We start from the raw sequence: 121,896 nt of genomic DNA, 5'->3' as shown, positions 1-121,896 counted from the left end.
GGCTAAATTAAAAACAAAATATTTCAGCATGAAGCAACTGAGAATTTCATCGGAAATCTCACAACTGCTTGGACCTTTAATAATTCAAGATGGTTACTGAAAACTCAATTTCGTGCAAGGTACAGGACGAAACTTCAAATCTGTTCTCAGAAGTTAAATTTTGAATGGTGTCCTACACGGAAAAAACTCTCACGTAATCTGAGGGTTCATCCGAAGCGCGACTAAACCTCAGCCTGTAAAGTGACCACCGCGCTCGCGTCGGGATTGAGTGACCATACAAGCAGACAAATACTTCAATCTATTTTGTGTGAATCGAAAAGTCGAATATACGAAAGCTTCCCACAATGCTCCAACTGTTATGATGCAAAGTTCCAGTGGAGATTCAAGCAGAAAACATAGCTGAGAAGCAGAAGAGAAAAATCACTGTAATGTCAAAGACAGTCCGCTTAATTGCCTTAATTAACGCTAAGCCTAAGTCGAACGAGCCGCACGATCAGGAACAGCCGAACAAGGTCACTAGACGTTGTTGCGTAACTACAGCCGAATGAAACACGCGCCGAATCTCGGGCGAGAGCGCTATCTGCAGCCGGGGATCTTGTCGTTACGATGACGAGACCTCCGGGTGAAGATGATGTTCTCGAGGCGGCTGCGGCGACGCAGCGGTGGAGAAAGTGGCCGTCGGCGGCACCCGGCGCCAGTGGTCAGTCGGGAGGGCGTTCGATTCGTGCGGATACGAACGCGCGACAAGTTTCGTTGTGTCATACAAAACTGGGAGACCGCACGCTACAGCAGCAGCTGCTGTTTCTACTACTGCAGTTGCTGGCTGGATGCGTGGCTGACCGAACAGATAATGCTCGACGAAACACGCATAGTCGAACAACAACAATTAGGCTGGGATAGTAAGCCGAACCGGTATAGAAAGGGATCTTCGAGTGCGCGCGCAGCCGACGAGAAAGCCGACGACGACATTCGTCGCAATCGACGACAACGACGTGAAACGCAAAACATATCGCAATCGTAGCGCAACGTGTTCGCCTTCGATATTCGAAATGTGGTTGTACGATCATGAACGGATCACTGTAGTGGAGGGAAACAATGCGCAAAGCAACTCTCTTGATGCTTTAATGACAATGTGCGCTCTCCTGCTTGAAAACGAGCACGATGCTCTGGAGTTGTGGCCTGCTGCTGGCGTTGTGTTATACAAAGTTATTGAGCTTCTTGAGATACCAGTGAGAAAAATTCCCAATGATTTGCATAGTCATAGAAAAATCGTTGACTAATACTTTTGGAGACGATTGGAACTGACCAGCATCAAACACAAAGGAAATAGGTAGATTTCAGATACGACTAATTTCATGCGAAGAAGCCTGCATACGGGAAAACGGAGAAGAGGGCGTTCGCAGCTTTGAGGTACGTACCGACATGAATTGTGACACTCTCCTGTACGTATGTACTCCGTAAGCCATTTATTCCACCTTTGGGGTTCGTTCTACCCGTCTTTAGTTGATTGGAACATCTCAGGATCCGTGCTTGTTGACGTTGACGACTAAGGGTGACCCATCGATGGGTTGGTCGCTCATTTTCGAGCACGATAGACCTGACCAATCCTGACTAATTCAAGGAGATGACTAACAGGTACCATAATTGGGAATCGCTGTTATGTTATAATTTAAAGAGTTTTTCCCAAATCCAAAGAAATTTCAAAGGAGGCACAGAAATTCAGAATAGAATAATCAGAAAATTCTTCAGAATACTACAAGTAAATTCCAATCGTCTCACGCCGTCCGGAACTACAAAGTTTTTCTTTGCTCTGAAGAAATATCAGTACATATCTAGATAATAATAATATGAGAATGAAATATGGATGGGCATGTAATCGGTTGGTCGGAACTGCCGCAGCAATTGAGCATAACACTTCTCCTCTTTACACGCTATAAACCTACAGAAAATGCTGCACGTCGACGGTGCGAGCACTACCATAGATGCGATAGTCGGAGAGGGTGCTCTGACCCTCTTCACCCTTGAACGGTTGGGGAAGGGACCTCCTTCCCTTTTAAACGGTTGTCGAAATTACCCCCTTCACTGCTGGCAGGTTGGCGAAAGGACACCTTCACTTGAGCTGCACCTCATGAGCTAAATCCGACTTCTCCCTATCGCACCCATGAGCAGTACCACCTTTCCTCCACAGTATTTCAAAGACTTGGAACAAGAAACCCATAAAACTCCAGGACACAACTCACTGTCAGCGCCATTAACAGAAAACAAAAGGTGCAAATAAATAGGTGGCAAACTTTGTAGCCAACCACTCAAGCTTGGCTAAAAGACAAAGACAGCAGAGTGTTTAAATTTGTCTTAAAGTGAAAATAGTAAAAACTTGTATTTTAGTTTACATAAGAGCATTTATACAAAGTGTTTATTCTTTAGAAAAAATCACTCAATACATTATTTTGAATATTATGAAAAGAAAAAACTACGAAGAATAAAATACAAGGAGGGATGTGACAAAGAAAATCCAACTCAGATACCAAATACAGTTACGAGATTTCTAAGTTTTGAACAGAGAAACATCTTGATGACTCTGTTCGTGAAGAACAGGAAAAAATTCTAAAAATCACACTACAACGTGGCCTTAGTGGAACCACGAAGACTACAGGAGTTGCATAGGAGTTCAGAAGAACGAAAATTAATGTGTGCGGTATTGTGGCTCGATTCCGAGTCGAATACTACGCATCCATACGATTCGACGCTTTTTTCTCGACCGCTCACCAGATGTGAGCTGTAGCAGCTCGTGTCACTAGGCTCGAGAATAGCATAGTCAGTGCACAATCATATGAACGCAGTTGCAAAGACACACCAAATCCTACGCAATTTTGCACATAAAAGTGGTTCGAAGTTACTAGAACTACATCGTCAATTTCGCATATAGACGTGATATTCGTGAAATTGCAACAACAACAAAAAATCGGGGCCAACCGGAATGAAAATGAGATCGGCGACCACCGAAAAAGTGGTAGTTACGAGCGATGAGGCACAGCCAAGCCACGCCCACTTTCGGTTTTCACACCTTACTGTTTGGTGTCTTCACGTTTGATTGGAACAAAAAGAGCGTTGGGAGTTTGCGTGGCTTACGGCGAATATGCTGTACAAGGCAAAATAGAACAGCAAAGATGTATTGGGGAGAAATTAGTGTGCTCATTCTCGTATAAAACTGTAATTTTTATTTGTACATAAATGTCACTGAAGAGCTCGGTAACACTTCAAGAAAAACTTGTGCAAATACAAAATTAAATAAGCAAAAGTAAATTTACGCTGTCGAATTCAGTTTGAGTCATTCCTGAAGCACAAGAAAAACCTTTTTTATTCGTTAAAGTTACTTAAGTAAGTTAGTTACGTTAATTAGTCGTGGGAGAACTGCGAAAAGCACCGAAAAAAGGGGATGAAAATGCAGGATTGCTAACAATACTTTAGGGGAAATAGAACAGGATAATTCCTCGCGAAAGGATAGATGCAAGTGCCTATAAACCACTTTAATGTAAATTATCGTAAATGTGATACTTCTTCCAATCAAGGAACCGATATTTAATTGAATTTCCAGCGCCACTTCGCAGCAAGATCAGTCTGTAACTGCGTATTGCGTACTTGAGATGGCAAGGGACACTAGTGAGTGGTGCTGTCAAGGATCCCCATCGATCCTAACCGCTACGCTCCACCGCACCAGTTCGAGTGCAGCGGCTTTTGCAACTGCACCGAACTTCAAGTCGTTTTGACCCGACTAAGAATAAGTTTATGTGGTAGGGCAGTCGACCCCTGAAACCTAAGCATTAGCTTTAGAGGACTTATGACATGTATGGTCGGGTCAAAACGACATGAATGACAAGTGTAGTTGCGGTGCATTTGCGCAAGCTCCAACTGCTGCCTCCGCCGCGCCGTTTCGAGCGGTGGAGGCGGCAGTTGGAGCTGACTTGGATCCATCGCAAACTGCATTGAGGGTGGTGTCGGCAAAGATTTCACCACACCCCACCGAAGCGCCTAGATAGAAGCCGCGTACGCAATTGCGTACGTGCTTCATGTCGCTTTGAACTATAGACCAAAGCTACTAAGAGAAAAAAGTAAGGTAGAGCTTCCAGAAATGAGAGCGCGGTCCCCACCCCCAGACTATAGTACACAATCTAAAGGGGTGGGCGAGCGCCCGCCACTCCAAATCCAAGCGGAGGGCCTTAGTTAAGAGGCATGAACATTCGACCAAGAATAGGGAAAATAGACCCACCGATGCACCTCATGCCTATTCTAGGTTTAAATGTCCTAACAAGTAAGTTATTCTAGATATATATGTTCTATGTGACTTCCTCCATTTAAGTAGTCTTTATTTCTACATGTGGTAGCATGGAGTTGTTTTGCAGGAACGTAATGATTCGGGCTTTACAACCACGGCTGGCACAATCCTCTCAACGCGTTCTTATGTAGTGAAAATGAGTTCCTTTAGAATTGTTCCAGATGATTGCCACACGTTTCCACTGATAATATCTCTCCCCTTTAGAGATTGTATTCCTCCTTACTCTCCTTCTTCGTTGCTGAAATCATTCTATTTCTCCTTTAAACTGCGCTGAACTAATTTTCAAATAATCGCTTTTAATTATTGACGTAGATGGAGGTTGACGAAGCGTTGTAATACACAAAAATCGTTATGAGTTTCGCGAAATCATTACTTCGAACGGTTCCAAATCACTATCCCAGCAAAGCAGTATTCTCTCCGAAAACCGTACCTTCGACTAGTCAATAATGAAAGCGACTATCTGAAAACAACACGGGCAATCAGGAAAAGAAATTTCCACAACAAAAGGAGAGTAAGTGGAACACCCCAAAGGGAGAAAAGCATAATGGAAATGTGGGGCAAGGCACAACGAAAGAAACCCAATTCAACACAAAAAAGTGAACAGATAGGGGCAAGCCGTGAGTTGTAGAAGCCAGAATCATTAACGTCTCCAAAAACAACTCACGCTAGCACATGCAAAAAGAAGACTACTTATATGAGAAAGTCCAACAAAACATATATATTTAAAAATAACTCACCTATGGCAGACATTTAAACCTAGAATAGCAATAAACAGGTCACGAAGGAAGTTATCACTCACCTATTACCTCAGGCAATACTACGAGTGCCTTTAACACTAAAGGCCCCACGCTGTGAAGGGCCCCCGATCGGCAAGCGGGCCAGCCCGCGACCGCCCGCGCAGCCGTTTAAGTAGATTTAGATGGCACCTATAGTACACTATACCTATTAGTCCCACTAAAACGCAAGCTCGCTCCAGAAATCTCTACACATCTACTTTCAGCACATAGGTGCACTAGTCACCCATGAGTGCAACAGTCTAACCTGCTGCGGGCTTAGAATCTACTAGCAGGTGACAAATATTGTTGGCGCCATTAATACCGTATTTATTATTAAAATCAAGTTTAACATCAACACAAACATTACTAATGTTGTTATTGCTGTTGTCAAACAACGATCGGAATTCATTCCAATCAAAAGCATGGAACTGATGCTATCGCTTTTGACAAACGTGTGTTCAGCGTCATTTGCATAGTCGTAGTCTTTAAGTACAGAAATACATGCAAATTTCTCACGTGACGCAATGTGTAATGCACTCCCAGACACAACAGAAAGTGCATGAGGCACAGAACGAGCACCTCTATTTTTGAGGCGTCCGCCTCTAGAATTATTCTGCAGTTACGGACATTTCAGTAAACAGGAGCGAGAGCAACATTTTAAGCTCAGCCAGGAATTCTCAATTCACTCAAATAGAAAAACTGAGCCGAGAAGAAATCTACTCGAGAGTTTTCCCAACAAAAAAAAACTGGATTTCGTGAGAAAGAACGGACTCGGTGAAGGACAACTGCCACAAACTTCACGACACCTGCGCTGAGCCTTAGCCGTAATTTCCAGCAGAGCTACATGCAGACATAATAATCATTAGTACAACTGACAACATACGAAATTACCATTAGGAAAAAAAGTAAAAAGAAATGTAACTATAGAAACGAAGTCCACTCGTCATAAAAAAAAATCGTGGGAAAAAATCACTACTAGTACAAGTTGTAGAATCCACAAGAAAAAAAAAACTTTTCCACATAAGCCCCAAATAAGTGGAGGGAGGGGCGAATGGTCATTCACAGCTAGTTCGCTACACCTCTATCGTGGTCATGTATTGCGAACTGGGTGCGCTAGGGACGGAGGGGTGGATCCTACCGCGAAAACGAGACGTAAACGCCGCAAAACAAATTCTCCTCTGTCACAAATAAACACTCCCTGAAACAGTTTCTACTGCATACTTCTACGTGCTTTATGGGCGGATCCAATGCAGAACCCATCCATCTCACAGGGGAACGTGTCAAATTTTCCAAGGAGATCAAAAAAGGATGAAGGTCTGCAGAAGGTCGTGAAAATCGAAAAAAAATACACAGAAAAGGAATTTAAAATTAGCTATATACTCAGTTATTCCATAAGAACCCTAGCTCGATTTTTAAAAAAGTGCAAAAAAGGCATCACTCCACGAACCTGAGGTGGTACGGATTTCAGGTGGAGTATTCGTATACGGCATAGTAGATTATGGAGAGGGGGTGATTCCGTCCATTTCTTCCTAATTGCGGTAAAAAGCGGTCCCGAAGATGCGGCGCGTGCACAAGGCTGGCGCGCTCCAATCGAATCCGTTGTAGAGAGTAGCGCGCCGGAACGCTCGAAGCCGTATCTTCCGGGCCGTTTTTTACGGCAATTAGGAAGAAATGGACGGGATCACCCTCTCTCCATAATTTACTATCCCGCATACGAATACTCCACCGAAAATCCGTACCACCTCAGATTCGGGGGGTGATGCCTTTAAATGAATAACCAAATGAATTCGTGACCCCCTTCTCCCCACCCCTTCCCGCCCACACCCCGTATAAGATCACACGGAGCGACGTGGAAATGAGAAGGAAGAGAGAGAAGGAGGATGAAGAAGAAAAAGAAGAAAAGAAAGCTTGGTACATTACTAGAAGCAATTCACTGTAATGTAAGGCAGTGTAGGACCATATTTAAGAAATATTATAGCAAACAGCTATAATATAGCCACTTGGTTGGTTATTTTTGTTATTGTCATTACCTCCACAAATTTCTAAAGAGTTCTTATATCGACTGTTGTAATCTGATTTTTCTAATCATAATGATCACATAAAACATAAATGGACCTGCTATACATTGTGAGTTGTATCCTTCAAATAAAAATTGCTTATTTGCTCATCGACAGCGGATTGGCGGTTCCTGAGGATGCTTTTCTACAAATTAATTACTCGTCCGGCGTCTTTGCTTATTTGTCTACTTCTTAGAAGTGGTTATCATTGCTATGTTTATCCCAGCTCAAAAGGAGTGCAAGTAATTGGTTCAAGAAGATTGCCACTAATATTTCCGTGCTCCTTTACAACTCCTCTCCTTTCATTGACGATTAACTAACAGAAAGAGAGAAACAAAGAGAGAAAATCAGGTGAAAATTGCGAATTTCTCTTGGGGGGGGGGGGGGGGGGGGGGGGACAACCAACTGGTAGAAGTTGCAGTAAGGCCACGGCCCTATTTCCAACTGGGCCGCGTTCGGGACGAAACTTCCCCGGCCAACGTATTACAATTGCAGAGATAGATTCGAACAACTAGTATCAATTCCACTTCCCTTTCATAATCCTGTACAATGCCTGAGATAAAATATTTGCCTTATTTTTTCCTATCAGCTCTTCATTTTTCTCCTGTCAAAAATTCTAGATTAGACTTGGGTTTTCTGTGATTTTAGGGTATATGTGAGACATAGAGTTGTGGTAGTCTAGATTTTAATCGCCTCAAAGATTCTGACGAAATAAAAATAATTTTAAAAAATTGATAGATGATTTCAATTAATACAATGCAATAAAGATTGACTTTGCAAAAACTTTTTCCGTTTTTTGCGGCAATTAGGAAGAAACAGACGGAATCACCCTTCTCTCCATAATCTACGACTCCGTACAGGCATAACCTATCTGAAACCCGCACCACCCCAGATTCGTGGAGTGATGCCTTTAAATTCGCATACACGACCGCAACGTGCGTTCGATTGGAGCAAGGCGACGGCCGCATTAATGTACGTCAAGCAAAAAAGTATGCTTCAAAGAAGACACAAGCTCGCGTAACTATCGGCGATTTCCTGTAATGGCTGAAGACCCGTACCACGTGCTGGAAACATTTCTACGACCATTTCATGCAGAGGAGAATGCATAGAGGTGCGATTTGTAAGCTGCTATGGGTGGTGTTTTGGAAATGTACAAAAACAGTCGGCTACTGTGACGAAGGCAAACGCATCAACAGCTCAAATTAGCATCACTCGTGAAAGATCTGGCGACATTGGCAACAAAGTGCAACGTATAGAATGTGAATCTTTCGAAGCAGAGAAAAATGCTTTGCACTTTCCTATCAGATGGAATTTCTGATTATTCATACTATTCACAAGTGCGTGTAAAAATATCACATTTGAAGATCGAAAAAAAAACTTTTGTAATCGTAACAAATCCGTGGAAAACAAAAGTTGAGAGTTCGATCAGAAATAAACACGAGCAAATGTTTTCTCTGAAAATTCTCTTAACGTTTTACCTGTGTTCGAAATCGTCCACGAAAAAAGTTTCTTTATCATGCATTTGTGTTTGGAATTACTGCATATTCATGCCAAATGCAATCATGAAGAAACATATAAGTGTGAATATGAATATAAGAATAATATAACCCGTACATATAATGGTAATATGAGTATGAATAAAATATGAAGTGTGAAGACACGAACGTTCTTCGAAATATACCTAACAATAGCGAAAAATATACTAGAGTGACAAATCGTCCGGGCATATAAAAGCAGACACTTGTGTTCACCCAGACGACCGCGACGCATGCTCAGTGGGGGCAGAGTAGCTGTGTTCAGAGGCTTCGGGTAGTTTCTTGGCCATTGTTCCGGAAAAAAATTGTTTGGGTTGCCTTCAGCAGAACTAGTAATGATTAGAATAAATTTCCGTCCAAAGCCTGCGTCTCTCACTACGCTGTACGCGCCATCCGGGATAGCCGACGAAAGCCGAATCAAAGGCGTAATTATCTTTGAACGTCGAGAAAAGTAGAGTCGGAGAACTCCGAATAATTGGAAGATCTCAGTGAAGAGATCAGCACTTTCTTTCTGGTAATTATTTCCCTAAACTCATTAAAACGGTCCAAAAATTATCTGTCCCATAATTTTGTTCGTTACGCACAGCAAAACTCTGTTCTTGTTCTCAAATTTTGAACAGATTCCTAGATTTCACTGTTCTCTATTTATTAAATTTCAAATAATGTTTACTGTCACTCCAGTTGCTACATGCAGCAAGTCATCGTCACATATTCTTTTCTTGCTTGCTGTTTGCAGGAGTTTGTTCCTATATTTGCTCGGACCGCCGTATTCTGCACCTAACAGAGGTGGAGCAGTGCGTAGACGAAGTGCTTTGGAGTGTTTCTGATGCAGGGCCGCCGTTTGCCTCACAACAGACGCGTCGCGGTCATCTCGATGGAAACAACAGCTGAAAACTACTTCGTCGTTGTGGCTGAACTTCCGGCCGGCTCATTGCGGCTGCCTCTGCAAACATATATGAGCAGTTAAATACAATATATACGTATATACATATATAGTACATTCATTCGTAATCTTTTGTGCTTGCGTTTGTTTGGGTGCAACGAGTCCGCAGTGACCTTCACTCTCTTACACTGCCGTCAGTTGAAAAGTAGCGTTGCTTTAAGGCATTTTTGGCTCGTGCCTATAACGTAAAATGACTAAATGTCACAGCGGCGCGTTGCTGATTTCACGATTTCAGCAACGCGCCGATTGCACGTGCACCTCTGTTCACTGTCAATGTCGTTTCTTGGATCGCAAAGCTAGCGAGACGTCATCCCGAACGCGGATGCTTTCGAACAACATCGAAAGCAAAGCGCATGTAGCGCTTATCGCTTGATGTAGTGTACGTAGCGCAGCAAGCGAGTTGATCGTTACGCAGCAACTGCGCTGCGCTGCGCCAACAATACATCAACCACAGCAAAAAGCGTATATGAATGGAGTCGTCAATGAACTGGTCAAGCCGGCGCCGACCACTCTCGCTCTCGTAGCGCTTTCAAGCTCCGCGCGCGTCTGTACGCTTTACGAGAAATCGAAAACGAAAGAAACGTCTATACGACGTGGGCAGGATTTCGTTCTATGAAGACTTTCGGGTAGCTTTAGACCGGAGAAGAGAACGTAGGAATAGTTACAATTAACAGGATTCGTGGGATGTTTCGGGGACCATCTACAGTGAAAGAACAGATCTGAAGTGTTTCATGAAAATATGTCTGGGCAATGCAGTGCAGGAGGTTCCGCTGCATCTGCACGGTTTATGATTCAAAATTGCCGCAAGTCATTGTACTTGAATTTCTCCTGAACCTATGGTTCATGGAACTGTTGTTAGGCGCAACCAGTGATTGAATTTATAATTTTGGGATTACTCTGGGCAAGGCTAGCAAAGATCACCTTCCCCATTTTGAGTTGCAGGAATCCGTGTGCGAACACTATCAATTTTATCCAACAAGTGCAAATCACTTAATGGTAAATGCGTTCACTGATTAGACAAACCACTACTTTGGATTCTAAGGCTACTGTCAGTAACATCCCATGTCATGTTCCTGGCGTTCAACGGCTGAATTGTAGGGTATTATATATGTTTACTACATAATCTATTCGTAAATATACCGTCCACGCTTAGGTGAATTTCGCACTCCACTACAAGTAAGAATGATAGATATTAAACGTTTTCTGGCTAGTATTTTGCCACTTTTGCAACTTACAAGCGGAGTAGGCATTGCTGATGTCTCCCAACTAATGTCAGCTGGCAAAGCACCTATATCATTCAGAGAAACACTTGAAAGTGATAAACAGTTCCACACTGTCATAACATCGTTGCCGAAAAACAATGAGAAACACGAGTTTACCACCACCTTCCTATACTGTTCTTACTTGTGATCATTTTGTTCGCTGTGCAGTTTTCAAAAGTGTGAAAAAGCTGTGTGAATCCTGAGGAGCATTAAAAAAAACAAATATTCATTGAACAAACTCAAAACCGTGAAAATCAACGCCTCATCGTAATTTTTATGCCATTTACAAAGGACATTCAGAAATTCCAACTCAAATGTTCATTTCGATGGAACCCGCATAAGCACCTTTCATAAAGATCTAAGCGGCAACACTCAGGAATATACCGGAAAAATTGACATGCAGTAAAATTGCAGGTTATTAAACTAATATGCCTAAGTAAGCATTAAAGGGGAAGAACAGGATCTACTACCACATCGTTACCTTCGTTGCCAAAGCCACAGCTGAAGCATTATTCGCCCACTTTTTATTAAACAGCTTTTTAATTGGCTAGAAAATATTGCAAACCCACCTGCTGCTGCTCTCAATTGTGGTCTGAAGGGCTTAGTGAATGGAAATATGATAGACGCTACTACCATTGAAAAACCTTTTTTCACTTTTAAATTACACATATGTATACACATGCGTAAAACCATTCACCTCTTGCAGACTAGGTTCACCACAACTCTGAACCAGTGAACAGCAAACATCGTGTTCCAGATAGGTACTTTTGTCATAATCGAAAAGCATGCACTCATCCACTATTTCGCATCAATTCATTACGACCTCGAATTCAGAATCCAAGCAACGGCTTCGCAAAGAAAAAACATTAGAGAAACTACGTTTTGCATCGTAACAAAGGAAAAAAGTGTCAATACAGAGGAGGGCTTGGTTCAATTTATATACAAGAAAAAAACAACTATGCACATTCTTGATACAAGATTAACAATATGTTTATCAAAAGAAAAAAGAAAAAAACATTACTGAAGAAATACACGTGAGATTGTGCACAAGCCAAGGAGTCGCAACTCCAGTAACGCAACCTACTGTCGAAAAAACAAGTAGAATAGACTGAAAATGAAACCGCGCAGATTTCACTTTTTCAGCACTCTCCATGTAGGAGAACCGTAACAATCGACAACATCACGTACACCGAATTCACCGAGCTTATCATTCCATCATCCCCGCTGCGGCTTTCATCTTGCTAATTCCGGATGACGTTGTGTAATCATGTCACTGACTTTATTCACCTGTAAGAAGGAAACGTCTGAAATCAAAGATCATCTAACAAATCACTTCAAAACCAGCTTTATTTTATTAACGGCTGCAGATTATTTTTCTCCTGAGAGTATGTTCTCAAAACAAGTGAATCGCTTATGTTCAGTACCCTTGTCCCAAGATGGTACGAGCAGCTAATTAATACCCCAGGGGTCAAAGATTATGAATTATGTCACTTGTAAGAAGGTTTTTCTCCAACCAAGTAAATTGCTTACGTTCAATATATTTGACTAGAAGGGTACCGGTCATTGACTAATCCTTTAATCCTTGCTAAAACGTTCGAGAGCAGCCTATCCAAGAATCCAGTGGTCGCCGCAAATCCAAGCGAGTTTTGAAACTTGGGGACTTTCTGGATATGTGATCTTTTGGATATGTCACCACCATTTCAAGGTCGCGCAACTTCTTAGATCTCTAACCGCTCCAAATTAATCAGTAGACGACGGAAAGTTTTTGATAATGGGTTAAACTTCTAGTCTAAGGAAGGACAAGAATTAAATTACTTGAAGTGTTTGAACGAAGACCGTTAACAATTTTCCTTTGTTTTCTACATGCTATTTCAGCTATAACTAAACTACGTTCGCAATCCCTAGAAAACCTTAAGGTAAGGCATCTGTTCGCCACCTGTTTCATTCAGAATTTTGTTTACAGTTGAAATTTGTCGATTATAAAGATGAAAAGTGGAGAAACCGCCTTCTTCAAGAATTATCTAGACGATTGCAGACTGAAACAAAAAAATCGATGAACAGAAGCCTACAGATTTCTACAGATATGAGTCCCTGGAAAGAAAACAACTGATAAGCCAGAACCAACTTACCAACTGACAGAACGACATAATTTGCTCATCCCACAATTTCAAGGGGTCACGTTCTGAAACAATCATAACTTAGTTGAACGCGTTGGTTATTTTCATCGGGAAAGTTTCTCCGCTTTCACGGAACTACAGCACTGTTTGTAAACAAGTGTTCTTAGTAGTGAAAACCAGTAATTCGGCTGTAGCCTCTCAGCGACTTGGTCTATTAATAACCAGATGGGCGAGAGTGGTTCGCGCAGCGGGGGCGACAACGACGGACAGCTTGACACCACATAACAACTTGTTTCGGAGAAGCTTTCACCGCGCAACAAGTTCGCTACGCTTAGGTGGTACAACGTTGGTCGGGACAAACAAAAAACACGACCGTGCCAAGCATCAGAGAATCGGTCATAATAACAACATGACACCAATGTGGCAACACAGCACGGCATACGAAACACGTCCGCGGCCAATAACATCGCCCTAATGGGTACATCAAAGACCCGAAGAACTGTCATAAATTCAAACGCGGGATTGAAAAATATCAGAAAATCAGAGTGGAAACAAAGCAGCAGACAGCAAAGTCACCCAGGTGCTTTCTGTAAGAACTATAAAATTATCGAAAAATGGAAAACATTTAGAACACTCACGTTCAAAATGTACAAAGCCTTCCAGCTGGTCGATGTGACCCGCCAACCTTTCGCTTGAGATCATCTGCGCCACTATCTCCTCCGCCTGAAAAAGAAAACGGGCACGAAATATCTCAAATGACTGCGATGTACTTTCTGTATGTGCATAATCCTACGAAAAATCTCATATGCGAGACTAATTCGATACAGAAAAGACATCCTTCAGTTAGGAATATTCAGAATGGTCATCACCTGGTCTCTCCTTAGTAGGAAGCTAATAAACGAAGGGTGATTGATTGCTCATCAGATTTCTATTAGATAATTAATTATTATACTACTAGATCACTCCGTATGTTCTTATTTAGTACTCATAACAGATTTTACCAAGATCGAGTAAATTTTGCCAACGATGGTATAGCCCTATCAAAAAATTACGCAGCAATTTAATTTTTTTGACAACATTTCTGCTTACTCGCTTCACCGTTGTCTGTGAATTGTCACCATTGTCTCAGCAGGATTTTATATTCTATAGCCAACTTGTAGTTATAATACAAATCCTGCATGTCGTGAGTCAGCTTATTGTAGGGCCAGAGATGACATAGTGGCGTCTGGAGGCGACTAGGTCGAAACACTAGTCAAAATACAATTTTACAATTACTTCGGTCACAGCACAGTCATCATGTGCATGCCAATTGGACCCGTTATCAATTAAATGTTGAAAATGGAAATTTCTTGGACTTGGTGGGACCTTCAGGAACATTGCACCATACACAGCGTGTTGAGAGGATTTTTACAGAAACAAGTGGTTTTGATCAAGAACAGTAGAATCCTTGGTTGAAAAGAAAAGAGAAAACTGCGTTTTTTATATGTATGATGCGGACACGCAATATACCTTTTCTGGAGAAATTCCCAGAAGTTCGGCAAGCGTCGGAAGAGCAATGTTGTTATAAAGCCTTGATACAGCAGTCATGTTATGTTCTACGATCACTCCTTCAACAATTGATTGACCGTGTTCATTAGTCCTTTGGTGAGGTTGCAGCTCACGTTCAAACTCGACTAACTGCAAAATGCGAACTTTTTCGTGATCCCCGTTGAATTTTATCTTCTGGTATCTCACCTCATTCGCTTTGATTAATCTATCTAAGTACAGCTTCTCAAGGAGCGAAAATGACGGAAGCAGAGCAGCCCGCGGATCTTTGAACAAAGTGTTTAGCATACGTGATCGAGCTGACCCTGAAAAAGAAACGGTAATTTTCAAAAATGGAAATAAGACAGCGTTTCATAAATTCTCCGCATAAAATAAGAAAATCATTTCCAGTTGTTCGGAACGAGCAGAAACAGTTATTCTTCAACTAAATGTTCAGCTTGCAACTGCTACTCTGCAGTCTTCCCGAGAAGAACGAGTTTCAGATAATTCAAAAAAGACAAGCTTTGTGTGTTAGGAGAAAATATGAAAATTACTGTAAAAATGATTGAACGTTAAAGGCGTCACCCCACGTCACTCTCATAAATTGACAAGCAGACTGCTCGATTGTCGTTTTGACCCGACGTCGTAAGGAACCTCATTCCGAAGCCGTGGTGTCGAAAGATATGCGGAGTAACGCGAAGCGTGATTACGGGCCAGAAAGAGTGTTACAATTATAGAATATGGCGTTCTTTCTGGGAAATTCAAAGGAGCAGAAATTTGACAAAAGTAAGAAAAAATGAAGGAAGGATAGGTGTGCAAAAGGTAGGTAAAGGATAAAGGATAAAGTGGACGGCAACGTTCGATCCCTATGGAGATGTGCCTACGCGTTCGACTTCAACTCAGACTTTGAGGGGACGTTTGAGGTTTTGAACGTGTGTGCAGCCTCACAATGACTTGTGTGGGCTTGCTGATGTGCCGGCGGTGTTTTTATACTCCCGGAGAAGTCTGGCACCAATTTATCGACCTCGAAGGGATGAAAGGCTTGGCTTGCACTTGCGGATTCCATCCTCCAATTGATTGTAGCCACAGCGGAACCTCTTACTGACCCATAAAAGATAGATAGAATAAAGGATAAAACAACAAATGTTTGGAATGCGCCAACGCATTCGACTTCAACTCATTACGATGAGATTTGTAAACTCGCTTGCAAGCTACAACCCAATGAAACCATTAATATAGTGATTAGTAAACATTGACTTCCTACTACAGGAAGGAAATTAGTTTAACGGCAGAACTAATCAACCTGGTGCTGCCAGAATCGTGCACGTGATCGAACGAGAAAGTGCTGTTTTTTGATCAGCTTCGGGAAGATCGGCCACCAGAGATAGCTCATGATAGCGCTGAGCAGCATCAGTAAATTTGCGTCGGCCGTCCAGTACACGAGCATAAATAGCCTTAAAATAGACACAACCATAAGGTCATTAGGCATAAAATAATTCCATATGTCACGTACCTTATATTCTACGTTAAATACATCGCAGTCTTTCTCTGTTTGCAGTAAACTAGCGCGATTCACATACTGCTCTGCTTCCGCATAGTCACCACTGTCTAATAACAACCGACCGATACGAAGATAGAGCGACATTTTTTGTGCAGGCGAGCATGGTCTAAAAATCATCAGAATCAGAAATAATCAGCTAAATGGCTAATTCATAATCGAAGCATTAATCTTACCGCTGTGCACTATCAGTGGAAATTTTTCGCAGTGTTTCAGCAGCCTCTACAAAACGTCCAGCTCCCTCGTGAAGTCCGGCTAAGATCGTACGAATTGCACACTTCTTAAACGAAAAAAAAACTGCATGTAGAAAAAGACAAAATGTGAAGTAAACGGAAGCTAAAATAAATACCTGCTCATCAAAGGCAATACTTGTTGTGTCGAGCACACTTAGAACAGATTCAGCCAAAATTCTCAAAGTCTCATCTTGTTTGCATGACTCTACTTGAGCAACAATTGCTGTGATCAGCTGTCTGGACACTACTTGACTACCAGCTTCGATTGCAATTACTAAATTTCTATCATTTTATCGTCATGAAAGAAGTGAATAAGACTAACCGGTTTTCATGAGAGTTACAAGAGGTGCTACATCGGCTTCGTTAGTTATCTTTTTTGGAAAAAGTTTTTCCATTACTGCAGAAAGTCTGAAAAAGCAGTTAGTAAGCGAAGTCTTGAATTTCCCGTGTTCACTAACTACAGTGCAATTAAAAGAAAGAGTTGCAAAATGAAACAAAGGAAAATTCAATCAGTCTCACTTTTCGTACTGTGACTTATGGTCAGTTTCTTTCGACATGATCGCTCCAACCTCTGTTACCACGCCGGCATCTTCTGTTGACATTTTTACGGAAATTCCTCAAGACCTTTCCAACTTTTCTTTTTTTACTACGTCTGAAAGAAGGGTCAGAACTGGTAGTGCAAATCATTTAAAAAAAAAAACAAGTAGGTTTCCATATTAAAATATTACACCGGACCACCAGAGCCCGTACTTTTATTCGCCGTGATGAACAACTATGAGAAATGATTAGAAACCGAATCTTTTTTTTTCATTGGTCTCGCGTCTTTAGCAGCAGAGATACCAATCAAAGATGCAAATCTCAAGTAATCAGATTTCAAAACTTTAGATGAGCTTTGGAGCACGGCTGGGAAAGGCGATGGAGGTAAATCCGCGTCTAAATTATGTTCCTCCACGACAACGAGCAATTAAAAGCACAGAAATGCTGGAAGTTACTGAGGAGTAAGTTGACTGCAAAATAACAGCCTTTCACGCATTTTCAGTGAAAATGCGTCGAAAATAACGTCCACAGCAATATTTTGGCGGATCTTGTTAAAGAACTGTGAACTTTAAAGTCACATTACCATTATGTATTGAACGAACACCGTTATGAAGAACCGAATAAGACAGGTAAGCACGCTTCTAACATCTACAACAACCACATACTGAAGGGGATGGGGACGGAACATTTATTAGACAAAATCAACAAAAGGCGTGAAAATGAGTAACAAGAAAAGCATAACAAGGATGACTGCTGACTTATTAGAGAGTAAGCCTTCAATCGTGATCTCAAAAAAGAAAAAGAAAGAAAAAAGTAAATGATTTTTTGAAAATTGCGCGCAGATGTTTTGGGAACTAGACAATCGATACATAGAAGTACATATGTGGACAATGTCACACCGAGATACGAGCAATTAAAATCACGCCACACATGAGAAGAACTGCTGTGAACAAAAAAAAGAACTGCTGTCACTATAATGCTGAGGTCGCATGTATAATCTGAAGTGGCGTTGTGGAAAATTAGGCCATTCCATCGTCATCCTCATCTTGGGGTTTCGGACCGCGTGGTTTCGGTCCACCAGTTGCCTGTTTTGCAATAATAATCTGAAAAAAATTATTGGAGATCCATTTACCTTGTTGGAATTCGATATGTACCTGATCCACTTTCAAAATTGTAGCCGCGGCATCAGTAGCGAGTTTGATGGCAGACTTTTTCCCAGCATAAAGATCAAAAATGTGGTTCTCTCCAGCATCCATAACTTCTGAATCCCTTTTCATCGTTCAAGAAACGTAAGAAAATGTACCAGATAGGAAACCACTGCAATTCACCATGCTTCCAAATATCAATTCCAGCATTTTGTTGTCCAGCTTCATGGGCTGCATTAAGCTTGGTAAGCATATCCGTGGCCTGTCAAAATGAGAATAACTCAAAAAGGAGAAATAATGTTTCCATCGCGACTCCATTTCGGAACTAACAACACCAATCACTCGACAAAATAGCAACTCTGACTTCATTAAAAAGAGCTAAATTTAAATTAAAAAAGGATGTTGAATTCAAATTAATATTGAAATTCAAGAAGTACAAAATTCTGGAAGTATTTTTAGAGACAACGCAGCATGGGCCACTTTGGTCTATTCTTAAAGAAAATGAATAGGAAGTGAACAGTGCTACAAGAAAGGGAAGCAAAACCTCTAATGTCTCCTATTAATCCAAAGAATCACTTACATCCATCCCAGCGTTTTCTGCAATGCACTTCGGTAGTGTTTCCAGAGCATAGGCAAACTTCTTGATAGCATACTGCTCAAGTCCTGCGCACTTCTCCCCGAAAGATTCGATTTGTCTCGCCACTTCAATCTCCACAGCACCAGCCCCGGGTAAAAGCTAAAAAGGGCACAGTACACAAACTTTGAAGACAAAATTTCCAACCATAATATTTCTTGAAAGGAATAAACTATAGATGCGATAGTCGGAGCCGGTGCTCTGACCCCATTCACTTTTAAACGGTTGGTGAAATCACTACCTTCACTTTTGAACAGTTGGCGAAAGGACCCCCTTCACTTGAGCTGAACCCCATGGGCTAAACTTCCTTCCCCTGAGGAGGGTCCGGCTTCTCCCTATCGCACCTACGGAATAAACTAGTAGTAGCTAAACCTTTGCATCCTTCGTAAGAGCTTTATAGGTGTTCACAGCATCGTCTACGGCCCTCTCAACGTCGTCAATTCGTGACTGAGACGATCCACGAATTATGATAGTGGCTACCTTCCCCTTTTCTCCCTAAGCAGTAGAATGAGAACTAGAAAACAGGGCATTAAAGATAATCAAGTCAAGGCGTCCTTTACCTACCTGGTTATCGAACACCACCACATTCTCCTCACCGATTTCTTTTACGCAAACTGAGTCACAAGTGCCGAGCAAATTAACAGGAGGAGCACACTAAAGTAGAAAAATGCAGCTTTTTTGGCCGGTTCTAAACAAAACTGCAGGCACTCCAAATCCATTATAATGCCCTTCCTCTTTCTCAATTTCCAACCCCAGGTCTACAATATACGCATATGTCCTTTTGCTAATCTATAGGCTGAAAAACGAGACCTCATAGATAGCTTGAAAATTAGATAGGAACTAGTAACAAAGACGCGCTTGACGAGAATGTAAATACACTGTTGTTTTTCTGTTGAATTTGTGCAGTGTTACTACAGCCCACATTGGCTACGGCAAACAAATACTCAGAAATCTTTCACTTTTTAGAGTTTTACGACTAGGAAAAATCAGTAAAACTTCTATAAATCGAGATAGACGATTTTACAAGAAAGAGATGGCTGAGTAACCTGTGTAAGACATCAGAAGCAAACTTCTTCTCACAAAGTATCCACATGAAACCTTTGAAATTCTCTGCAAAACAATAGAAAAAAGTTGAGACTATATACTAAATGCTATGCTAATGCTGGATCGATTCGTTTTAAAGATGATGATTAAGCTTTGAGTTTTACATGTGAAGGTAGATGCAACAAAGAAAGCGGTTTAGAGCTGCAGACACAGACAAAAAAAAAACGATGTTTCATTACTTACAATTCTCGCTTGGGCTTGAGCTCCGACAGTGCGGCAGAGACGGCGGAGGTCGAACTTAGAAGTAAGCCTTAAGTAAGTCGAGTCCATAATAAAATTTTAAGCTCTGGTACAAAAACTCATTCAAACGTGTTCAAAAAAGACAAGACCAAATATCTTCCCCCCACCCAAGAAAAATGCTTATTATCTGGAAGCGATGCCTTTTTCTACTGGCCATCCAGTCCTGCTTCTCAACGTTTAATTTCTGCACTAAGAATAGTAACAGCTACAACCCACCTAACGGCCATAATTTTATACTTGTTCAGGAAATGTAGGTAGAGATCTCCAAACTTTCCAGCAGCAACAACAACCTTAAAGTAGCCTTCGACCGAACGCAAGACAGGAAAGCTACAGTTCTGAACTGCACCTGAACTCCGTTATCGGCCAAGCCTTTCACTTGGCTCTCAACTTCACTTTCTTCCCCCTTCGCAAATCCCATCAATTCTTCGGCATTTTCGATGAGAACTGTGCCCTATATGTAAATTCATAGACGAAAACAAAAGACGTTGTAAAACAAAGAGGATCTTGAAAAAAACTAACCTTCGTTTCTGTTTGCGTCAAGTCGAATGGGCATGTGAATACTGCAACACGGGCATTGTTCACTTGTTTCACTTCACCTTCCACTCCACGTTTGAAAACCATTCCATTCATAACCTGGATTAATAGTTCCATTCTTAGAGCTATTGACTCGCAGAGTGAAACGAAATGATTAAAAACGTTAATTATTTGTATGATTCGAAAATTTGAAACAAAAAATAGCTTATAGGGAGAAAAAAAACGAGATAAATATCAGTTTTTTAATCTTCTTTCAGACAAAAATAATAAGAGCACACATATACCATCGATGCATTCACTCCCGATCCTAGGATCTTACAGATTCGGATATTGTCAACATTGAAATTGAAGCTATTCTTGGGTACAGTTTGCACTAAACACATTATAGTCATATATTATAGTCGATCCAGGTGAAAACAAATTAAAAGGAGTAGACTACCGCAAGCTTTCGCAACTAGCTCAGCAATAATTTCTTCGTTGTCATATTGTTTGGAAGTGATAGCAGATCGTAGGAATTGTTTGACCTGTAGAAACATAATCGACAAATTGAATAAAGTACTATAAAAAATGAGATTGTCAGCAGGAACACTCTACTGGGCAAGAAGACGAAAATACGAGAGGGAGCTTAGCCTTCCCGTTGCATTTTCCTTAAAGGCAGTGTATCACGAAACTGATGATGGTGAGGTATCTGTGGACAAATATAGAGTTCGAGGTGTAGATTACCAATGTCAATGATCGCCCAACGTCCGCTAATCGCCCTAAAAACGGCGCTATTTCCACCATCCGCTAGCGAGCGGTCGAAAATCAATGAGGTCTCCTAGAAACATATTCAAGTGAAACCAGTGTATAAACTACTGAGGGAGCCGGAACATATAAAAAGATGGCGCATTTTAACGTAACTCCTAAGGACAAACGTTTCCCATGTTTCCCACACTTTTCCGGAGGATTAGGAGGAATCGAGCCATGCTCATCCTCGTAGTCTACGCCCAAACTCTATATTTGGTTACCGGAAGCATGAACGTCGTATAGTTTCGTGAAGCGCAGTCTTTGAAAGACCTTCCGTAAAAAACACTGAGAGAGAATTATGAGAACTGAGGCAAAGGAACCATCCATTTTCAAACATAATACCAGAAAACAACTTCCAATCAAGTGATATTCAATAAGAATATTACCAGCGGAAGATTTCTTAAGTCAGAAGCCTCCTTGATCACAAGACTAGGAAGGATCTCTAAAGCTTTGTCAGCAGCTTGTTCGTAGCCAGATGCGACTTCTTGAGGAGTGAGACCCTGAAATGTGAAAAACAGATGTAGATGATCATATGGATATGTCATAAGTAAAATCAACGTCCCACCATGCTAATAAGCTGAGCGGCATGTTCGAGAAGTGCGGCAGCAAGAATCACGACTGTGTTAGTGTTATCTCCGACCTGCAACATTAATTGACAGTTACCTCACAAACATTTACTAGAACTAGAACGGCACAATAAGAATAAACCAATAAAAGGTAGCATTATTAAAAGACAACTACGGTAGACCGCTAATTATCATTCTCATATCTGGGAGCTCTGTCTTCTTTTTTTTCTCTCAGTAGCTATGGCCTACATGTCATAGATCTTCTAAGACTAATGCTTAGGTTTTAGGACTCCGACTACTTCTTTACTTCTGAAATTATTTCCCCCGTCCAAACTACTCTTCACCCAATAAAACTAGTACTAGTCAGAAAGCAGATATATCTCAAAAAATTTCCTCGTTCAACAGAACTTGTAAGCCCCAACGGGAACACAGATGTTACAGCACCACAAGCGACTGAAAAACTGTACGGTCTCAGATTTTGTTTCGGCGGCCGCGTCGCGGCAGGCCACATTGGGGCGGAGCAGCCTCGGCACAGGCTTCTACTGCTTACTATTCGCAATTGTGAGGACATGTGAAGTTTTGTTCTTGCTTCATTTTCCGTCGTTTCTTCAAAGCAGTCCTCTTCAACAGTCCTGCTTCACTTTTGGCACGCTACTGCTCCTTTTCAAATTTATTGCTACGTTGCATATATTAAAGAGATGTTTTTCTTCTACAAATCCCCGTTCTTCTCTTCACGTATGCATTTCAGCTTCTGTCGTCTCTTCAGAGTCGCTCTTTATGTAAACGTAGCTTCACTTTAGATACACTATTGCTCTTTATTCAAGTTTATTTCCACGTTGCCTATATTTAAGAGGTATTTTTCTTGTGTAGCGCGGTTGAGTACCAGCGTAGCAGTGAGAACCTGAATAATGGACAACAACGTGTAAACTACGAACAACGACTACAGTGACGTGAAGAACGACTCTGAAGAAACGACGGAAACTCGAAACCACACATGAAGAGGTGCAGCCGACAAGGCAACACTAGTCAAGACAAGTTATGACAAATCTCAACCAGTGATCAGTGGAACTCTGAAGGGCAATGAACTCGGAGAACAGCTTGAAGCCAAACGTTTACTCGCGCGAAAGGAAAGAAATGTATTATATATATATATATATATATATATATATATATATATATATATAACATAAAAACATCTTTTATATAGTCTTCTCCGTTACAAAACAAGTCATTTCACGGCAGTACTCGTTGATGGTTATTGTGGTAACATAACTTCTAGATTCCAATTCTTCTTTGAAACCCACTATTGGGTCATGATCCTTTGTCGGCGGATTCGGTCCCTCCTTCACACATGTTTCATAGTATTCATATACTAATATGTATTTATATCATGAATTTTGACATGTGTCAATCAGTTTGTGTTAACATCTCTTAGCTAGTCTTGTCTTGTCGGCTGCACCCAATTAGCTCGGTATCTCCTGAGATAGACTGATGTAAGGAACGACTATGGAGAAACGAGAGAGGATAAAAACCTAAAGACACGAAAAGAAAACAGCAGGAGCTCAAGCAAGAAACACACCTCTTAAATATAGGCAACGTAGAGATAAACTCGAATAAAGAGGAGTAATGTATTTAAAGTAAAGCTACATCTACATAAAGAACGACTCTGAAGAGACGACAGAAGCTGAAATGCATACGTGAAGAGAAAAGAACGGGAGTTTGTAGAAGAAACACATCTCTTTAATATAAACAACGTAGCAATAAATTTGAAAAGGAGCAGTAGCGTGCCAAAAGTGAAGCAGGACTGTTGAGAAGAACGGCATTGTGGGAATGACAGAAAATGAAGCAAGAACAAAACTTTACATGTCCTCACAATTGCAAATAGTAAGCACTAGAAGCCTGCGCGGAAGCTGCTCTGCTCCAATGTGGCCTGCCACGGCGCGGCCGCCGAAACAAAACCTGCGACCGTACTGTATTTTAGTGGCTTGTTGGAGCACCCAACAAAATAGGCTTGAGAACATGAGTAACACATTATTGTTCATAAAATTCCAACGTATTAACAAGGTAGTTCCAAACTGTTACCGGCATGGAAGTCATAAATAAATCCAGCAGGAACATCATAGTGACTAAACAGTGGGTGAGACGGGACAAAAATGAAGAAAAGTCTTTCTATGAGGCTTGCTTACTTGTTTCTCCTGCATCTGACTGGCCATAATGATGATTTTAGCAGCAGGATGTTGAATGTCCAGCTCTTTCAAAATGGTGGCTGCATCATTGGTCACAAATAGCTTCTCAATGTGATTAATGACCATTTTGTTCATTCCTAAAATTAAGAAGAGTGCATTTTTCCTGCATCGAAATCAAATGTACAATAACATGTTCACCGTTCGGTCCATAAGCAGACTTCAGCTGTGAAGCCAATTCCATACAAGCATCAATGTTTCGAAGCACCGCTTCATCAGTTCCTTGGAAGTGCTGAAAAGAAGTAAGAAAAGATAATATAGAGGCCAATTCATTATCAAGGGTCGACTAATTGTTGTTGAAAGGATCTAGTTACTAAGAAAAAATCTTAACATTTACGAGTCAATGGATTTTGAGAGAATTTCCAACAATACTAACTTGTGCTCCTTCCTTCATGAAGCGATTATACCCCGATTTCGGGATGTTCATTGCCATCTTTCTTTGTTACCCAAGATTCCAAGCTGGGAAAACCTGTAACAAATTCCGATACATTTTCTGATGAACAATTCAACCGAAATATATGAAATCCAGCGCAGCTGAATATCGTTGCATGTCCTTTCCGACTTTCGTCAATGAAAATAGATGGAAATGAATGGAAGTACAGCACCAGGCACCATTAAAATGAGAAACAATTCCTATTTCTAAGACTCGAGCTCACTTTCAAATCCTCATCTTTGCAGAAATCCTTAAAACTTTGTTCTATGATTTCCATGTACTATCTCTAAGAAACCAGCTTCCATAACAAAACAAATTCTATCCTTTTGAATAGTTGTCTGGAGACAAGCAAGAAGAAATAATAACGTTCAAGTACCCTCCATACATCTAATAAAAAGGTGTGGGCAGTCGAAGCTTCGCTTTGCCTCTCGAGAAAAATTGCTTAAAACGAGTGGAGAAGTCGTCAAATAGCGCAGCGCAGGAGTGCCGAACTTAAAACGAAGACTCAGCTCTAGCTCAGAAAGGGAAGCAAAAGAAAGGAGAGCAGAGGCCGCGAAGGTTCGAGGCAAAGTGAGACAAAACGTTGGTCCTTACACGACACGCCTGAGCGGCATGGCAGTCATCGGCTGTACTTGCTTTTCTTTCCAGAGTTCCAACGCTCATAGGCTAAGCACTCCTATGGTTAGCGGTTTGCCCCGTGGTACTAGTGAGCGTCCTATCGGCAAAATTTGCTAATTTGTAGGAGGCGTTCTTTAAGTACCTTAAGTCCTTTTGCAAAGTAAGGATACGTTGGAGGATTTCCTTTTTGTTTACTTGCAACTTTTTATTTGCTTTGAGTTTCACACTGTCCTTTTGAATACTGAGAAAAAGTACAGAACAAGGAACAGTGAAGAATGCAAGTCTAGTGTCTCACGGTTTCATCTTAGAGAAATACTACGAATACCTAGACAGACAAACGGTTTTGGAGGAATAGGGAATTGAACCCCAGCCCTCCTACCCTAAGGGAGGCTTCTACAAGTGAGCCACAGCCCAGTGTCATTAGATTCTTATAACTTCTAGTCGACATTTCTGAAACACAGCCTTGGAATTCACAGTAATCCAGAAACACAAAATAAGAGACAAACTTCAACTTTATTTGAACGGACGCAATATTTTCTCTTTAAAATATAATCCACCCCTGAGAAACGATAAGAGATTACGCATTTGAGAAATATCTTTGAACATCACTCGGAATGAGATTAACGAGCACAGAATCCATAAGTTCGAAGCAACGATCCAAGCTGGTTTGCATTTCTCTCCGAATGTGGTTGCGAATATAGAAGTAGATCAATACGTTAATAGTGAAGATGACACAGTTGAAGGCAAATGGAATCAACAATAAGAGGATTCCTGACACTCTGTCGCTATATGAGTCTCTGAAGGAAGAAAAAGAAACTCCTCTGTCCATCAGGTCTGCGCATTCCGGATATTTCGCCATGAAGGAGTTGCAGATTCAAACCGATTGCAGTAAAATGGGGTCAGAAAATGGCTTGAATTTTAACGATGATGCTGTTAACAGCTTGAATCAACAGCAGTCATTCCCAAAGCGTCCAATTCTTTTTGAAAATGAAGAAACGGGTTTGAGCACGTCTGAGAAATAACACGACCTCATGTCATTGAGAGGACGTAGACACACATCTTCTATGAGCGTCTCATTCGTGGAGAGGTCCCAACACTTTCAATTCCATGTCATACTGCATTTAATTGTTCAAGTGTTTTCGACGCCTTGGGAACTCATTTTATTCATTTTTATGAACTCGTTAACTTCTGTGAGTGCACACATTGAGTGGACAATCAGTGGCTGCTGACAACCTCTCTCCTGCTGGCTGGCAAAAGCGTTGCGTATGTTTGTGCTCGCACTCGTACGTTCTTAGGTGCCTACCTGAGAACTTTCGTTCTTTTTTTGGATAATCAAGATGGATTTGGATCGCGCTCACGCTTGTGATCTACATTCTTTACTTTCATGGAGAGATACCAACATAATCGTTTCATGGTGTTCTGCCTTTAAGGGTTATTAAAAATGCAAAGCTCGAGGGAAATTTGAAGAAAAAACAGCTAATAAACTGTTAAAAAAAACAGCAAAATCACATAACAAGCAAAAACCCTATTCATCATACTAGGTGAGATGTATCGAGAGTTTTCCGATTTCAAAGGTCCACACCTTTTATACAATTAATGTGGAACCCTATAGGAAGTTCTAAAACATTTTAAAAACAATGTTCCCTTTTACACAGATAGGTGCTTCCCCCTCCTTTCGCCTCAGTTGAAGTGATACCCCAGCAAAAAAAAAAGTTGTATTGAGCACATGTGAACACGCATGAGGAAACCTTACATTAAAACATGTGCTTTAAAACTTACCGCAAAACTAAAAAAAAAATCCTTTAAAGTACTATCTGATGTGATTTTTGCGCAATTTGTGTTCGAAATTTGGTCTTGGATATCTTAGAAATGAAGACTCCCAAGTATTTCGGGTTTCAAGAGGCTAAACTAGCTGCCTTCATTTAAAAAGAAGAGTCGTAGACACCACTTCTGTCATCATATTCATAAATAAATACAACTTTGCCACAACACAAGTTAAAACAAAAATGACTAGATCATAATATGTGTGCAGAACCATTCAATAGCTGCGTTATATTGACACCCGAATCATGAAGCAATATGAAAGAATACAGTTATCAACAGTACAAATATCAAGACCATATATAAACACATGATAGATAAAAATAACAACAGTTTTAGAATCAGCATATAAGCGAAACCCGCAATATTCCAAAATATTCATCTTCATTATATTATGCCGTTGTTAAAACAACTTGATGAGTTCTTCTTCGGTCATGCTGAAATGTCTGTGAAGAAGAAGAACGAAGGAAAAAAAAAACTTAACTAGGGATCGGACTCCGTACTCCCAGGAAGAATTGAATGACAGCAGGAAATACAAATGTAAGAACAAAAGTAGAAAGTAGAAAGGACAAAGAAATTACACTAAAATCCCCACATCATGCAAACCTTGGTGCTAAGTCATTCCCTTCAACTCGAGACCGGGGTGTAATCGAAACAACACCAAAATTTGACCTATCTGATGGATTTGATCTCAGTTAACGGGTTCGAGGTGTTATCTCTCAATCTCCCTTCGTCTCAGTGCTACGGTATATGAACAACTTACATTTTCGAAGGTTTTCGAGGCGCATAATAAGTCGTCTTCGAAGTGTCAACCTCCGATTCAATCAGTTCTTCTTGAAGTTCCGATGGTAATCCTTTGAAACAGGTTCGCGCAAAGTCCATATCAACTGAAATAATTTGTCTTCTTTTTTTTTCTTCCAAAGTTTAAACAATGACAAAAAACTACACTATTATCACTACAAGTCATAGTAACCAATTTTTGCTGATTTTTCTTTACTTTTTTTAAAACTCAGGATGAAGAAAGGAGTTGCGGCATACGTCTACAGCCGAGTATCCGCTGATTTTTCTCTCAATCGTTTTAGAAAACAGGACAACGAAAAAGTACCATAATCTTCCGAAGTGTGCGAACATTCAGGACAATTCTCTGCTGAAGGTAGCACAAACTGATTGTCGTCTTGTACTGGAGACTCAAACGGACGTGGAAAACACCCGTCAGGATCGTTGCGCGTCCTTCTTGAGATGAACTCCGGATAAAGCACTCAAACGAAAAGCGAATGAAAACGAAAAATACGAATAAGAAAAAGATATAAAAATATCTTGAAAGTGCAAAATCCAAATGTTTTTGGAATGAAACTCGGACTAATTAAGGAGAAAACTCACTGGTCGGTACAGCCGCTCTTTGGATGGAAGTCATATTTCCGTATCTGTCCACAGTCACAGGAGGTACAGGTATAGCTGAGGGCGATACCATTAGATGGCAACGACCTCGCTCACCGGTAACAGCTTTGAAATGTAAACCGCGCTACAAAAGTAAATAGCAGTGTTCTCACAATGCTCTTCTTTTGAAAAATTCCGAACATCATTCTGAAAACCCACCACGGTGAGGAAGTCTACACATGGTTGAGCTTTCCCTTCTTGATCAACCGTTGTACCCGACTGGAGTGCTAGTGTATGATCCATCAAGTCCAACAGCTCCTCCATGTCCAAGTACGCAGGCCTGAGTTCAAAATGAAACTCAAAATCTGGAAGTCTTAATGTGTTCAATCAAATGACTTGCGATATTGTAAGGACAAACAATATTGCACAATCGAAATGACGAACTAATACAGTCCACAAAATGATGTAAACGTTACACCCGGGAATTTTACTATTGATGAATTATCAAACTGGATGCTACCTGTTGTCCATATCAGAAGCAAAAGGCATTTCTGTGAGCCCAAGCTTGTGTTCAGGACCGAATATCCCAGCGACGGATAAGTTAGTCCTTTGAGCCATATCAAATACGTCGATTCCCTCTAAAATCACAAAGGAAAGTAATAGAATTCCAGGTTATTGGGCACTCCTTCAGAGGTTTTTGAACAGCCTAATCCCCAAAACTTCTCTACCTATTACACAGCCAGGCAAAGCATTATGAAGATATCGCATTGCATTCCATCTTCTTCTCTTAGTCTGCCGTTTTTCATCATAAACTCGATGACATCGCGATAATAGCTCCGCATTTGCGGCGCGTTGACTAGGAATCGATGGTTGATGTTGCCTTGTTTTCAAGCTTACCCTGAAAGATAAGTGGCTTCGATCAATTTAGAAATTTGGAAAAAAAGGGTGACAAGTAAATACTACATTTGGGACGGTGTAGCCTAGTTCCAAAAGGTTCTGGTGCAACTAAACGACCGATGGTTAGGAACATCTTTCAGCAAGCTAATGTTTTGAACTTCTGATCATGTCATCGCAACAAATTACAACCACGAAATTCCGTTATGGATCTTTTGAAAATCAAAAACTATTGTATTCTATTTCTTTTAACCTGATAAGAAGAACTACTAGAGAAGATCTCCAGCGTATCAATCCCCATAGGATGGGAAAAGTACGTTCGTCTGAAATCTGGAATCGTTGAGGTTTGTGGACGTGTTTTGGTCTCTACAGAGAATTACAAGTACCGGGCGACGTAGCTGGTCGATGTTTTATTCTCACAGACAGGTCTGTGATCAATTTATCAATCAAGGAGGGATAAGAGAAGTATATGAGCTTAGGGTACCATCGATGATGCACTTCCAGTCAAAACTCTTAGCAACTGCGCCACATTCACTTCGTTGAACTATTATAAAGAGAGAGAAACATTTCCTTAAGAGACAAAGAAACTCACCATTTCTTTGTCTTTCTGAGCTTTCTGTCAGGCTTTCTCTTCAAAGCCTCTACACTCTCCGTATGTTCACGCATTCTTTCACTTGTAATTGCGTAGCACAGATCTAACAGATCACCAGGGATTTCATCGGCCACTTTAATACCATTTTTCCTGAGTTCAAATAATAGTGGAAGGACGACAAGCGAGAGAAAGACGAAAATGATAACGTGTGACACAAGCTTTCAAAAACGTACAATCGGTAATAGTGATTACAGGCGACACTAACACACTCGTTCACAAATTTTCCAAAGTCTCCTCCAACCACAGAGGCGGCTTGCTGGAGTGGTCCGTACGCCTTCCACATACGTTGCATCACAGCCCACGGTGGAAATGCTTAAACAACTAGAGAGGATATTTTATCATTCTTCCGTCAGAAAAGTGTTGTAATGTTATTGAAAGCTGTTTTATACTACACATGTACTTGTACAAGTCGACACAAGGAGTTAGATACTTAAATGTTTAACTAAGACTAGCTGATCTATTGATTCAAAAAGTAGGTTAAAACAATAAAGAGCTATTAACGAATGCAAAATAGAGAAGGGAATAATATAATATATAAACTAGTAAATATTATATTAAACAAGATCATTTTAACAATAAATCTGCTAATATTTTACTCACATGGAATGAACAATCTGTTCTGTGCTCGGTTGATGGCAAGAATCCGAGACGCAACCCATTCAGCATCATCTGAGAATGGAATCTCGCGTTGGTCTGGGGTTGGTATTTCTTGAATATCTGCCAACATCAACTCGTACGCGTTGCGATGTTCACTATATAGCTCAGAAAGAAGTGACGTCACTTGGACAGCAGTTCTTCCAGCAGTTCTGAAAAGTCATAAATGACAATCGAAAAAGTGAATAAGATGCAGTCAACGTAACAATTCTCATACCTAAAAGTTTCACCTTTCTTGCGCAACATCATTTGTTGAAGAAATTGTTTACAACAACTTCTGGCGATAAACTCCTGCTTCTCACTTTACAAAAAACACATTAGTCGTAGTGTTTGCGAAAAGGAAAACACAAAGTAAGATGTGCAGAACTTACTATGAGAGCTTTTGCGGAAGTGGACCAGGTCGATTTGATGATACAACAGATGCTTTTTGTGATGTAGCACTAAAACGATGCAGTAATCACCGTTTGCAGAGAAAGGAAAAAAAAAGATTTTACATACGGAGCAGAAATCCCCTCAGAGCTTTCATCAGTTTCTTCATTCGATTCCTCTTCAGAAATTTGAAAAACCATTTCTGAAGAGTCTTCATCAGCTGCACATGAAGGTAAAAGCTTCAGCGATCTTAAAAGGTAAAAACTTAAAATATTGGTCACAGCGAACTGCAAAAAAAAGAAGAAAATCTTCATGAAGGCTAGAAGAAGGTAAGTATTGAACATACGATGGCGCAATGTCTTCTACGTCGTAGTAGATGCTACTAGCATGTTCCGTTTCCCTAGAAACGAAACTTACTCGAGAAATCAAAGAAATAAAAAAATTTAACCCACTCATCAGAGCATCCCTCATCATCCGTTGAAGAGAGCTGAACAAATCCTGGAACCTCTTGGCTGAAAAAACCGCATGGTAAATCAAATCAATGATGGAAATCATAAGTAAGCCAATTTCTAAGCTAAAAAAATTATTTCCAATTTCTTGTTCATATGTTTCGAGCCGAATACAGCCTTATACATGAATACGGGAAGCAACCGTAATTTACATATAAATGCTTTAAGTGTTTTGCTATAGTGTGCCTACGAAGTTTTTAGATGGAACCTTTATTTGCCTGACGTTTCGGCTTTTTCGCCGTCTTCAGAGGCCTAGATAGAGGATGAATGGAACAATGCTACGTTTATCCCGCCAAGTGCCACACCACCCTGGGTCAGTGTTTCGATAATCGTTCAGAGTAGTGAAAACAGAAATCTACATTGAAAATGGTCTTACGTTTTGCTCCACCGGATGTGGCGCGGCTGGTTGCACGCACTTGTCACTCAGTGTACCAGCGAATGAGTATTACTGTGTGTAGATCACCAGCGACGACATAGATTATTTGATCTACACACAGAATATCAGGCGGTTATAGGTCAGGTGGCACAGAGCGGTACAAGTGGCAAGAACTCATTCGTTATGGACAAGCATTCATTCCTATTATTCATTGAAGGGTTTCTTTTAAGAATAAAAAACGCCTCCAACGTCTTCCTTGCCGACATTTCTGTTTCGTGAGCCAGTATAACGCATTTCACATCGTAATCGTTTCCGTTGTGGGCCTCATGTCTGTGCCTTCCTAGTGGTGTTTAGGAAGGCACAGACATGAGGCCCACAACGGAAACGATTACGATGTGAAATGCATGGTGCTATAGTGTTTATTTAGGCCTCTGAAGACGGCAAAAAAGCCGAAACGTCAGGCAAATAAAGGTTCCATCTAAAAACCTCGTAGGCACACTATAGCAAAACACAGACAGAATATGCCGAGGTTTCAAGACAAAAGAACATTCGAACTACTGCTTTAAGTATTAAAGCCCGTGCAAAAATAGAGAGACACGTTTTCCCTTCACAAAAAATATGTGTAGATAGTGTTCGTCTAGATCCTAATGAAATAGAGCGAGGATGTCACTTCCTCACTTCACCTTCCAAGCGCACTTTTCTATAGTATATAAGAGATATAGAAAAAAGAAAGGCCGTTAGAAAATGTTCAAAGTTACAATCATCGTTCTTTCTTAGCGAGAAACCATGCGACTCATAGACAATCGGTTGCATGAAGTAATGGTATGGAGTTCTTGTGAAGTGCAAAAAAGTACTCCCATTCACAATGCGCTAGTTGCGCGAAGATAATCCAACTATAGCAACCCAAGAAGGAAGGACGCATGAATGACATATAGTCGGGTCAAAACGACATGAATCACGAGTGGGACCGTCGCAAACTGCAACGATGGGTGTCAGCAAGGGTCTCACCACGCTCCTAGCCGCTCCACTCCACCGAAGTTCTCCGAGAGAAGCCGCGTACGTACTTCATGTCGTTTTGACCTTACTATGTCAAGCTGTTCAGAGAAATGTCAATCAGTCGCAACTCTTTTTCTGATGCTCTTTTGCCTAAAAGATACACTCGCAATTTAGGAAAAATATTTCTAGTCCATGTGTAGCTCTCTCTCCAATTAAAGGAAATTAAACCGTAGAGGGAATCCAGTGAGAACTCGCTGCAATTCGAGTAATGCACTTTCGAATAATCGCTCATTCTCATCCACCTTTTAGTCACTTAAATCAAAATGTGACCTCCACCTGCATCAGATGCTGCCTGTAAATCGCGAGCGCGATCACTGTGTTATTGGGTCAAAATTTTGGAGCAAGTAGCTATTCGTTTCTTATCTCTAAAGCAATAAATAATGAGAACTGTAGCGCTTTCCGTTCGTCTTTTCTTTTGATTTACTAGCTAACTTCCTGTAATTGCATTAGCTGCACTTTTTGTTGACATCAGTTCATCTGCAGTCTTAGTGACGAGTGATTTATATAACTTTCTTTAAATTCCAAATATTATTTCGTTTGTTCTCTGGTTGCGTTTGAGTAGGTCAGTTCTGCGCAATTTTGTCTTTGTGGAGTTTCAGTAAAAGATTCGACAACTGATTTGGACCTATCGATTACCGTTGACATCGTCCTCTACACCCAGTTCATTCTCGTCTTCGTTGTTTTCGTACAAAATCTCTTAATTGTAGAAGAACTGAATGAGTGAACTGTTGCTGTCGCCTGCAACTTTCTTAGCGCACGTAGATTGAACGAAATTCATACAAATCGTAATTCGTTACCCGTCTGGCGTTATCACCATATGCTGGTGGTGGTACGTAATTAATGTTCGTAGACGTGAACCATGACTTACCAGTTCAATGAAACCGTGGCATGATCTTCCAATCTGATCGTTTTCCTGCATCTCTCCATAGGGATGTCCGCACAGATGTTGAACCCATAGAAATCGTTTTCATCCTCTGAACTGAGTCCAGGAATATCCCATGACTCAAGTTCAAATGGCTTAAACCGCCGAACATTTCTCTCGAAGAACCATACAGACTCTGTATCGTGTTCTGGACGGATCTCCCATTTCTTGAGGCAAAAATTCTCCAACAAATAAGTAATTCCCTGTTGCCATGCGAATCTCCTACATAATGGCTGGTACTTTTTCGGCATGTTTCTGCATGCAGCAATGGCTAACTTCGCATGTTTCCTCGAAATAGTCGGCCATACTGGTAGACCAGTTTGACCATCGTTTGAATCCGATCCTTCTGGGGAGCTTAAACCCGAGGCTAAAGCTTCTAATGTTAGCGGTGAAACACTCGGACTAAGGTCCCACAGTTTCCTCACAGTTTCGCTATCTGTTGAATCATCAGATCCTTTCTGCGATTCTTCCTCGTTGTTCACCGAACTCTCTTCTGTGCTTATCTCCGATTCCTCTTCACTTCCCGAAGCTGACTTCCTGGATATCATTGTGGCGTCGGCTATATTCGAAAATGCGATCTCAAGCGGTTGCTGAGGTCGTGCTGCTGAAGGCTCGGGAGCTAATAGTAGCTGTTGACTAGAAATTTCTTGTGGATGTTCTGCAAGTGGAAATTGTGGACTTCGATAAGATTCACTGCAATGATACTGCTGATGTTGGGGTTCATCTACCACTGTTTGAGATTGTCCGTGCTGTGCTTTGTGAGGTGAATGTTGAGCACTTGATTGCACCGTAGGATGAAGTAGTGGAGGTTCAAGCAGTGAGAAGTCCAAAATATCTTGCAGTTTACGGATATCATCATCACTGCATTCATTTTCACTTTCAGACTTATGGGGAGAGACGCATGGACCATCCCTAACAGCAAATTGGGCATGGTAGTATGGTGGAAGTATGTGTTCCTGAAACATCTACTTTTATTAAGATGAAACTAAAAGAATTAAAAGCGTTACCTGCATTCTATGCCGAGGCACTCCTTCGGGAATCACCGTCGGCTCAATGATAATTGGTGGAAGCTCGGGCAGAAAGATCAAATTGTCCAACTGGTCTAACTTTCTGGCAATTTTCTTGTCTACCTCAGCCAATGATTTCTTTGCATGACGTTGCTCATTCATTAAATACACATAACGCATGGCTCTCATCTCTTCCTCCAAAAGTTCTGAGGGTTGTCTTCCTCGCGTAATGAAATTTGCTTGCTGTTGCTGCTGAGAGATTTGCTCGTTTTGGAGTTCTGCCCTCTCATAATCCTGTTCAAAGGAAATTGGAGGGAGAATTTGAGGCTGACGATGAGATTTAGATAGTGCAGAAACTACTGGCTGTTGGGGCTTATAAGGCTGAAACTGGCTGTGCTGGTACTGATAATGGATAAGCTGCAATTCTTCCTTGTACAACAATTGCCGTTGGTTCAAATCTGTAGATTGTTCCACAACTTGAACGGTTGGTTGCTGCGCAGAAATTTGGGTACTGTAGCGTGGCATTTGCCATTGGCTGGAGAGAACTTTTTGACTACCACATTGTAATGGGAATGAATGAGGCGGTGGTGACTGCAGCAGTTGCTGCGGGATATTAGCGGAATTGAAAGAAATAGGCACAGATGGCCTATGGCTAGTTGCCTTGTGTGGAATCGGCTCAGAATGATGGACAACAACTTGAGATAAGTTCTCAAAGGTGGTCTGAACGCTTAACTCCCGTGGCCCAGAATGACTTCGCCAAGTGTATTGTGATGGCCATTGTTGTGGTACGCATACTTGCGGCAAAGTCATTTCTTGATGCAACATCTGTTCTTCAGTGGGAGTTTCTGGACATATCAACTCTTCCGTAGATATGCCTGATGATGGCGCTTGCTGTCGTAGTATTTGTTCATACTGTGATTGCTGTTCCAACTCATGACAATTAGATACCGAACTCTCATGAAGGTCTACAAGTTCGTCGTCCTCTGCTGAGTAATCCTCTTCATAAGAACTCAGTTCTTCTTCTTCTCTGTACTTCATCAATTTACTAACATGGTCAACAGGACAAACACATGCCTCTATATCTTCTTGCCCATACTCATTCGGCCACGCTGCTACATCCCGTTCTTGCACTGACTCATTAAAACGTGAGGAAACCAGCACATGAATAGGCATTTCCCCACTTTCGCTTTCTATAGACAAAGCGCTGACCCCTGCTGCCAACTGCTGTGACGAAACAAACTCCTCCTGTATAGCTTCCTCAAATACGCGATCCAAGCTGGCTTGATCTACAGCAGAATGCGCAAGGACTTCTCCAGCCATATCCGGACGTTTATATTCCGCTAGCCGTTCGGATGCAATGCGATCTTCCTGTGCACTATCCAAAACAGGAATATACTGAGTTTCCGGTGTAAACACAAGGTCTTCTCTGCTCGAACGTTGGTCCGAAAGCTCGAGCTTTTTTTCAACCGGTTGAGTCGCTTTATCACTCTCCGCAGGTGTGGCCCTCGTAGTTTCCCGATCGCTTCTCTCATCACCTTCAGATGGTGATTTTGTGATCGCCAGAGATTGTTGATCTACTGACTGTTCTCGAGATGCCACCAAGTCCTGAGACAGCGCAGCCAATTTTATCGTTAGCGACTGCACTTCGCCATCGCGGTCGCTCGATCTCCGTTCCGCTTGATCTTCCTCAACGTCAATAATCGTTCTCTGGTCCGTGTCAGTGCTCTCTGATGTAGCACTCGGTGCTGAGCGGAATTTCTGGCGAACTGCTCTTGAAGGTGGCACGTCTTGTGTGCTTTGAACTTCTTCGATCTCTTCCTTAACTGCACAACTGTCATCTTCCGAAAGTAGCTCAGGGGATGAGGTGAGAAATGCTACTGTTGCATCATCAGCATCATTATCCTGTCTTGGTGCTACCGGTAACACTATTCCATATGTCGGGCTTTTTATTCCAAGTGGTTCCCAGGCCTCCTGGGAGCCTGATGGCTGTCTAGTCTTCCTCTGAGGTAAAACTGGTCTGCGATTTTCAGTCAAGAGAGGATCGACAAGATCTTCCTCTGCTACGGTATTCTCACTGGCTAGTTTGACAGGTTCGGGCTCCAAAATTGCAGTTGGCTTAATTACCGGATCAAACGGGATCGCTTCAGCACGAAAGGAAGCACTTTCAACAGCAGATTTACCTCCTGATCGTGTGTTGTATGCCGGAAGCAGAGTAGTATCCGTCGTGATTTGAGATTGCGAATAAACCCAGGATGACGGTGTAAGAACAGTGGCTACTGGAGGAATTTGGGGAAGCATTGTGTCAATGATCACATCAGTTCTCTCTGCTCGCTTGGCAGGCTGTCCTACTGTGATCACCTGTGCCTGCGCTTCACTGGCTGATCCTTTAGACGTAGTAGGTTGGGATGTAAAGTGGGGAAACGGCTGCGCCACTGGCAGGACATGCGACGTGGCAGGAAAGGACTGGATCAGATCCGTGAAAGCACTTCTTGTAGATGTCTGCTGCGAGTGGGTGTACGACCGCGTTTCTGGACGAGCTCGCTCAGTTTGACTAGCAATTCGGCACGTGCCTTGTGGAGAATGATGCGTTCGAGAGGAAGAATCTGAAGGAAAGATAATATATTACAATAATTTCAATTAATACAGCCTAGGTTCTGTTATCATACCACAATTTCACAGACAAATTTGATGTTCCAACATTTAAGAGTAGAACTACCTCAAACTGTTTCATTCTTATCTAGAAAACAAAACCCATTTTGATATTCTGCATTCTATACAGGAGTAGTGCAGCAAATAGAGCTATTTAATCAAAATTCGTATACCCCACCTATCGTACGCGCAGATTCAGAATAGGCAAACCAAACAGCGATTTCTGGATGAAAACATTTAGACTGAAAGCTCTTTTTCAATCGACCACTATTGCGACTTCGTCGCACTATCGCGACTTCCACATTTTTTAGAAGTTTTCAAATCAAGAGTTGTAGTTCCACTTAATTTTATATTTCACCGTACGCACAAAGGCAAAAAACACAAAGATCCGACCTATCACTCGTGCACCATCAGGGGTAATAGCAAGCCGGAGCGGTTCAACGGCCGGCAAAACGCGTGATCGCAAAGGGGGAGACGGTATTGCGACGTCATGCTCTTTTCTATAAAAAAAAAGCAATCAAGAACAAATCAATTGAAAAAAAAGGATAGTTGATGTTTTGCAGTTAATTTATGGTACATCGCCGACCTTTTGACTTTCCTTCTACTCTTCCGCCTCTTCCTTCTTCTTGAGTCTTCATCTGAGGAATCCTCCAACTCGGCGCGAGCTTGAACAATAGGTGAAATACGTGTGATGGTGCTATCAGTGTTTTGACTACTCTCTGGAACCTTAAACGGAACCACATTGACAAATAGAAAGTATAATAGATGGTAACGAATAAATGAAATAAGGAGACCAACATTGAATCGTCCCGAAGGCGATAGCTCAAGTCCAAAAGAAAGCGGTGCATTTGTTTGTGTTGAAGGACCTGGCTGATCATCACTGGGCCAGAAAAAATTATCATCATTATTTGAAGTATGTGATAAGGGCGACTGGTGCTCCTCTTCAAACGGGGTGGTGGGACCATCTTCGCCACGACGCTCGCGTTTTGTCTTCCTCCGTCTGTGCTTTCGGTGGCCTTTCTAGAAATCACATAGTTAGGGTGGAATCACTTCGTTTAACGTTTTTTCAGCAATGAGGTATGTAATCTAACCAGGCTGATGGTTAGTTTGATCGGCTCTTTGGCGATTGGAGGAGACATAAGTTTTGGAGAAAAGGGAAAACTAAAAAGAAAAGTGAGAAGAGCATGATTAATAATGTGTGCTCGAAGTGTTCTTTCTGTGGCGTACTTTGGATTTCTGCTTATATCTGGAGATTCCAGACCAGAATGACGCCCGGAATCGTCATCGGTTGAAAGTGATGGAGGACAGAGTTCAGGATGACGCTGCCGAACATGGGCAGCAAACATCGTTCGACGAAGAAGCATTCCACATACCTAAAAATATTTTAAGCCGAGTAAGACAATAACTATATCCTTTTGAAGAGCACTGAAAACTGAAGTTGTTTCCCAAAAAAAAGTTTGAATTAAAGCAACATAATATTCTGCAGTCTCAAAAAACCGAAGTAGCAGTGGTAAAGAATTTCAATGTATATTTCTGAGCACATACATCATTCAAATTCGAAACCGGCTCTTTTAGCACCTCTAAAATCACAATGCGCCTTCTTTCCGTTTAGCAAAAACTACGCAATAACTTGCCGGTAGATACGGTGTCGAAGCGTTACTATCGCAAATGCGGGAGTAGCGGAATCAGTAAGGGGTCCGTGACAGTACAATCAAGAATCGAAACCGTTCTAATTCCAGGCTTCTTATCCATCCTCGTTAGATGAATTGGTAGTAGATTTGTGGGCGAAGACAAAAACTATGATTTGACACATCGCACAATTACATCGCAAGTAATTGTAAGGCTGCATACGTGTTCACAAATCTCAAATGATTCTAACTGAAGTCGAGTAGGCGCAATTTCATAGGGATTTTGATTAGCGGCGTATACTTCAACCTTTATCCACTATCACAAATGCAAATTAAGGTACTTGCGTAGAACCTGGTTCTCTAAATCTTATTCACCTGACACTTCACGTGTTCATCCACCGTCTCTTGATAGGCAATGTCGAAGTGATGTCCACCTGTAACATTAAATGTCTTTCAAGTAAATATCTAAATATTTCTTCAGTTGTTGGCCAAAATCGCTACTAAGATCAGAAGAAAATCAAACTAAATTAAACTCAATTAGAAGATAAAAAAGACTTACGAACAATAGGTAATGGCACATTGTCATCGACGATAGAAGGTCGAGAAACATTAGCGGGCGACTGTGAAGCAACCGCCTCGAACTGATGAAAGAAACTGCTCCAGTCACCACCCTATATAGAAAATAAACTAGATTTTGGAATCGCACGTTGCCCTAAAGGGGATTAAATCTAACCATTTCCAAGAACACTATGTACATGGGTAATAGTATTCACTTCACATCGTGCAAGTTAAAACCAGTGACACGAGCATCGCTTTCCCTCTCTTATCAGCACAGTGCTTTTTGGTTTTCCCACTTTGATAGAAGAGATCAAATAAAGCAAAGTTGTTGCCGATCAGTTCACATTGGGAAAAGTAATTTTCAAGTTTATAATTTAGGGAGCACCTAGATTTATTACATTCAATTAGGGAGCAATTTTGCGTGGTTCTAAGTGACTAATACGAAATAAACAACATATACTTTATCACGACCAAAGTAATCATACCTTGAGTGGAGAATTTAACAAAACTCGATGACGAACCAACCACCATTATCTCCCACTTGCAATTAAACAAATGGGAGGAAGTTAAGCAAAATACTATCACAAAAAAGTTCGGAACTAATAAAAAGATCAACTCCATCATATATTAAACCGAAATCCAAAAACATCACCGAATACTGTCCAATAGTACGACAGAACTAACCTGTAACTTATCCATCTTTATCACCAGAATGTGCAAATTCACAGCGCTCAGCTGTGCCTTTTTCTTCGCTTGTTTTTTTTCGTCGGTCGCGGCGCGGCCGCCGCATTTTCGCGCTCCAGCACGGATCTGTGCTAGTTTTACAACGCAAATGCATGGTCAGGTCAAAACGACTCGAATTTCAGTGGAGTTGTTTGAGGGACTGCGATAGACTGCGGTTGTGACCGATGTGGGATCCTCGCCAGCTCCACTCACCTCTGCCCTCCGAGTCAGTCGCGACCACCAGCTGCAGCTGTAGGGTGAAAACGGCATAAAGCACGGTGCAGTTGCGTAAGCGGCTGCGCCCCAAGCGGTGGAAATGGCGGTTGGAACCGATGTGGACCATCGCAAAAGGCAGTGATGGGTGATGCTAGTAAGGGTGATCCGTGGATCCTAGTTGCTACGCTCCACCGTGACGCTTCGAGCGTAGCAGCTTGCGTATCTGCGCCGTGCTTCATGACGTTTTGACTCTGCTAAGCTTCATGTCGTTTCTGCCAGCTGCTCTCAAATTTTGTTTCTTCCACAACGAAGCTGTTACACTCATCATAATTCCCAATCTGTAGCTTAATCTACTAGGAAATAGAAACGAAGCCGTAGTCGCGTTAGAAGCTTTCTTGTAAGACTTTACTGCACTATTACACTGGAGTACCCAATCCCAAAAAAGGCATCCCAAATTCGTAACTTTTGGCACTTTTGGAAACATCCTCATAACAAAATCGATGTATTTACTCACTTGGAAAACTGAGCCAAGTTATCCGATGACGTTTAATTAATTTAGATCTAACTTTCCCTAGCATTTATCTCCTACGAGGAGTAGCCCTCTGCAGTCAGTAAAATGAAATGACTCCAAGGAATTATTTTTATCTAGCGACTCGGTGACGTTCCCCTAATTCTCACATCAAAACCTTTGCGAAATCAGAAAACAATGTTTTTCTTACAGAACCCGTCCGTAATCAAACTCTGAATCCAAGAATAGATTATCTCTGTCGACGAATCTGGAACAATCGCTGTCATTCCATTGAGTAAACGGAGAAACTGAGCTGCTTCCAAGTTACTACTGACCAGAATGAATCGGTTATAAAATACGACTTCGTAAAGAATGCGAAGAGGATACTTGATCTTCTTTAGGTCCTTCCTCGTTCACACCATGAGAAGAGAACAAGACCTGTCAAGCTTGTCTGTGACACAGTCGAGTCAAATCGGATTGAAGCTCGGAGCAGTTGCGTAGGCGGCTCGAGACGGAGTGGAAGAGCTAATGGTGGGGATTGAGACTGACCCTTGCTAGCTCCTCTCATCGCTGCAGTCCGAGTGAGCTAAAGACGATCCCACCTGCATTCCAACCGTTGGATCCATCGTGCCGCTTCGAGTGCAGAGAACTTCATGTTGCTCTGACCTGGATGTAATTGTCGTCCACAGCGGAGTCGCAGTTATTTGCCCGTGCCGTAATCACAACTGTGTGACATACGCTACTTAGCCGAAAGGTGCTACAAAGTATGACTGCTGATATTGATGATCGCATAGGGTAAACGGGAAGAGTACAGTTGGGTCAAAACGACATGAGGCACGGACAGTTGCGTAAGCGGCTGCGCTCGGTGGAGCAAAGGTTGGGATCGCCTAGGGGTCCTCGCTACCGTCACCCATTTCTGCAGTTCGCAATGGGATCACCTCTATTCCAGTAGCAGTCGCTTCGAGCGCAGCTGCTTACGCAACAGACTGTGCTTTACGTCGTTTTGAACGGACTAAAGCAAGAGCGACCAACAACATTAAACATATGGTAGGGTCAAAACGACATGAAGGACGTACGCAATCGCGTACACACCTTCTCTCGATGCCGCCGGTGGAGCGTAGCGGCTACGTGCGTGGTGAAATCCTTGCTGGCACCACCCATCGCTGCAGTTTGCGACGATCCCAGCACGGTTCCAACTGCTGCCTCCACCACGCCGCTTCGAGTGCTTCGAGTGCGTACGATGCAAATGCACCGCAACCACACTCGTTATTCATGTCGTTCTGACCCGACTTGTTTAGTAAAGAAAAAGTTAAATAGTCTTCTGGAGTGATCATTGGATCAATTGCTATCAGTGTAAAACCATTTGAATAAAAGCGATACCTCACAGCGACTACTTTGTACAAATGCATTTCAAAACTTTGACTCAGTTGATGTTTGCGCTGCGCTCTACTACCTAACGTCTTCGCCGTGTGGTTGATGGTCCTGTAAAATGGTCCGTTACCAAAACGCAACAGTTATTCGGCGATGAAGGTCAGGTGATTCTGATCCAGCTGTAGTTGTTCACGATCTCCGCCAATGGCAGTATCGTACAACATATATGGGATTTTTTTTTTGAAAGGTACACAATAGAGAAATCTTTATTGTCTTATTACACAGGCAACATCTTCGATCTGAGCTTAGATGGCCGCTGCGCGCATTAGAAGAGAATTTGGTCTCTTCGCTGCATAAAAAGTGAACGAGGCTAAAGAATGCGCTGGAGCATATTTTACATTTTTCGCATGTTCCAGCCTACATAGGTAATGTGCCCGCATCAAATCTACACACATTTAAAGCATTCAGATGGATGCCAAAAAGAACCCGTGTTGTAATAACAGGTGCAGGCGTCAGTAATTATGTTGTTGTAAGTAACTAGTAAGTAAGTTCGACGCACAACACGATCCGCGATTGTCGTCCTATTGTCGTTGAACAATAGATGCAAGGAGAGTGGATGCTAATAAGGGAAACGTCAAACAATCCAAATAATTGTTAACTTATTAAACGCAATAAAGAAAAGGCTACTGAAGCGCAACGCAATCGCACTTAAAGACATCACCCCACGAATCTGAGGTGGTGCAGATTTCAGGTGGAGTATTCGTATACGGGATGGGAGACTATGGAGAGGGGGGTGATTCCGTCCATTTCTTCCTAATTGCCGTAAAAAACGGCTCGGAAGATACGGCGCCGCATAAGGCTGGCGCGCTCCAATGGGACTCCCTGTAGAAAATAGTGCGCCAAAACGCCTGAAGCCGTATCTTCCGAGCCGTTTTTTACGGCAATTAGGAAGAAATGGACGGAATCACCCCCCTCTCCATAGTCTCCCATCCCGTATACAAATACTCCACCTGAAATCTGTACCACCTCAGATTCGTGGAGTGATGCCTTTAACAACATAAGCACCGACGCCCAGATGTAGCGGATAATCCAACAATAATTCTCAATTCTTCCATTTGTCCTGGATAGAATCCTGGCAATTACATAATATCTGTTCCTAGCGGTAGAAGAAGGCAGAACCGTTGCTGTCAAAAATTGACTATTCCCCGTATCCAAGTCAGATACGGAGCCACCATTGTGTAGATTCCCGGTTGACCTTTTTGTGCGCATCCATCACCCCATGAGATTACGCCCGCTAGGACGTACGGTCCTGAAACGACTAACCCTAAGGTTTCACGGTCAAAATGTGGTTTTTTTTTTGTTGGTAGAACCTACCATTTCCATTTTGGCACGCCAACGGGCCACCGGAGTCACCTTGACACGAGTCCACACCTCCCTGAACTGGTTTTTTTTGCACACCGGGCAGAGATTTAAAAGCATCACCGCACGAATCTGGAAAGGTACGGATTTCCGGTGGAGTATTCGTATACGGGATCGTAGATTATTGAGAGAAGGGTAATTCTGTTCATTTCTTCCCAATTGCCGTAGAAAACGGCCCGGAAGATACGGGTTCGAGCGGTCCGGCGCGCTATTTTCTACAATGAGTTGGGTTGGAGCGTACCAGCCTTGCGCACGCGGTGCATCTTCCGGGCCGTTTTTTACGGCAATTAGCAATAAATGGACGGAATCACCCTTCTCTCCATAATCTACGATCCTGTCTACGAATACTCCACCTGAAATCCGTACCACCTCAGATTCGTGAGTTGATTCTTTTCAGCGAAAAAAAGAAACGAAGAGAGAGAGATTATACTTCAACTGCCTTGAGTTGCAATACGAGCGTTTTCGAAGATTAGAGAAGAATTCCAGCAACATGAATTTTAAAATTTACGCATACATGCAAATATCCTGCACAGAATGCTGATCGGCTCATGGATGAGTAGATTCTGGACGAGTTCATGCATTCCGCTCTGTCAATTATCGGAAGAACAGCAGCTTGAAGACGTGAAGGATATGCTGCAAAGTGCAAAAACAGCTATTTTTTTTTTGGAAAACAAGTTTAGTCGTAGGATATGCTTACTGAGGCCCATGCTACCCCATCCAGAAACCACACATTTCCTCCCCGCTTGGTAGACGAAATCGCGTGGAGGAAGACAAATCGGTTGCGTCCAATCGTCAAAGCGCATACCTCTCCCACTGATTTCAATGATTGCCAAGTCATGAGCGAAGAGATCTGAACGGATTCTTTGGAAAACTAAATAAGGATGAAAAGAAGTCTCGAAGGAAAAGTTGACATACCTTCATAAAGCGGGTAGAAATAAAATCGAGACACATCGAATATCTGTTCATGACCTTCGTTAACGGTGTTATCCCAGTCTCCAACCACAACTATGTACGACGTGGGACGTCGATCTTCTCTAAACGATTAGTTCTTTCAGAGAAGTTGTTACAATAAAGATTTTGAGATTCTTAGATCGTAAAAGTTACAATCGAATTAAATCTGGTTCTTTAGAACACGAACAGCGTAAGAATCACTTACTAGACTACTTGCACCCAACCCAGACAATAGTTTCATTAGAAATCTTCCTAAATCCTAAAAAACTCGGCGATTTTTTTTTTGCTGAGATTTTTGGAAATATTGATAAAATTGCAGTTACTTCTTTCAAGTATGGTAATGCATAGTATGCTAAATAAAGATTTCTGAGGGGAAGATGCAAGAAAAGATACAGTTACCAACTCGAAACAGTGAGCAGCTGTAATTAGATGGGTCCTGTCCAGAACGCTAGCTCCGCAGTGATGGGCACCCGTCTGGAAAAAAACGAAGGTTTTTGAATAGCAAAGGCAAAGTGATTTTTGATTCATATTACTGCAATGTATAACATATAAGTTGTCTGAAAACATGAGGGAACTCGGGGACTCTGTAAATTATTTGCCATCAATTTCAAAGAACGTGAACTTACCGCCTTATTTCTTACTGCAGCCGTCCACGGGAAAGCACCTGCAGTGGTTTCAAAGCCTCCGACAACACGCGCGTATCGAGCTATAAGTGGATCTCGAGCCACTCCAGAGACTCGACGAACGCCGCACATATCGGCAGCATCTCAAATTAAAAAAATGCACAGATTTCTGAGAATATTCTTGACATCATCTGGGGGAAAGTGCAACATCAATGTCTGGTCTCGGATATTTCAAATACCAAGTAGTATTTGGAAGTGCTCAGAAATAAACTCTGGAACCATTTAGTTCTACTTCGTGAACAAAATATATGTACATAATGGGATCTGACGGACCTGACCAAGAAGTTGTGAGTTTGGTAGTGAATGGATTCACCGTGAAATGATGCGGTCGCATGGCGTGCATGTTGGCGAAGAGGAAGGACCTACTACTACGTGACTCTGCATAAGAGTGTTATCCTATTCAGAGTCATCGTAGATCGAAAATACGTATGACCGGGCGCCACTCCACCGCCAACAGAACCGCCAAGCGACCTCGTCACTTACGGAAGGCAACCCTCGAGCTCGCCGTTCAGATTAGACCTTCTGAGGTCGTGATTAAGAATAATGAAGATCGGACAACTGCAAACACATGAAAGCAATCATTGCTGGTCAAAGTGTCTTATCAAATTTGCTCAACATTCCCTGCAGTGTAGTAAGTTCCTTATAAGAGTTCGTTCGTGTGTTTACCAAAGCGACCGCGACGCGCCTGCGGCAACTAACGCGCGGGACCTTCATGAGATGTTCCTTCTGATAATTTTGGTTGGAAAGCTACAGTGCTGTCTCTGTAGAGCATATTCATCCTCTTACCACTGTGGGTGCCATAGAACAAAAAAGTGATAGAAAACCTACCAGGTTTAGCCGAATGGCAGCGAATTCTCGCTCCATACTGACAGAAAGTATATCCACGAAGTGAGCAACGTCCATCGCAGTTTATCTGCCAACCAAAAGAATTTAGCACACTTGCTGTGAGCACATTTGCTGGGGTTCTGTGCATGGATATCGATTGATTGGTGTTGTTCGATCAACGCTTCGGATTCCAGGGCGAAAACTCACCCCATATTCATTTTATGGCAAATGGTGTTCGCAGAATCCTCTCCAACGTTCTGAGCACAAACTGATTGCCACATCCCTTTGAATGACACTTGAACGTTTCCGTTAACCTCATTCCCGTCGACAAAGCGGAAGGAAAGTTCTGAATTTCCGTAGTAGTAATTGTAAAATTAAAAGAAGGAAAACAACAATTCCACAACATATTGCACATAAGTTTGAGACATACACACGAGCACGTACACAACTGCCTACACGGCTTGTATCGAGGGGATAAGTGTGGTGAAACCCTTGCTGGCACCACCCATCGCGGCGGTTTGCGACGGTCCCAACTCGGTTCAAACTGCTGCGTCCGCCGCGCCGTTTCGAGCGCGTACGCAAATGTACCGCAACTACACTTGTGATTCATGTCGTTTTGACTCGATTATTCCTTTGATTAAGGCAGGGTAGGAGAAATACGAAGCTCCGTACAGCTACGCTAACGGCTGCGTTCGATGAAGCGCGTTTGAGCCGGCAGTTGCGAATTCGAACCGCAGAGGTGAGTGGAGCGAGCGAAAGCCCCCCTTCCACTCCGGTCGCAACCACTGGCTTCGCCATTCTGCTTTATAGTTGGGTCAAAACGGCATGAATCACAAGTGTAGTTGCGGTGCATTTGCGTACGCGCTCGAAATGGCACGGTGGAGGCAGGTGTTGGAACCGTGGGAAAGCCGCAAACTGCAGCGATGGGTGGTGCCAGCAAAGGTTTCCACCACGCTCCACCGAAGCGCCTAGAGAGAAGCCACGTGCGCAATTGCGTACATGCTTCATGTCGTTTTGAGCCTACTATAGGTACTTTTGACCCGATTATAGAAAGTATGGGCTAGCCAAAGGGACGGTTTGAGCTTCTGCCAACATTTTGGCGGTCTCGCTTCCAGCAGAATTTCTTCACATTCTATCGAAGTCTCGTATTGATGGAAAACGATTGATGTATCACCAGAAAGAAAACGCGGAGAAACACGATATTCCCTAAGGATGGCCCACAGTGAAACTGCGCGAATCTCATCCAAAGGGAGATCGTTCTGGAGAACGGCCCATTTTACAACCGTTCACTTCAATTTCATCGAGTAAGATGAGAATCAGTCTTTTAAACATAGGTGCGTTAGGGAAAAGCCGGACCCTCCTCAGGTTAAGGGGGTTTAGCCCATGGGGTGCAGCTCAAGTGAAGGGGTTTTTTCCCAACCGTTTAAAATTGAAGGAGGTCAGAGCACTGGCTCCGACTATCGCATTTATGCTCTTAAATCTCAAAGAACTTAATTTTCAGAAACATCAAATTAATTTAGAACCGTTACGAAAGACCAGAGAACATGTACAGCTACTGCGGTTTAAAGTGAATTTAAAGCAAAATTCTATTAGATAGTCCTACGATCACAGCCTTCCTCATCCGAACCATCGCTACAGTCTTTCTTGCCGTCGCACAGTTGTTGTCGCCGGAGACATGTTCCATCAGCGCAGATAGCTTCCGAGCAAGTGGAACACATAAAAATACATAGTTCTTCTTGGGAAATTCTAGCAACACGTCCAAAAAAATGAAGTGCTGCAGGTTTTCTTCTAAATCACAATTAAAAGAGAATGCTTTGAAGAAAATGAGTTGAACATCATTCTTATACATCTTAATCAACTAAATGTTAAAAATGTTTAAAATTATACTTAAAACTTAAAAAACAAATTTCTCTATCTTTTCATTCGCAGAAAGATATAATTTCCATTACGACTTCATCTGGATACAATTTATTTCCTTTATGAACGAGTTTTCATTTTCCCCATGTTGCCAATCAATATCATCATAAGTAGAAAAGTAGGTTAAAGGATCGATTTGGAGTTCAAAATGTAAAGATGGATGGAATGTAGATGTTATGGAATAAAAACCACAAATCAATAACTGCTTACCCAAAAACCAATGAATTCAGGTTTCAAGGTCAATCAAGAATCCTTCACTCACTTGCGAGGAAATACTGGGATTATCCGAAAAAATCATGAAGTGACGAGGGTGCTCTGTCGAAGTTGCAGAGCCAATGCACTCTGGGAAACAATAGCTGCCACAACTTCTCTGGATTTTTAGACTTCACCAACCTTCCAAATCTTACAAGAGGAAGTCTTACAAAGATCTCATTTGTTCTGGAGTTTCTATCTACGATTGGCATATCGGAACATGGATTCGGATTTCATGGAGCTTGCACACAGACATACACACACAACACCCACACACCATCCACCGCTATCGCACATCGTATTTATGTTGAGGGATGAAGCGAAATAGGTGTTATTGTTATCCATTTTACAGATCAGAGCGGTGGCATCGGTGAGTTCCTCATCATACGAGACGGAGATGTGAGTGAGGGTCGGACACGATCGTAGATCGATGCCGAATTCCTCACTTGGAACAACGCTGACTGTGTCGTACGTGTCCTTTTATTTTATAGGCATCCTAACAATTATCTGAACGACTAGGTCGTGATTATGGTAATGCCGTTGGCAGTGTACCCACCGGTAGAACATGATGTGTAAGTGCGTTAACTGATTGTGCTATGTGCTGATTACTAGTTAACGAACCTTAATGGTGAACAAGTTGTCAGTATCGTACAGTTCACGTCACGAATACACTGCACCGACCAACCAGATGATGATGGTGAAGACGTCAATGAAGATGCCTCCACTGCCGCCGCCGTTGTTGGACGACGAGCTTGAACAGGATCTTCTGCTAATGCCAGCCTGGAAACGAACAGATGGGCAGGAGATCGTTTATGTGGTTGGTTCTGGAACATCATTTTTAGACCCAGTTACCAGTTCTAAGCAGCCTCTCGTTCCCATCATTCCCAAATTTCCTCCTAGTTACAATGGAATTCTCCCTCTATCTCTGCCTAGTTAAAGAATATGCAGACAACCGAATAAAAACTGGGTTTCTTGCTATTGTCACCATTTATCGACAACGGAAACCGACAGCAACGTTATCGTTGCGACTGCCTTCGTTTGTTTTTGAAAGAAAAAAACGTGCACTTATTTCTACCGTCTCACTATACGACTCCCTCGAAAGCATGTAATATAATTCTCGAGGATAATTTTCTATTCTACTCATACTCTTCTCCGGAATTGACCTCATTGACCGGCAAGAACCTTACGTAGAGATTTGCATGGATGAAGCATGACCGAGTCATAACTTAGCATCCATTCCTCTTTTGTATCGCCCAAAACTGCTAATTCCAATTGATTATCATATTTTCAATTGCCAAGTAGTAGAAAACACTATGAAAAACCTTTGTATACACATTGTCGGCAGGACTTACGCCTGCTGAGGAAACCACAACGCATCAACCCATGTCCTTATGTTATACACCTTCCCACGCCCTATAGCGCGCTGTAGTCGAAGCGTACCGGGATACGGCGGTCAGATGTAAGCAGCAGAGTTCATACAGTGAGCGAAGACGAGAGTGTGCTTGTTTAGATTCATAGAAATCGGGCAGTCACTCGTGAAGTCTACGAAGATGGAGTGAAGAAGACTGCTCGTTATGCCGGCGAATTTGCCGACGTCAACTATGAGCCATGGATAGTTTTTGTCAACTATTTACCAATAGAGGACAGCGTAAGTTGTCGCTTTCTAGAACAAGGGTTCTTGCCCGAACACAACCATTTTCCGCAGCAGAACATTTCAACAGGTTTCAGAATATCATTGAGGAGATGAAGTGCACGCAACCTGCACATCGCGGTCATAGTCCCCAGTGCGGATACCTTCCAGACGATGTGAGTTTTTCTGATGAACTAGTCTCTAAGTAAGTACCATCTCATAGTCCAGAAGGATCTGAGTCCTGGCGCGTTGGCTAAGCGGCGTGATGGAGCCAGCCATTACCGATGAGGTGGGACCATTGCTCTCTCCACCCATCTCTGCGGTTCACTTAGAGCCAGTGACGGTCCCGCTGCCACCTTCTGGTTTCAATGCCTCTGGTGCAGCCGCTTACGTATTTGCACCAGGCTTCAGTTCGCGTTACAACCCGAATATACTATGGAAATGTTTCGTTTGATTACAGTATGCTGGAGGTTACCTGCGGAAAAACCAAGACTTGCTCGAGAAGAAACTCACTGAATTGGCTGCAATACGTGAAAGCCAGGAATGATGTCATTAGTAGCGTTTCTTCTACTGTTAAAATTTCTTGATAAAAAATGTAACGCAATTCTACGTACCCATAACCGAAGATTCTGCAGATTGACGTTGCATATACTGATGAGAACCCATCATCACAGACATGTCCCCATGTATGATTTTTTGCTACTCGCAGAACATAGTCGACCAGTTTGAAGTGTACGTCTTCTAGAATTGAGAAAGGAAGTGAGGGTGCGGAGGATGATAAGGTAGAAATTTTAGCAAAAAGACGCTACAGAAGTAGAAGCAAAAAATAAGCTCATTAGAAAATAAATGAGCAGCATTCGACAGTTCAGTGAAGTTCTAGCGAGTACTATCTATTAGATAGAAACAAGAACAAAGAACACAAACGAAAAAAATCGATATGCAAATATCATCATGCTATATAATAACGCGCTTACTCCTTGTGTGTGTGTGTGTGTTTGTTGTGTGTGTGTGTGTGTGTGTGTGTGTGTGTGTGTGTGTGTGTGTGTGTGTGTGTGTGTGTGTGTGTGTGTGTGTGTGTGTGTGTGTGTGTGTGTGTGTGTGTGTGTGTGTGTGTGTGTGTGTGTGTGTGTGTGTGTGTGTGTGTGTGTGTGTGTGTCTGTGTGTCACGAAAATAGTCCATAATGATGCAAAACTAAGCCCCGATGGGGTGCCGAAACATGGCCGTACACCTGATAGGGGAGAACTCTACCTTTCCACCACTGTACAGAGGTGCATTCTGGTTTGTTGGGTTTTATAGGCCAAGTTAGTTTTCGTCATACGTTAGTGAGGGTAAAAAACTTTCATGTGAATGTACACTTTTGAATTTGCAAACTATCATGCTATATGATAACTGACTTATTTTGTCACGTGGGTGCGTCTGTGTATGCGTGTGTCTTAGTCACGAAATTCCAAAAAGACAGGGAGAGGATTATCATGGCGTCGGTTTGGTGAGCTGGAGCCCCAGCGTGGTAAAACTGGGTGAGACGGGTCCTACGACGTCGAATTCGTGCCCCTGACCCAGAGAACCTGGGGTGGGGTGAGACGGCTCCCACTGCCTCGGATTGGTGCGCGGGAGCGCCAACGGCAGAATGGGTTTCTATGACTCATTCGCGTATTTATTTCCAAGCATATTTCCCTGATTCTGCTAACATCTTTTCTTCCCAAAGTGGTAACACACTTTCAAACGGCTGCTTAGATACAATACAAGCCAACACACGTTCACGTGGTCTGACGTAGAGTTTTATTTTCATCACTATGATGATGATATTCACCTCACTTCATGTTAGCACATCATTCTGTGCTAATTTTTAAGAGCGGAGGAAACTCATACTTCGACTAATGTTTCCAATTTCTGGAGATTTCAGAGAAACATAGATGTAAGATCAAGTTTGGTTGTGCTCCAAATATAGTACTGACGCGTTTAGGAAGAAAATCATGAAATCTCCCATCTATGCCTAAATTTTTGAAGAAAAAATTGAAGAAAGGGATGATAAAAAAAAAACAAAAAAAAACAATAGTTATTTCGCAAAAGAAAGTCGCTACTGTTATTTCCTACTGATCGGTGAAGGCGAGCGAAGTGAACACTAGAAAAAGTCTGAAGTCCGGCTTTAGCCGGACGTTCAGACTGGTAAGTACCTAACGCTCTTTCGATTACATTATTCCATGCTGCATTAAACTATGTAATAACCCTGTGCTGGATTTATGAATACGTCCTGAACTCACTTACTTGTAGAGAATCGCTTCCTATAGTATTTACTCGTAGGCTTTACTGCAAGATTGCTACTGACTTCAGTGCTGTCTGTGAGCAAACACGTCTGAAATTGTGGAAACTTTGAACATATGTGCGAGAACTGGTCCCCAATGGTGTATCTATGACTTTTCGTGTTTAGCTTTTCCGATCTCACATGAACTGTTATTGTTTGGCATGTTCGCCTCAAATCTGCCGTGACTCCTCCATAAAGTGGTCTACCGTACCTGTGTTCGAGACTCGTATGAAAACGCTTCACAGACTAGCGTACTTTCGTTACAACGTCTTGCACACTGAAATTACAGACCGGTTATGGTAGAATATTTTGAGCGCGAAACCAAGGAGAAATGACGTACACCCTGAACATGTGGAATATAAGTCCAAATCTCGGTTATTTTGTCTGCAATTTTCAGCGTTCCAACCAGTTCAAAGTACTTCAAGTAGTCTTCTGTGAAAATCAATAATTGATAAGGAAAAATCATGTCTCCTTAGCAGACAATGCGTAATTTTCTGCACTTTCACACTAATTGAAAACCTATTACAGACCACAATTTTCTTCATCACTAGCATCGTTACAATCAGGCTCATAATCACAATGGAAGTCATTCGGTAGGCATTTGCCGGAGTCACGACACGCAAAAAAGTCTGGACCGCATTTTGAAGAAGCTGAAATAGGATGCGATGGATGCAAACACGTATTTGGTCGTAAGGAAGCGGTCTGCTGCGAGAACCTTTGAGCAGAAAGGATCATGCAGTGTGACGCAGCAAATTCTTACTAGAGGATTTTTTATGCACAACATTATAAGCAGGGCACTGACGAAATTTGGTACCGACACTCTAGATTCTAGAAAATTCTTTAAATTCACCACACTGGAAGCGCTTTATATTTCTAATAGAGAAATAGTAGAAGAAAAATACATTGAAGGCCAATTAAGGATAAGTGAAGATTCAAAAAGTAGCGAACAGCTTTATTACCAGAAACCTGTATTAGGGGGTAATTAAAAATACACTAAGTACACAATAATATTCTGGTTATGCAAGGCTTCTTCTATTAATTAATTTTAAACTATTGACAAGTCAGATTAGTGGTCTTGGACAGTGAAAGACCATATAATAGGGTCAAAACGGCACGAAGCACGTACGCCATTGCGTACGCGGCTTCTCTCGAGACGGTGCGGTGGAGCGTAGCGGTTAGGAGCGCAATGCCGGCATTATCCACCGCTGCTGCTTGCGATGGTCCCACCTCGGCTCCAACTGCTGCCTCCAACGCCGTTTCAAGCGCGTACGCAAATGCACCGTGCTTCATGTCCCGTATACGAATACTCCACCTGAAATCGGCACCACCTCAGATTCGTGGGGTGAGAAGAAACCTTTAAGAAACTGCTTCAAAACTCAACACAGCTCATTCTTACCCGATTCTTAATGTCATTGCAACCGATCACAACAGTCGCAGTTTTTCCGTAATTTTTGACTGTTTTCCATGTTTTGTCGAAAAAGAAGTTGACTTAACAAAAACAAATTTTTGTTTACCCACTTTCCACATTTCTAGTATATCTTTTCACGTTGAATACGTCGTTACCTGAACGCTTTTTTCCAATTATTATGAATGAGATTGCCGATCACGTAAACCATTTCGTATCGAAGTTCAGAGATCATTAAATAAGTGGACAAATCAATGAAATAGTAAATAAACTAAACACTTGTGGCGGTGAAAAAGTACGAGTAGATATTCACCTACATAGGTCAGCCTTGAATTCAATTCTACTTGAGGACTCTGGACATTCTGGGATCGAACACGGATTTCGAATCGATGGTGAGGAGAAACAGCTTGGTGTCCTAGGACAAAATAATTACTAGCAATCTTTGAATTTCATGAAATTTTGTGGCTTCTTTTGGAGATAGAAATTTTTTTTTTGCAGAAAAAACAAGATTAGCAGAACAGCCGATGTAGTATAAACGTCTCCATTGAGAAAGTTCAAACTTACAGCACACAATTGTTTGTATTTGTTGATTACTTTATTTTTTGCTTTTATTTCATTGCTGTTGTTGCTTCTATTCGCTGTAGTATTATTACCATTACTATTATATTATTACTGTTATTATTATTACTATTATATTATTACTGTTATTATTATTACCACACCATCATTATTTTTTGACATCATTTTTATTGATGACTTTTTAATATAGCAATATAATATATATGAAATATATAATACAGTGATATATAACGATTCAATAATGTATAATAACATAACAATATATAATAATGCACGATGACACAATAATATTTAAAAATATAACAAATTAATGATCATATTTTACTGTTAATGACAATAGTAATAATATCTTTCTTCTTTTTATTTCATTATTACTGAGCTGAGTTGGGTTGACTTGCAGATTATCGTCGTTAGCTCTGTGACAGGACTGTTTGAAGCACCATGGTCTCCCCTCAGATCAATATCTCTGCCTCAGCTCGATGTGAAGTTTGCCAGAAATACTCACCGTTCTTCTTTCAGTATCCGGCAGAAATTGTGATCCCATCCAGTTTGTTCGCCTACACTTTTTCCGTAGAACAACACTGATGGATCGTTCCATTTCATACACGGGAGACCTAAAATTTCTTTCATTCCTGTTGAGATCAATGTGGGTTGACGAACGACCACTAGGATTCTGCAGCAAAATCCACCATCCAAAAATCTAGAGGAAAAGTGTTAATTAGTGGTAGATATTTCTGAGTTTTACCTTTTTTTCGATTTTCACGTATGCTAACCGTAGTGCAGAAAACTCACAGACCCACCATTTTGAGTGTTATTTTTCCTTCCGTCGTATTCATCATGATATACACACTCTCGTGCCACCTCACACAACGCCGTGCCAGGTGAGTCACATTCGATCGCGTGGAACTCACCGCTGGTCACTGCGAGACATCTGCCTTGGCCGCGCACTGCGAACTGAAAATGGCACTCTTACTACTGTACTTACGCAGAAGTTCCTTTGCAAAATTTCAAGAAAACGCAAAAAATACGATTGAAGAAGTTCATATACTTATTCAGGGGATGTTTAGTTGGAAGCGGTATTGAAAGGAATTAAAAGGAAGCGAGGGGACGTAATTTCTTGTTTTCTGTGGAAGTAGCTGCGTGGTACGATGAGTACTAGAGAACTCCACCAAACACCTTGACCACCGATCACCCCTCACGCCTCGATCATAATCGAATTGGCTCCTTTCGTGCTCTCGAAGACGCTTGTTCTGTGTTTAATTTTCGCATTTTCTGATTTGTACCTGGATTTTTTCTTGAAACTTCGAGGTTCTACCTACAAATCTGAACGTAAAAGCTCTAAACACTAGGTTCTGGACGTGAGAACAGAAAAATCGAGAAACTAATGCAGAGAATGAACGTACGTTGTTCACACTTCATGGTTCAAACTCATAAGCACAGATTTCTGATCTATTATTAAGTTTGCACCGTGATTCGCTTGCTTCTGCGGGTGATCGAGTCATCCAAAACACAGCAGCGTGAGCTCGAGGTACGACCATAAAAAGGAGGACTACACAGTCCAAGTTGAGTTCTATTTTTTAAGGAAAATTTGTGCTTTTCGATGCCACTTTATTTTCGACATTTTCTTGTTGTTTTTGATTTAAGAAAATTTTGCTGGTACGTTAGACGTTCCGAGAATTATCACAGTTTTGTCGATGAATTCTCTTTTCGACTAAACTTCGTAGAAGAGGGATTCCTTCTCTACATAATTTTCTAAAGATTTACAAATCTGCATCATTTGTGAATTTGAGAATTCCTCCTTCGTCTTTCAACATTGAAAAGGTGTTTTTGCAAGTTATTCCAAAATAAACAGCTATAAACAAATAAATGAACAAATCTAAAATAAGAAACAGCAAGTTATTTTAGCACTCAGAGGAATAGACTCCGAGTTCCTCGACCTTCAATGAAAACGTTATCAGTAGGCTAATATATGTACAGGTTTAAATTACATGTACACATGTGTGTATAGACACTCGAGTACTGTAACCAGCAATAGTAGCAGTAGTTTATAATATATTAGTATAGTTACTCGAGCCATCTAAGCTCAGGTTTTCAAGAAGAGGACTCTTTTCAGCTGTTTACTTCCCCACCTGAACATTTGCTGCACGACAAATGATTTTTGTTTATTTACCTCGTAGTAAAGGAAAACCAACTCACATCGATAGGTGTCCCATCGTCCCACATCCACTGGGATCCACCTCTAAAACCCGAAGTGAAAAATGTCCGACGTTCATCTGAAAGAAGAAAAAAGTTCTGAAAATACAAACATTTGCCTCATGTATGAGAACTCACGGAAGTTTTCTTTTATTGAGTGAACGAGACAAAAAAGCAAATAACAATCTTTAAATTTTCAGGAAATGTTGTTAATTTGAATCGATAATTAGGACTCATACCGAAGAAATAAATATTTCCCAAGCTACTAATTCTTCCCACGTAGCAGTCTCCTTTTGCATTAAAAAGCATTTTGTTTATCTGCGCAATCGGTAATACCCCAACAACACGAGATCTATTCAAAAGCGCTATTGAATAGCGTATGAGATCGCGCCACGATCGAATGAGTCAGTTAGGTAACGGGAGCTATTTGCGCCCGGACATCACCGTACCATTTCGTGCGGAGACGTTTTCATCAGTAATCCGTCGCACAAATACTTACATACCGAAATTTTCAGATATCAGCTGTATGAGAGCAGTGCGATCCGACTCACGAGGCAGAGACAACACCCGAAAAGAGCACGCTTCCTGAAAGAATGATATGAGATAAAACGAAACGTGAAGAATTGAACAGCGGGCAAAGACATATGATTGATTTATTGGGAAAGTATGTGACTCGAAAAAGTCCAAAGAATGGCTCTGTTTCCGTTACTCGAAAAAAAAAAGATCTTGGCTTACACGAGCGTCTGAGAATGATGTGGAAATGATCACAGACGTCTGCAGGCAGTATCTTCCAGAGGGCATCGAGTCTGGAGGACAAACTGGAAGTGTTTGGGAATCACGGCAGCGGCTTCGAGGTACGACAATGCGGTTAATTCGTCTTAGATCTTACAGTCGACGGCGCATTTAGCAGCGATTCCCTGTCTGCAGTAAGTGTTGATGTAGGAATAGCAGTTGATGCCATCGACACATGCTATCGAATAGCTGGGTTGCGGTGGCAGCGGGACAAATTCGAATGAGGCCAAATATCTGGAATACGTAGCTGGTACATTTTTGTTCCCCTTCTTTTTTATGAGTTGATCAACCGAAGCTTTTTCAATCTGAACCTTTTTATTTCAAAACATTGATGACAATGTCCGACGACGCCGTCGAACACTTTTCTGCAGCTAAGAACAATGTCTGACGATGTTGGGGGACATCATCATAAAATTACACTTCATGAGGAGTCACCAAATATTCAGTGATACTTGTTATCTGTTTCTTGGGACATTGTTCGACGATGCCGTTGGACATTCAGCGCGCGCAAAAAATACACGGAAATGCAAGAAATTTGCTTTGTCGTCAATGTGTTAGGGACTCTAAGGGCAGATAATAATTCAAACTCATTGTTTCCCAATTTCAAAAATTTCAGAAAAAAAAGTGACTTTTTATCTCTAGAAGGAAGTGAGAAAAATCTTCCAATTGGCTTGAAAACATGAAAAAACAGATTTGAGAGCGGTAGTGGCTGAACATCGAAAGCAGTTAAATTACAGATCATATTTTGAGATAAGTGAGCCTTGGCAAAATTATTTAATCGGCTGTGTTTATGTTACCCGTGCGACCGCGACGCGTTCGCAGCAAATGCGGCCGGACGCCTGCTACATCCCGTCTTCGTACATGAACGGACTTTGTCCGTGCAAACATGAGAACGTAAAAAATGGAACATACACTGACTATTCAAAAAAAGGTATAGGCGTTCACTCATTTTTTAGAGGTATGTTTACTACAAAAAGAAAACTTCCTCAAGGAAATAGAAGTTAAGTGGTCGTACCTGCCCAAAGATGAGCAAATCTCTTCGGCGTACTCCTCCTTAGCTGAACTGAAGCAGAGAGGCAAAAAGAGGCCATCCTGGCCTCGTAGCTCCAGCACATCATTCCTTAGTCTGCAAAAGAAAATTGTAAAGGAGAACAGGAACTACAGCGTCAGAAAACTAGGACAGAACTATTATTCAACAAAGCAGATCAGCGCGCGAAACCCTTCGCCATCAGATCGCGTCAGATCATCAGCGTTACCTCTCATGCAACTCTTTCAAAATTCTTGGCAGAGAAACCACAGAAAGGCTTTTTCAGCATGCTGCACTTTCTAGCATATTTTTTCTCATTCTTATTTTGATGAAGCTTCAAAATGAAGAAAAGTACGTCGAATGGCGCCGATTGCATCTACAACGTTTTTTTTTGGAATTACAGTCCGGTGAAAGGGACCTTAAGTTTGGTGCAGTTCCGATATCATGATGATGTGCTCACGCACATTTGCGAGTGGTTATAACCACACCGCTTCTTTTTACGCAGCCACAGATGTTCGACTGTAAGTGGTCTTTTTCCCCTGGTTTGACTACGGTTGCGATTCCCTGACTGACCTATCTTTTCTGAATTGCACCTCACTGGTAACAATGGAAACAAAATCTGTAGCACTTTTTGCTTCCCATGGGTGTCTTCCTGGTGTGTTTCGTGTTTCTGCCGACTTCTCAGCAAACCAGCTTTCGTTGATGATTGACTCTTGAACTTTCAACAAGGTGAAAGTTGTTCCCTCTTAAAGCAATTACCAGCAAGCACTCGAGATGTATGCGAACCGGTTCCTTCTGCTTAACGCACTCATCTGACAGGTTATGGCTTATAAATCTATTGAAAAGTCTTCTTTCGTGCAAGAAAAAGCGCCTAACAATTAGTTGTGCATTGAAGCGTTGGATTGGAGCTGAAGCTGAAGTTGAAGCCTCCAGGGAATGAAGTGTTATGTAATTGACGTGCTTACTACACTTCTACAATCTCTACTTTTTGCACCAGTCCGAATATTTGCTTTTTAAGGCGCATTTCATCCTTTGCTTACTTTTTTGACGTTATTACCGGTGGTGGTTCATTGCTACCATCATTCTTAACTCCTCTGTAGTGATGAAGCACTCACCAGACTAATTAAAAACGAATAAACACCAGCTAGGGATGTTGATCCGTATAAGTTCCAGCGATTGCGCAGGCGACCTTCTAAAATGCAGTCCAACCTCCCCTGCAAATTCTTCTGGAAAGTTCCGCTAGCTAATTCAGGTAAAGAAGCGGGTTCATATGCCATCGTCATCAGTTATGGTTAGTCGTTTAGGACGAAGCTTATACCGTTTCCCCTTCAAAGAAGAGTAGATGAGTCGCCCGATTTTCTTTCGGAACAAGTTTTTCACTTTGTACGAAATCATAAGGAAATTGTGCGCAACTCATTAAACGCTTGCCGTCAAAATCTTAGCCATTCCAGGTTTTTCTGGTTCTTTTTTTTTCGTTTCTTTATCTGCATCTGAATACTTGAAAAGTGCATCAGGATTAGAAGGATGTCGAAGAAGACACAGCGACTTTACTATCGCTTCTTTCCTTTTGAAAAGTCGTTTTCAGAGAGAGTTTATCCCATACGGTAGATAAAAATTCCCACTTCTCAGCTATCACAAGAAAATTTGCGAAGTACCTTCGGGAAAGGAAGGACTTCTCTTCATCTTTTTTTTTTGTAATCCGCATCTAAATTTGAGAACTCATTGAATGTTGGTATTTATTAACAAGTGATGCTATTTTCTTTCTGTTACACATTACCTCTCCCACCACTACTTGTTTCCAATAGTTTAATTATGTTTTTACTGTGAATCATTTACCTACCCATTTCCCATCCAGCGGAAATACTTCCAATTATCCCGCAACTAAGCAGCCTAGGTTGGTTACTACCGTGACACAAGGAACTTTATTAAAAACAAGACATTTATTCCGACAGGCCAAGATTAATTTCTTAAATGTCTTTTGAGAGCATTCCTTCACTGTTTTATGGTTCGGAATTTCACCAGTAATTTATGGTTCGCGTAGATTCTACCGAGTTGGAGGGAATGGGTGCTAACGAACCTTGTTTGCACCATGGAAAAAACAAACGCAAACATTTTCCCGATAACTTTTCTCGACATAATTTCTTGACCTCAACGAAACTACTGGTTAATTGCATGGGATTTGTAGTGACCCAGCTAGTCCTCTCATCAAATCCAAAATCCGTTGTTTCGGTATCCGAGGAGTCGCTAAGAATAAAATAAACGAATGTTTCTCTTTATTTTAATCTCACTAGCGCTTTAAACAACTATTCCACTTCTTCGATACTGTTTTTTTTCTTGCGTTGAATTCAAGCTGCAAGAGAATGACGTATCCTTTGACTGTGTTCTAAATTGAACAGATAATTAGTGTGACTTCATTTTCTGTTTTACTTAGAAGGTATACTAAGCCCGGAGGCAACTTTGGACGATCCCGTGACGAAATGAATCGTCTTGAAGTAGGAGGACTAGAGATTGTCGAAGTATTATAACAATTTCTGTCTCTCTCGTAGTTCAAACATAAGCCAACCACATGGACTTCAAACAAACGTTGGTGTATAAGAAGATCTCTCAAGAGTTTCTGCGTCACCCCCTCCTTGCTACCATCAAGGGGGATAGTCGGCAATCTTTTTCGATTTAGTAACGGCTACGAAAGGGAAGTAAACAAGAAGGAAACACCGAAAAGCTGTTACAAGCTAGTTCTTACAATTGTTTAAGTAGGTTAAACAAATCTTTGTTAGCGTGCTCACGACAGGGAGATACATAACTGAATATGTGGAAATTTGTAATGAGTGATCTCTGTCCTTCCTTAGACATGGATCACTTTACAGGGTAAGAGAATAAAAGGCTTACCTAAAGGTGAACTCCTCGCAGACCACCGGCGACCAGGCGACAGCCACCAGAATCCAGCCTATCATAGGCTACACCCACATGTGAAAATGTGCGAGGCGTCCTAGCGGTAGTTCACAAATTAAACAGCGACCAGCGGAAGCTATAGCGAAGAAGGTTTTGAACTTATGGCGGACGGTGTCGAAGTGGGCGTGGCCAACACCAACGCTTCGCGACCAGTTCGGTCGGTGGCGGTGACTGTGTGTATGTGTGCTTATAGTAGCGTGTCATACAAGTAGCTGAGCGTCTCACTTGCGCGAAACGAGCTTCTCATCGGCTTGGTGTCGTCTAAATCACTGAGTCGTCGTGCTGTAGCAAACAACAAGCAAAGAATAACAACACATCTATAAAGCGCTTAGCACTGCAGCATCCTTGTACCAACCAAACAACGGACAAGAGAAGAACATCTTCTCAACGATGGTCCCCAGGATCACTAAACTTAGTAGCTAAGGCCTTCGAAGGCATGAGGCCACTTATTTCATGTCTTACAGTAGTGAAGTTACGGGAGTTGGAGACTTTTCCCCATGGGGCTCGGGCCGTCAAAATAGGATAGGAGCTTGGGATACGAACAGAGTTGAACATAATCCTCGAAAACGATCCTCGTCACAGCAAAGACTGAACGCATTCATGACAGCGTATGTAACTGTCTACGGGGAAAGTGAGTGTCTTCTCAAATCAGCGAGAATCTGAGGAGTAGGGACGTGATGTGGGAGAACCGTACTTCTCGAAAGTGAAAATGGGCATCATTGGTTGCACATACGCCAATTGGTGCCGTCCCCGCTCGAAAAGGAGAGATAAAGAGAAAAACGAGGGTTCTCCCATCCATTGTTTGTGGTGATGTAATGGTAAAAAGAACTTCTATTGAACTAGTGAATTTGCTCTTTCTTAACAGGACCACTGTTATTCCTTCCCACTGGTTTAAAGGCATCACACCACGAATCTGAGGTGGTGCACATTTCAGGTGGAGTATTCGTATACGGGATGGGAAACTACGGAGAGGGGGGTGATTCCGTTCATTTCTTCCTAATTGCTGTAAAAACCGACCCGGAAGTCTTCAGGTGTTTTGGCGCACTATTTTCTGCAAGAAGTTCTACTGGAGCGCGCAGCCTTGTGCGGCGCCGCATCTTCCGGGTCGTTTTTACGGCAATTAGGAAGAAATGGACGGAATCACCTTACTCTCCGTAGTCTCCCATTCCGTATACGAATACTCCACCCGAAATCTGCACGACCTCAGATTCGTGGGGTGATGCCTTTAATCGTTTACTTATTCGCAACCGCCACTAATATTCAACCCCCTTTTGTTTTTATCACGGTAACAATCTTAGAAATCTTATTCCACCACTTCCACATTCACTACACTCTTTTATCTTCTTTCTGTTCTGTTTGGAACTCTCTTCCCTTTGTCTGCACCTTCGTAGTTTTGGACTCTGTGTGATGACTCTGTGCGATACACCCTATTTGAACTCACTTCAAATTTCAATAACCAAGTTGCAACGCATGCTACATTGGTAGTTTATGACCCCAGACCATGTAATATCAAGAAGCAAAAGAAACATCCCAGAGGTACAGCTGTAATATTATCTGCAAATTCTACATTCTTACATTTTACGACGCGACGCGTCTGCAGTGGCTCGAACGTTCTCCCTGCCCTTTGCCCTAACCCAGCCGAACGCGGATTTTGATTGCCAGAGCAAAAATAAGTGACAGCATGACCACGAAACTTACAAGCTTTGGTGTTTTAAAAACACAGAAGAAACTACATTCTGGTTAAAACGACATGAAGCAGTTGCATGAGCGATTGCGCTTCAAGCAACGTGGTGGAGATCGCTGTTGAGATCGCTTGGGTTGGGACCACCACAAACTGCAGCGATAAGAGGTGCTAGCATGGGTCCCCACTCGATCCTAACCGCTACGCTCCACCGCATCGCTTCGAGCGCAGCCGCTTAGGCTGCCCGCAGAGTTCAGAGCCGCGTGGGCGCGCGGTTTGGCCGCTCTGCGGTATTGCTAGTTATTGAGCGCACTGTTGTGAATAGTCAATAACCACTAAAACCGCAAAGCCGTCAAATCGCGCGCCCGCGCGGCTCTGAACTCTGCCTGCAGCCTTACGCAATTGCAACGTGTTTCATGTCGATTTGACCATAATGTACCCTTGGATTTCCACGCTGTCCAGAGATTTCCACAGACACAAACGGTGTGTAATGCTCAAGAATGAAACAACAAAGAAACAAAGTTCTCTACAATTGTCTTCACTTTCGAAGCTGTGTACTTTCTTTAGTCCACTATGAGAGACTGTGCGAGCCGCCCACTAGAGTCCCCCCAATAATTCTACAATGACGGTATGTTTGATTTGTATAATTTAGGCACATGGCTCTCTTAACATTCTGTGTATTTCCCAGCTCCCTCAATTTCCTTCCTATGAAGTTTTTTTTTTCGGAAAATTTCTAGCGATTTCATAGTATCTTCCAATCAGATCAATCCAATAGCCAGAATTTAAGCAGGTTGCTAGTTTTACTTGGAAGAAAATACTATATTTACGTCTCCGTGGGAAAAATTGAAAAGCAAAAAAGAGGCAAGAACTGCGCAATTTCTCTACCGAATATCAATTTGTCCAGTGCATCCCGTTTGAGATACGTGTATCCAATCCATCCAATAATTGTATGCAACTTGTATGTATAACAAACTTGTATGACAAACACAGAAAAGCACAAGTCTTTGCTTATCGCGAGGGTACCTTCAAAAAGTGTGTTGGATGTTCTAATTGCACTAGTAGAGGGTCTATGCTCACTTTCACAGTATTGACTCTCAACTTTCCAAAGTCCTGCATTTCCATGGCATAATGAAAGGAGAGGAACGAAATAAATTTTTTTTATTTAACATTGAATTTTACAAAAAGCATAAATACATGTGCATAAAAGGAGGTAATTAAATGATATTACAGACACATCAAAACTATATCTGCTTGGGCCTAGTCATAAAAAGATCTCTGATAGGTGTTCGTGAATCTGTCGGCAGTTTGCTGATACTCAGCAATTTTTTGATATTCGGGTGCCTTAATAGTTGTGCTTGGATAAAACCAGATATAGAAACAGACAACCAATACAGGGGAATACACTGAAAATATTCTTATTCTATGCGTATTCTTTGAACAATTCCCAAAGTATCCTCATAGGAAAAATTGAAACCTACCGCTGGCAGCTGGCACATAATCGTCACTGCAAAACAAGTGAAAAACGCCAGACAGAAGTCGTATGTTTTTGTTCTCCAGGTGTGCATAGCAATCGGATATATTTTTCTTTGAGACTGAACACATGAAAAATCTGAGTGCTTCGAAGTTGCGCAGAAAAAAGCCATAGGTTGCAGATTTGAATGCATAACTACTAAAGGATTGCCAAGCCACATGTCAAAAAAAAAAGATATTAGAAGGATAAACGTTGCCATAAAATCCCTTACGTTCGCTACTGCGGCAAAGAGTCAAACAAGTGATCGCTCACACAAAACAGCAAACAGTAATCACTAGATCAAAACTCACATATAAATTTAAGAAACCAAACAACCCAACAGCAATCGGTAGCACAAAGTATGGATCAGGTACCAGCATATCTGGAATCCAAAGACCGCCGGCGATGCTAGGGTGAAAGTCGGCTGCAATAACATGAAACACATGAAAAAAGACTGGATGGCACTGATAAATATATAGGAACCCACAGCTAATCACATTTCTAACAGCAAACGAAGAAAATATCCACATAGGAATTGTGCACATTTTGAGATTTTGTATACGAGTGGCTTGCAGACCATGTTCAGACATATACTGAGGAACCATTTCAGCCAACTAAACAAAGAAAGTTCTCGAGATTTAAAAGAAATTAGAGATTTAATTTTCTTCAGATGACTTCCGAAGAACCAATCGACACCCTGCGACCTTGTATTGCGTTTCAATTGTTTCGCCAAATATCCACCGTGTAGACTAATTACGAATTACAATCAGCTTAAAACGGTCTGAATCATGGCGCAGTTGCGCAAGCAGTTGTGCTCGAAAGGCGCTGTAGCGCTGAAGGAACCCTTACTCATCTCTGCAGTCCAACTGCAGTAAGCTAGGGTCCCATTTCGACCGCACCACTAGTTCCACAGTGCCACTTAAGGTGCAGCTTGCACAGGTGCATCAGGCTTCACATCGGTCTCATGTATTTAGGCACTGAGATCCACACATTGAAGAGAGTGGATTCTGATGAGATGTTGTATTCGGATATTACATGCCCCAAAGGTGCAGTTGTGAATTGTTTGTATGAAAAGAACAATAGCCATTCAGACGTTAGTTACCGAACAGTAACTATACAAATAGTAATGAAAATGGAAAAAAGTGGAGTAATAAAGACAGAAAATAGAGTTGAAAATTAGATAAGGAAATTACAAATTCGTACCAGTTTCTCGCCGTGTGCAATTATCTTTGGATCGGAAGTTTTTAATTCTAACTTTGTTCTAGTGGCATTCGGAACAAGTTCTACCTTATAGTGTAGAGCAAGCTTCTAAAAAGAAGAATATTAACTATGTCAAAAATAAAGAGAAATTGGCACGATAATAACATCACCTTCAGGATACCTTCCGTAAAGAAATTCTGAGCGTGTAACCTTCGCGCAAACAACTTTTCTGCAAGGATATGAAGAGGAGATGATGCGATTCTGAGTGCAATACCTGATGCCACGAACACATACGGCCATGACAAACCGGCTCCATGTAGTGCTGCAATTTTAGACTCGTATTAAATTAAAACAGCATGATTCTAGAACAAAAAAAGACCGCAAATAGCAGTAGAATAGAAATGAAGCTCTCACATTCCATTGCAAACTGTACGCCCTGCGTGAAATAGCAGTCAGAGGCATACTGGAACAGAACTTCTACAACGTGAGGGACAGTGCTCGAATTTCGTTGAGAAGCCACCTAAGTTCCTATTTTTCTTTGAATTAAAGGTAAAAAAATGTAATCCAATAAATAAGAGAATTTTGCTCAAAGTAATTACGGGTAGAAGGATATTTGAGAATCGCCTAAAAATGTTTTTAAATATACTGTCTTTAAATGAACGAATACAAGTAAAATTTATAAGGAACAACCACACATACACAAGTTGAGCTAAATAAAAAGGGTCAAGAAATTTAAAAACCAACCTGCAGTGGAGAGCGCTTCGCTCGAAAAGGGACTGACGTTGAACAACATGGGACCACTTTCCCTATCAGTAATGATCCACCACGCGATAACATCCTTCAAGATCTCACAGAGGGATGGTCCAATTCACCAACATAACAATTCTGGATACGTCTATTGCAGAAGAGTTATTGTCTATGCGAAACCTGGCTACTAACAACAGAAAAAAGATAGATTTCGAAGGCTTCATGAAGACCATCTGTAATTACAAAGAGATTTGAGACCAGTTGCTTTTAAACGTACGATCTAACGCTCCGTTCCGGGTAAAAAGAAAGCACAAAACAACACTGGAAGTTCGAAGTCGCAATTACAATGACCCCTAAAGTGATCAATACTGCCCAGGCTTCGAAGCCACAGGAAGCCACACATTAAAGTCTACTTTTGCTGAAATCTAGATATAGATATAGTCGGATCGGTTCCTCTTCGTGGAGTCAACTGCTGGAATCGACTAAGAAATTTTGGTAGTGATAATATCCTAACTATAATGTTCCCTTAGTTATGTCTGGCATTCAATTTGTTACCTCAAGGTTTTTCAATGAGAACCTTGAACATGCAGAAAAAATCAACGGCTAATGAGTTGGGCATAAGAGGGTACATAACGACCTCAATAGTTTGCGTATGTAACTACACAAAACGTTTTACACTTCTATCTCGACATTACTTCGACGGAACAACTAACGGAATAGCCTTCAACGACATGGTAGCGAATGCGGCTTCGCGGAAGAATAAAATAAAAGCAAACAAGAGACTTTATTCCCTTACCATAAATCAAGGAATTCGAAATATGTAACGAGGTTAAACAAAGTTCTGAAAATCACAGCAAATCGATGATGACTTATGACGTGAAAGAAAATTATGTACAATTGGAATGGTAGTAACGGTACCACAATATATAGTGCGAGGCAAACATTAGCAGAATTTCATGACACCTAATAAAAATAACAAACTACCAAAGTTAAGAGAAGTGGTTAAATCGTTATGATCCTTATTACCAAAGGATTCGACGTATGGTAGGGTCTGAGTATAATCGGATCAAAACAACATGAAGCTCGGTGCAGTTACGTGGCTAGCGCTTGAAGCGGAGGGATAATGCGTAGTGGTTAGAAACGTGGAGACTCTTGCTAGCGCTAATCATCGCTGCAATCGCGCGGCAGAGCTAGCAGTTGGGGTCTGAGTCCCACTTAGGTCCCAACTGCTAGCCACGCGCCTTTTCTCAACTGCATCGAGCTACGTCGTTTTGACCTGACTATAATGGTGAACGGTACTAATTTGCGGCTGCCTGGTTTTTTTTCCGAGGAGGTAGAAATATAAAGTATAGGATTAATGACTCCGGCGCGCTCCTCTAAATGTTCTTATCACCCAGAGCCTCGCAATAAAGTGTCTGCTTCAAAATCTTGGACTTGTGAGCTCCAATCCATCTGTTGACTGATCTTGTGCTCCTACGTTACGTATAGTCTGGTTCTCCATATTAAGTCGCAGCTGTGGGAAAAGCCAACTTAGAAATTTAGATTCTTCTTTTTTCACGGTTTATGAAGGTTTTCGCAGGCCAGGTCTAAACAGATCGATCTCGAGGTGTTCTCAGACCAAACGAGCTCTGAACACAGGCCGTTGCAAGTCTTACATTAGTTGGTGGGCGCAGTTGACACTTAGTTTGCTATTTCATACCTCTCCCTTAAACAATATCAGGCAGCTGCAAGACTGCTATCGCTCGTCAATCACTAACTCACAAGAGTTTGTAACAGAAATGGAAAATGATAGTTCAGGCACTTTTTGTTTGAAGAGAGAACATTCATCTGCATATAATGACCTCAATTTCCCAACCGCTGACCAGCGCCCGAGAAAGCGCCAGAATCTTTAGATCCAGTACTTTGCCTTGGTCCGTCACCTTGAGCGAAGTACGAACTGTCTCCGGTACGACTGCTCTCGTTATTTCGAGTGCCGGTAAAAGGAGTAGGGGCGGTGTTATCACTCGAGGATTGAGAAATAACAATTGCTGCCACGACGATGGCCAACATCATTGGGCCGGAAAGAAGAAATCCAAGCACTGCGACTACTAGATGTAAAGGATCAACACGATATCCAGCCACATGGAATGAATCCAATCCGAACTGTCGCAGACGGTCATTGGCGTTGTTCCACAAAGATGAGAAGCCATCGGTTGAAGTAGCCTGCAGAATCATACTGTCAAGCAGAATCACAAATTGCGAAGCAGAGAAGAAACGAAGTAGCTATTCAAATTTATATTTCTGAGAGGTGCGATTCCTACGATTTGTGTCACGCTTTAAATTAAATCGCTGGTACTGTCGCTTCTGATTAAAAGCACATCTTCCATCTTATTTATTTTTGTTACGATAGAAAGAGATGAAACTAAATAATTGCATGTGGAAAGCAGAACAAATGTCTTTACTTCATATTCTAAAGACCATGGCATAAAATACGCGCATTTTAGTAACGCAGACATGAACGTTAATTCAGCAGCAATACGTTGAGTTCTGAAGTCAATAAAGCCTTAAATATGCAACTAACTTACTCTAGTAACTTCAGCAGTGTTGTACCGATCTCAGAGTACTGCAGCAGATTCACTTCCCCTTATTCTCATAAACAATAACACAAAAGGGGTAAAATGTAGTTAGGTGTGGGGAGTACTGAGACTCGTATCTAAACTTACACTCGGCTGCGGGAGGCTCCGCCCCTTGGACCAATGCTAACGAAATTCAAAATAGTACACCGAGTAACTACTTCCACTGTTATTTCAGAGGAATAAGCTCAGAGAAAAGTAGAAAATGAGTGCCTTGCGGTGTTTTGCGCACTCTTACCTTGAAACAAACGAGGAGAATATCACAGTGAACCTTAATGCAAGAAAGAAAGGAAGAATGATCTCCGAATTTCAATCAGAGTAGGGGATGAAATTGGAACTTATGATTTTTGATGCATTAACTGACATAACTTAAATTAGCTGCATAGCTTACAATCTTTTCTTCTTCCTTTTTCCATCATTGTTTTCTTCTCGTTGTTCCATTTGTTCTTGCATTGATCTCCTTATTTATTACTATCACTTATTTAATCTGAGTTTTCATTCTCTTTCTCGCCTATTACATCCTTGTTTTACTTGATTAGCTTTCTGTTCATTATATTTGTTTTTTATACAGGCGGATTTCTTTTGACGTAATCAAGTTCACTGTAGTTTTCATTTGATTCCCACATTATCAAGTATACGCACAGTACCACACGCTTTTAGCTACTGTTTTAGCTTTAGTAAGAGGAGAAAAAAACGACGTTATGTTACGTTCTGTAATAACATCACCAGAGCCGAAGTGCCTCAGTAGCATTGAATTGAATTTAGGTTTTTTTTTTTAGCAGAGCTTTGAGGTTGCGAAGTGAAATTCGGTAACACAAATGAGTAATCATGTTTTCGCACAGACTAAAAACGGAAATTAAATCAGACTTTAAAATTCAATGCTCAGAAAAGTGTTCATTGTCGGCACACTTCGCACGTTTACTTCCTGTGGAAAGTGCTAGACCTAACTTTGAGTATGAAGGGAGTTCGATTTCTCTTTCTGTCTCCAAAATTGGTTGAATAGTAGCAGAAAACTGCTCTTCCAAAGAAAAAAAAAAGCTTTGGAAGCAAGTCCAAAGACACCAAAAACAAGGTCGATTGAAAATATTTACAAGTTGAAACTTCAGGTAAAGTCTGAAAACGAGGTTTTGTCATGGATCGCACTGGGTTTCTTTTTTTTTTCTTTATTTTTTTCATTATTTCGTACCAATGTTGGAGCTGCATCATCCAGAATGTTTTGTAGAAAAGTACTTAACCAATTAGAAAAAGATACTGGAAAAGAGCCTTTACTATCATTTGAGAAACCTCTACTTTTTTCTATGCGAATTGTGCTACTTTACCTTCGATGTTCTCGTCATATATTAACGTGTTTTAAGTACCGATTACCATGCAGTACGCATTCGCTAGCTAGAAGCAAAGTAGGCAACACAATTACATGCTGGGAAGTAAAGACAATGAAAAAGAAGAAGGGTAACATTAAGAAGAAAGAGCGAAGAACAGAAACAAAAACAAGAACGGATGTAAGAACAGTGAGACACACGAAAATGAAACAAACATGAATGAAGTAAACGGTTCCTCGTACCACTCGTTCACTTCATTCATGTTTGTTTCATTTGCGTACAAGATAAATTTTTGATATAAAACATGCTGCATGAATTTAGAAGGAAGCTGGAACCATAAGCCTTTCAGAGGAGACAAAAAGAATAAAGTGGACATAAAACCAAGGAAAGGCACAAAATACAACTTTAAAAGGCAGAGAAACAAGACAAAATAATCATAAAGACAAGGAAATAAGACAAAGCAATAAGACAGAGAGACGGTAAAAGCAGAACGGAGCAACAACACAAGTAGGACGGAGATGATCCAAAAGGTGAAAGGAAATGAAAATACAATTTAAATAAGGAAAACAACGCAAGAGCAAATGGAAAAACCAGAAGAAAACTAGACAGAGGAAGAGCAAAAGAGGTTAAATATGCAGTTACCTGAAGTGACCGACGTTAGCTGCATGGTAAGGATCAGAAAGCCCAACTTCCAATTTCATCCCCTACTCAGATTGAAACTCGGATATCATACATCCTTCCTCTCTTGGATTGAGGTTAACTGTGATACTATCCTCGTTTATTTTAAGGTAAGAGTGCGCAAAACACCGTATGGCACTCATTTCTTACCATTCTCTGAAGCAAAAGAGGAAGTAGTTGCTCAGTGTACCACTTTGAATTTCCCGGCGCGTTAGCATTGGTACAAGGGACAGAGCCTCCCGCAGTTTAGATGCGAGTAGCTTTTAGTACGTGGTATCTTGCTCTGCGCAGAAATTTCTCGCGTAGGGAAATAGCGGCACTCTAAGTAAGAGCAAGACCTTCAGGCGCTAAAATTCATTTAATTCTAGAACACACCTGTGTTTGAGGCTGGTGATAGGTTGGAGTCGCCGGTTGTGATCGAGGTGCAGACGAGCGTTGACGAAATGCACGTGGATCATCGTCGGCAACCACTTCACCGTTGCTTAGCACCCTCACCATCTGAAATACGAGACGATAAGCTTGAGTTCCCTTCCAAATAATCACTGAAAGTCACGATAAATACCCCGATAGGAGATTGATTGCGCTGGAAAAAATCCCACAGAGAACTCAAGTATCTCCGAGTACGTAATCTTCAAGATTCAAGTGCATTCAAGTAAGTAATTAAGCCCCAATCAAAAGGCATACATTCGGAGAAGAGATTTTCGGTTCCAAAAAAAAATAATAATAATTCGATCGCTGCGCGTAGCGGCGCGCTTAGGTGGAACAGGAAATCTTGCGGATGGAGCACGTAAATAGACACGAAGATGAATGGAGACTGTGTCTTCGTCTTTCTCTTTAACGATCGCTAACATATGTACGTCCCTTGTTATTGTTGTACATTACTGTTCAGTTTTGCTAGCAAAAGTGGTGATAGTGTGATTTCTTTGTCTTCGCTCGCGTGATTCTAACAGAAATGCGTTTTTGTTTGTAAAGAAATGACGTTTGTTATTAGAGTCTTCATTTCGCTTCGTACGCAAACAGAATTTCCAGGCACAAATTCGGGCACCTATAACTCGGAACTACTTTTTATTTTTATATTTTTATCGGCTGACGATATATGTAGATTTGGTCTTAACTGATAGTGAAAATTGTGCTACCAACTCCCATTGGTCAGGTGTACGACACCATCTACATTGCCGGGCAGGCATAATTTGCGATGGAAGATGTGACAGAATGCAAAGTAAGTCAGGAATTTGTGTTTCTTAACTTTTGTTAAGAATAAGGTTCCTTATTATATCTTTTAGTATAACTCTCTCAAACAAATGTTTTCCACTGGGTATGAAAACATTCAGTGAAATCCCTGTTTCTATTGTTATTGTTCAGCTAAGTATTGCGGAAATGATCCGTGATGCAGCTAATGAAGTACTGCATTCACGCGTGCCTGAAGGATTCCAATGGGTTGAGGATTATGGGCAGTATTATTCTCCAAACTGTGGTTTCTTCTATGATCCGGTATAGTTGTTTGGTATCTAATGGTTGTTGTTTATTTACACATAGCCTCTTCTGTTTACCCAAAATCATTATTACTTTGATTAGGCTTCAAAGCCTTGAATGAAATCTATTGACGTTAAATATACTAAATATACCTTTGAATACTTCTTTAGTCGTCATCTCGTTTACAAATGTTCTAGTTTTCCAGATTCTGCTGGAGCATTTTAAATACCTTCTGAAAAAGACACTCCTGCTATACTTTGTTAGGATGAACTGAAAGTTTCCAGAACACCAGTCTTTTCTACCACCACGACTCAGAAACTTACTATGTATTTAATGATGATACTCAGCAATACGAAGTGTATAAATGCATGCGTAAAAGTAAGTCTGTTGTTTTCAAAGTTTCAGAGAACTCATTTTAACTACTTACCTTTTAAGTTAGCTATTCAATTACGTATTTTTGTATTTTATTAGTTGTAATTAATAATTCCTCTATTTCTTTGGGAGTACAGTTCTGTACATTTTGTTTGAAAAAAATTTGAAAATTTTGAAAACCTTTCATTACCACATGTCGACTTATTATACTCATTATTCCAACAGAGCTACGATTGATGCCGTCGTAGCATGAACTTCTCACGGTTCGGGTTGGCTCTCGTAATATGGTTTATCTGTAGCTTTTGCCAGCCGAAATATCTCATGGAATATAATCGAAGTTTTATTTTTAGTCCATGTACTTTTAGCGAAGTGGACATCACGATCTAATAGGAAGAAAGCAAAGAAGATGTTCGCCGAGGCCTTGGATCGATTTGATCAAGATGCCGTCGACGTTTGTGAGGTTCTCTTTGATCTAACATCCATGCTTAGCCTTGATGAAAAGAAAGAAAAGGCCAATGATCCCGAAAGCAGTTCCAGGGCGCTATATGTGAGTGTTACGTATTTATCAAACATTTGAAAATGGATTTACCCTTGTCTGTATGTACGGTTCTTTTATTTGAATAAATACTTACTATCAGATAAACGTACCGTGCTTATGGACAGGGAAGACGAAGAGGTGATAACTGTAGGCCTAAGCTTTAGTGATTTACGTACATCCAAAAACAGCACATGTTAATTTATTTAGAAAGACGATACTGTTTATGGGAAGGCAGGATCTTCCACGGACTATTTTGACGAGGCTACAGGAGAGATTATAACTATTCCTGACAAACCTCTTCATTCCTCTTTAGGTATTTTGCTGCATTTTTTTAGCATCTCATTGAATTATCGCATACAATTGATATTTATTTCCCACAGAAATTGAGTTTATTCTGTCGAACGATATGTTTCTCATTAACATTCAGGACTCAGAAGTCGCAGAGAAAGACGAACAGAACAACGAAGAGAAATTGAAGGTGTTCAAAAAGACGATGATACGTGTCTAGCAGGTGACATCAGTGATTCTAGCGAGGAAGAGGATGAGAGGATACAAATGAGAAAAGGTTATTGTTGCAGACTGTTGCTTAAATATTCATCGAAGCTGTGTGCATTTTGCATTAATTGTTGAAGTTTGCCATGCTCAGAGTAAAATTCTATATAATAACGGGCTTATTATGGGAATTTGTTGTGTGTGGCCAGAAAACTATAGAATGGGCGACGGGTCCCACGTCGCCAAACTGGTGCGTCAGCGCCAGAAAACTATAAAATGGTGCGGGAAGAGTTCTGCGGCATCGAGGAGGACGCTAAGAAGGTTCCGGGTGGATTCTCTGCTGATGCCTCCGAGACCTTACATGTCCAATAGATATGCGGGGGGGGGATAAGCAATAACTCCAAGTGAAGTTGTCAAGAAGTAAATGAGGTGCTACAAACTCTTTCATACCCGTTAAAACTGCATGTTTTGCGTTTCACTTCAATGTACCCGTCGCGTCTCTATTACATCTCACGTTTCCTTCATCGGGTTGGTCAGACCGTTCCTGTAGAAATTGGAAGCACGCATGCAAATGGCTGCTTACATAGTAGTCGACAGTACACGTGATCCGACGGAGCATCTTATCTTTATGAGTACGATGATGATGCTAGTGTAAAGTCATATTTGAATATTCTCCAAATGTAATACTGTCGCATTTAGGAACATTTAGGAGGGCGAGCGAAGAAAGCACCGTAAGAAGTCTGGCTCCAGCGGGACATTCGTATTGGTATGTAGTAACGCGCTTAGTCTGTGTGTGTGTTTGTGTTTGTGTGTGTGTCAAAAAGTGATAAAATGGGGGGAGACAGATCCCACAGCGCCGAATTGGCCACTAGAAAACACACAAGCATTCCACCGTCAGGGTTAGTGCAATGACGCTGGGAATCAGCGGGATTATTGTGCGCCGACACTGCTCAATAATTCCAAGCGGATTGGTTTTAAAAAAGTGATACATTGTGGACCGTTTTATGATCGTGACAATTGCGTGCACCCAGATGTACGTTTCCGTCTGCCTACTTTCCTGTGATTACCTTTACCATGTTTCCCGGATCGTTTCTTCGGAAACTGAACACATGCGTCTAGAGAGCTGCTTAAACAGTAGTTAGTAGATTACCTGATTTGACGTAGGACCTCGTCTTTATCAGAAAGATGATGGCGTTCATGTCACTTCACGTTTGCACTGTTAATTGCTGAGTAGAAAAGGAAAACTTTGTCTAATACTGCAAAATATGTTTTCAAATTGCTGCGGTATCGAAGGGATATACATGTAAAATCAGATTTGAATATCCTCTGTAGTTATGATATTCAGACTTTTATAGCAAAATAATTACAAGAAAACCTTTCATCAATGTATACTTTCCTCAGACCGAAATAAGCTTGGTTTGAAAGAAAACAATTTTGATTTTTTTGACGGAAATGTAGGAAAGTGCTCTTGCTTCAAATTTGTATCCATAACTGAAGGGAAGCGAAGCGAGCACCAGGAGAACTCTGAAGTCCGGCTCTAGCTGGATGTTGAGTATTTTATAATGTCAGATGATTCACTGCTCAAAACTCTTTTTTTAAGTATTGACTGAATTATTCGGCATAAATAGTTCCTATCTCTATGCCATCTTACAGAAAAGTAGTTATACATGTTTACTACGAAACTATGAGAGAGACACAGATGAAGTGAAATTTAGTATTGTAATTCTTGGGATAATCTGTGCTGGTTGCGGCCTCGTGAGTTATTTCTTCACTTATCGTTTACTTTGTAATTTGTTCCTTAGCGTTTTTTGACAGGGTCGTAAATAATAACTCAATGAATAAATAGTAACTTTCGAGATTCTTGGATAACTATAAGTATTGTGGATGACCGTAAAGTTCATACAAAGTACCCATTCAGACGAGGGTTTTTCTCAAGCTCCCCTCCTCCGGATCATTGATTCTAAAAATAATCTTCATGTCATCACAATATGTGGAGGAACCGTAGGAAGTCAAACGAACTGCGATATTATACTCGATGATCCATTGTTGCCTCAGGTTTGTTGACTTTTAACTAATTTGTTGTCTAACTAACTTAGAATTTAACTAATTTTAGCCAATTTGTCTCAGTTACGTTCCTCTTCTTAAGTTTTCTTCAAATCTTTCTAAGTTTCTATTCTTTCAGAAGATTCTTGAGTTTGTGTTTGTTGCCGAAAGCAATTCCTTCGTTGTAAATAAAGTTACAGAGGAAGGAAACGTTTCTTTAAACGATTATGAGCTCAAGGTTAGTCATCCTTAGTTCCATGTTTGGTTTTGCCTTGTTCATTTTTTGTTGTTATTTCTATGATATTATATAGACTTTTTCACCCATTTATCCTGACAGTACAATCCTTTTACGTCAATGAAAAGTAAGTTTACGCTTGACGTAAACTTACTTTTCATTGACAACATTATTAGTTGACTTCTTTAAAATATTTTTTTTCCAGGCGAACGACGAAAGAGAACTGGAACATGGCGATTTTCTGCGATTTGGCTTCGGATTTCTAAGAATACATGTGCATTATGGTAGGTTTGAATTAGTCCCGAGGAATTCGCCGGTTTTCCTCTTCGCCTTTCTCGCTAGACTCTGAATTATTAGTCACAGAGTTTGAAACCTCTCATTTTCTTACCTATTTGTTCCGGTATTTCTGAGACACGTTGTATAGGTTTTAGGTAATAACACATGTACTGGATGTGAGCCGGGTCTTTTGCAATTTGATCTGAACCACGCATCCCAAAGCGTGGTCGTCCCACATGGTGAAACCGCTCGTCGTCGTAATCTCAAAGCCATCAAAGCCATGTATGGAATAAACGACTACGTAAGAGAGTTGAAGAATAGTTGGCTGATGTAGGGGATTTTAGATCAAATATCTCTGCTGTTTTTTCTTAGGCAGAAAATGCTCGAAATCTTCATTATGGCTTTGACCGTGCTGCTAAAAGGCGGAAGCTTGCGCATTCAGTTATGGATATCAACGAGTCTCCCAATTCTTTGTCTTCCAACGACATTTATCAAGGATGTGCTGCGAAACCTGTTCCTGGTTCAGTCATTTTAAGCATCACAGATTTTAAGAAAATGGATGAAAAGGAACCATCTTGTATATTTATATCTATATCTTGTATTTGTTCTAGGTGCTGTTGTACCATCGAAGTTTGATCCTATCAAACCTCTGAACGAAACCAACAAAGGCTTTCGTCTTTTACAGAATATGGGTTGGAAGGAGGGCGAAGGCCTTGGAAAAACAGGACAAGGTCGACAGCAGCTGGTAGGTCCTCTTTTTTTTTACTTTTAATTCTTCCTTACATCCACTTTTTTTCGAATTTTGGAGTGCTGGATTGCAGCATGAATGATAGAAATTGAAGAACAGAAACGAACTTTTCTTCCACGCAATCTTGAAAGAACCATATTTGCTTTCGTTGGCACTCAACTATAGCAAACTTCAAATAGTGTCAACACTAGTGTTTCGGTGCTAATAATCTCAGTCAGCGCTTTTTTTATCAGTATTGCTTTGCAACACACTGCTTGGTAATTGATCTAACAAGAAATATGTTTTTTACTTTACTTTTTTCTTACCTATCTTATTTCGGCTTTTTAAAAGTCCATTAGTTTGGTGTGCATGATATTTCCTCGTAGAGGCTTTAGTTATATATATATATATATATATATATATATATATATTGGTTTATGAATTGAAAGAAACTGCGATATTATCCTAAAGACAGTTCCTAAAAATTATACGTCAGAACTTCTGATCTTTTCGTCTATAGAAGCATTTCTACTGTCTGACATCCTGAAAATATTCGGTCTTTTAGATTGAATCAAATGTGCGGAACGATCGTCAAGGACTAGGAGCTGTTGATATTAAAGTGCAACCCAAAAGTCGAAAAAATGTGATACTCGAGAAAACTAAGCAAAGATACGAGAAGGTAGGTGTTATTGGTTTAAAGTACTGTATCGGATAAACTTTTATGGATTCTTGTTATAATCTCTATTAAACATTCTTTACTCTTGAATCCAGCTGGTTGTCAGTTAAAAATAGTTTTTAAAATGGATATGAGAGTTGACTCTTGTGGAACCCAAATAAGTAAAATGTCTTTTCCAAAGATTTGTAGATATATAGGGTGGTCCACATGAATTGTGACGGAATATGGAAAATGTGGAGGCGCGATGATTCCTTAAGCCAAAGAAACCGGTAAGGACACTGACTGAACGCTCCTGCAAAATTGGGCACCAGCCCGCGGCGTAAAGAAGACGCTGAGGGGTGCGAGACCAATCTTCCTGGACATTGGATTTCTGCACGAAGGTGTTTGGCCGTCAAACTTGCCCGATCTCAATCTATTGAATTTTGCAAGTTCGATCGCAGAGCAAACCGTGTGCTCTTTTAAACATTAGTCAGTGGATTCGCTAAAAGGAGCTCTGAGGCATGGGGCATAGGAACTGATCGCACTCATCCTCAAAAATTTCTGGATGAGTTTGGGTGCTTCTTTTGAGGCTAAAGGCGGTGATTGTATGTGATGTGTGAGAACATACGTAGAAGTTTCTGACCATTGAATTAAAAAATTTCTTGTTTGGATTAATTGGTGCAAAGTTGTGGGTAGTTTTCTGCGTGACACTTCATGTAGACTACACTTCAATCGAAGAGCTTTAGCTGACACATATGTTACTGAAAACTGAGTAAATAGTGAAATTTTCGGCTCAACTTCGTTTTGTAACTAATTAATACCTTTATAAAAATCAGAGTTTTCAGCATCCCTTGTTTGGAATTCCTCTATACGTTAAATCTTCCATGTGGCCAAAAAAGAGGAAACACGTAGATAGGGGTAGACGTCTTTGACTGTTAGATTTGTGCCATGTTCATAACGCACTGAAACAATGATGAATCGTTATTGACACATCCAAGTGTATTAAGTCAGAACTCTCTTCTCTAACCTATTTTCACATGATCTTCCTGGTGTTGTGATAGATGCCTCGACCGAGATCGAATCGAGATCGAGTACCAATTTTTCCTTTTTCACTTCTTGTATCTAAAAAGGAAAGACGCTTTTTCATATTTGTTGTATTATTATATTGTTACATTATATGTTCGGTCCCCCCTCAGCAACCGAACATGCTTCGTTTTTGCCACTCTGTTCTGAATAGTGCGGAACCCTATCAGTTGTCAGACAGAGGTCGCCGCTCTTGTGAATACTCATGAGTGATTGATCTCTATTCAGTGAAAGTTTGAAGTTTCAACTGTCGCAGAATATTTTGAGTTCCCTGCTATGACTAAACACTCTTATTTCAGCTGTTGAATGAGGCATGAGGAGATAAGAAGTCATTCGGTCTTCGGCTCATTTGACGTGACATTTCTGATTACTATGCACAGAAATTTTGAGAATTGTTAATGCGTTTGTGTATTGTCGGGTCAGGAGAAACGTTCTTGGGTTTTCCAAAAAGCAGCTGAGGATGACTGGAATTTTAGGCTGTCTTTTTGTGAATGTTGAGTGTTTCTAGATAGCTTTAGGAAACTCTGAACACCTATCTGTTATGTTATTGTGTTGATAAATGCATGAAATGTGACCAGTCGAAGACAAGAGAACCCAGTTTATTGGAATTTCTGTGTTTTTCTAAAGGCAATGAATATCGACTATATGATATCAGTGAGTATTAGTGAAGAAGAGAAATGCGCAGATGAACTTTTACTTATCCTTATTTCGGCCTTTGCTTGGATTTGAAAGTGGTCAATAGAAGAGAATTGGAAATAAAAGTTGAACTTGACGATGTTGGTTAAAATAACAACAACAACAACAAAAAAAAGCCAACGGACTTCAAATTTATGTGACTTTGAAAGTTAGTTCAAATACAGATAAATCAGTACCAAGCGAATCCTAAGTGCATAAGAATCAGGAACTTTTTAGAATCACTGAAGAAGTTGGTTAATGTATCTGTAGCATTCTAATCTGCGTTACTTTAAAAATAGTTCTCTTTTATTTACGTACTTATTTCAACTTTTATAAGTAGTTGAAAACACTTGAAATCTTCCACGAGGATATGCCAGGAGCTGTGCTCGTACATTTACGGCTTAAAAATCACGAAAGCGCAGTCCTTAGATTATCTGCGTCATTTCATTGCTTCTTCGTGATTCAGTTCTAACGTGTGAGGAGTTTTAAACATGGTTTTATGAACAAAACGGTGATTTGGTGTTTACATGCTGTTTCTGATGTCATTTAAAGATCTGGCGATAGAAAAATACCGTCAGAATGCTAACAGCCGCGAACACACGTGTGAATGATAACACATGCTATGGCACGGTAGATGATCGAGCGCTCATCATCCGACGAGCGTCATACCTTCTTCAGTAGTGTAACCATCCTGAAAACGTTTTTCGGATATTTTATGACTCAATTGATAAACTCAGGGGACAATTAAGTAGTCAACAGAAGACAAAAAACGTTTAAAAAAATGCACTTTTAAAAAGATTCCTTTAATTGTGCAGGGAGGGCCAATTTTGTTCGGTATCATGTTTCTGGCCGTAATGACGTCGAGTTCCACAAGACGTATTGTTTTCAAAGGAAGTTTCATAATTATTCTAACTGAACATGCTTCTCTTGAGTTAAAATCTACAATCTAATCTAAAATCTAAAATTTTTTCGAAGGAACCGTCTTTCTTATTTGTGCTAGACAGGAAAATCAATGAACAAAATTTAATCTTAATTTGAAACGCTAGAAAGTCTTGCTTCGCTTTTTTTGTGAGTAGCATTCCTTTGAATATTTTTAATCATATGGGGGGGAGCACACAAATCAGAACATAAAGACTCAAGTGTAACAATTTTGCGCCCACTCTTCTCACTCGGTAAACAGGTAGAAGAGAAAAATCGTTGCGCAGAAATTCATCGGTAGAAATTAATCTGTTCCCTGGAATTTCTACCCGTATCGATGATTGAGAGTGCACGCATATATGAGTACATGTACGGTGCTGTGTTCTTCACAGAAAGGTGAATTCACGGCACTTTTGCCACTAAGTGCTTGTAAGGATATGTTTATTTGAGCGTACTGCTTGCTATATGTGTTTCCTGCAACTTAAGGGATCTCACGAAAAGACAGTCTTGTGATCCTCCACGAAAAGATAGGGTTAGAAGTGTAGATCACGGGTATGAGCGCGGTCATGCTCAGCTTCCCCTAACTGTTCTGAAGGAAAAATTTTGGGAAACGATCTTCGCGATCGAATTTCCCTATGAGGCACCTCATAAGGTGACACCCCTGTGAACGCACCACTTTTGCGGGCGAGCAGAAGAGGTCAGTAAAGTTACTTCAACAGCCTATTCAAGTAAAACCAATAGATTGCTGGAGAAACCGGCGCGTATACGGAGGTGACGGATTGTACGGTGGAAAATTCGATTTACAGTGCTGTTTCCTGCGCCATTTTTCATCACAATCAGGAATAATTGAGGGTGATCGCGTACTCCTCGACGCTTTCACCCTTTCTATTAGTAGAGAAACCCTGAGCTCGTTAATTTCCTGGTACGCACCTTTTAAAAGGAGAGAATTGTTCCGAGGACGTTCCTTCCTTTCACGTCAATGATCACCTTTCAGACTGTGGCAGAAAATGAAACGTTTTGTTTTACGTCTTTCTTACTGTTGAGGTGGAAAGAAGGCTTACACGATTCCCTGAATTTCGAATTCACTGTTCATCCTTTTCCGAAAAAAGAACAAAGGCTCGTAGTTTCTCATTTCATTCTTTAACTTTTCCAGTATCCTATTGCTGATGACCTTCTTGAGATGGAGCTGCATCAAGAGGACAACTGGAACGTTTTCTATCTATGTGAACTTGACTTTGCAGGCCTATCCAGTTTAGCTCGAGGAGGGAAGCTGATGAGGCGACTTAGACTTTCAATACAAAACACATGAGTGAGTTGCAAGCATATAGTCACAAAAGAATAAAAGGCAAAACTCTTCCCGTCGAGTATGCGACCTCGAATTCGACTTCATTTCAGGATCGTAGATGTTTCTCGAATATATATATATATATCCACTCTTAGAACCTCTTGGAACCTAGAGGTTCCGCTTCCTGCACGATCGGTCGGAAGTTCGAATCCGCCCTAGTGCTCACCAAGTCTTTCATCCCTGCGGGGTCGATAAATTAGTACCTTACTTGTCTGGGAGGATAAAATCACTGACTTGACACATCGGCTAGCCACCGCAAGTCATTGTATAGGCCAGATACACGTTCGTAAACCTCAAACGATTCTGAATTGAAGTGAACGTGGGGGTGCATCCCAAGCGGATTGATTAACGCCAGGAACTTTATCCTTATACTATAAATATCCTATTATTAACTTATCCTTATACTATGCCTTAAACTTTTATAAATCCACCCTTGAAGTATGAATGAAGCATCAAATGGAATCGTCTTGCTTATCTGATAAAACAGAAATGATGCTTTGGTGCTATAGCTGTGTTTGTATATCGGCTGCGCATAGCGATTCAAGCGACTTCAAAATTAACTATAATCAAAAGGATTTTTTTTTTCTCTCTCAAAGGTCTCAAAGTGTTTGGCGATCATCCCTTGGGCTTCGGACCTTTCATTTAATGAGAAAATTGTTTTTCTTTCTTTTTCAACTAGATAGGCTTTAAACGTTGATTTATCACTTAGCTCACCTCGTGGAATTTGTGTAGTGACAAACAAAGCAGTTTTATAGGAAAAAGCTGTTTCCTTTGCTTTCTGCTCGTAATCTCAAACTAATTAAGCCCTCGTAGCTGTTTGTCTCATTTTTGGAAATTTCGATGGATAGTTCAGAGCTGCTTGCCAAAGAAAGAATTGCTACACAATTTTTAGAGAATACGAAACCAGGAGAACCCACACCTCTTCACACAGCTGTCACAGCAGATTTTACGAAATGTGACAAGATATTCTCAGTGATAGAGAATGCGGACCATGAAGAATCGGACGGGTTTCGAGAAGTCCCTTCTTACCTAAAGATAGTATTTCGGAAACCGTCGAATGCACGGATGGGTGCGTTGACTTTTTCTATTGCTTACCGTTTGGATCGCTATCGACGCTGACATTTATGAGAAATGAATGACATTCCGGGTAACAGACGGTTATCGGATTCCAGAGAATAAGGAAGGAAGCGGTCGTTATATTAAGTGAATACTCTGGATCTATAGGCATCGATAGATTTCCCTTCTCTTATCAACACACCATTTTGAGAGCAACACTGAGAAGTAGTTTGTAGAGGTAAAAGAGACCAAAACTGTTTAATGGGCGGTTCGCTGGCCAAGTACATTCTTCACCTCTTCTATGTTTCACTTGCGCCTTTCCCCTACAAATCCATTTTATAACCTTATAACATTATATATACATATAAGATTTATAACTTTCTTTCGAATAAGCACTTAGTCACCGATCGATGTCGTCGAAGTAGTAACTACGAACTGGTGCTAGAATCCAGGCATGAATGTCTCGTTCTATGTGCGCTACAACAACGCTAAGAAGTAACATTTAGTAATGAACTACTCCTAGTTTTGGAGCATGATCCAACAAAATTTGTGTCATAAAAACAAGGTAGAGGCTAAAAGTGAAAAGAGTGGATCGTTTCGCCTCTGCCTAGACGATCCACTTTTGGATCAGCCTCCCTTTAGTCTCCTCAATGAAGAAGGGAGGCCAATCCAAAAAGTAATTATGTAAGACAGCATCAAGAAAGAAAACTGTCGCGCTGACACCATGGAATCTGAACGTATTCGGGGCCTTTCTGAGACTGTAAGTGCATACTGATTTATGTATTTGTTTATTTATATACACTAACTGTGCACAGCAGAAGGGAAAGTTTATTATGTTGGAGTCAAGAAAGAAGAAAATTCCGCACCTAATCTTTTGGGAATGGAAACTGGTGCTGAGTTTTTCGGATAAACAGATTCTCCTCTCCCTGCGGAAGGTGAAAGATCCCCCTATGAGATCCTGACATGTCTGCTCTACTATTCGAATCACAGAGCATGCTTCCAAATGATTCGCTTCGTTCCCCCGGCAAGCTTATTAGGGGATGTTAGCTTGAGAAATGAGCTGGCGTGTATTCGTCCGTCAGTCGTGCGGGTCCCTTCGATCTCGGCCGAATACGTTCAGATTCCATGGTGTCGGCGCGACAGCTTTTTTCTTGATGCGGTGACGGCGATGTTTTGTGCGGCAACAAAAAGCGCCGGCAGATGCATTGCTGTGATAGTGTCATATCTATTGGAAATGTCTGCAAAACGACACGTATTGAAGATGACTCGGAGTGCAAAGAAATCAATCGTGCATCACATCGGATCGAGATCGATCGATCGACATGTTAAGTCCTCGTGTTCCATGACGTGGGCACAACTTGCTGATGAGAAGACTTGAATAGTTTGAAGCCGGAACTGCTTTTACCATTTTGGCGTGAATCCGTGGCTTCGCTTCAATCACGGCCAAAATTCGGCAAGAAAACTTCGAGCCGATCTCCATTCATTCTCTCTTTTTTCCATTAAGAAAAAACAGAGTTGAAGCAGCAAATGGCTGTTTTCCGTCATCTGGGAATTATTCAGGAAAAACTCGTGTTAGGAATCCTAGATTACTGTGAATTAAAGGCCTTAGAATTTAATTATTGCACAGTTCTATCCATTGCTCAAGTCAGAGATCGTTTTCGAGTAATTCCCTTGTACTTCTGTCACATCTTAATTGCAACTGCTGCTTATAACTGTTTTATGAGGCAGTAGTGAATCAAGGAACATTGGCAAAGGTAAATTTAAACGAAATTATACTCTCCTAATATGTTGTTTATGTGTAGAAGTCATTTGTGCTCCGCTCGTTGAACATTTACTAGATTGCGAACTTCTAAACCAGTTTTCTGACCTAAGCTCTGATAGATATTTTGTCTTCATACTAAAATTTTCAGACTAACGTCTCTATCGTAATGATTTGTGCGTTCCGATGCACTAATCACACTTGTTTCGTATTTCGAAATGTTGCTGATCATCCAGGACAACGGTCCTTGTGGAACATGGTGGTGAGGGTTAGGATTCTTCAGTTTGACTCCCATCACTGAACTAACGAATTTTGACGCCCATTTTTCGAAAGTCATGTGATTTTCTTGCATGGGGAGCATTCCAGGTTCGTACTCAATTACCATTAACTTGAACGCATTATTTACAATGCTTCAGCCGAGATTGCTATTATTTATTTATTTATTTATTAACAGGTAACGTTTCGCATTAACGGATTCGTCAGGGCTTGCAAATTTTGTTCTCGAGTTTATCTCAAACCGTGGAATGTGGAAAAGATCTGGATCTCCTAACATCTAGTGCGTCGTTCGCTGCGTATGTAGATAACATGGATACCGGTGGATTCTAGAACTTTGATGCGCAACCGTCTCAGAAGTTTCTCATTGAATTACTGAAGCCTTCACTAACATTGCAGGCGCATGTGCACAGCTATTTTTGACTTTCCTCTCGCTGTTTAACCTACAAACACCTCTGAAAAGACACAAGAGAGAAGTAACGTTGATGAGAAGGAGCTGTTATTGAAGTTGAAAAAGTTCTTGATCTCAGTTCCTGGTACTTTGGGAGGGTAGGTAGGGATTTTTGTTATCTCTGCGCAGACAGAGCTTCGGTTACTCATTAGACACCAGTCTTTAGTAGGGTCAAAACGACATGAAGCACGTACGCAATTGCGTACGCGGCTTCTCTCGAGGCGCTTCGGTGGAACTGTGGTGGAACCTTTGTTGGCACCACTTATCGCTGTAGTTTGCGAAAAATACACTTGCGCCCTATGATGCTTTGAGAATTTAAAAGAGGTGATAGTACTGCGGCTCAAAAAATATCCAGGGTGTATGGTGAAGGAGTGATAACGGATCGGGAGGTGAGAAATTGTTTTTTTGTGAAATCTCGTTCTGGAGATGTGACCCTGAAACAAGATTCAACGGTTCGCCCTTCAGACTTCGATGACGTTTTTTTGTAGTCGATATGGGAACAAACAAACAGTCCCAGCAAACAACAAGGGACTTAGCAGAGAAGCTCAATCCCTCACAGTTTCGATGTAAATGTATGAAAAACAAAACGGGAGTCAACCTAATAATGTTAATATTGTTCTTGTTTCCCTGAGGTGACGGTTACGCATCGAAAAATCCCGGCCTCATCGATTTTTTTGTTTATGCTTCATTAACAGCCACCTACCGGATTGGATTTCCAACAGGCACGACGGATATTGTCGTTGACTGCGAAATTAAGGTGTGATCAATAACATAATTTCCCGTAAATTTTCCGAAGTTAACGGATAAATTAAGTCGTTTTCAGGAAGACCTGAGGAAATTTCCACGCTTTAAAATTATTCGCCTGCACAAGCATTCGAAAGTTCCATGATGACAGGGCACCGGCGCCATTTCAAGTCGGACCAAAACGGCATGAAGTTTGGTGCAGTTGCGTACGCGGCCGCGACAAAAGCGGCACGATTGGTCGTGGCGACAGAGATGAATGGGGACCCTCGCCCAGCTGCACTCATCGATGCAGTTCGGGTGAAGCCAGCGGTGGTCCCATCTCGATCCCAACCACTCGCTCTACAACGCCGCTTGCGCAACATTAAGTCCAAGTCGTTTTCATCTCAACAGCAGCAACTTCGTGTAGAGGTTTATAAAACATCAGTACGACTAGAAAAATGATATATGTAGTATATTTGATCTTATTTATTTTATGTACAGGCTGAAAGGCGAGTTAGAGGGTGGCACCACGAAAGGTGCACTAGTAGCTACCTAGAAGCGTTTCTTGTTTTCTAGGCTACTAAATTGGGTTGCTTCATTAGGTGATTACGTCAGTTAGCACAATTACCTTAATTAACCAATTATCCTTTTTTTTGTCAAATTTCGTCGTAGCAGCTTCTCAGGGGTCTGCTTCGAGGCCTAACAGCCGAAGAGAATCGCTGTGGCTCCTTACTCCTTGAAGGTTGATCGCGAAATATTTTTAACATATAGGGCCGAATCAGAGAGAACCCGCCATTCATTTGCGTAACGCCGCTTACGTTCTGACCCTTCATGATTTCATTCTGATGATCGTGTGGCTGGAGTGCGTCGAAGTCGAAGGAAGAATTTGGCCACTTACTATCATCTTGGCTTGATATTATCCAGAAGCATGTGTAGGCGCTGTTGTCGTCCCCACGGACATCTAGAAAGGTTACAACCAACTGACAAACCTTAGCTGCACCCTCGAGACGGTCAACCACTCTGCAAACTTCGCAGATCCGGCCTGGTCTCACTTGAAGGCTAAGATTCACGGACTGAAACGTGATCTGCGAGACGATCATTTCAACGAAGTCCGATGAAATTGGCCGTTCAATAATGAGCTTCTCCTCTGCGAGCTCTGGAAGCAGATCGCCACGGAATATCCCACTTCTTGAGGAATTTCGTAACCCAAAAGCCTCCATGAAGCTTACACTCTCCTATTCCAACAGCCCTTTTTGGGGCCATAACATTACGAATGCAAATCAACTTATGAATAAGAGTCCTTGTTTGCGTAATTTCAATTCGGACGAAAAAAACTGGTGAATTAAGGTAATTATGAATAAGGAAATTGACGAAATAACCAAATCAACCAGCCCTATTTAGTGGCTTAGACCGCAAAAAACCCGCGTAGGTAGCGCTTAGAGCACTTTCTGTTATGAAGATCTGAGATCGAGCCGCGCATAGCAGCTGTCGTACGCTCACGACTCTCTGGAAAGAAGTCATAATTTCAGCGCTGATTCGATTTCTATTTTTTGACAAATTTAGACTTGCTGGCGGGTTTTGTTTGTCTTTGCTTTGATCTTTTTTTTTTATACCTGTAGAGCATATCAGTGCTTTTTTGATTTCGTCTCAGAGAGATTGTCACGTAATGATCTCTTTTGTTGTTAAATGAATGGAAAATATGTAATGATATTTAAAACAAGCTCTCTGTGTGGCAAAAAGTGTTTGCGGTCAGGCATTTTATCGCGAATGCCAACAAATTCTGTACATTTCTCAAATAAGAACTTTGAACGATTAGATTTTTGCAATGTTCGTGTGCGGTTGGTGATCCACAGTGGGATAATAGGGACTATCCATAATATCCAAAGTGTGCTCGATGCCATTTCGATTGAATTCGATTAGATTTCGATTCTTTTTTGGGCCCACTCGCATCGTGTCTGTTGGCGGATCGTGCCATTTCCATGCGTTGGCATCCATCTCTCTCCCTCTCAACGAATCATCATCAACGTGTCTCGAAAATGTGACGTTTCCACTCACACATCAGATACGTGATCCGGATTCATCATCACAAAGGTGGCAGACGGACGCAGTGTCCGTGGTGAGACTCGAGATGATCGATATGGAAGAATAGTCTCGAAAAGGGCATGCACGTATTCCTCATCAGCTCCCAAGAAAAAAACCGCGTCAATAAATTTTCATCTGTCCCGTGGATTGATTTATTGATCCACCGAGGGCATTTCTTCTGCAGATGGGCCTCTGTGCGTCATTGCAACCACTTTTGTTTATTCGAAAACACGGCAATGAGTTTTCTGTTTTCGGAAAAAAAACGAGACTCTACGCGCAATTGCATCCATGCAGGAAGGCGGAAGTTACAACTCGTTCGAATCTTGGCATGGCGATTCCTCGAGCTGTAAGTGGCGACCAGAAACAGGATTGTTAACGGTAATTTATCTCGGCCAACGTTTCGGCACAGTCGCCTTTTTGAGAGCTTCAGAAGTTAAAGGCACAGACGGTTGACACATCATCGTTGCACATGTATTTATTTATTACTCGTAATTATTCATTTGTATTACTCGTATATGTTCATATTAGAGGTCTCGGCCTGATCACCGGAAAAGTCATTTGGGATAAGAGCCCCTGAAGAAGCATAGGAAGTGACCGGGAAAATCCATGGTCAAACCAACTTGCGATGCGGTAGCATAGATAATCTTTACTGTACATTGAGGTCCTTGGGACCCATTGTAATTTGAGCCGCAAAGCCGTTACAAGTCCCAGCTGTTACTCTTACTGAAGCACCTCCAGTTTTTGTGTAAACGCATGGGAAAAGCTGTGCTATGGATATACTGGCAATATTTTGCTTTTCTCGTGTTGCAGTACCTTCTCTTCTCTGTCGACATCCAAATTGTTTTAAGGGAAGAATAATAGATGTAGTTACACACAAGTGGTATTGTGGAGGTACAGCGAAAGTACAGAAACCCGTTATCTCTTACTTCTATCGTCTTGGAGAAGTTCTTCGATACAGTTGAGAAGGAAGCGGGAATTAAGACATGGAATGAAATGATGGTATGAACTACCACCACGTTCCTTCTCAGTTCATAAAGGCTTTTCTGAGCCATAATAACTTAACGATAACGAAGGGATTCGGAATGCTCTTCCATGTCCACGATCGAATATCAAGGATGTTGCCTCATTCGCCAAGAAAGGAGGGTTAGGTGGGCCGAGCACGTAACGCTTCCTAACTACATGTTTTAGCCAATAAACCATTATCGACAGGTGTTTATAGTTTATAGAGTACAATATCTCCAATAGGGAAGACATAGCACAAGGCTGACGATGTCCAGATTCCTTTAAAGACATCACTCGACGAATCTGGGATGGTGCGGGTTTCAGGTGGGTTATGCCTGTGCGGAGTCGTAGATTATGGAGAGAAGGGTGATTCCGTCCATTTCTTCCCGTAAAAAAACGGCCCGGAAGATACGGCTTCGGGCGTTCTGGCGCGCCATATCCTACAACGAGTTCGATTGGAGCGCGCCAGTCGTGTGCACACGCCGCATCTTCTGAGCCGTTTTTTACGGCAACTAAGAAGAAATGGACGGAATCATCCTTCTCTCCATAATCTACGATCCCGTATACGAATACTCCACCTGAAATCCACACCACTCCAGATTCGTGGGGTGATGCCTTTAAGGGAGGGTAGAGAGAGGTGGAGGCGTGCTTGTCGGCTACACTCGTGAATGCGCAGTCCTGCCGACCAATATAGAAAAAGACGCGAAAAACAGCCTTAGTTGCACCAATACTCCGTGCGGTGCAACTTATTACGGATGATAAAACGATGGCAGTCCGCAACACGTCCGCAATTGTACAGCTAAGCTTATTTTTGCTTCCTACTTGACCTGCATTTGTTGGGTTGCGGACGTTGGACGGAACAGACATGCGGTGCCCTACGACGCTACCATTTACGCGGTAGAAAGCGAGCAAAGAAGCAAGAACCGTTCGACGTCCGCAAACCAACTAATGTAACTCAAATAGGCCACATTTGCTCCCCAAGCTCACAGTCGCGGACGCTTCGCGGATTGGCATCGTTCTAACACCTGAAGTAAATTATACCCGTGTAACCAAGGTTTATTTCACACGCTCTTGTCTGGATAACCAGTGATAATCGGTGGAGTGGCACCTATTTATTTGTGGTGAGATCCCCACACCGTCAATTTCGTAGTGCGCAAGGCTCTAACGGCAACTTACCATTATCATACGAGAAAAGAGTGCGGAAATATTCGGACAATCAGGGAAGTAGACGTAAACTTCATCTGCTGGATTCATCTCTCCATCTCCACATGGTTGTTCTCTAGCGTCACGTCTGTTTCAGTGATTTATGGGCCCATCTGGCTTCCAGGAATTATTCGCCTCATCCTTGAGTAATGGCTATTACCGACGCTGTTTTAACGTGTGATAAGTTCTTCGAGCTATGACATCATCCGACCCGGCAACAGCCGCACACTTTGTGCTGAAACATGAAGGCTTTCCTGTGGAGAATCGCAGTTTTTCTCTCCAGAACGGCGAACATTCAAAGTCAGGATGTCGATTATGCAAATATGGCACAATTATACGAGAAGTGTCGATGTTCTTTTGGAGAAAAAAAAATCCAAATCAAGCACCATTTGAGCGCTGCCATTCCACTATGTCAGAAATCACCGGCGGCGCTGGTGTTCCGCGAAAGGCGATCAATTCGCACAGTCGGCATAAGAGAGTTACTCGGTAATCCCGGTGAACTGTGGACGTGCTGTCGTCCAAAAAATCGACGCATCGGGCCAACTCGATGCGTCACTCGGCCCGGCTGCACTTTCTCTGCTTAGCGGATGCGGGTGACGTGCCGTTGGCTGTTGCGCACGCACGTCGCTTCTCCCACCACCGCTTTCCTTTTTGTTTTGCACTTTTGGGAAGCGAACGTAATGCAGTTCAGGGGGGAACTTTGTCACGTCATCCACGACCACGATGAAGGAGAAAAAGTAAGTGCACCAAGTTTCTACTTAGCCACGAGACCCTCCCCTTTTTGTTGACTCACCTCCAAGCATCTTCCACTTCCTGCGACCATCGACGTAGGAGTCCCGGTGAAACACGTTGCGGAAGGGAAGAATGCAGAACGAACGATTCGAACTAACTTTTACCGCTTCTTTGCCGAACGAGAAGTGCTCGCTGAATCCTAGGAATTCAATCAAACTAGAAATGAAACTCGTTTGATCCTGCTCTTGACGTCTCGGCTATTACAGTATTTATTCAAAAGTTACTTGGTTTCTTTTACTCTAATCTGGAAATTATTGAAGAAAATATACGGAAGAACTCAGGGAAGTTGCAGAGCTGATGAAAAAGGCCCCAGAACAGTTGCATACTGTTGATTTTAGGTTCTGAAATTGCAATTTAAGTCTTAAGCGACCCACAAGAGGTCTCAATTTCTTAGAAATTGGACATTAAGTTCGGATGAGAGTTTCGGAAGCTCTGCGTTCCTTTTCTGAGTTCCTTCTCGCCGTGCATTTCTAACTTCGAAAGGATGTCACATCCTCGATGTGTTTCGGTTTTGAAATTCACCTTTTCTTTCGAAAAATTGGCGTCGCACTCTTGAAGTTCATTTGATTAAAAAAGAAAGTTCTTCCTTTTTCCCTTGCGCTTCTATAGTTTTTCAACTAGTTTTTATTTAATCGTTAGCCGAGAGACTTTGCATCTTTCGAACATCTCAAGCGATAAGCGATGCTTTTGTTCTCCCAAGACTTTCCTTTTAGAAAAAAGTCTGCCAATTTTATGGTACTTCTACTCCCTTTTTTAATGTTACACATTGGTCAATAATAAGTTTATAAATAAATAAAAAAGTTGGATCATAAGCAAAATCTTATTTGTATGCATTTACTGTCACTTTGCATGCAAAAAAAGTAAATGACTAGATGGACTTATGCATGACAATTTTGTTACTGACAGGGTGATAATTAGATTCTCGATGCATAATTGTGGAGGTTTTCTTTTCTGTAACTCCCTGTTTTGTGCGAGCGGAAGCAAAGACAATATGTGTTGAGTAAGTCGACACTTCTGCACTTTGCGCTTGTGCAAGCACTACATGGCTACTTTTCCTCTGTAACCTAATGTCTGCACTTTCTTGAAGTAATTTGTAGTTGAAAAAAATCCTGCTGGCGTTAACGCGAAGCACGAAATTGGATCGATAGAGCCGTTTCTGGCTGAGAAAGAAAGTAACGGCAGCGTTTGCCAGCTTAATGGTCGTTTATATTGTTTATTTTGCAGCTCTTATATTTCTGAGCGAAGAAAGTTTAATGCGTTAGGGATCTGCTACTCTTTCCTTCAATTATGTTGAGTTTCCGCATTTTTCACAGGTGAACCACCTTTGGCCTTTCGTCCTTATCTTTCGTCGCACTTCTGTATCACACATTTCTCGAAGTAGCTGATTTCCAGGATTATGAAACACATTCAAGTATTTTATCAGTACTAGTACTCCTGAGTGACACCTGTTCAATTTTTTCTTGCTCCGCGAGAAAAATTCCACTCCACCCCCTTCTCACTAATCAAATAGGCAAAACATTTCCAAAGGGACCGTCTCTATCGCGCATCTCAGAGAGGAGACTTTCTCCTGCGACCATACCGCTTTTTTCCTGATGGACTATGCGTCAATCGTAAAGCAGTTCACACGGAAGGACAGTGTGCGAGAGCGGAGAGTCAACTAACCAACAGCATTGACAAAGCCTGAAAAACTCGGTAAACAACCTGACTCTTTCAGTCCAATCCTTTGAATCGTGGCTATGTTGGTCGTCTGATATCTTGTTGATTCACTTCATCTGGTGGCCATGTTTGAGGCGGATGTCGTCGATGAGAGGTTCGACTGTGTGACCGCTCAATCGATGATTCGGAACCGCCCTACTGCCCGTCAAGCCATTCATCCCTCCGGGGTCGATAAATTGGGGCACAATTGTCTGGGAAGACAAAAAGACTGAATTGACATGTTGGCTCACCCCACAGGTCACTGTAAGGCTGCACACGCGATCATTCATCTCAGAAGATTTTGAATTGAACTCGAACGCGTAGGCGCATCCTCAGATGCGTTGATGCATTTCGTCCTTCATCCCTCAACGACTGTGTTTTATGCGTTTGCTGTCGCAAACTTTTTGGCGATAAAATTTCGTCGTATTTTGTCTGGCTGCGATTATCATTATTTTCTTAGGTCAGTGCCTACTTCTCGAAGACAATGATGTGGACTATTAAAGAGAATCGCCGCTTTTTTGTATTCTGATGACGACTCCGAGATTTTTGAAATGTCGAACATTAATTTCCACTATGTAAACGAATGATGCAACATGATTCGTCACTCGACGTAGACAGAGGACGAGAATCTTCTCCCGCTAACAGAAGCGTCGGTCGCTTTCTGTTCGAGGCCCAGGATGGAGGAAGTGCAGTGAACACCCGTCTTGGATTGTCAGTTCTTACGCGAAATGAAGGAACAAGTTGAGCAGCCAGATTGCATAAAATCTCGCTATATTTCTAAAGTGTCCAAAGTGGAAATGTCCGGAGAAGATCAAGCAAGGAACGAACAAGCAATAAACATACGCGGCACTTTAGAGTAGTGTCTAAGGCTTTTCCACCTCCGAAATTCCTCAATTTAAAGCTCCAATTTGGTTCATGAGAACACATTTTTGCTAACGAGACTCACCCGAATATTATCCTAAATGATAAAGTCCTGGAGTGTTGTGTTTTCTACCGACGGCGGGGGTTCCCCTTCGGAAATATTTGTGTATTAAGGTGACCATTTTCAAGGAAATTGGTTTGGATTGATGTTAGATGAGTAAATGTGTTTCTGACTACTAGAGATTTGATTTTTTCGAGTCGAATAGGCCTGAATCAAACACTAAGTGTCACTGAATTTGATATTGATGAATGAATTTGATAGGTTACACAGCGGGGAGGTTTTTGGGGGTCTGTGTTCGACATCCGCGAATTTGCTATTTCTCAACATATTAAGAACAACGTTCCTCAGCGAAGGCATGAATTGAGAAGAATATCTCAATAACTGTCTGACATTCTGCTTTTATGAGATTTTTGTTCCGCTTCTTTCTTCTGAAAATGTTCGCGAAAATCACTTGAATGAAAAGATATTCTCTCTACTGCTCTCATTTCATTCTACAAAATTTTCACCAGAATTTCTATCAGAAATTCTTCGTTATTCACCACGATAAATTCGAAAATTTTTACTGAATAATTTATAATGCGTGTGAAATCACTTGCTGCGACATTAAGCCTCGACTCTTCCTTTTTCAATCTGATAGAACTTCTAGATCAGGATTTTGTTCTATTTCTAAAGTTTTGCATAAACATGGAAAAGGTGAGGAGAATGAGCCTTATTTAATTATTCAAAAGGACATTGGCGTGCCATAAACAAAAGCATTGTATATTATTGTACTGTATTATTGTACTGTATTATTGTATGTATTATTGTACTGTGTATTCTGGTAGTAAAGTATGAACCAAGTATAGACATACACAATACTAGCAAGTATTTACTAGTAGTATGAAGTAGTACGAATTCCTGTAGTTTTTTCGTGAAGGTTACGATTCCAATGAGGCTTCAGAAGAGTCAGTGTAGAGTGCATATCAACAGAAGGATTTGACAGTTTTGGGGACTACATTTTGAAATGAAGTGAATTTGACGAGTTGACTCTGTGCCCTCGAGCCGACGGCTCAGCGCCTTCGCTTGGAATGGTAGTGGTGTCCGGTACTCACAAGAAAACTGTGCCATCGGGTGACACTCGTTTTCACCTTGCATTTCTTATATTATCGTATATTTATTATTACTTGTGGTATTTTAGTTGTTATACTTTTTGTTTTACTATTATAATATTATTTTTTTTTTTAATATAAATTTTAAACTTAAATAAAAATATTATAATATTATTCTCATCCTTCTTTTATCGATACCTTTTTCGTTTTGGACTTTTCCGGTTGACATCGCTCGTGAGGTCGACACAATTGCTCACGCCCGTGACTTGTCGATTTCGTTCCTGGCGAATCCTCGTTTCGTCCCCAGCGAATAATCCCTTCTTTTTGCCGCCGGCAACACCACTTCCCGGCGTCGTCGCGGTCGTTCTTCCTTCGCCTTCGAGCGATGCCGGTGTTCGTTCGCCGGCCCCGCCCCGATGGCCTCATCCTGCTCGCCACTCCCCTCGGCGCCAGCACTTCCACTGCTTCAACCGAGGGCTTCACTTTGATGCACCATCGACCGCGAAAATTATTCTCATACGACTAAAGTTTTTCTGTTGACATTTCTGTCGTGCTCTATATTTGTATTAATATGAACTTCTATTGATCAGGTCCGTTCGATCGACTGATCGTTAACGTCTTCCTGCCTGTATAGTTTTCGTCACAGCACCTATGACTGCTTTTTTGCCATACTGAACAAGTGATGACTAGACGCCGCAGAGACTGATTATTCACCGTCGTTGAGGCATCGTTGATAGGAATGTTCGATGTTTGAATTTTTCACCTGTGAACAGTGGCCGAAATGTGGTTTACTAAGCATACGTGAACGTTTCTGTTTTGTTGCAGTCCCTCCTCAAAATCCCTGGATTTTGAGACATCGTGGGTACTCGCAGCTATCAGCGAGATTATCTCACATCCAACGAAAGGTCTAATTCTTCCTCACAAAACGAGGACATTCCTTGTCAACGCAGTCCTTATGTAATTGGCCAACAAGTTAGAAAGATTCGCTTTCACCAGCGCGATACATTTTGTATCGCGAATAAAGGAACAAGTTGAGCAGCCAGATTGCATAAAATCTCGCTATATTTCTAATAATTCGCGATACATATTTTGTGTGGGCGCGCGAGTCATGTTCTCGGATGTGCTTTCGCTGTCGTCCTCCAGACAGATGTCTCCGAGTGCTCCTAATCCCTAAATCCCCAGATTTTAGGGATGGGCTGCGCGTTCCGACACTCGGACCAGGGCACGGGTCTCTATTAACCGGAATGGAGATCGTGCAGTCTCGTAAATTTTCAGAAACGCTACCATCGGGAAAAGGTCCATCTAACCATGCCATTTGTTCTTCTATTTGTATTCCATAGAACATTTTCCCTCTGCTTTTCCTGTTTTCTTCGTCCGATTCCGACAAGTGCGACTGAGCTTGTCTAGGAGTTCATTGCGGTTATGTCCTAGGCTTAGCGAGCAAATATCCTGCCACTTTTGCAAATTCCGTGATTTTCAAGGCGTCTAGAGAATGTATTCGCTTCACATGTTTCGACTGCACATAAACCTACACGTCTTGTCCCTACTGGGAGGAGATATCGGAGCTCTTCACACATAGCCGCGAATTAGTGGATGTTAGGAACGTTGTCAGCGAAATCTTGCATGACGACTAACCACTACGATCTCATGCTCTTATACGTCTCTTCATTACTTATTCAATCCATTTATTTTTCTTCATTCTTCATTTACTGAAGTTGGAGCGCATCTTCTTCAGGATATGTAGACGAGGTGTTCAGAACTTTCTGGAAACCCCAGAGTTTTTAGAAGTTTTTGCTACCGTTTTCACTTTTGCGATAAATTTTTCATATGAATCATCTCAGAACTGGGGGATTATCGATCCTTTATTTTTCGAGGAAAGTTGGTCGTACATCCGATAGGATTCGGAGAAGCGTAAGAGAGTTCGGTAATGTCGTAGTTCTTCACTATGTTCACTGAATGAACAGGTATCAAATTCGAAGGCTGCACTTCTTGGAAATTCGACGTAATAAATCTTACCGTGAGCATGATCTGTTTTCACCGATTCGGCAGTTGCTCTGGAGACCTGATCAAATTTGCGGTAAGAAATTCTCCCCAGATTGGATCGGATCTGTCAAATTAGGACGGAGTGGTACAGAGTAGCGGCGCTGTTGAATCATCTCGCACCTCCATTGCACCATAGCTGTTGGATTGCTGCATAGGTTCGCTCCCATGACTCTTTTGTAAATATTTTAAGACCGAACCGGCCCGCAGGTTAGAGATACGCATCATTCCTGTCTGCCAGTCGACGGCAACGCCCCGGTCAGCTTGCGAATCCCGTCCTTACAGAAGGATGGGGGCTTGGACTTGAGCTAGTAGAGGGAAGGAGCAACGAACAAAGAAAACCTGTGCGTCAGCCTGTTGTTATTTTATGATCTTGGTCATCTCGCTGCTTGTTTTATTTATCCGCGACGGTCCAGGCGTAGTGAATGCTCATAAAAATGATGAAAATGGACAAATAATTTCGAATAATCGGAATATTCTTTGAACATAGAATAGATTTTGGGCGGTTGCGGCCTCTCCCTGTGCAACATATTTCTCTAATTTCAGCTGGCAGCGTTGTGAAGTGTTGAGATTAAAACGTTAAAAATGTACAATCATCCCATGCAGTGCATGAACCATTCTATGAAAACATCTGTGCTGGGTGTTGCAGGCACATTCGATGATTTGGTAATGGTCGAGAAAATTTAATAAAGAAGTTTTAGGAGTGGTAGAAAGTTTAAAAGAATGGAAGAATATCGAACCAAACTGAAGCGAAACTTGCTACATTTCGTTATACATTTTCACATTGCGAGAAATTTAAAGTATAAAAATGTTCAGTACAGTGTGAATGATAAATCCCAGAAAAGGTCAGATGTACAGTTCTTGGTTTTTAAAAGTGATCCCATTTCACATGTTTTCTCCTTTCTTTCTCCAACTTTTCTGCACTGGAATCGTCTGCTTGGCTAAAATTGGTTTATCTATAATTTGTCAACAGTTTTTCACTGCTTTTGAATCTCTTGATGTTACTGCATCTATTCGGTATGTCTGCTCGCTCGCATTCGACAGTTGTTGCACTCTGAACTGTTAATCCGCGGTTTTTCATGGTACTCACGCTGTGTAACACCATATGGCAACACTAAATCTCCTCTAATTGCGTAAACTGCATGCGTTACGTGTCTTTCTGGATTTCTGGCGCCACTCTCGGCACTTCCTGGACCCAAAGAAGTGGAGAGTAAATCGCATCGGGAACATTCGTCGGCATCATCGCACACGTCGTGGTCGGGCGTGCACGACGTCGGCACATGGGCGGCGGCGGAGGAACGGCTCTCTGGTCAGCGCTCTTCGCATTTTCTCAAGCTGCGGGCCGGCGAGCGCACCCGTCCCACTCACTGCTTTTTCCTTGTACTATGCGAGCTGGCATCGATTGCCCTGCTTTTAGAAGCCTCATGCGTCGCTTTCTACGCAGAGGTGTAAGCAATTTAGCTCCGAGTCTTTAGGGGTTCAGAGCTCAGAAACTAGAATTCAAAACAAATATCTCGCAAAAAAGGAAGCTAACAGTGGTCTGGGATTTTTAGGTTCGAAGAGTACCTACGTATATGAGTACACTGTATCTACCATACACACCTAGGATATCTATATCCATGTTCTCCGTTTTCAGCTGCTCGGCGGCACGACGACCTTGATTTGCTCGTCTTATTTTGTTTATGGCAGGAGGAATGTGGGGACTAAATTTGAGATTTGAGATGTGAATAGCTTTTTTTTCTAGAATGAATTTTGTGCTTCTTTAAGTTAAATAAATCGTTAAATAAATCATAATATAATAAATATAATAATAATAATATAATAATAATAATATAATAATAATATAATATAATAAATAATAATTAAATAAATCGATAATTGTACGTAACATCTGAACAGATATATGACCCAGAAGTTGCCCTACGAAACATTTTAAACCCTTTTCAGCGGCCGCGGTAACGTTAGTGAACAGAATTTTTCTGGTTGTTCGTGGCTCTAGGGCTAAAGCCACAAGTATTTTTTTGCAATAAAACTATAGCAGCACTAATGTTTTTGACAATGGAATAATCTATGCTGGATGTTACTCTAAGAATTTGTAGCTCTCTGGAACTGTAGAAATAATTATTATCAATTCATCACAAACTGCAGCATTTAAGTTTAATCTATGAGTAGATCGAAATTTTATCGCCTTCGTTCTCTTTATTGAAGAAGAAACAGGAGAAATTATAGAATAAAAAATCTACGTTCCACCGTTCTGCTGTGAAGAACAAATGCTTTTTTAGTGCATTCGTTTTGTTGAAAATGAGATGCTCGATCCATTTTCTACGTCAGAGCTTTGATGCTTTTTCTTCTGAATTCCATTGATTCGTAAATTTCGTGGATCAGACGGTTCACCGACGTCTCCTTCTTTTCTTCAGCTACTATATCTTCTACTGATGTCGCAAACGAACCTGACGAAAGCAAGCAGCCACGCTTCTTTTTTCGCTGGGAAGCTGCTTGGGAACTCTAATTCCTCTCTGATGTTTGACTTAATAGGGTTTCACGCGTGCAGGTATCTAATGGTTCACCGGCTTTCGTGGATTTTTCCTGTGCACACGTTGCCAAAATTAGAAAGAGATCAATCATGGATTCGAATCTTTTCAAATTCGATGAATGATCACTGGTAAATAGTAATTGATTCCTCATCTATGCCCTCTAGGTGAGGTTTGGTCGCTTTCAACTTTTCCGACCGATTTCCGCCACGGAGCATTTGGAGGTCTCTCTTTGTCGCTGTAACCCTTGTTCAGTTCCAACTGTTCAGCCTTCTCTTTCGCCTCTCAACCCTACTTTAAATGGTTTTTGAAATCCTTTTCCAATTAATTAATTAGATAGTCCCTATTGAATTAATTGATTTTCAGTTATAATTTTTCAAGTATTTCTATTTCAAAGTCAAAAACCCCTTTTAAGAAGTGGAAAGTTGTTCATGGAAAGAATTAATGCACTTTTTTTTGTTGATATTTCCGCTTTAGAGGTGATCTTTGTCGGAGAGTTTCTTGACAGAATTTGAGAAATGTAAGGAGTTTTGAGAAAGTCGCCATATTGCTTTTTCACCACACATCCGAAAAGATTTACTTTTTTAGTCTTTATACTTCTTTCGTCAGAAAAATCTTGTCTAGAAGCATTTTTTGGTTTTTTGCTTCCTTTGAACACCGTTGACTATCACGGTTCATTCATCCACACTTACAGTAATCCTAAATGTTTGTCGTCGTTCAGTTCGTTTTGAGAAAAAGCCGTTTCTAGTCGATATTGTACTAGTAAGGAGTAATCAAGGTGTTTTTCACGGTGTTGCCATAGTATCGTGGACGCATTTACAACCACTCATAATTCGTGTGCCAAGAACTACGGAAGATACGTTCCTCCGCGCTTATACTTACTTTTCTTCGCAACGATACGAAGGCTAATCGCATGCGCTGAAATTCCCTCGCAATAGTAGGCCTCGAGACTTCAATGTGTAGCCGTCTCAACTGCCGCCACCTTTCCATGGCACTGGCGATGTTGGGATCTCTCCACGGAAATGTAAGGCTGGGGATGGGAAATCACTGATCGTGTTTGCGTCGGATTCCTCCTCTCTCTGAAAAACGGCTTGGGAGAACGGCCTTCGAGTTCAAGTTTTCCCAGAAGGCGTCCCACCTTCTCACGTGTGTCCGTTGTACTTTCCCTCACTTTTCCTTTTTATTTTCGTCTGCTTGCATGCAGATGCGGTGAGCAAGCACAGACAACGCGTTGTAAGGTGCCTTGTAGAAAAATTCGATCGGCAACGCTGTTATTCGTTTTCTGAACAACCGCCTCTAGCTCTGTTCTTCGTGTGGTGAGACACCAGCATCGTCAACTTTGTAGTATACAGTCTTTAATCCAATCTATCACTTCTTTTCATTTTGAGTTCTGAGAACTTTATGTACTGTGGAAAACCCGTGTGCGTTCCAAATAAAGGAAAGAAAAATCCAGGTATTCTCAGCTTTTACCAACCTCGTCTCAGCAAACGAATCAGATGGGTAACGACATCTGAATAAAGTACAGCGAATGTTATGTGAGCCTTAGAGATGCCCTCGTCGAGTGAAATCGGAGAGTAACCGTGCATCGATTGATATTCTCCATTTGGGGCCACTGCAGTGTATTTCTACGCTCAATTTCCCTTTTCTGGTTTCATCAGGACATTTTATTTCTCTTTTCAGAACATTTGCAGTTCAACACTTGCCCCCATCCCTGAGATTAAATAAATACGTTTTGAATTCTTCTTTCTCCTTTTCTTCACTCATACAGTTGTGAAAATTGAAATGATCCGTGTACATCACGTTTCATTTCATTATTTAGTGAAGTGTTATGGTAATGTTTCGATAGTTTGCGAGTTTAAAAAATATTCCATTGGAGAATTCCATCGCAGTAAACTGTTTTCGGAGGCACTGTTACACAGTCGCATGTTGGCGAATTTTATGATGAACGGCTAGGGAAGGAGAATTTTGGGTGGCCTCTGGTCCCGCACAAGAAGAAAAACTGCGGCACGGTTTCCTAGAAGGATAACAAGAGTTCTTCTTTTCTGTGCGCAGAACATGTAATTAGAAACTTCAGAAACTGCAAACGAGACTGTAAACACCCTCAGGGGAAGTTACTGAGACCTATTCAGTGAACAATTATGTGCGGGTTTGGCTTCTGTTCGCAGCTACTTTACACCATTATATTATATATGAAACTTTTTTGTGGGGTGAACATGTAGCAGGCTTGGAAATGATACAAGATGTGCAAATCACATTGAATTTCGTCTTTTCAACATCCAAACAAGAAAAATTCTCTAAGACGTAAGTGTCAGATATCTTAAAACTTAATCAAACTACCTAAGAAAGGCATGAACATATCAACGTCTCGTAGACTGAACTCAAAAAGAAAATTGATTATTGATTATGATTATTGATTCGAATAGATGGACATCCCCTTACAGAATTTCGAAGAATTGTTAGTGATTTTTCAGCCAACTCAAAAGATCCAATTTTGACAAAAATACCACCGAAGGTTTGATAGGATTTTTGAGAAATCTTCGTTCTTCCCGTGAGACATGCTTTTTTTTCTTCTTGTCCAAAATTTATCCATGGAACAAAACCTTGAGAATCTCTCAAAGTTGGACGTTATTGATGAAGAGTTCATAACTTCTGGACTTTCTTTTTCGTCAATCCTTGTTCTCAACGCTGCGTTTGTTTTTCTTTCCAAATTGTTTTTCTCATAAGCCTGGATGACTTGAAGTTTTCTAGTTATTATCCCACTTTGTAATTCTACTATACTAGAATTCGCGTAAAATGGCAGAGTTTTCGGATTTTTCCGTGACCTGAACCATTGCACCACTCCGTCTTCTGTGTCTGCTGGGTCAGCTAGCTTCATCATTTGAAAGTTTGAGTTGTTGTTTACTGCACTCCACACTGATAGGGTTGAGCAGATAGGAAGTTTGCTGCGATTGTGATTTTTGAAGTTACGGCTAACATATCTTAATTAATTGTTATCAAATAAACTCTATTAAGCTTGTTTTTAGCCGATGAAAGTTACTTATTAAATAATTGCTTTTCAGTTATTGATTATTTTAAATTACAAAGTTTCTGAGATGTTAACCCTTCTACTAACTTTATCGTTTTCTTCTTTACTCACATAAGAATCAATTTCTTTTCTACGCAATACCTCTCTTTCATCCTAAATAAGTTATGACCCTATTTCTGAAATCGTTAAAGAGCTGCTAAGTTAGAATTAGAAACGAAACGACTATTTTTCCAGTGAAGTGAATCTCAACATGTATGAATTTTTGGAAACTGCTCTCTTCAGTGACTCAATTACCTCAACCAGACTTGACACCGTAATCGTCTTGCGTTATTCTCTACTTTTTAAGACAGGTTTAAGCTGAACCTCCTGAAATTCATCTATACGGCCAAGTAATATGTAAAATTGCTGACTTCTAGAAGACGGGAGTTTCTGGCTCACCGTAGCGAACTCAGCGGAGCCGATCAGCTGCCTGAGCCAGCGCCTATTCACTGATTGAGAGGCGCCGGTCCTCTGCTGCCGCTGCCCTTTTGACCTCCCGGGGGTCGCGCTGTGTAACCGAGGCCCGGTGTCCATCGGCCTCCTCCCCTCAATGACGTATATGCTGATCGCAGCTGTTCCTCCATGTCATACATTCTGTCGGCACCCCGTCGCCGTCGCCTTTTTCCAAAGCGTCAATCGATCGTTTTTTTGGTTGTTGTTTCGGATATGCGCTTCTGGATACTGGAATTTATACTTTGATTTACTGCCTCGAGAACTGGTTTAGTTTTGTTCCTTCTAGCGGTATCGTTCTACCTTTCTAATTTTCTTCAAGGATCGATGAAAGAGCGAATCGTGCATCTACAGTAATCCATTGGCCGGTTTTTGTGTGTTTATATTTCAGTTCATGAAAAAGCTGTTTTCACTTATCTTTGATGATATCCTACTGTAACTAACCGAGTCCTCTCGAAATAATTGCTAGTAGCAGAGGTTTTTAATAAAATTGATTGTGCCAGCATGAATTATTGCATTCTAGTTATGCCAGGAATAATTCATTTTTTTGTTCGACGTCAGTTTAAGGAGTGAGCTGCAAGATTTGTAGTCTGTTATTTGATTCATTTCTATGAAAAAACGGTTTTAACGCAAAGTGGTTTTGCGTGACCGCTTACCAGAAATGTGGGGTCAGTCGGATCCGTGAAAATGCGAATATTTTTCTAGTTGTGCAAACTTACAGAATGCTTATACTCACGTTTTTTTTAAAATTAAAATTAGGATATCAATGTTGAGCAAAACGCTTCTCAAAAATTAAAAATTTTTTGTGTGGAAACTATTGAAATGGTGACATTGTGCCTGTTGCAAATTCAAAGGTCTTCAAATTTTCTCCTTCTTTTTCTTGATTTTGCTTGATTTTTTTGCTAGATAATAATAGTACTGATATAATGTAAATGCTATTAGTTAACACATAGAGTACCGTACCAAATTTGCTTCATTTCAATAATTTTTACTCATGACTTTGCTGATTTTTTTCCATCTATTATTCGCATTTGCCTATTCATTCGTCGAGAATTATAGTGTATTAACTGAACAACAAACTGAATTTTAATCTGTGGAACTCCTACGCGAATCTTCCAACAACTCTTGGAAAATATTCATGGCAAAATCTTAATCATATCATATCAATGTAAGAAATGAAGTTGGAAGTGGCACACAAGTTTTCTTCCGGTAACACTGCCAATTTTCGACTGTTATCCTTTAATTTTTGGCATTTGTTCTTCTTCGAATATACGCTGTGCTTTGCAATATACGCGGTTTGTGTTCAATTTATTCCTGACTTCCCTTGCTGACGTGCATCGAGGCGTCTGGTAGCTGTCCGGCTGCTGACACTGAGATATCGCTTACAACGATAAAGCAATGTGTGTGATTCGTTGAAAGCAACCATAGTACATCGGGAGATTAGCGATGTTCGCAGCAACACAACACAACACATATTCGTGCCGATTGCTGTGAATGTAATATGCGTTTTTAGTGATTAAATGAAATTTCAGCCGATAAAAATATCGAATGAGGGAGAAATTTTCCATTCAGGGACAATGTAACTTTCTCGTATTGTTAAGCAGCAGTGGCACACAGTCTTTGAATGGTTTTTTGTGATGTGGTACGTCTACTAAACTCAGCCATTACTGCCGACGTACGATTGAAAGAGATAAAATTTTCGAGCTGCAAAAGAAAAAGAACGCCTCGCCTCAAATTACGGACACTTCAAACATTTCAAAATGGAGTCGAAGTGCTTCTTATGCGCAACTTTGGTGCAAATAGAGTTTTTTTTTCTGGCGCTTTTTCTTTGGAAAGAACTTAACGTGATTAGAAATATGAAATATATACAAAGAGACGGTCCGAGGGTACATCGATTTTTTGATCACAGCAATTTTGCCTATTGTAGCAACTTTCTCTTTTTATTCTCTCCTTCTTCATTTATCGCTTTGAAGGAAACCAAGCAATTTTTTCTCCTTTCATGCACTTTTTAGCTGCAAGCTGCTTCAACATGAGAATTCGCACTTTTTTCCTTGCAACAGTTTGTTTACAGCATCGGGCACTGTCTTCTCAATCCTTTCAGTGAAGCGCCAGTACTGAGAACACGCATGTGATCTTGAAGCAAGTCTTCTTTCTTCCTTGAGACTAGATCATATTTTAATTTAATTTTAATTCGGCGAGAATGATTTCGCGATACGGGGCTCTCGGTTTGACCACCAAAGCAACGGAGATTACTTTCAACAATAGTTGAGATCTACAAACATCCATAAAATCTTCTAATGTTTCACTTTCCTCGAAGGAAGAGAAATGCAAAATATGGGGAAGCTCGAGATCTGCTCGGGATTTCAGGTAGCTAGTGAGTCAAAAATACTCTCTAAATTGAAGTTATACTGTTGGAAAATTATTTTCAAATTTTCAATAACTTCAGTGCTGAAAAATTTGTTTCTATAACTACTATTATTTATTAATCAGTTATTTTACTACACTAATAATACGTTTTACATTCTTACTGTATATCTTTTACTATGTACATATTTACTTATGTGTATTGTTTGCCAAACTGTAATGTGTATAAGATGCACAGAATTGTGCTTGGTTTCTTTTAGCCTTAAGTGAAGCACAGAACAGAGATTACTAGCGATGCTTTATCTCAGCTAATCGGCTGTGGATAGTAACTTTCATCAGATTCCCTCTCCACTTAAGACTAATAGAAGCCGATAGCTAAGCCAAGATTCAAGCGAATTTTCACACCGCGCCCAAAGAATCTCTCGTACAAATCGGAGATTAAATTTAGCATCAAATTTTACTGCATTTTTTGACCGTTCCACGTTTATTTGATGCCGTTTTTTTCAGATCCTGTAAAGACATCTGCGGAGGTTTTTCAGGAATTTTTCTTCCCAATGCCATCAGTGAATCTCATGAAATTAATTAATTATTAATTTCTGTACTTCTCCTGTGTCTCTGTCATTCCAAGCCATCGTGCAGGTCGACTGACAATAGTTCAATGCGTAGCGCCACCGCATTCCTGTGTGTGGGATTTGTTTGTCGGGAACAAGTATACCGTGGGTAGAAAAAAGCGCGATAGAGGACGCGAAGTTCACTGTTCTCACGTGCGACAACGGCGAAACGGAGTAAAGAACGCCAGGATCGCCCGACCGGTCTTCATGACCTTCGCACGCACGAGTCAGTTGGTCGCTTTGCGTGCGTACACTGAAACGCGAGCAACTACTGGGGAGCGGAGCCATCGCGGAATTGACAAGTGAACTGTTAATCTATGATCGACAGTAGGATGAGAGACACTTTCTTCCAGAATGTCCTTGTGTGTTCTGACAATATGAGACCGGGCCTAAATTAGGAGACAGGGCGATTTTAGGGAATTCTATTCCCGAGATTGTTTGCTTAAGCCGATAATTTCTCCCTGGATTTGTCACGAGGGCCGAAATTTCGAGTTCTTTTTTCCTCGACACAATCAATACCACATGATTTTATGAATTCCGAAATTTCCACTGCACATACACGTTCCCTGGCGCGTCCTCGATATTTTACTAACTCCCCCTTCACTCACATTTTTCGGCTTCTGTCCTTATGCCAAGTCCTGTCTGGCGCTAATAGCCGCACAGATCACCAGAATTTTTTTTTTGCTTTACGATAATATTGGTGCGTAAGAGTACTAGCCTCCTGATCAAACAGTAAAGAGTAACAGTAGAGAGTAGTTGGTTTTCATTGTTCTTCCTCGCAAAAAAGACAAACTTGTGAAATTAGTTAATAATTAATTAATTAAATTGTAAGTTAACTTAATTTATTAATTAACCTAATTATAACTAAAAGTTTTGCGTTTTAAACATGATTGCCGAGATTCTCTGCCGGCGACGCGGATCGTACTATGACAGATCCGATAAGGGAACCAATCACCTTCCGCAGGAAGAGAACTGCCTGTTTACTCACCACCAGAAGTACTGTGAAAATTTTTACTGTCAAAAAAAAACAAGGCAAGGATTTTTTTGTTTTTTATTTTGACTCTGCGAAATTATGGTTTCTTTTTCTTGCTTCTTCAGTGGTTTATGGGAATTAATAAATAAATATATATAATCGATTTCAGTATGTAAATGGCATACTGCTCAACAGTTCAGTTAGTGGCTCTTGATAGAATCTAGTAGTTCACTAAAAATTTCGATTCACTATGAGAGAGTCGTCTGAGTCAGGTGTTCGTCGTCTCTCGTAAACTGCTTCCCGCTAGGAGCTTGGAATATTTTTGTTTATCTAGTACATAGGTTATTAGCAGTTCCTTGGTTGTTTGCGCCACTTTTCCCGCTGGTACAGTTTTTACTTCCTCTTACTGTTACTATAAGTGTTGTTATATTAGCTTGAGCTGCTGGAGTGCAGAACGCTGGTCTCACTTTTTTCGTTGGTCACTGGCCTCCCTTTCCAATCACAACAAGTTCTGAGGCCTTTCATGCCTGCGAGCATTACGCATTGCCGCCAAAACAGGAAATGAAGTCAGGAAGAGACTTAGATATGAAAACTTACTGTGAAGGAAAACTTCTCTAACTGAAGAGAATATTTTATCCAGCACATGTTCTGTTTTTACTAAGCCTGGAGCCTGAAAGACATGGATGTTTCAAGGAGCGCGTGGCAGTAATTTGGACCGCCTCCCCGCATGCGGCACACTTTCATCTACCTGTGAGCTAGCAGTAAACTTTCGACGTAGTTGTTATTACTGTAGGGAGCAGAAATAACGAGTTGACGTTTCCTTAGCCTTATAATATGACATTTCTTGATAACTAACTTTGGAACTAATTTCCTTGTCGACTGTTTGTTTTTATGCTCCTGGAAGGGCCAGTCCGAAAAATCTAATTGTAATAAAGAATCTTCGAGTACGCAAACGTCCTGTGCAGCTTTTCTTGTCAATGGTTTGAATTTTTTTAAGATTGCATTTTTGCTTTTTGTCAGTCTCTCACCATCTCAGAGCATCAGCAAAAGCCATTTGCTTCTTAGAACCAAGCTGTTCCAGCTGAACTTTCGCAGAGAACTGTTTCCAGTGACCATTCACTGTCGAGCTGCGGTTGTCATAGTTCATTTGAATCTCAATCTCTAATCGTTGAGAGAATAGATTTTCCCGTTTCTTCACAGATTTCTTCCACAGATGTGCTCCTCCGAAAATTTCCTCGTTGTGGAGCTGAATTGCAGAACGACGAATTTTTCGAAGCTCTCTGCAAATAACGCTCATCGACATAATATTTCCTATTTGTTTTTCCGTTCACATTCCCATCAACGCCTACGATTATGCCAGCTATAGAGCGATTTTCCTCGTTAACTATAGGCTTGTTTATAGTGTGATTTTGTGCTGCCGTCGATCTATCGGTTGCAAGTTTTCCAGGGTTTCTCTGGGTCTTCTCGCATTGATTTCAACTAACAAGGACCAAAAAACAAAATGCAGCTGTTAAAACCGGGTGAGTTCCGTTATTTCACTACTTACATTGATCACTTCTATAATAATAACTAATGGACTCCGACGGACGAGTTTCTCAGAGCTTCATTCTTCGCGTTTTCCGTCTTTTGCTCATAAAGTATTTCATAAAGGAAACTTCATAATCATAGCATTTCCATTACTTTTTGCCTCTGTTTTGCTCCTAGGGTGCCTCCAAGATCTTACTTTACTCGAATTCACGTTATGTCCCATTTCCTTTGGAATTGTCTACGACTAGCATCCTTGTCGTAACCCCAATCTGTATATATTCAAGCTAAATAGTTTCTTCTGACGGCAGACCACCTCCTCAAAGACTTCAGTTTGTAGAAATCGGATTTTTGCCGCACTTTCTCCTTGTAATTGTGCAGAATAGGCCTTCTTCTAAGTCGGATTTCAGATAACTACGTTTACGAAAAACATTAAGAATGTCCAGCTACACGAAAAATGAGACAGAAACACAACACCTGCAAAACAAATATCTTAGAGGGGCCCTAGAAGCAAAACAAACGGAAAAAAGTGACGGAAAACGTTTGCTGAGACTGCGAAATCCCTTAGTTGGAATATTATGCAAAGTAAAATAGAAAGTTATGAAGAAGAAGAAGAAAATAACTCCGGTGACCCTGTCGCGATCCGTGGAGAGGTGCAAGTGCACGTCGAGTCACGAGCAATGAGCCACAAGGATTACGGGGACTCTACGACTTCAGTTTATCCTCTTTTAAAGTCTGCATCACCCCACGAATCTGAGGTGGTGCAGATTTCAGGTGGAGTGTTCTTATAAGGGATAGTAGATTAGGGAGAGGACGGTGATTCCGTCCATTTCTTCCTAATCGCCGTAAAAAACGGCCCGGAAGATGCGGCGCCGCGCAAGGCTGCCGCGCTCCAGTCGAACTCCCTGTTGGAAATAGTGCGCCAGAACGCCTGAAGCTGTATCTTCCGGGCCGTTTTTTACGTCAATTAGGAACAAATGGACGGAATCACCTTCCTCTTCATAATCTACTATCCCTTATAAGTATACTCCACTTGAAATCCGTTCCACCTCAGATTCGTGGAGTGATGCCTTTAGGGGAAATAATGAATTACGATTTTGCAGGATACTACCGGTTCGACATCCTCATCTTGCTAACATATCAGATGAACCATTTCTTTGGCGTTCAACAACTGTTCCCCATTTTCCTCAATCACACCCCCAAAACTGTATGTCAAGGTGAGTGATGTCATCAGAGGATACGGTAGAAGTGTGCACAATAGCAGAATGCAGCGCAGTTTTTTCTGCTCCGCAGCGCAGTGATAAATTACCACCACATGGAAAATTAGTTTGTTACGTGGTTAATCGCGAGCGTTTGTTATCGTCAATTTGAGAGGGGCTTGGTTCACGGAGGGGGCGTCAGTGTAGAGCAGCAGCCTTAGCAATGAATAAAGTTAGGAGAAGATAACTACGCACGCCGTATGCCGACGAATAGTTGAAATGCGTTCTTACATTAAAAGTCAATTGATCAAGAGCAGTATATCACGAATTGACGATGTTGGGATCTCACCACGAAGAGATAGAGTCAGGGTAGCTGATCGCGAGTGTGAGTGCAATCGTCTCAGTTGCTCAACTTCCTCTAATTGTCCTGAAACATCGCATGGAAAACGGTCAGTCTAATCTCCCTACGAAGCACCTAGACGTGTCGACGTGTATGAGAGCGCAGGCCTTCCCACCGCGCCTGCTAGAGAGCGGTAGTAGACCATTGATTGTCCTGCGCTCGCAGATGTGGGACCTTACTAGGTGTCCCGTAGGGAAATCCGGTCGCCAAAGCCGTTTCTCACGTCGTTCTCTAGGAAAAATAGGGAGGATAGTTTGTGTTCACGACCACAGTCACGATTTACATCCTTAACTCTCTCTCTCTTTCTCTTCTTGAGACAGATCTCAATGTCATTAATTTTGTCGTATACTCCCTATAAGGAATTAATCAAATTTCAAAGAATTTGAAATGACGAAACGCCTTTGGCGTTCGGCGTAAAATTCTGAGATGTTCGTTGCACACAAATAGAAGGACATTGATGACGAATTATGGAATTCAGATGGTGTTCAACGCTGCTAAAACAGAGAATCTATGAACGCCTCTATGCTTGTACGAAAAAGTTCGGTGTGGTTCTGATATGTCCCTCAGGCAGAAATCGCAATTTACTGAATGCCACGATTACGACTCTCAAATCTGCGCTGCAAGTCAAAGCGTAATCAATCCACAGTGGAGTGACCAGCGGACTTTCACTCCTTTTTTGAGTTCTCGTAGGTACTGCAGTTGGTGCACAATTTCGTGATGGAAATGACTTCGAAAAGGTCGACAGTATTGGCGCTCATTTACTGGTTATTAATAATATTAATAATAGCACATTTATTTATAACTGACATTTACTTATTTGCTTTAAAACACTAATAAGTGTCTCATAAACAAGAACGAGAAATGACACAGCTCACCAGAATTTCGAGTACGCTTTATGGCCTTTTTGACACGCTTGTGCGCTGGGTTGGCAGATCATTCGCGTGCTGCAGAGCGTGAGAAATCATCATCGTTGAGGATCCTTAAGTCTAGAAGGATATAAGAGGGAGGATAGCCGTTGGAGCTCAAGGTTGGATCCAGGAAATTCAGCTGGCCGTTGCTGTGAAAGGAAAGAGAGAGGAGGAAGAAAAAACTCTGATCAAATAGAAGTTAAGGCCCCACTCACAATTAGAGTAGTAAGAAAAAGGACAGACTACTTTTGAATATTTTCAAGTTTGGACTACATATAACTCCCGAGCAAGTTCCGGAATTTTTTTTTTGGAGAAATTCCATAGGACCTTGTTAGCACGAAAAGACCATATCGTTCTATTTCTCCATATCTGCAGTGTTAATCGATTTATCGAACTGCTTTCAGGTGAGCGATGTTACTACGTGCCGAAGAACAAATGTATGGATTGCCCAGACTGCCCGGATCTTTGCGCAAATGCCACCACATCCGCGGCAAAGGTACTGTGCCAAAGAATCACGAACTAACTAAATACATAGTCGGATCAAAACGTTATGGACCACGAGTGTACTTGCGGTGCATTTGCGTAGGCGCTCGAAACGGCGCGGTGGGGGCAGCAGTTGGAACCTAGGTGGGACCGTCGCAAACTGCAGCGATGGGTGGTGCCAGCAGGGGTTCACCGCTCTCCTAGCCGCTACGCCCCAGCGATGTGCCTCGAGAGAAGCCGCGTACGCAATTGCGTACGTGCTTCATGTCGTCTGACCCTACCATAGTCGGGTTAAACGACATGAAGCTCGATCTAGTTGCGTAAGCGGCCGCAAGCGGCGTAGTGGAGCTAGCGGTTGGGATCGAGGTGGGACCATTGCGATTTGCAGCTATGAATGCTGCGAGTAAAGCCCCCCTCGATCCTGACCGCTGCGCTCAACCGCGCCGTTTCGAGGGCAGCCGCCGACACAACTGCACCGTGCTTCATTTAGTTTTCACCTGACTGCATCTGGCAATAACTAGTTATCTTTTCTGCCCAACTTTGAGATGCACCAGTTTTCTACTGTTCTTATTTCATTTGAAAATTCCGATAATAGCAATTAGTACAATCGGTTTAAAACTATAGTAGGGTCGAAACGACATGAAGCACGTGCGCAATTGCGTAAGCGGCTTCTCTCCAGGCGCTTCGGTGGAGAGTAGCGGCTATGAGCATACTAGAACCTTTTTCTGGAAGCTCTTTCTTCCTCTTTCTTCTTTCTTTGCTGGCACTACCCATCACTGCAGTCTGCGACGGTCCCCCCTCCGTTCTAACCGCGCCGTACGCAAATGTGCCGCAATTACACTCGTCGTTGTGACCCGACTATACCTGGAGCTCGGCGCAAGCGGATGCGCTCAAGTCGCACGGTAGAGCTAGCGGCTATTCTCGAGAACAAACCTTCTCTTCCTAGCTCCACTCGATACGGTAGAGATAAAGGAAGTGAGGCTCCCCCTCGATCCCAATTGTTCACTTCGCTCTGAACGCATCCACTTACGCACTTACGCAATTGTACTGAAGTTTAGGTTGAGGCTCGACGGGGTTGAAGATGTACTTTTTTAGTCTGAATGCGTCACCAAATACTCACATGCATATTACAAGTCCGCTGCCATGGAATTCAATATATACTGTAAACCCGGGTGGAAGGAGTAAGTTTGCTCATCCAACATTTCTCACGACAGCACCATGGGAAACACAGTTGCTTTCAGTTTCCGCCCTGCTTTCGCGCAATACTTAGGTGTGTTGATTGGAAACATTATTCTTGGATGGGTTGCCGATCAAATTGGACGTCGAAAGACTTACCTGCTGTCACTTTTCATCGGAATACCAGCTTTGGCGCTTTCTGGTATGCGAATGATTATTTTCTTAGTCTGTTCAGTGCTGAGAGGAAAAAGGAGTGTTGATGAACTCTAATTTTTATTTTTACGAGTGATGGAGACATGTGGCGCTGGTCTTTTGCTACTGTATAACCCTACGCAGCCTAACCTTGTCTCTTCCATCGATTTATTTATTCGTTTCGTTGTAGGAGCCTTCGATAACATTGCTGTATTCTACTTCCTTAGAGCGGTCACTGGTATTGGAATTGCTGGTGAGTTCGAGACTCAATAACTTATCTGAGGGAAAATGTAGCTGGGGATGAGGAGCACTACTCGGCCGGGCCCTTACTTCTGGAAGCTCTTTCTTTCTTTTTCGTCTTTGTAACTTTAGCTTATATGACACACATCCTCTAAGGCTATTGCTTAGGTCTTAGGGCCTGGACTGATTTAGTTATTTACATCCAGAAATAAGTGGGCGGTTTAGTGACCCCCTACTCTTAACTACAGTTTACCGGTTGTCTGTCGTGATGAGCGTATAGGTCTTGTGGAAGCTGACGAGCAGGAACTATCAAACTAAGACCATAACATTCAGGCACAATGGTAGTCGGATGGGCGTACTTCTCAGAATTGGTGTCACCGCATCAAAGATTCAAGCTGAGAACGTTCAGTAACTGGGTAGGTCTCGAGCACGATTAGATTAATAACGGTCCTTGAACTCTTGAAAGCGTAGATCAGTGTCAAAAAGTAGTCAGTTGGACTACTTTTTCATGAACAAAACATGACTGACTAACTAATTAACTTCTACGGAAACAAAGCCCAGCAATTTAGCAATTTTTTTTATCACTGTCAGGGTGTACAAATATTCGCCTCTCATTTTCCCAGTACAACATTTCTTCAGGCTAATGGTCGTATTATGCTGACTCTGGTCTGTCTCTTTGCTGGCGAATGGCGTCTATCGTCGTATCTCTCAGCTGCAATCTCCTGCATCAAACTATGCATCGTGCTGTTCATATTACCCGAGAGTCATATATGGCTCAGGAAAAAGGTAGTGTTTTAGATCTTCTTCTTCTTCAAGGATAAAGAATGAAGGGATCGTGTTTTATTGAAGGTGCGGTAGCTGCCTTTAATCAGTCTGTTCAGTTGTGAAAAGTGAAAATCTTGTGAGAGGTTCATGCTATTTTGTTTCTGTTTTTTCCACGAGATGGTTTTATTTGTATCCCTTGAGTTCTTTTTGAACATTCGTCTTTCTCCCTCAAATTTCTCATGGATCAACCATTTATAATAGTTAGGCAGAATGATGACGTTTTATTCACATGAAGTTCTGATTGTCGCCACATTTCACTTTTTTCTTCTGCAAGAGTAAGTAATTCATGGATGGTTTGCACCACGTTTAAGAAAACTGCAAGCAAACACCTATAGTCGGACCAAAGCGGTGAGGCGAAGCGTAGAACTCGAGGGAGGGCCTTGTCGCACCACTCATCTCTACAGCCAGCGATGGTTCCACCTCAATCCTAACCGTTAGCTCCAAGCGTAGCGGTTAGAATCTAGGGACCTCCATAGGTTCTAACCGCTACGCTCCGCCGCATCGCTTTGAGCACAGGCGCTGGCGCAGCTGCGTCGAGCTTCATTTCGTTTTGTCCCGATCATATCAAAGAATTGATTTCTTTTGCACGCCCATTAATTGTGTTACTTTAGCTACTTAGTATACTTTTTATTCATTATTGTACACTTTCAAGTATTATTCGTATGATTTTGAAGATTCTCTAGAATCAGTTTCTTTAGGGACGTTTCGTTGAAAGCGAGGAAAGCCGCAAGCGTATTGCATACTTGTCTGGAATGGAATTCGAGCCGAGTAAGCCTGACTTATTCTTTTGTGTTAAGTCATAGACTCATAGACTCTCGAGATTTAGAAACATATTCCCCCGAAAGGTTTTTTTTCCAATTTTTTGAATTTTTCTTGACATACTACTGCTGTTCCAGTGGAACCACCAGAGGACAAAGGTGAAACGAAACAACCGGAAAAGTCTGTCAGCATCCTTGACGTATTCAAGGAGCCTACACTGAGACGAAACCTTCTAGTGTTATGGGTGATGTTGGTTTTTTTTTTGCAGTTTTTTTTATTCACTTAATTCCTGCTTCTCTATTGGAAACCATTACCCATGCATCTATCGCCACCGATAATTCATTTATTAAAATTATACTTATGAATACAATACAAGAAGTATCTGATTTCTGGATTTTGTTCGTGAAGCAACGAGCAGCTACAAACGAACGAGTAATGTCAATATTTGACGAGTCCTATCTGCTGGAACGAATCCATGTTACGAAAAAATTCCAATGCCTTGAGTAGCTTTGGAATCCGGGGAGGTCTAAACTGTACTTTAGCGGTCATGAGCGACGTTTAGGTGGTTTGTTACCGGCATGACTGCGTATCTAACTGATCTCTGCGGTGGTGACATGACGAAAAACTTCTGGGTGGGACAGTTCCTCTCCGGAATTCTGCTTTCGGTCGTGAGAATCGTGAGTGCTGATTCTGTTCTGTTCTACTAAGATGCGTTATGTAGTACGCCTACGAAATGATTTTAGATCATCGGATTCGCTGACGGATTCCTGCCATGGATGGGTCGTCGCTTCGTGCTGCTGGTCTCCCAGGGTCTTGCTGTTGGATTCTTCGCTTGTGTCATTGCATTCTTGTACATGGGAGCTAAAGTAAATAAATGGATATATTACCGAATCCACTCAAGATCCCAAATTTCTACGCACTTAGGACATATGCAAACTTTTCAGGGCGAATGGTACTACACTGCTGTCTATCTAGCCGCTTTCGTCTTCACTTCAATTGTTTGGGAACCATGTTACCTGTGTGCTTCGGAGCTCATGCCTACCGATGTCCGTGCCACTAGCACCGCTTCCTGCTCGATTATTGGACGTGTCGCAAATATTGGAGCTTCCATGCTCGTAAGTACTTCGGCATCGCAATAAACTCGCATTTCATATAACTTGACATTTTCTCTCCCCAGCAGCACAGCGCAAAAAAACCAGTTGAGTTTTTAGGAGCAAAACTTTCAAAAGTAACCATGACTGTAGTATCTGCTTCAGACCCGCATCGTAATGAACTAGCATTATCTTATTCAAGCTGACATTTTCTCTTCTTCTGAGTTCGCCCCTAGTAACAAGACGAACTGTGAAAGGATCATGAACAACTTAAGCTTATTCATTGCTAATTATCAGCAGTTGTGTCCGTCTTCCACAAGTCCTGTTCCTTTATAGAGCGGTCTCAAAACTATCTACGAACCGGGTGTCCATATGATCTCTATGGTTTGCGGACTCTCAAACATACTTGTTGCGTTTATCTGGCTACAGGTAGGAGCTGTTTCGATTACGACACGACGTCTCAGTACCTTATCTGTATTAGAAAATTGTTCTAACTGTTTCCTCGTGACGCTATATTTTCCTACAGGAGACCAAGAACTGCAGTTTGGACAGTGCCGGAAAGAAACCTGAAGATGCGAAAGCGTAATGACTATTAAATGCACTACCATTATATTACCGTAGCAGAGACTACTGTTTATATTCAGGGATGCTAAGGAGATGGAAACACTTCTACCAAAGGCGGAAAACGCAGCGGACACAGGTTCGGTCCCGAAGTCAGATGAGAAGCACTAGAAAGAAACGCTTAGCACAACAACGGCAGTCTTTCCTGCTCCGCTCGCGCTGCTCCAGTCCAGCAATTTTTGTCGCTTGGGCGATGTATGTGTGCGTGGACTTGAGAAAGATAGTGAAGAAGCTTTACTCTTGCTTAGATAGTATTTTTCCCCTGTCTTTGTTGCCCTGTTTAAAAAATGTTTTTTTTTTCAATGAAAAGCAGTTCCTTCTGATTCACACATAGTTGGCGCGTTGCTTTCTATGGATTCACGCGAATTTTGGAACTCGTTAATCGTTTATGTTTTGCGTCATGACGTGTTTACGATATTTGTGTTGTGTTTGTCCAGGTGTTCAGTTGGATAGGTGGCGCTTGTCAAGGTACGCGAATGCTTCGGAAAATCCACGAGTATCCACGGGAACAACTACCGTGTCAAGTCGCGCATCAATCCAACTACTTTTATGTTGTGGCTGAAGACATCGATTTGTCCCTCACGCTGCAACGAAAAATCCTAACATTGGTCACTGTTTTCTCTGTTTCTTTCGACCATTTTCTTTGTGGCGTCGCTGTTTATTGATTTATTGACTACTTATTTAGGTGAAATTACATAACATGGACGATTGTACTGTACAGCAAACTTTTTATCTCGCATTCTCGAAAAATTCTGTCTTTTCAGTTATGATCAAGTATCCATTGCAGTACAGGTCGCAAAGTAAAGTCATATGTGTTATGTAGTGTGAGATCAAGCCGGACTCGAATAAACGTATCGATTTCTGTGAAGTTTCAACATTGCTGAGAACTTCGTATCTACGTGAGCTGTCGCCAGCCAAAAAGATACGTGCCTTCAGGCCTATCTTCCTGTACCTGCCGTCCAGTGCAACGTATAGAACAAACATTACTAGCGAAAGCAAAGCACTTCTTCATGCAGCTATCTCGATTATCAGTCAATTTGCTGTGGCTCATTGTAATTCTGCACAATTACACATCCACAAGCAGTCATTTGCAAAGAAAATTATCGAAGATCATATCAACATACTAGTTTTGTAGAAAATAGCGCGAAAATTGGTACTTATGTGTATGTTTTAATGCATGATGGGAGTAGCGCAGTCGGCAAGAATGCGCTATGGGCACACGTTCGAAGCTGCCGTAGTGCGAACCACGCCCTTCATCCCTCCGGGGTCGATAAATTGGTACCAAACCTGTCTGGAGGACAACAACATTGATCATCGGCTGGATCCTGCAATCGCCCGTCCAGCACAGAAAGGAGAGCTTTTGGAATTGCGAGTTCCACAGATGGTTTCAGTAGCCAAGTAGTTTGGAGCGTAATCTACGAAAGAGGTCAAAGCTAGTTTGAACTACGCCTTCTCTTCTATACAATCTGACTTTCTCATGTTCGTAAGAAGCGATGTTCACTACTACCTGATCTTCAATGACCGCTTCCGTTGCAAGCATATAGTCGGGTCAAAACGACTCGAAGCACGGTGCATTTGCGTACGGTTAGAACGGAGGGGGGTGCGCAGCAAACTGCAGAGGTGGATGATGCCAGTACGCTCCGCTAGCCGCTACGCTCCACCAAAGCGCCTCGAGAGAAGCCGCGCCCACAACTGCGCACGTGCTTCATGTCGTTTAGATCCTACTGTAACATGAACTGTATGAGCAGATCGTGGTAGTGTAACCTTTTCCGCTCCGACTGCCTAGATGACTCCTACAACCCCGTCGCGTTCGACGTTCCGCAGCAGACGCTCTTTCGAAGTCGGGACTTTTTTACTACCGCATGGAGCTCAAAACTAAAATTTCTCTTTATATGTGCTAGAAGAAACTCTTGAACTACAGGAAGTTATAAAGAAGTATGCAACGGACATTATATTGTGTTAACAGTTTTGTTGGATACAAGCGGGATTCGCAAATCTCTTCGTTCTGATATAAAAACGCGTCAGAGTGGATTCCAAGAGAAGCAAACTGCGTTCGAGATGGGCCAGCGATGATTCTTCTGCAATACCTGCGGGTCAGCTGAGAGTTCAGCCGGATCGAGTCAACTTGGCTCATAAGAACTCACAAACTTCTCGAATTAATGTTGGGACGAACAAGAACAACTATAAACGATACTGGGACCCGCACGATCAGTAAGGACGGGTCATCAAAGTCCATTATTTAAACGATCCACAGTCAAATCCACGGTTGGAACCATGTTCTTTTTTTTTGCTTTTCGAAACGTCAAGAAGAGTTTCAAAGGAATGACAAAGAAATAAGCTCCTACAGAATGAATTTTTTCAGAATACATGCAGAATATCGGTGACCTCAAATCCTCTACTGGAAAGGAGGAGAAAATCTTCCAGGTTCTCGGAATTCTGGGAATTCTGCAGAATTCTGGACAATGACTCCGTGACTCCGCCTGATCTCACCATAGATAACTTCTATTCTTGCGTACATTTTTCGCATGTGGTGTTGCACCTGTTTCATGCACACTCATAAATAAACCAGAAACATATCTTTATTAAGTATTAATAAACAGTGGTTAATATTAATCATTATTTCACTGTACAAGATATCATGCTTTACCAGTACCAATTCAAAGAATAAAGCCCCGCCAATATTTCAATACAATAAGAGGGTTAATGGACCAAAGAGTAAGGTTACGAATCTGCAGTCGAAAATTATAGGCATCATCCTACTTGACTACATAAAGAATTGTCTTGGACATCGCTCTCAAACTCACGAAAGACTGAGTGACGAAACTACTCCAGTGCAAAAGACCTCGACCTTAGAATAATAGGAGTAACAAAGGAGGAGAAGGTGTTGAAATAAAAGTGAGAAATTGTGTTAATTCACAGCCGTCTGATTCCGCGAGAGAGACGACGTATAAACAATGTGGCAGCAGAAATGCGGCCTGAAGCAGGAGGGTTGCGTAAGCGCTGCGTTCGAAGCGGCACGGGGGAGGCAGCGGTTCCAATCGAAGTGGGACCTTCGCCTGCTCCACTAAGACGACAGAGGTCTTTTTGACCCGATAATATCACTGGTAAGCAGCACTTTGGAGCTTTTCTTGAAAAAGAATGAAATGGATCGCGGCTGCATACGATTTACGTCTTGCGTTATTGGAAAAGTAAACATCAGAGAGGCACCCCCTATTCCTTCATCACTGGAAGTAGGCCAGGCAAAATCGAAGCCAACGAGTGATGTTTCTGACACCTTGTTTTCTTCGCCATGAGATTCCATCAAAACAACCCATACCAAAATCCACGGTTGGCAAACGTATTCAACAAAAAGACTTGCAGGCACAATCTCGACGTCGGCGTGTGCAGTAACATTGCACGACGCGACTGCAGGGCACTTACTGATCTTAAGCGTCGCGCGCCTGTCGACAAAGCAAGCGAAAGAAAAAAAAAACGTACAGTAGAGTCACAACGACATGAAGCACGGCCCAGCTGCACTCGAAGCGGCGCGGTAAAGATGGCGATTGGAACCGATGTGGGACCTTCGCGAACCACAGCGAGGAATGCTGTTATCAAGTCTCCCCCTAAATTCTAATCGCATCGTTTCGAGCGCAGCCGCTTACGCAACTGCACCGTGCCTGATGACGTTTTGACCCTACTGTATTTCCGTCGTGTTCCAGCGTTGGGTATATTTAATGTGACTCAACATCAGTGTCAGTGTCACTTATCATTACTGTCTCACGACACTTCCCTTTCCCTCAGCAGAACTTCGCAACCTAATTGAAGCTGTCTCATGCTTTTGGCTAGTAAGTACATGCGGACAAAGTGACTCAAATTCTTCTCATAGCGTCGAATTTTCTAAAGGCTCCAGTTCGTCCACCTTAGCAGGAAAGTCAAGTTTTGTCGAATATGGGTCACGTATCTGAAAAATTTGTTTTCTTAATGGAGCGTGGTACTGATTGAGGACGTTGACCTACCGTGACCTTGGTTGGTTTGCTGTTTGTAATGTATGAGTTGGTCGAGTCCCCGGATGTGACGTAGCACGGCCGATACGATAAAAACATGTGATGAAGTGCGTTGCGAAACGATTCATTCACTAATGCATAAGTGATCGGATTCACGCATGCTGAAGAGATGCCGACAAGATGGCAGAACAGATACCTGCAAGAGTTACAAGAGAAAATTCCCATTCCACCCTCTACTGTAAATATGTTTGCTCTGAGCTCCCATAGCTTCCTCCACACGTTGACGATAATGTCCAAAGAGATTTTATCGGACATTTTTCTGTCTTGTGACGCAATCTCCGATGAGGTTAAGAGATGACACCATAGTATGACTTTTTGAGGAGTTATCAAATTCTTTGTGGTATGGTAATCTGCTTTTCTTTTGGACGTCGTCTAACGACGTATTCCGACAACTGGCAAAAAAAGCAGAAAAATACGCGCAGTCCCACATCGCGGATATGTAAATCTCATCGACTTAGTCATCAATGAGTTAAAACCTATTCAAATCAACATAAAGAGGTTTTGTGTTACACAAAAACCTACCTATTCAGAATCTCAGGATCCGAATGAGTAATTTCTTCAGCGAAGTTGCCGCAATCAAGTCAAAACGACCTGAAGCTCGGTGCAGTTGCGCAAGCGGTTGCACTCGGAGCGGCGCGCGGAGCTAGCCATTGGGATCGAGGTGGGACCATCGCGAATTGCAGTGACAAGTGGTGCTGGCGAGGCTCCGCCTCGATCCCAACCGCTACGCTCCACCACGACGCTTCGATCGCAGCCGCTTACGCAACCGCACCGAGCTTCCGGTCGTTATGAACTGGCCATAAGAAGCACACGAAACAAACATTTTCAACTCACCTATACTGTGAATACGAGATCACTTCGAATCCGTTTAATACATTGTGGATGTTCATTGGTGCCCAGCAAATTGCGTAGGTCAAAACTAGTATCATCAGGAGCAACAAAGCACGTCTAAACAGAGCAGGGGTTCCGTGACAAACAAGTATCTCATAAAACCCGCTGAATTGTTGTCTACAGCATTGTGTTATTTCAAATCATTCTTAGATTTTCTATATTGACATTCAAAAAAGAACGGTTTGGAACAGTTATACCCTCTCAAAGCATACCACGAATCTGACCTGCTATGAGTTCCCAGGGGAAAGCTAGAGATTGAGTTGTAGGTTCTGCGATCCGGCGAGGTTCCGCTCATCCCTCCTAATCGTCGTAAGAAACGGCGTGGGAACCGCTTTAAGTTCCTATGAGGTACGTTAGAACCTCACCAGTCACTATATATACACGTTCCGGTCCCCTTATGAGCATATTGATTGGTTTCACTTGAACAGACTGGTGAGCAGACATCACTGATCTCTGGCCGCTCGCACTTGGATGCGCCGCGTGCACAAAGGAG

The 121,896-nt window shown here is 41.6% G+C and overlaps 13 protein-coding genes across 24 annotated transcripts in view; 4 read left to right on the top strand and 9 right to left on the bottom strand.

Annotated features, from left to right (window-relative positions):
* Positions 1-12,139: 12,139 nt before the first annotated feature.
* RB195_001362 (uncharacterized protein) lies at positions 12,140-16,940 on the bottom strand (the record flags this gene model as incomplete). The annotated part of the gene is made up of 11 exons (XM_013438349.2): positions 12,140-12,193; positions 13,036-13,088; positions 13,662-13,746; positions 14,533-14,700; positions 14,758-14,873; positions 15,851-16,001; positions 16,061-16,214; positions 16,282-16,385; positions 16,455-16,612; positions 16,661-16,746; positions 16,858-16,940. 11 exons carry the CDS (start codon positions 16,938-16,940, stop codon positions 12,140-12,142), a joined length of 1,212 nt encoding a protein of 403 aa, XP_013293803.2.
* Positions 16,941-17,894: 954 nt separating this feature from the next.
* RB195_001361 (uncharacterized protein) lies at positions 17,895-24,560 on the bottom strand (the record flags this gene model as incomplete). Of its 2 annotated transcripts, none has more annotated exons than XM_013438348.2 (17): positions 17,895-17,978; positions 18,030-18,136; positions 18,204-18,282; positions 18,601-18,756; positions 19,027-19,149; positions 19,219-19,308; positions 19,942-20,008; positions 20,215-20,288; positions 20,345-20,449; positions 20,518-20,631; positions 20,817-20,905; positions 20,972-21,056; positions 21,705-21,818; positions 21,884-21,958; positions 24,071-24,207; positions 24,269-24,359; positions 24,504-24,560. In XM_013438348.2, 17 exons carry the CDS (start codon positions 24,558-24,560, stop codon positions 17,895-17,897), a joined length of 1,647 nt encoding a protein of 548 aa, XP_013293802.1. The 2 variants fall into 2 exon arrangements, with proteins under 2 accessions (XP_013293802.1, XP_064053996.1); XM_064198115.1 differs by having other exon boundaries at positions 24,504-24,554.
* A 2,842-nt stretch (positions 24,561-27,402) lies between these two features.
* On the bottom strand, positions 27,403-48,064 carry RB195_001360 (uncharacterized protein; the record flags this gene model as incomplete). Of its 4 annotated transcripts, none has more annotated exons than XM_064198114.1 (35): positions 27,403-27,436; positions 27,763-27,886; positions 28,105-28,257; positions 28,380-28,521; positions 28,596-28,716; positions 28,897-29,014; positions 29,105-29,274; positions 29,863-30,012; positions 30,096-30,234; positions 30,523-30,728; positions 30,794-30,877; positions 30,948-31,016; positions 31,075-31,194; positions 31,292-31,345; positions 31,398-31,457; positions 33,755-34,764; positions 34,816-37,418; positions 37,858-37,964; positions 38,051-38,190; positions 38,263-38,484; positions 38,556-38,625; positions 38,692-38,837; positions 39,468-39,526; positions 39,652-39,763; positions 40,335-40,460; positions 43,701-43,777; positions 43,843-43,903; positions 44,402-44,520; positions 44,585-44,737; positions 44,803-44,921; positions 45,242-45,312; positions 45,465-45,604; positions 46,350-46,486; positions 46,554-46,692; positions 47,950-48,064. In XM_064198114.1, the coding sequence occupies 35 exons, from the start codon at positions 48,062-48,064 to the stop codon at positions 27,403-27,405; spliced, it is 7,470 nt and encodes a 2,489-aa protein (XP_064053993.1). The 4 variants fall into 4 exon arrangements, with proteins under 4 accessions (XP_064053993.1, XP_064053994.1, XP_064053995.1 ...); XM_064198113.1 differs by having other exon boundaries at positions 45,465-45,544; XM_064198112.1 differs by lacking the exons at positions 43,701-43,777; positions 43,843-43,903; positions 44,402-44,520; ... (5 more) ...; positions 46,554-46,692; positions 47,950-48,064 and having other exon boundaries at positions 40,335-40,349.
* Positions 48,065-49,043: 979 nt separating this feature from the next.
* RB195_001359 (uncharacterized protein) lies at positions 49,044-50,692 on the top strand (the record flags this gene model as incomplete). The annotated part of the gene is made up of 5 exons (XM_064198111.1): positions 49,044-49,087; positions 49,170-49,332; positions 50,026-50,163; positions 50,244-50,321; positions 50,606-50,692. The coding sequence occupies 5 exons, from the start codon at positions 49,044-49,046 to the stop codon at positions 50,690-50,692; spliced, it is 510 nt and encodes a 169-aa protein (XP_064053992.1).
* A 26-nt stretch (positions 50,693-50,718) lies between these two features.
* Positions 50,719-61,395, bottom strand: RB195_001358 (uncharacterized protein; the record flags this gene model as incomplete). 3 transcript variants are annotated; one of them, XM_064198110.1, is made up of 16 exons in its annotated part: positions 50,719-50,727; positions 50,798-50,886; positions 52,412-52,499; positions 52,660-52,725; positions 52,789-52,880; positions 52,979-53,098; positions 54,171-54,268; positions 54,768-54,848; positions 54,938-55,046; positions 55,233-55,386; positions 56,629-56,705; positions 57,129-57,210; positions 57,361-57,443; positions 57,515-57,651; positions 58,433-58,543; positions 61,331-61,395. In XM_064198110.1, the coding sequence occupies 16 exons, from the start codon at positions 61,393-61,395 to the stop codon at positions 50,719-50,721; spliced, it is 1,461 nt and encodes a 486-aa protein (XP_064053989.1). The 3 variants fall into 3 exon arrangements, with proteins under 3 accessions (XP_064053989.1, XP_064053990.1, XP_064053991.1); XM_064198109.1 differs by lacking the exon at positions 54,768-54,848; XM_064198108.1 differs by lacking the exons at positions 50,719-50,727; positions 50,798-50,886; positions 52,412-52,499; ... (2 more) ...; positions 52,979-53,098; positions 54,171-54,268 and having other exon boundaries at positions 54,740-54,848.
* A 2,920-nt stretch (positions 61,396-64,315) lies between these two features.
* Positions 64,316-71,638, bottom strand: RB195_001357 (uncharacterized protein; the record flags this gene model as incomplete). Of its 3 annotated transcripts, XM_064198107.1 has the most annotated exons (12): positions 64,316-64,477; positions 64,553-64,666; positions 64,896-65,008; positions 65,072-65,198; positions 65,788-65,892; positions 65,955-66,013; positions 66,079-66,106; positions 66,199-66,220; positions 66,249-66,304; positions 66,529-66,622; positions 68,387-68,733; positions 71,516-71,638. In XM_064198107.1, 12 exons carry the CDS (start codon positions 71,636-71,638, stop codon positions 64,316-64,318), a joined length of 1,350 nt encoding a protein of 449 aa, XP_064053987.1. The 3 variants fall into 3 exon arrangements, with proteins under 3 accessions (XP_064053987.1, XP_013293305.2, XP_064053988.1); XM_013437851.2 differs by lacking the exons at positions 68,387-68,733; positions 71,516-71,638 and having other exon boundaries at positions 65,955-66,106; positions 66,199-66,304; positions 66,529-66,621; XM_064198106.1 differs by lacking the exons at positions 64,316-64,477; positions 64,553-64,666; positions 64,896-65,008; ... (5 more) ...; positions 66,249-66,304; positions 66,529-66,622 and having other exon boundaries at positions 68,374-68,733.
* Positions 71,639-72,335: 697 nt separating this feature from the next.
* On the top strand, positions 72,336-79,351 carry RB195_001356 (uncharacterized protein; the record flags this gene model as incomplete). 2 transcript variants are annotated; one of them, XM_064198105.1, is made up of 14 exons in its annotated part: positions 72,336-72,359; positions 72,503-72,631; positions 72,898-72,991; positions 73,351-73,532; positions 73,731-73,836; positions 73,951-74,088; positions 75,934-76,070; positions 76,198-76,296; positions 76,499-76,577; positions 76,725-76,870; positions 76,942-77,089; positions 77,181-77,314; positions 77,862-77,975; positions 79,334-79,351. In XM_064198105.1, the coding sequence occupies 14 exons, from the start codon at positions 72,336-72,338 to the stop codon at positions 79,349-79,351; spliced, it is 1,548 nt and encodes a 515-aa protein (XP_064053985.1). The 2 variants fall into 2 exon arrangements, with proteins under 2 accessions (XP_064053985.1, XP_064053986.1); XM_064198104.1 differs by lacking the exon at positions 79,334-79,351 and adding an exon at positions 78,068-78,082.
* On the bottom strand, positions 78,904-108,348 carry RB195_001352 (uncharacterized protein; the record flags this gene model as incomplete). 2 transcript variants are annotated; one of them, XM_064198099.1, is made up of 5 exons in its annotated part: positions 78,904-78,913; positions 78,979-79,073; positions 87,224-87,390; positions 98,661-98,761; positions 108,080-108,198. In XM_064198099.1, 5 exons carry the CDS (start codon positions 108,196-108,198, stop codon positions 78,904-78,906), a joined length of 492 nt encoding a protein of 163 aa, XP_064053981.1. The 2 variants fall into 2 exon arrangements, with proteins under 2 accessions (XP_064053981.1, XP_064053980.1); XM_064198100.1 differs by lacking the exons at positions 78,904-78,913; positions 78,979-79,073; positions 87,224-87,390; positions 98,661-98,761 and having other exon boundaries at positions 108,076-108,348.
* Positions 83,561-86,400, top strand: RB195_001355 (uncharacterized protein; the record flags this gene model as incomplete). The annotated part of the gene is made up of 4 exons (XM_064198103.1): positions 83,561-83,704; positions 85,271-85,343; positions 86,207-86,268; positions 86,335-86,400. 4 exons carry the CDS (start codon positions 83,561-83,563, stop codon positions 86,398-86,400), a joined length of 345 nt encoding a protein of 114 aa, XP_064053984.1.
* On the bottom strand, positions 86,891-87,454 carry RB195_001354 (uncharacterized protein; the record flags this gene model as incomplete). Its single annotated transcript, XM_064198102.1, has 1 exon — positions 86,891-87,454. The coding sequence occupies one exon, from the start codon at positions 87,452-87,454 to the stop codon at positions 86,891-86,893; it is 564 nt and encodes a 187-aa protein (XP_064053983.1).
* RB195_001353 (uncharacterized protein) lies at positions 95,196-95,444 on the bottom strand (the record flags this gene model as incomplete). The annotated part of the gene is made up of 1 exon (XM_064198101.1): positions 95,196-95,444. The coding sequence occupies one exon, from the start codon at positions 95,442-95,444 to the stop codon at positions 95,196-95,198; it is 249 nt and encodes an 82-aa protein (XP_064053982.1).
* A 204-nt stretch (positions 108,349-108,552) lies between the features above and the next one.
* On the top strand, positions 108,553-116,580 carry RB195_001351 (uncharacterized protein; the record flags this gene model as incomplete). Of its 2 annotated transcripts, XM_064198098.1 has the most annotated exons (16): positions 108,553-108,571; positions 109,679-109,792; positions 111,487-111,578; positions 112,661-112,746; positions 112,807-112,943; positions 113,124-113,186; positions 113,507-113,589; positions 113,813-113,959; positions 114,697-114,766; positions 114,895-115,006; positions 115,320-115,434; positions 115,501-115,623; positions 115,702-115,872; positions 116,185-116,277; positions 116,375-116,430; positions 116,493-116,580. In XM_064198098.1, the coding sequence occupies 16 exons, from the start codon at positions 108,553-108,555 to the stop codon at positions 116,578-116,580; spliced, it is 1,569 nt and encodes a 522-aa protein (XP_064053978.1). The 2 variants fall into 2 exon arrangements, with proteins under 2 accessions (XP_064053978.1, XP_064053979.1); XM_064198097.1 differs by lacking the exon at positions 108,553-108,571 and having other exon boundaries at positions 109,642-109,792.
* Positions 116,581-120,328: 3,748 nt separating this feature from the next.
* RB195_001350 (uncharacterized protein) overlaps positions 120,329-121,896 on the bottom strand; it is a gene marked incomplete at both ends in the record, with an annotated part of 8,805 nt that continues 7,237 nt past the window's right edge. Inside the window, 3 exons of the mRNA XM_064198096.1 lie at positions 120,329-120,409; positions 120,465-120,648; positions 121,347-121,460. Coding sequence (XP_064053977.1) covers positions 120,329-120,409; positions 120,465-120,648; positions 121,347-121,460 — 379 coding nt within the window. The remainder of the gene's footprint in view (positions 120,410-120,464; positions 120,649-121,346; positions 121,461-121,896) is intronic.

This window comes from Necator americanus, chromosome IV (genome assembly GCF_031761385.1).
Source record: "Necator americanus strain Aroian chromosome IV, whole genome shotgun sequence".
In the NCBI taxonomy this organism is placed as follows: Eukaryota; Metazoa; Nematoda; class Chromadorea; order Rhabditida; family Ancylostomatidae; genus Necator; species Necator americanus.
This window is presented reverse-complemented; position numbering and strand designations above follow the sequence as displayed.